This window comes from Pieris rapae, chromosome 8 (assembly GCF_905147795.1).
Source record: "Pieris rapae chromosome 8, ilPieRapa1.1, whole genome shotgun sequence".
Classification (NCBI taxonomy): domain Eukaryota; kingdom Metazoa; phylum Arthropoda; class Insecta; order Lepidoptera; family Pieridae; genus Pieris; species Pieris rapae.
In genome coordinates this window covers 3,640,061-3,784,239 of record NC_059516.1, presented here as the reverse complement: position 1 = coordinate 3,784,239, position 144,179 = coordinate 3,640,061, and the positions used below count along the sequence as shown (strand labels likewise).

General features: G+C 31.6%; 2 protein-coding genes across 2 annotated transcripts; both read left to right on the top strand.

Moving 5' to 3' along the window:
- Positions 1–48,245: 48,245 nt before the first annotated feature.
- On the top strand, positions 48,246–51,392 carry LOC111001545. Its single transcript, XM_022271473.2, has 4 exons — positions 48,246–48,273; positions 48,867–49,341; positions 50,691–50,755; positions 51,340–51,392. The coding sequence occupies exons 1-4, from the start codon at positions 48,246–48,248 to the stop codon at positions 51,390–51,392; spliced, it is 621 nt and encodes a 206-aa protein (XP_022127165.1).
- A 15,446-nt stretch (positions 51,393–66,838) lies between these two features.
- LOC111001543 lies at positions 66,839–130,906 on the top strand. Its single transcript, XM_045629279.1, has 12 exons — positions 66,839–66,986; positions 109,414–109,519; positions 110,578–110,689; positions 113,628–113,794; positions 114,250–114,333; positions 118,035–118,133; positions 118,574–118,692; positions 121,046–121,201; positions 122,587–122,821; positions 124,056–124,268; positions 125,402–125,654; positions 127,250–130,906. The coding sequence occupies exons 1-12, from the start codon at positions 66,923–66,925 to the stop codon at positions 128,465–128,467; spliced, it is 2,826 nt and encodes a 941-aa protein (XP_045485235.1). The 5' UTR covers positions 66,839–66,922; the 3' UTR covers positions 128,468–130,906.
- The last annotated feature ends 13,273 nt before the right edge of the window (positions 130,907–144,179 follow it).

Sequence of the window (144,179 nt, the reverse complement as noted above, 5' to 3'; positions counted from 1 at the left end):
TTACAATGGAATAAATATGGTACAGTGGTAATTAGTGGAAAAGAAATTCCTGGAAGTAATATTATTGATTTAGTAAATGATGCATTAAGACCCTCAAAGAAAGCAGATCCCATCGGTTGGGAAACATTCTCAGAATTTTTAAATGATATAAATATACCACTGACATACATTGGTAATCTCAAAAGACTTAAATATATTGGCAATCTTAAAAAACATCACACACTACCGATCCAAGAATCAAGCATCGATTACACTTCTCCGACTCAATCAAATCATAACAGTAAAATAAAAAACAAAATTGATTGGGATAAATGGACCCCATATTAAAGCTTCATCAAATATATTATGATATTTCACATCCTGCCGGTTACAGTAATGTGAATACATTAACAAAAGCGATGAATGGAAAACTTTCTAAAACAGATGTAGAGACGTGGTTGCAGTCTCAAGAAACATATACGTTACATAAGCCAGTTCGAAAAAGATTTCTGCGAAATAAGTACATTTTATCAAATTTTAATGAATTGTGGCAAGCTGACTTGAGTGACTTAAGAACTTACGAACAGGATAATGATGGATATAAGTATATTTTATGTGTCATTGATGTTTTTAGCAAATATGCGTATGTTAGAGCAATAAAAAAGAAAGATTCTGTTACAATAAAACAGTGTTTTACTAGCATTTTTGATGAAGCTAAAACTGTTCCTAGACATATACAATCAGATAAAGGTACAGAATTTGTATCTAAAGATGTCCAAAGTTATTTAAAAAATAAAAATATAAATTATTATACTACAAATAATCCAGATATTAAAGCAAGTATAGTAGAAAGATTTCAGAGAACTTTAAAAATGAAAATGTGGCGTTATTTTACATATAAAAATACACATCGCTATATAGATATCTTACAAGATTTAGTTAGTTCATATAATCACAGTGTGCATTCTAGTATAAAAATGAGACCATGTGATGTTAATAACCAAAACATTATGAAAGTTTGGAGGAATCTATATTTTGATGGAATTTCATGTAACTCAAATTTGAAAAAGTTACCCAAGTTTAAAGTCGGTGACCATGTAAGAATTACTAAACAAAAACATACATTTCAAAAAGGTTATGAAAGTAATTGGAGTGATGAAATATTTATTATAACTTCAGTTATAGATCGCTCACCATGTGTTGTATACACTTTGATGGATTTGGAAAATGAATCTATAACAGGCACATTTTATGAGAAAGAATTACAAAAAGTTACATTTTCCCCCACTTCTGATTATAAAATTGATAAAATCTTAAGGTATCGTAACTCTGGCCTCAGAAAAGAAGCATTAGTCAAGTGGAAAGGGTACCCAAACAAATTTAATTCTTGGGTATTATTATCTTCTATCAAAACTTTACAATGAAGGAAAGTTTTTATTTAACTTTACTCAGCAATAGTTCCACACAATATTTTCCGGGAAATATGACTTCAAATTTTTCTACAAAACTACCTAAGCCCATTACATTAGAAGGAGAATGGATGGTAGGTATAGTTGAGTTCCAATATCCCTCTACTATGTTCTCCGTGCAAGAACATGAAAATATTATGTACATAAGTAAAAAAACTACCATCAATAACGAAGAGACCACACTAATGTATAAGAACCATATACCGGCCACCAACTATGATAATATACAAAATATTCTTATAGCTTTAAATTCGAAAGAGAAAGTTAGTTTTCGCCAGGACACCGTGTCAAAGTTTGTCTCTGTTGCAGTAAAGGATCCATCAATAATTTCATTATCTCTATCACCTAATTTGAGTTTTCAACTTGGGTTTGAGCCAGATACCAATCTAGTAAATCAAAATATCAGTAAACGCCCTGCTAATCTACATTTAGGGTTACCATCACAATTATTTGTGTATTGTGATATTATAGAACCACAAATTGTTGGTGATGTCATGACACCCCTGTTGAGAATTATACCCTTAGATCCTGCTAAATACATATATGGTTCAAATAAAATGCATATATTTTCACCACCACATTATTTACCTGTTATGAGAAGAGAATTTGATGTTATTGAGGTAGATATAAGAACAACCACGGGAAATGCGGTACCATTTCAATACGGTACATCGTGTGTGAAACTTCATTTTAAAAAAATATAATCTTTATATCTTTTTTGAAATGTATACACCTCAAGATACTATTATATGTCCTTATGAACATTATTATTCGCAACAAGCTGGATCTGGTATTAATGTAATCTACAAAGGAGCCTTACATCAACGTGGTCATGGTATCGGCAGTTTTCTTGGGGGGTTATTTCGAAGTGTGCTACCTTTACTCACTAGTGGTGCTAAGGTGATTGGAAAAGAAGCACTTAACAGTGGTATTGGGCTTTTGTCAGATGTTGTAGCTAGTCGCCCCATTAAAGAATCAATTAAAAATCGTTTGAAAAGTGCTAGTTCTAACCTTAAACACAAAGTTGATACCAAAATTGATGAACTTATGACTGGATCGGGTGTTAATAAAAGACGAAAATATAGAAATGAGCTCATTCGAGTTTCACCTCTTAAGAAGAAAGACGCTTTAAGGAAAACAAGGAACAAAAATATTAATATTTCCAAAGATATATTTTCAAACTAATCATAATGTCATTTATTCATAATCATTCATGTGAGTGTGTTAAATCTGAATTGGACCTATTTGCTCTTCCTTCCACACAAACAAGTATCGAATATGGGCACTGGATACACTACAAACCAATTTCTTCATTAAGCGATGATGGACCCATCGAATTCCAAGTACCTGGTACAGGAGACGACTACATAGACCTTTCGCATACACTACTCCATCTCAAGGCTCAAATTAAAAATCAAGACGGTTCTGTAGTTAATGCAGCTAATGTAGTGGCACCAGTCAATAATTGGTTACATTCTTTATTTAACCAATTGGATGTTTACCTAAACCAAAAACTTGTGTCACCCCCAAATAATACTTATGCATATCGTGCTTTCATAGAAACTCTATTAAATTATTCATCATCTGCCAAAAAATCACATTTGACATGTGGTTTATGGTACGAGGATACAGCTGGTAAAATGAATGAAACTAATGAGGCAAATAAGGGCTTTTACAAAAGACAACAACTTTCAAAGGATGGTAAGGATGTCGAAATGATTGGACATTTACATGGGGATATATTCAATCAAGATAAATTCCTCATTAACGGGGTCGAACTATCTATAAAATTAGTGAGATCGAGAGAAACATTTAACCTCATGTCACAGAATGCAGATAATAAGTACAAAGTCTGTATCACAGATGCAACTTTAATAATACGCAGAGCAAAAATTAATCCATCAATACTAATAGCCCATCAAAAGGTTCTTGCCACTACTACAGCTAAATATCCTATAACAAGAGGCGAAGTGAAAGTCCTGACCATACCATCTGGTGTGCAGGGTAAGACACTGGACAATATATTTTTAGGACAGGTTCCTAAGAGATGTATCATTGGTTTTGTTAATAATACCGCCTTCAATGGTAGTTATAATAAAAACCCATTCAACTTTGAAAACTTCGGTATTTGCTCCTTTAGTTTATATATAGACGGTCAACAAATACCATCAAAATCATTACAACCATCATTCCCAAACGATGTATTTGCCAGCGCATACCACACACTGTACTCAGGTACCGGTATACATTTTCTTAACGAAGGTAATGGGATATCGAGGGAGCAATACTCAGATGGATACTGTTTACTAGCCTTTGATTTAACCCCCGACTTATCAGCTAACTCTAATATTCACTGGAATCTCATTCGTCATGGTAGTGTGAGAATGGAAGTAAGATTCGAGAACGCATTGACTGAAACAATTAACTGTGTAGTTTATGCAGAGTTTTCAAACATTATAGAAATAGATAAGAACAGAAATGTATGTGTGGATTATAGTAGTTAAGAAATGACTTTTATGTACTTATGATTAAATTGAGAATAATAAACGGAATGAAATATAATAAATAAAAATATGGTTTCTCATTAATAGTTTCCCTACTTTTCTAAATAAATGCATATAAGATATCACATATATTGGGATGACAATACAACGAGATGTTAGTTGAGGTGGATGATTGATAGGAATTGGAATTGTATTTAGTGCAATATATAAGAGTAGAAGGTCAAACGCGTTGGAATAAAAATGAATACATTAAACCTGCAAATGAGTCTCCATAAAATACATCCCAGCATCCAGTATAGCGTGTACCCCTCGAATCGCCTACCAATGCACGTACACTTACCCACATTTATTATATGCAATCTCGATCCTGACTCACAACCAGGATCTCATTGGGTAGCTATTCATATCAACCACGAAAAAGTTGGAGAATATTTTGATTCATTTGGACGTAAGCCTATTAGAGTAATAGCGGATTTTTTAAGAAGAAATTGTCGGGTATGGAGCTATAATACAGCTAGCATTCAGGACATCTATTCTGCCTTTTGTGGGGAGTATTGTGTAGTATATTTGTACTACAAGTTCTGGGGTTTCAGCTTGGAAGATTACCTCAGAAATTTTTCGTATGACTCGCCAAGAAATGACATGACACTAGTAAAGTTGTATTGTAACATAATGCAAATAAACACATAAAACACGGAAATCATATTTTTAATGTTCAGTAAATCCTTTTCCCATCTGTCCTGGTGCATTTGCAGGTAAATGCGTATGCGTAATGGTAATTTGCTAATTATGGATACGAAACTGACTCGGTGATTAGTAAATGAGGATTTGGACGAGACGTTACATTCTTATTATGAGGTGATTAGTAAATCGATTAATTTGCAACGTATAGCAAAACCTAACTTCGAAACAGAGAGAAATATCGCTTCGGGAGTGAGTGCTATCGACTCAGCACGGTCTGTTTAGTGGGGAAAGAGACCAAACTTTTTTTTTTTTTTTTTTTTTTTAGCGAGTGAGGCAGAACCCGTGAATCCCTACTACTAACATAGCTGTTTAATTTTCTAATATATTGTTAGCAGAACGTATTCAGCCATTTTAACTTACGCGATCATATAGAAACTATGGCAATTATCGTTTATCTTGCTTAATTAGCGAGTGCTTACTGTTATATTTGACTAAATGCGTCTTTATATGGAGTTAATTTGTCTATACAAATATACAGATTTAATTTGTGCAATGAATAAATTTCTCTGAACAATTTAATTCACCTAATTATAGAATTTTTGTCGTTTTTCTTTTCCATTGATAATTAATTGCCTGATAATTCAAATAAATATTGTGTAATACTGCATTCAAGAATGTCTGTAATAAGTCAAAACCTATTTTGGTACGTACGTATTAACGCAACCGCGGCAAAAATGTAATGGTTAGCAACCTAAACTTAACCCTTTGGCTTCTTAAATGTTTTGATTTTATAAAAAGTGATTCATTTCATATTTAATCATCAATAATTTAGGATTATGTTATCTACGTTAACCATTAAATTATTGCCGCAGTAACGTCAATACGTAAGTAGTACCTTCTTTATTATTACTGCATACAAGTATTTCTACATAGTGTTATACGATATTTATTTGAATGATTATGCAATTAATTAACACTGTATAAGAATAGTGACAAACATTCCATATGGTGAATTAATTTAACAAGAAGGATTTTTTCATTACACACCCCTTACAGTACCCCTTTTAAAATTAATATTAACGATATATAAATCATATTGATAACAAGCATAATATGTTATATCTGATATGCAAACAGATTACAGCAATTGTTTGACTGACTTTTTTTCCAGTTATTTTATAAGATGCCGAAAACGTTCCTGGGAATAGTAGGCTCATTTTAATGATACCACTAACTCCCGAACCCAATTATTAATCCACAATCTCTGATCAGACCGTGACAGTCGATCGATATCCTATCTAATATCAATCCGTTGATTGGTTGGCACACTTTTATCCATATTTGGATTAAGAACTCTATCTCAGATGGTCAAAAATGGATTGAGATAGGTTATCGGGTTTGCGCGTAGGTAAACCTCCACTGGGAGCCCAATCCACAACTCACTATTTCGTACTGCTTTTGAATTTTAATTTGTCACTGGAATAATATGTTTATCTTTAAGTGAGAAAAAATTAAATAGCTAACTATTGATTAAAAGCATAGTAACTTCTGCTTGACTACACCTTCTCCATACAAAATAGTCAAACATAGTGCTTTTCAATATAGTGTGTAATAAAGTTTTATTGCAGATTCAAGTGATAGTTGGAGCGAGCATCGCCACGAGCTATTTCTTTGACTGCGTCTTAGACGGCATATAAATAGAACGGAAAAGGGTGTTCCAAGGTTGCTTTTGTAAGATGGAATGACATTTTATTCCAGTAAACTGCTTGAAATAGATTGCTTATTTTTTTCTAATGAACCCTTAACACATTGAATGTTTAAACAATGGATACAAAGTAATAGCCGGAAACCAATACTTTTCATGGCGGATTTTGATAAAGTAAATATGTATATGATTATTTATAATAAAAAATCATTTTTCGGATCCGAGTGGCCGGTACACTGCACATTTCATGTCGAATACTCGGATCCGAGTGGAAGGCACCGCTACTATGACCCCGCTCCACTCGGATCCAAGAAAAAAGTACTGAATGTGTTTAGAAATGTCAGGAAGAACGACGATAATAGTGGCGGTATTATCGTCGTCGTCGTACGAATGAAATCAAATGAAACGATGTTACCCTACCACTTCAGTCCCATATATTAGTGATACATATATATACACTGACAGTATATACATATTACTGATAACCCGGCTAAAATGTTCCGTGTTCGAATCCACTGTTGTCACATAATATGTCGGAGAAATATCGCATACCAAAATATCGGCGTTATGTGGGTAAAGTGCGAACAGAAACAAATAATTATCGTACGTTATTTAATTTGGATTGATTAATATTACAAATAACACTTTAGGCTTATTTTTATTTAAGCTCACTATTTAAGATTTTATTTTATTTAAGATTCATTCTTTAATTCATTTAACGGTTTCGATCAGAAAATAAACTGATAATACGGTCCTCCCCAGACTTATATACTACTAGCATATGAAGGCTATAGCAAAAAAATGTGTTTGATATAGAGATTAAAGAAACTTCACATCTTTCCAAACTTGGCTAAAAGTATTTAGTATAATGTTAATATCTTATCTTATCTTATCTTATATCTCGAAACGAGCAATTCTTGTATATATAATTAGAATCTCGGAATCGGCTCCAACGATTTTCATGAAATTTAGTATACGGGGAGATTCGGGGGAGATAAATCGATCTAGCTAGGAATCATTTCTAGAAAATATCATTTTATTCGTGTTTTATTTTTGATTATTCTGTCGGTAAGATCGAGGTACAGGTACTATATATTATAGGAGTAAACCTGATTAAACAATGACAAAAATACAGCAATACATTTCTTGAGTCGATAGCCCATCAAAGCTCGCACCCCGAGCAGTGCAACTTAACCTTACTGATTAATTAATTTGTGCTGTATCCACTAGTACATACCATACATACGTACATAGGTGCATTTCTAAGCTGAGTGCTTTAAAACGTATTCAGTGCAATTTTAAACTGCAATACGAAAGTCGCTACGAAAAACGATGTAATAAAGTAGTGTAGCGGTCGAAATGAACCTGATCTAGGGCTGTACAAAATGCAACAAAATTAAGGTTATGTCCAGGTAGTTTTTAATCTATGTATGTATGTTACCTGTATCTGACAAATCATATTGTCATTTAATCAATAGATATTATGCTGTATTTATAAAATACAATCTCAGTTGTTTATGTTGTTAAATATTTCAGTTTAAATTACAGTTTAAACATCACAGAAGACCGTAGACAGAAGACCTATTTTTACCGTTTCCGTGTACCGTAGAACACGATAAAAGTAGGTACATAAGTGATACATAAAACGTATTTTGGCAACCCTAATCTGACCTCAGGCGATATCTTCGAAAGAGGCCTTACGTGATATCTCCTTTAACTTCCGTTTCAAATAAATATAGCCCACTATTTATTTTGCTCGTTTGCACTACGCTACGCGGCATAATAATAAGATAGGAAAAATCATAAAAACATAGATATACATTCACGCAGAAGATTTGTAATATCAACACTACGCATAAACTAAGAATATCAATAACTCTTCAATCCTGATTTAGATACATCGCACTGTCAGTAATGCAAAGGCATAATTTGAAAGGATTTTGAGAAACCGCAATTTTTGTTTTTTTTTTGTTAGATTTTGTTCCACTGTGGCTTGCTTTTTATTGAAGCCATGAGTGTGAAAAATTACAGATTTGTTCTTTTATAATGCCACTATTGAAACCATTAAAAATTAATTTACTGTTCTAAAAATTTCGATTTATTAAAATTCTATAAAAAAAAAATATTTTTATAGAACAGGGGCCAAACGGGCAGGAGGCTCGAGATTTATATTTTTTTTTTGCCAAAAATATTAAAAAAAAATTGTGGCTCAAATTTTAATGTGAACCGATATTATGTAGATACGAAAAATATGTATAATGTAATTAATTAAATTTCGTTCTTTTATTTGTTAAGATCGTTTTATAATCCAAACAATCAATGTTATACTGCCAAATCAGGTAGTTTTTTTATTCAACCATTCGTCGTCTTATCGAACAATCGACGAAACAATAATCCTTTTCAAAATAAGACTATTATATCCTCGCCAGAGTTTCACTAATAATCACTATTAGTGAGGGCTTCAACGTGACCAAAGGCTATAAGTCTACGCGGGGGTGGATTCTTACGTAAGTGATACGGCCACTTGCTTTCCACTTCAAATAAATTGACGACCGGCGGAGTCATAGATTACTTTGTAGATATGGACTATTTCAACAAAACGTTTTACAATACATTACTCACGTCCAGCAATTATATTTTAAATAACTTAAAGAAAATAGAAATGGGCTCGACGCAACACAACATCGAGAAGCCGATGGACAGACGAAATTTCAGGCGGATTTAGCAAAAAATATAAAAATGTCAAATGCCTTCGAGGAGGTTTCAGCCATAAAAATATGAATAATATTTTATTTTATTACTTACTGTTTGTGTGATGCTCTGTTTGTATTTTATGGAATAAAATAAACCTATATTATTAACAATAATGATATATATAGCTAATAAAATTGAAATTCATATATGTGTTTGGAGTTGGATAATTACTAGGTCACTTCTGGTGTCTTTACTAGTATGTATGTTTTATCTAAACGGTATACCCATCAGTGATGAAATAGTTTTCATTAATAAGTTTAAAAACGACTTTTTTTAATATTTAAAAATAAAGAAAAGCAATTCCGTTAACAGACCTGAATCTAGAAATCAAATTAATTTAGTAGTAATTATCGTATCTGGTTCGATAAATTTTTCTTTGGTAGAAGTGGTATTGATAAATTGAGCAATCGACTCAGATGAAGACGGCTGTGCCCGGTGGCGACATTTCACGGTTTGCTGGTTGAAATGAGAAATACGATATTTTTAATTGTAAAAACATAATAAATTATCGATGGTGGTGGTGGGATATAATGTTTATATAGATTAAATATTTAGAAAAAAAAACGTGACCTGTTTTAGCTGCTAACGCATACAGCACATTCGGAGGTTTTTGCTACCTAAACTTCTTATGCAAATATCTTAACAGATGTAGTAGGAATAATTAATGATAATGAAATAGGGGTTCAAATGGACCTTCATTTATCATGCTGTGGTCAGACCTAAGGCACGAGAATCATGAATTACAGGATTTATAAATGGTTGCCCATAATCTCCCGTTAGACTGTGGAGGCTTTAAAAGGCACTCTAATTAGGGGTATAGAGAACAGGTGTAGAGATATTACACATCACAATTAATTAGTAGCATATACTAATTATAATGTCTGATTACGTTATTTTTGAGATAGGCATAGACCTAAGAGGGCTATCGTTTTAAAATATAAAAATACACAAATCATTTATTGACATAGGAAAAATAATGTACACTTATGAACGATAAAAAAATCATTAAATGCTTCATATTTCAATGCCAGTTCTCAAATCAAGGGCGTAGAATGGAAGAGAAGAACTAGCAATGAGCTCTCCGCCACTCTTTTTAATCGCCAAGTTTTACACAACGTTTGTAAGGCGCTGCAACCATTACTCCATGTTCCACATGACATCTTGAGTAATAAAAATAACAATATAAATTAAATTCAAAGATTTGTCACAGATGGTCAAAGATCCTCTATCAGCAGAAGGCATGGTGAAATAGGAGGCAAGGTATATAATATTATATAGGCAAGGTTCCGAAGATACAGGCAGCGTTCCCCCTTTGAATAGCTAGACTCTGTCCGACATAGCTACCAACTCTTCGGTCTCCTGTGATGTCGATAAACCATTTTGCTATTTTTATAAAATGCCTCGCAGCGCTAAGACCCCACGGACCAAGGGACTCGACACCGAACAGGACAAAATCATATCATCATTGAATTATTAACAAATCTTAAATACGATTTCGCAATTATTTTGCTTGCAGAAACTGTATTTAAAATAGGTGAAATAAATTTTTCAAGTTCTAAAGTATCCGTTGGAAACCACTCAATCCTTTGCGGGGGCAAATGAGATTTTTTCAAAAAAACCGACTTTCATTAAATTCGTGTCGCATTTTCGCAATATTTTCATAATTTCAACTTCATTTTCGAAAAATTCAGTGGTAGTTTTATTGAAATGCCATCAAAGCCGGTTTTGAATGGGGAATGAGTTTGCTCTCATAAAGTTTCATTCGATAGATAGTGATCTATTTTCTTTCGCTTTATGAATCTTTTGAAGTGAAAATATGTTTTACTTAAACATATTTCTGAAATTTGATTACTAATTTTTTTTAATTTTGAGTGTCTGTGATTTTCTAGATTTACACTATAACGTTCATAAGCTGTTGATAATCTAATTATCATAATATTATTTTTAGGATTTTAAAGCAATATCAAGAAATTAAAAAAAGACATTTCTTTGAAAAACACGCAGTTAGCGTATGGTTAAGGGGAGCTTACCCAAGTCTTCATGTAAATAAAGATGATGTATGCAGAAAATATTCCACTTCGTATGATTTGTTACCCTTATAACTGAAATATTGGAGCAGACTAAAACATTTTTATACTTACTTTTGCCTAAGTTCACAATTCGTATATTCAACTAACTTCGCACTTCAAGTTGAAAACACGAAAGTTTAGAAAGAGGCAGAGGCGGATTTTCGTTATATTTAGGACATAAGTTATTTTTGTTAACAATTTTCTGTGTGTATATCTAATTACTTTTTCTACTTCTTAACGTATACATATATATATATTTATATATTTAAGTAAAAATTTAGCTTATTAAATGATTTAGCTACTTTTCTTCAGCAATCATCCTATCGAATTATCTATAACTAACTATCGTCCTAGAGAATTATTATCCGTTAAAGTAGTTCCATATATTAAGTACTCGTATACAACAAACGATAATATATAATTTGTACAGGTTAAGCTAAAAGTATCTATAAGTTTTTACAGTTGCAATGTACCTACACAAATATATTTTTTTGACAGCGCTTTAACGCACCAGACTCAAAACACGCAAACTATGTCTCCAGTATGTCAAAATACTCACACATTTACGTGTTAGGCTATAGTAGTACATGCAGTTCGTAAAACTCGAATGGGGCTCTATAGTTTTTGTGCCGTAAAAACGCGGCTCTGTTTCAAGTAAGATGAGGTTAGCTGAGATGAAGAGATGTGTGAGTATCAAACAACAGTTCAACTATTTCAAAGTGATTCAATAACTCACTTTCTTTGAAGTATATTTATGTAACGTACTACCAGTGAAACAATGAAATGAATACGAAATTCATATAACTTCTACATTAGCTTTTGTTGAAGCCAAACAAAGACAATCTAGTTTCTATATTCGGGTTAGGTTTAAACAGCAGGACATCCGTCAAACAGTTTTTTCATTTAAAATCAAACCAAAGACTTCCGGCCATATACATTAAGTTCGTTATCTAATTTAGGTCTGAAAGATTCTATATTTAAAGTCTCCCTAAAAATATGTCCCAACTGTATTTGTATTACTTTTTAATAAGGATTTTGAAAAAAATATTTGCTTATTCCGTAGTATTACTGATTTAACAGCACCAAGGATCATCTTCTATATATATAAAAGAAAGTCGTGTTAGTTACACCACTTATAACTCAAGAACGAAAGAACAGATTTGAGTGAAAATTGGTATGGAGGTAGCTTAGAGCCAGGAGACGGACATAGGATACTTTTTATCCCGTTCGACAGCGTTCCCGTGGGACTTGACATGAAACGTCAGTCACTATAAAAAGTGGTATAACAAATAAGAATCAGACTTGGAATAATAAAACGCAAATGATAGCTAAGTAATTGACGTATAATGACAGCTATGTAATGACGTATATATGACAATTTGATATTTGTAAGAAATCAATATTCAAAATATTTCTATTAAATAAATACGTTTAATTATTTTTACAATTTACAATTTAATTATAATGATAGTGCTATTGCCCATTCGTATAAACAGTGAAGAGAACTATAAAACTCGGTATTGTCGTATGTATACAGTTCATCCAAAGAATGATGAATGTTTCTATTTGTTGTTGTTGTCGAATGACGCATTTAATCGAGTATTGGAACGGGAACGTGAATATGATCACCAGGAATTAGATTTAGTAGTTCAAACGAATGTACCCCTGTTGAAATACCAACAAAAGGAAGTTTATGATACTTTAATGAAGGCAAACGATGATGAAAATGGTGGTTTATATTTCCTAGATGCCCTTGGTGGAACTGGCAAGACATTCCTCATGTCATTAGTTTTAGCAACTGTTCGGGCGAGATCCAACATAGCGGTTGCAGTTGCTTCTTCTGAAATAGCAGCCACATTGTTAGAAAGATGCCGTACGGCTCATTCAGAATTAAAATTACCGTTAAATCTTCAAACTATTGGAGAACCAACGTGTAATATTGCAAAACTCTCAGCAATGGCCAAAGTTTTAGCGGCATCGAAAATCATCATCTGGGACGAATGCACAATGGCGCATAAACGTGCATTGGAAGCACTTAACCGAACATTAAAAGATTTACGCAATGAATCGAGATGTTTTGGAGGAGCAATGATTTTACTGTCTGGCGATTTCCGCCAAATACTGCCAGTAATTCCAAGATCTACGGCTGTCGACGAAATAAACGCTTGCCTCAAATCGTCAAATCTATGGCGCTATGTGACGAAACTGCAGCTGACAACAAACATGAGAGTTACATTGCTTACTGATAAAAAAGAAGAAAAAGAATAAAGATGTAGATGACCTGAACTACATAATGGTATGCGTTTGGTGGTTAGAAAATTGAAGAACAATGTAATTTACGCTACGATAATGATAGGAAAATTCAAAGGTGAGGAAGTTCTTATTCCGAGGATCCCGATGATCCCAACCGATATGCCGTTTGAATTTAAAAGACTTCAATTTCCGATACGTCTTGCATTTGCCATGACCATCAACAAATCACAAGGCCAATCCTTAAAAGTTTGTGGTTTAAATCTAGAACATTCATGTTTTTCCCATGGTCAATTATACGTGGCATGTTCACGGGTCGGAAGACCATCAGCGTTGTTTGTTTTTGCGCCTGATAATAAAACAAAAAATGAAAAAATGTGTATCACAAGGTACTTAAGGGAAGAGCAACCTATGTACTAAAATACAGAAATAATAATGAATGATTAATGTAGGTATTTAATTTTTTTGTATTTTTTCCAATAAAAAAACCCAAACTGCTTATTTATTGCCATTAAGGCGGAACAAAGTTCGCCAGGTCAGCTAGTTACAAATAATTTGAAAATGGAACATTCATTCATATTATCTTACACGGTTGCCAGTACCGAAATTAGAAATACAATATTCTAAGCGAAGTTGGAAGTTCGGAGTTATAATTCCGCCGTAAATCTCGAGGACATTAAATTTATAAGTTGGGTCGAGTCGGAAAGATAAGCGCTGCATTTGTGATGAACAAGCCAACCTCGAATATAATTTAGTAAACGTTCTATTATTGCGCAACGAATTATTTAGAAATGTCATTGAATAAATTATAAATAAATAAATTAATTAACTTAAAATAAATTATGATTATTATTAGTTTAAACGCTAGTGCTTATAGAAATATATTATGTATGAGGTTAACCACTGGGAATAATTGAATATTGTATTAAGAATGTAATGTTTGTTTTGAGGCAAATAAAGTGAATTTTTATTTCTTGTCTTACAAACTAACGTAAAAGGCGTATAAGTCTGTAAATTTCTGGGCTTAGAAATCTGTATCGATAATTTTTTTTATAATAGGTAAGTAGTGATCAGCTTTCGGTGGCTTAAACACGTCGTTTTAGGTCTAAGGCATGCCGGTTTTCTAACGATGTTTTTCTTACAAGCACAGTTTTTATAATACACATTGACAGAAATTTACTTGGTGCACACTTAGCTATGACTATGGCGAACACCATATGTGAGAACATCAAGTAAGAGGTCCGAAAAAAACATGGGGCAGACAATTTTCTGCATTAGATTAATTTTTTGTAACTGATTCGCGTGAACAGTTTTTTGGACTAGAATATTCCGTTCCTCGTGTTTGTTTTCTGATGTTAAATTCATACTAGAAATATTATTTCATTGATCATCAAAGGATCGCTTACACGCACTCTGTTTTCGCAGCATTCAACGTAAAGTGATATAGTTAGCAATATAGATATTTTAAATATTAATTCCCACACAATCTCTCTATGTTAACAGTATTAATGCAATAGAACTACACAATATGAGGCAATATTACTATTATTATACAATATGGCTGATATTGCAGTAACTTTTATTTCAAAACTAGCAGACTCGGCCAAGCGTTGCTGTGGCTAAGGTTATGTTATATTACATAGTAGTAAATTAATCAAGGGAAACCGTAGGAGAACTTATGTGAAACGTTGGTACCACGACACGGACCTAAACTAAACTACCTTTAACTCAGCGCCATCTGTTAGAATTGTATCAAATAATAAACAAATGTTAATGTTATCGTAATTTTAGTAAGGATGCCTATTTTTTTTGAAAATGAAATATAGCCTATGTCACTCAGGAATGATGTAGCTTTCCAACAGTGAAAGAATTTTTCAAATCTGCCAAGTAGTTTCGGAGCCTATTCAATTCATACAAACAAACAAAAAATCAAACCTTTCCTCTTTATAATATTAGTATAGATATACCTGTTTGTATTTAATTTATGATTTCTTTCCCTAAAGTCTGTAAGGAACCGACTTTTCATTTAAGTACTGATTTATTTTGCAGTTATTAAAAAAAAATTGAACCTACAATTTAGGTCTGGGCCCCAGATTTCTAAAACTGTTTCATGATCATTTTTCAATCAAATACGCAAAGTGCCTGACACACGATATCGACATTTTGGGTATAAGACATGTCGGTTTACTTACCGCGTTTTCCTTCACCGTTTGAGCGAATGTTAAATGTGCACATTTAAGAAAGAAAGGAAAATGGTGCACAGCCCGGGACGACCTCAGGGATGACAGTCGCACGCTGGAGCCACTAGGCCAACACTGCTCTATTTTGCAGTATTGCCATATTAAATAAATTACACGAATATATAACACGAAGTCCTTAGCAGCCTAAGAAGGAGTGTAAATATTGTAATATTATAAAATTACATGAAGCGAGTAGCGGGCAGCGGCTCCGTTCACAAAGCAAACTCTCTCCTAATAACATTACTAACTTGTAACCCGATCTGATCCAGTAACAAGATATAACAGGTTGGCGAAAGTAAATAATACATTATTTCTTAATTTGTTGAAATTTTCTTCCTAAATGCGCCTTTCACACCTACCTGCTCCAATGTATTTGAATTCATCATCGTCATGAAACACGCTATACTGTTGCCGGAGAGATTTCAAGGCCTTGCATATAAATGTAAATGTATGTGTAAAACGAAATACCCTGTGACTTGTTTGACAATTTAAAACACATGAAACACCTTTCAATTACAATGAAAATTATTAGTAAAATTGTAGTTATTATAATAATAGACATAAACATAACATTTATTAACAAAACATACAAAAGAACACACACAAAATAAGAATATTCAAAGAAAATATTTAAAATGAGAGATATCTAAAAAAAATTAAAATATGTCCTTAATAAAAGGTAATTTATATATGTATTATTTATTAATTCAAAACAAATAACATATTACATAAAAATATATCTAACTAGCTGACCTGGCGAACTTTGTTCCGCCTTAATGGCAATAAATAAGCAGTTTGGGTTTTTTTATTGGAAAAAATACAAAAAAATTAAATACCTACATTAATCATTCATTATTATTTCTGTATTTTAGTACATAGGTTGCTCTTCCCTTAAGTACCTTGTGATACACATTTTTTCATTTTTTGTTTTATTATCAGGCGCAAAAACAAACAACGCTGATGGTCTTCCGACCCGTGAACATGCCACGTATAATTGACCATGGGAAAAACATGAATGTTCTAGATTTAAACCACAAACTTTTAAGGATTGGCCTTGTGATTTGTTGATGGTCATGGCAAATGCAAGACGTATCGGAAATTGAAGTCTTTTAAATTCAAACGGCATATCGGTTGGGATCATCGGGATCCTCGGAATAAGAACTTCCTCACCTTTGAATTTTCCTATCATTATCGTAGCGTAAATTACATTGTTCTTCAATTTTCTAACCACCAAACGCATACCATTATGTAGTTCAGGTCATCTACATCTTTATTCTTTTTCTTCTTTTTTATCAGTAAGCAATGTAACTCTCATGTTTGTTGTCAGCTGCAGTTTCGTCACATAGCGCCATAGATTTGACGATTTGAGGCAAGCGTTTATTTCGTCGACAGCCGTAGATCTTGGAATTACTGGCAGTATTTGGCGGAAATCGCCAGACAGTAAAATCATTGCTCCTCCAAAACATCTCGATTCATTGCGTAAATCTTTTAATGTTCGGTTAAGTGCTTCCAATGCACGTTTATGCGCCATTGTGCATTCGTCCCAGATGATGATTTTCGATGCCGCTAAAACTTTGGCCATTGCTGAGTGTTTTGCAATATTACACGTTGGTTCTCCAATAGTTTGAAGATTTAACGGTAATTTTAATTCTGAATGAGCCGTACGGCATCCTTCTAACAATGTGGCTGCTATTTCAGAAGAAGCAACTGCAACCGCTATGTTGGATCTCGCCCGAACAGTTGCTAAAACTAATGATATGAGGAATGTCTTGCCAGTTCCACCAAGGGCATCTAGGAAATATAAACCACCATTTTCATCATCGTTTGCCTTCATTAAAGTATCATAAACTTCCTTTTGTTGGTATTTCAACAGGGGTACATTCGTTTGAACTACTAAATCTAATTCCTGGTGATCATATTCACGTTCCCGTTCCAATACTCGATTAAATGCGTCATTCGACAACAACAACAAATAGAAACATTCATCATTCTTTGGATGAACTGTATACATACGACAATACCGAGTTTTATAGTTCTCTTCACTGTTTATACGAATGGGCAATAGCACTATCATTATAATTAAATTGTAAATTGTAAAAATAATTAAACGTATTTATTTAATAGAAATATTTTGAATATTGATTTCTTACAAATATCAAATTGTCATATATACGTCACTAGCTGACCTGGCGAACTTTGTTCCGCCTTAATGGCAATAAATAAGCAGTTTGGGTTTTTTTATTGGAAAAAATACAAAAAAATTAAATACCTACATTAATCATTCATTATTATTTCTGTATTTTAGTACATAGGTTGCTCTTCCCTTAAGTACCTTGTGATACACATTTTTTCATTTTTTGTTTTATTATCAGGCGCAAAAACAAACAACGCTGATGGTCTTCCGACCCGTGAACATGCCACGTATAATTGACCATGGGAAAAACATGAATGTTCTAGATTTAAACCACAAACTTTTAAGGATTGGCCTTGTGATTTGTTGATGGTCATGGCAAATGCAAGACGTATCGGAAATTGAAGTCTTTTAAATTCAAACGGCATATCGGTTGGGATCATCGGGATCCTCGGAATAAGAACTTCCTCACCTTTGAATTTTCCTATCATTATCGTAGCGTAAATTACATTGTTCTTCAATTTTCTAACCACCAAACGCATACCATTATGTAGTTCAGGTCATCTACATCTTTATTCTTTTTCTTCTTTTTTATCAGTAAGCAATGTAACTCTCATGTTTGTTGTCAGCTGCAGTTTCGTCACATAGCGCCATAGATTTGACGATTTGAGGCAAGCGTTTATTTCGTCGACAGCCGTAGATCTTGGAATTACTGGCAGTATTTGGCGGAAATCGCCAGACAGTAAAATCATTGCTCCTCCAAAACATCTCGATTCATTGCGTAAATCTTTTAATGTTCGGTTAAGTGCTTCCAATGCACGTTTATGCGCCATTGTGCATTCGTCCCAGATGATGATTTTCGATGCCGCTAAAACTTTGGCCATTGCTGAGTGTTTTGCAATATTACACGTTGGTTCTCCAATAGTTTGAAGATTTAACGGTAATTTTAATTCTGAATGAGCCGTACGGCATCCTTCTAACAATGTGGCTGCTATTTCAGAAGAAGCAACTGCAACCGCTATGTTGGATCTCGCCCGAACAGTTGCTAAAACTAATGATATGAGGAATGTCTTGCCAGTTCCACCAAGGGCATCTAGGAAATATAAACCACCATTTTCATCATCGTTTGCCTTCATTAAAGTATCATAAACTTCCTTTTGTTGGTATTTCAACAGGGGTACATTCGTTTGAACTACTAAATCTAATTCCTGGTGATCATATTCACGTTCCCGTTCCAATACTCGATTAAATGCGTCATTCGACAACAACAACAAATAGAAACATTCATCATTCTTTGGATGAACTGTATACATACGACAATACCGAGTTTTATAGTTCTCTTCACTGTTTATACGAATGGGCAATAGCACTATCATTATAATTAAATTGTAAATTGTAAAAATAATTAAACGTATTTATTTAATAGAAATATTTTGAATATTGATTTCTTACAAATATCAAATTGTCATATATACGTCATTACACAGCTGTCATTATACGTCAATTACATAGCTATCATTTGCGTTTTATTATTCCAAGTCTGATTCTTATTTGTTATACCACTTTTTATAGTGACTGACGTTTCATGTCAAGTCCCACGGGAACGCTGTCGAACGGGATAAAAAGTATCCTATGTCCGTCTCCTGGCTCTAAGCTACCTCCATACCAATTTTCACTCAAATCTGTTCTTTCGTTCTTGAGTTATAAGTGGTGTAACTAACACGACTTTCTTTTATATATATAGATTACACAGCTGTCATTATACGTCAATTACATAGCTATCATTTGCGTTTTATTATTCCAAGTCTGATTCTTATTTGTTATACCACTTTTTATAGTGACTGACGTTTCATGTCAAGTCCCACGGGAACGCTGTCGAACGGGATAAAAAGTATCCTATGTCCGTCTCCTGGCTCTAAGCTACCTCCATACCAATTTTCACTCAAATCTGTTCTTTCGTTCTTGAGTTATAAGTGGTGTAACTAACACGACTTTCTTTTATATATATAGATATGTAGATTTCGTGTGATTAAAATCTTAGTCTCCTACATTCAGTTACCCAATTAAGACTACTAACGATGTATATATTGTACAACATGCGAGAAGAGAGCGAATCATTTATTACTAGTACCTAACGAATACTATGCCTTAGTATTTCATTTCTTGTATTCTCAAAGTTCAAGACCACAAAACAAAGAATTTTATCACAATTGAAACTAGAGCAGAAAAATGTAAATTCTCGCTTGTATTTTCAATGCGAACTAATGCAGTGGCAAAATAGTATCTTTGATGTCAACCGACTGTTATGTTCTATTCCATATTGCATTCCGGGGCTGTTGCAATGAAGTTTTTTTTCATTTTAATACTGTAACCTATTCTAGTTTATGACGCGCAGAGCATTTAGACTTTAAGCGTAGCGAGCCATGCTTTCAAAGGCATAGCAACTGAATATGTTCACATGGCTAGTGTAATATTGATAAGTTTTTGCAAGAATATATAAAATGTAAGAATTTATGTCACCTTCTTTTGTTTTTTTTTAAATTAGTGTCTTCTGTCACAGTTTGTCTTTGTAAGGTCATGGTTGGACCACCATCTTTGGTGGTAATCGGTTTCTGTTCAGCGCACCTCTTCGTCATTATTTGTAGTTTTAATATAGGAAGTTTCGTGTATTATAAGCATTACATGGGCAGATAAATCTGAGGATGTCAGAAAAGAAAATAGATAATGTTTCTATATATATAAAGGAGTAAAAAGTTCTATTATAATAGTCTTGTAAAGTGTCACTGTGTTGCGAAACTATCGGACGGAACTCTAACTTTTGCCGAAGACATCTCTATGAAATATTGAACGCGATCGACAATATGATGTGCTGGTGTTGTAGACTTTATTATCAATGTAATAAAGTCAACTTTTGCTTAAACGTTTTCACTAACTTTGCCAAACTTTCGTCGGTTGGGTTGTCCTGTTGTTTAGGTGTTTGTTTATAGTTCAAGACGTTTGAGATCGAATTTTCTACATAAAATGTTTGGAAAACTCGCGAATTATTCTAAGATTAAAACTTTTGGACTTGAGAGTTGGAAATCTTTACCCTTCCATTTTAGTCAATGAATTTTCATTCTTTTTTGTACAAAAATAACTATACAAAAATTACCATAAAAACAATACATTTAAAATTACCACATTTTTACTACGTATATATAGTTTTTTATTAAAGCGTCAATGTATATAATTCACATCGAAATATATATTCACAGTCACAATCACAGAAATGTCATGTCAACTCTTAAAAATAATTCAAATATAATAACTAACCTTAAAATTTATTAACTAAAATATATTATTAAAAGGAGTGCCTTTAGGCAAGGTTCCGAAGATACTGGCAGCGGCACTCTTTGAATAGCTAGACTAATTCTTTGTCCGAGGTAGCTGCCAGCTCTTCGGTCTCCTGTGATGTCGACTAACCATTTTTATATTTCCCTAAAAAGTTATATATATTCTTAAATATAGTAGACAAATTAAAGAACTAACTAAAATAAATTAAAAATTTTATACTTCATTCATACTATTGTTCATTTTCAGAGACTTCCATACTGTTTCTATAGTTGTTCCTTATAGTTGTAAATTTCTACGACTATGGATCTATCAACACATGAAATTCCTACCCTTAGTACCCAAAATACTACATTTATAGCAGGATAAATAAATTTATAAATAATCCAGCGTAATCTAGGTCATCTTTATATGTTGTAGTGATAGTAAAATCTTGACAGAGACGACAAAATAAAGCGAGTTTGAGCGGCGTGTATCAACCCGCTAACTAGTTCACTAAACAAAGGGTTTTACACCTCATTACGCAGACTTTATATGACAAGCTTTTCACACGTTGCGATACGAATTTCTTAATAGTGATTCCCTTGGAGTTTTTACTTCAACCACTAAAATTGGAATCCATACACTGCGATGATTACCGAGTCCTGTAGACTCGTTTTTGTATCCAATAAAAAACACATTGCTTCTAGATTCTATAAAAAAATTGAATTATTGGCATACAAATTTCTTATGTTTAGAAGCATATAATAGAAATTTATGGCGTTTCTTGGTTTTGTATAATGTTAATACGTAAAATTAAATTTATGGATAAAATAAGTAAGGCTTAGATAAGTAGGTTAGGTAAACCCAGCTTAAAAAGTAGCTTGTCATAATAATTTATTCACATTTTTGCATATTTTTTAAAAGTCCTAATATAGAGTAAATATTTATATCTAAAATTAATCGTTAAGTCGTCGTATCGTAAGGTGTTTGGGGCTTAAAAACTTTTACTGTTATGTTATACGGGAAACTACGCTCGATTTAACCGACTATACAAATAAATACACATATATTCCGCGTATGCTGTGAAATATGAAAGCTTAGTAGGGCTACCTATTAACTTTTAAAATAATACACAAATTGATGAACGTGGCCTGTTGCTACGAAATTATCATTGCAAAAACATAATATTTGATTATTAACGATAATATAAGTAAGAATATACTGCAGCAACCTTAGTTACTTACAGTATCTAACATTCTGTTTGTATGCAACGGTTTGTATATCCTCCGCTTGCACAGCGAAGGTGAGCTCTGAGCCAAGGCATATAATTATATGTTAAAAATTAATAGTAGTTAGTAAAACAAAATACTAAATTTAGGTTTAAAAATGTAATATACTACTTGTAATAAAAGCATGTGTAAGACCATCATTGTACGTTTAAAATCAGATATTCTAGATTCAATAGTTTAGCAACCCTAATAGAAATCCACACAGATAGGCCTTTGTGAGGATGTAGATTACGTTTGGGGAAACTTTGCTCAAATTGAAGTTATATATGGTAAAATGTATATTTTATACATACGGATCTCAGACCTTATTGTCGCAATATAATAAATAACCTAATATGCATTTCCAATATCATAATAATATTTATTGTGATAGCAAAACACATTTTTAAACGATTCCAGATGCTCTGTATTTTATAATAGGTTATATATATATTAAAGGAGCAGTGTTGGCCAAGTGGCTTCAGCGTGCGACTCTCATACCTGAGGTCGTGGTTTCGATCCCCGGCTGTGCACCAATGGACTTTCTTTCGGTGCGCGCATTTAACATTTGCTCGAACGGTGAAGGAAAACATCATGAGGAAACCGACATGTCTTAGACCCAAAAAGTCGACGACGTGTGTCAGGCACTGGAGGCTGATCATCTACTTGCCTGTTACATTTAAAAATGATCATGAAACAGATTCAGAAATCTGAGGCTAAGACCTAAACAGGTTGTAGGGCCACTGATTTATTTATTTATGAATATTAAAATGAATACCTCAAAAATTTAATAATCACATTTCATTAGCAGTTTTAACATTTAATTGTTTTAGCTTAACCATAATTTATGTATAAATTACTTTTAAGTGAAATTAGAGGATCCCGTAAAGAGTCCCTAAAGATTACAGAAGATAACCAAAGCCTCATTTGCAAGCGACTTCATGCCACTTCGGTTGCTTTTAACAAAATAAATTAATTTTATTCAAATTATTCGAATCCGAATGGGTTTTGCATCAACGTTTACTTTCTTAATTGAAAAATTATCTCATCGCCCAGTCTTCGTTAAGACGCGATTAAAATAGGCAACGGGATTTATGTGTTTTCTAGGGGTCAAAAATATCATCGTTATATTTAACTGTTATTATTATATAATGCTCAGGATGTTAATAATAAATAAAGAACTAAGAATTAAAATTAGTTATAGTTATTATTTATATTTTGTTTTGTTTTATTATTGTTTGTTTTGTGATCGTTTCTTTAGTTTTTTCCTTTGCTATATTGCTTAAGTTCTAATGTAATTAATGTGTATGTGTGTGTTAAATTTGTGATGTCATACTTTCTTGTATTTTTAGGAATAGACATTATTTTAGAACGTACCTATATATAAATAAATAATTAAAATAAATAGCTTTTTCTATTGCAGTTAAACATTTTATATTAATTTATTTAAATATAAATAATAATACATTATAACAATGTTAAGTAAATTAAGTGTGTGTTCATTCATATAGCTTTCCCCACTTATTTTGAACTCGTATACTTGGTAATTATTTTAGGATATTTTGGCGTATTTATTAACATGTCACATATGTAATTTTCTTTTAATCTGCACAATTAACTCTCTTGTACGATGAAGGAACAAATCGTGAATCAGCATGCCTTATATCTTCAAATCACCTTTGAGAAAAAATGCATCACATACAGAAATCTGAGTCTTATACAATTTTATCTCTACGCAGAGACATTGCGTCCGACATGCGTATTTTACAAAGTGTACTTACGATCGTACTATTGAGTATTAAGTATTTTATAGAATTCAGTGTTCCGAATTTGAATTTGTATTGATCCCTCTTGCCTCGTATTATCAACGTACAAGCTGTATTAAACTCACCTCACCCAACAACAGATAAATGGAAGTCTTGCACGGTCCGCTTCACCAGAATTTTCTTCGTAGAACGAGCGAATCTGTAGAATCGACTCCCGGTGAGGGTTTTCCCTGATCTGTCAATGTTTTAGAAACGAGAATAATCAAAGGCTTTCAATGCACCTCTTAAAATGGATGTCCATAGGCTGTGATGATTGTCTTCTTTGAACATCCCGTACGCTCGTTTGTCACCCATATCCCATTCAGAAGACTTTGAGGAAATCGGTACAAGACATCATTTAGTTTGTCATCCGCCATAGTTATGGTATTGGTAGGTTGTAAAGGTAGATGGTGGATTATTCTTAGTGAAAAAAGGCTATTAATTAGACTTACATTCAGACGACATTGATATTAATAGGTTATATAGGCGTATCCTTGTCACTCTGAGAGTAATTCAGGCGGGGTGAATAATAAATGACTTTTAATAGACTAACGTAATTGGAATATCGTCTTATTCCGAGTGCATTAATTATTAATACTTAATTCACTCGTTTACGAAGTATTATATTATGTCCATTTATACTTAATACACTAAAATACATTAATGTTACAAAAATATATATAAGTCATAAAAATCAACAAATAATTGTTTTAAATTGTTCATTGTTTAACCAAGCGCCCGCGCTTTTTAAACATCACTTAAAATTTGTACATTTATAATTAAACTAAAATGTCTTCGTAAATGTATGGAGGTTGTCTTTAAATAGTAATGAATAACGACGCATATTGAGATGGACTAGAGGATCGTAATAAAATGAATTCATGATTTAGTATACGGGAGGTTTCGGGGGCGATAAATTGAGCTATTTTTGCTTAAAATAACCAGTTCATATTTTTTTATTATTCTGTCGGTAAGATTGAAAAATACTATTCATATTTCATCATTTTATTAGTAATTCGTACTTAAATATAATTTCCAAAAAACACAATTTATTAAAAAAATACCGAGGAAATCTCAGTCATCCAGGTACTTAAGTTAACAACTAAATGGTATTAACCTGATGTGTAAAGCTGTAGCTAGTTTTTTAAAACTTAAATTTGTTATATAAAGAAACCGAAGTTAAAGTTGTATCCGAATCCAAATAATGTTAGCAAAACATAATATCAGGCTCAAATAACGAAGAATAACATTCATGTAGCAAAATACCTTCTGATTTACATCTTGGCTATATTTCTGCCAAAAAACCGAGCGTGAGGCTTATGAAAAGTGGAAAGTGTATAATTTTCCCATTAGGGGCGAACCCACTATCTCCTATGGCCCATCACGAGTGCCTCCACGTCTAAATGACGTCGTTAATGTTTGATGTCCATCTCCCTTGAATATGTTATTGATTTTGCAATCTTCACTTTGTTTGTAGTTTATGGATTTAACTTATGAAGAGGTTTACTATCTGGAACTTTTGAATTGATTTAAATAATTATTTTGTCGTATCTAGTACAGCGTCATTTTGCCTGTGATTGATAATAAAGAGTGACTTTCGTCTGTATCTGCATATATGAGGACAAAAACAGAATACAAACAAATGACTTAAACATAAAACAAAAGATAATAGTACTTTAGCGATACTGATTTCTCTATGTGTTTAGTGATTATTTTTTATAATAAGCAAGTGGGATCAGCCTTCTGTGCACATGGCGTTCATTTTTTGCGTTTAACTCAGGCCGGATATACGATGTTTTCCTTAGTATTATATATATACTTTTTCCTGTATGAGCGAATGTAGATGCGTATATAAACTCCTTTGTTGCACAGCTGGGGATCGAAACAACGACTTGAATGATGAGAGTCGCTAAATTATTTTATTAACTTAAGTCTTCACGATCACAAAGATGTACACGCCTGTGCTTATATTTTAAAAGCATTATATCTATATTTTAGCTACAAAAAATATTCATAGAACTTAGGAAGAATTTGTGATTTATTTCTTCATTTTTCAGTGACCTTCATTTATCTCAATTGCACCCTTTTTCTTTCAAGGGACAAACTGATGAATATTAACATACACAAAATCAGTAGGAACATGTTGGGCTAACGATAGGGACCCTTAGGGATAGGCCCCTCGATAGGGGTAGGGTCTAACAAATAGGTCCATGTACTCATTGTATGTACTACCGCTCTCCCGAGAAATCGAATATTGAATCACTAGCCGGTGCCTTATCTTTGACTTTATACAATTAGCCTTTGCCTATGTAACATGGTCATACTGTTGTCTATTGTCAATATAAACATTTGTTTTACGCTTCAGCTATATTAAAATACCTTTTTTAATTCAAAAGTGGCCCGATCTATTATTCCACTTGAGTGAATTTTAATGGAAATGTTATCAACACTCTAAGTTAGTATCTCTACTGAAATGACATACTTAACGTATTGAAAATAATATATATAAAATCTGGTTACCAGCGGCAAAATAAAGGAAATGGCTCGCTTAAAATATACATACAGTTACATATATAGTCGATACGAAACAGTATATACAATCTAAATATCTTCATAAAGTATTAACTAGTTATTATTCCTAAAGTAATATTATTATAAAATATTTATAAGAGTAAAAAGTACTAAAATATTTTTACTTAGCCGCACTATACTATATTGTTGTATTCAACAACAATATAGTATAGTGTTTCGAGGCACTTATATTAAACTTGATTTAACAAACAACATCCATAAGTTCTACTCACAAAAATAAAGTTTAAAATATAAATTTCTATCAAGGAAATTTTTATGAAGGACCCAGGAGTACCGTCAAAAACAAAGGGAAAATTTATACAGTAACATAATTCGTGGCATATTTTATTGCCGAGTGCTATTCAGATTTAAAATTTAAATTGTAAAACCTATTTTTCGGGTGACGTTTTTTTGTGAAAGGTAATTGACCTATAAATTTGACGTTTATCATATGCATAAAGAATTTGTCTATGCGTTGCATATACTGTGGAAACACGATGAATAAATAGCGTGAGGTACGCTGTTCCTATTTCAAAATGTAGTGTCAATAGAACACTTAGGGTCTGTTTCACAATGGCAGGCTTATTTTGGCATATTCACTTATTGGCAGAATAAGTAAAAAATTATAATATATATTGATATATTTTTGCGTTTCAAGACTGTCAGATAGCGCTATTTGTCATGAAATGCCAAGTATCTTATACGGAACTTTTATCTTTCGAATAATGTATGTGTTGCATAGCTATTTGGTACTTTATCCATACATTGTGAAACAGGCCCTTAATGGCGTAATAATGGCTTCGTTGAACTAATAGCCACCTAAAAGTCTTTCAATACATTCTCAAATCAAGAAATAGCTAAACAGCAATGGACAGGATACCCTGAAACATTTTTTAAATGTGGGTTTTGTATTATATCTATAAAACAGATAATTTGATTGATGACTGACTTGAGGGATAGCGCTGCGAAACCTAAACAAAATTAAAGAAGTGTTTTCTCGTATTCTTTTATTCTCTTATTTGTTTTAAGGTCACTCAGTGATTAGTAATTGTTATAGTCAAAACATTTTAAATATGTTAATACATATATGTTAAGATATCAATTTAAACTAATCAAGATTTTATTCCAGTACTTAATATAGTAACTTTACGTAAATTATAAATATTACGGCAGAGGAATAAATACATTATTTTTATGATTTTATTTTTAACTTTAATTATAGGTAGTAAGTACTTAGCTTTATTCGGATTGACTAAATAAAATTAGACTTCAAGGATATAGCTAAACCTTATTCGAGACATAGAATATATAATCTATACCCGTAATTCAGAAAACATAGTAGTAGACTAAGTTTATTTGTTATTTTTCCATTCCAAAAAAGTGTTTGGTCTAATAATAGGAAAGTTATGATTATGGCAAAATGGTAATAAGAAAAAAGATTTCTATAGTTTCTGGCGCAAGTCCAGAGCTATCGAAAACGATTTAGGATATAAATTATTGGACGCTCGTAATATTATATTGATGCAAAACAAAGGCTTTGAGGAAATATAATACTAATGTCAGCCTGTTTGTTGTTGAAACATAATTGATACCTACATATATAAATATATATTGCTCTCTGAAAGTTCAAAAGCTTACCCAGACACACACACTCCAATCTCCAAGCCACACTATAACAGTATTTTTATACGAAACTAATTTTTATTTGAAACATGAAGCATCGTGGAAGAGTTGTAATCAAGTCACCTACAACACATTGGCTCCCTAGTGTGAGAACCAGCCTTAGACGAATTTGAAACATATTTTGTTATGAATAAAGTTGTTAATTTAATGCAGTAACTGATGTCGAATACAAATTATCAATATATGTGTGCGCCTGATAGAGAGTACCGGTGATTTCATAGCTGGTGCTTTCTTCGCTCAACAAATAAGAATCGCATTACAGCGAGGAAATACTGTCAACATCAATTTATTATTATTACCTAGGTACAGAATATTGTGAATACTGTATATTTGTGTGTTGTATATAAATATAAATATAGTTTAATTAATGGTAACTAAACATTAGCGATTAAGATTTAAAATATATATATACATACATATAACTGTCCTAATATAAAGAAAAATAATGAAATACCAAACAGTCAGCTAATGATATTATTATTCTATCAAAAACTGTAATTATCGTGGATCTGATGAGAGCAAAACTTCTCAGGCACTTAACCTAAATCGATCAAGACCTATCACGATTCTTGATACTCGCTTTCCAATGTTCACATTCATCTGAAGAAATGGGTTCAATCTGAAATCAGATGGCATTTTTTACGTCAACTCATTTGAGGAAATCGGGTCTGCGATTGTCTAAGTTTGATTTTGAGAATGGCACTTTTGGCGCATTTAAATAACGAAAAAATAAAATCCTCTTTATACGTAATTTTGACGGACTATTGAAGTAAGATTTTGTATTGTTGAATTATGATTAAAAAAAGCCATTGTTTGTTGAATAAACTTTCCTGAAAATTAAGGGCTAAAATAATAACTTTTCTTCTACTTTGTTTATCTAGAATTCTTTAAATGTCTACTATTACTAGTATACTATGCAGTGGCAACTTATAAATGGAACTTCATGTAAACATTTAAATATTGCTTATATAGAATATGGTATTTATTGAATAAATACAAAACCTGTACATTCACAGTTCATTAAAGTCAAGCATAGACGTTGACGTAACCACGCGAACACGTTCGACTCCACTCAAATCGTTTGGAAGTGAGCTTTCGTTTTAGGGTCAGCAGATACATGCAGTTGGCACGCCTAACTGCAAACTAATTTAGATATATTTAGCAAGCGAAATTTCAATTGAAATCCTTTGAATTTTAATCTTGTAATAAAAAGATAATTAAATAAATATTTCATTTCTCTATGAAATTAGTAAATAAATTATGCATCCAAATGACTGCTACGTATTTTATTTATGAAGAAATACATATAAAATACATAGAACTTATAAAAACACAGTTAGACATAGACATAGACATAGGATTTATTACAAACAAAACACACACACATAAATACACAACACAGCAGTAATCAAAGAGAAAAATTTAAATAAAAGATATAAAGAGAGGTATATTATTTTTTCCCTTTCCCCTTCGGTCCGTCTCAAGCATATATTGCGTGTGTGCTGTGGCTGTAAATGGCCCTGGCTCAGCATTATGCTGAGGAGCAGAGTGTTCCACAGCGCTGGTCATTCTGCCAGAGACCACATCAGTTAGTTTGCGCCTCAGTCGCAAAAAAAAAGAATATATTATTATACTCAGTAGGAAATGATAATAATAGTATTATTGAAATATCGGTAACAAAGTCTTGTGTAATATAGTGTGAAGTAAATAGGTAAAATTGAAGGTTAAAATAAGAGTAATTGTTAAGTTTTATTATTACAATTTTTTTTTTCTTTTTTTTTGGCGGATTAAAAACTAGATTTCGTGGGATTTTTGTTGAGTTAATAGATATTTTTTATAGCTGCGACTAAAATTAGACTTTAATTTAAGACTGTTGTTAACTAAACTAAACAAAAACTTGTTTAAGACAGTTGCCTTTCGTTCTTACATCGATCAGTTTTTCTTAGCCAAGTTTAATCATCTGTCACTTCAAGTAGCAGATGATTCCACGTAGAGGTGGTGCGCGGCAGAAATTACCTTAGGAGACACTCAGTTGTGGAATGGCGGACGTCAAGGTGATACAGATGGTGTTGTGTATTCTGCCGTGACGTCCGTTGACAAAACTCAGCTGCATGTATTACAGCTTTGAATACTCTCCATGTTAAATGCGGTAGAATATCATAAAATAATTTCCTTTCCCCGATCCCTACATGTACTACAAACTAACATAATCATTGAAGTGAAACTTCTTTATCGACGTGTGGGAGAAATTTTGTAAGAAAATCGTCACGTTTTTCGGTTACGCGCCATGTTGCTATTTTTATCGAAGTTTAGTATAGTGACGTAAAGAATATGATGTAATATATGATAATAATAACAACAATATATTAGTTTTGAAGTTTGGTTTGAAATAAGAATAACAATATATTAATTTGAAAGTGATAAAATAAAAAGACTTGTTCAAATTTAAGTGAATTTACAAGAAAAGTGAGAGTGATTATACATTCCATTTTATAAATTCAACACGTATGAGCATGATTTTAATATTTATTTGAGGTTAACCTCACTTTTTGATTGTAAGTATCAGTGAATGTATATAAATCTGTTTAAATGAGCAAGTATTAATAAATATGACTGAAAAAATTGTTTTTCTTAAGGCTTAAGCCTTATCTACCCCATTTTCGTGAAATTGCAAATAGTAGAAATATGATATGACGTAAAGAAGTTTCACTTCTTACCTGTGTACTCTGGTACACACACATATTATTTTTTATAAATCAAATAATATATATACAAATGGCATAAAAGACATGGCAGTTAATCATTCTCTTACACTCATCCTTACCAGCAAGGAAGGTTGAATTTTATAGGCAACGCGGTGAACTAAATCAGTTGGAAAACGCTACTAGTGCATGTGGGAGCATAAATATGTTTGTAGAGCCTTGGTAGGCTTGTTCCAGGTTATTTCTATGCAAATGCAATCGTGTCGGGGATTTAAGCCGCTTTTCTTATGCGTTTAAGTGACGTCACAGGGACATGATAGGCAAAGCTCCAAGGCTAAAGAGCTTTGGTCTATGAAATTGAAGGAGAGTTATATAGTTTCTTTAGGTTAAATTAGGTGATTCATAAGTTGGCGTTTAGAATATGAGATTTGTACATTGCAATAAAAAAATTTACAAACTATGCCACTTTATTAAAACTATTTGCAATGTTTTTCTTTTAGCGTTTACTTTTTTCTTCTATTGTATATTATGACAATGACCTGACTGTACGTGTTCCGGTCCGGTGGCGGAGAGACTGGCTATCTGTCACTCAGGTCTCCTGTTACAGAGACCAGTCTCTCACATACACTTTCAAATGTTATCATCTTAGTTTTAATCATTATAACCTTGTATGTATATGTGAGAGAAGAAATAAAGATTATTATTATTATATTATTACTCGACAAACTTTATTTATTAGTCTACATAATTTATTTATCTTAAGGGTATATATTTGAAAAACAAACTACGTGACATCTACTATGATTTCCGTTGAAATTAAGTGTCAGATGTTATGTACAAGAAGGCTTTAATTATCAGTGCACGGCTGGGGTTCGACTTCAAGGTTAAAAAAACGTCTTATCAATAAGCTATCAGTCCTCATACACATCCGCAAATATGAAATATTTAAAATATAAAAGTACATGATAACGAATATCATGTACTTTTAGACCAAACACTGTTCTGTTTAACAGGCCATATCCAATTCCGTAAGGCATTGCAAAACAATGTTTTAAAGAAACAAAAGCACTATTTCACTTCAACACAGTCCGAACTAAGCGTGATTTATTGAGAAAACAATTAACATTTTACAACATAGTGAATTATGTATCGAAAATTTATACAAGTCATCGTGAACTTTATTACTAAATGAATAAAATTGAAAATTCCTTGTGAAGAATGTTACTAAATTCTTGCTAAATTGTAAAATGGAAAACAAGGGAACATTTGCGGAGTTCTTATTCTGGATTCGATGCTGAACTAAGCAAAGTTACTAACTTAACATATGTATACCGTAAATAGTATAACTATGCTTACAGATTTGACTGCTTCTAAGGTAATTAATATTCTTAAATTAGTATATACTATACTTGTTTTATAAATTAAGTTATTTTTATAGAAGTTATCATGCTCCTGTAACAATAACTTAGTTACGTGGGTAACACTGAAAATGTTTAGAACTGGCCAGTTAGAAACATTGCTAATGAAAACTTTTTTTATTTTCAATTTTAGAACTCTTTGGTAACCTGATATAGTAAATTGCATTCATTTGTCATTTGTTTTTATGAATTGGCGGCAAATCTTAAACTCTTGTTACGTTTGAATATGATCCTAACGCAAGAAAATTTTCGGTCAATGATATATTATGACTTTCGTTATGGGCTTACTCAACAACAAAGCTATGATAGGCTGCGATTGGCAATCTTTTATAGTCTGTATATAATCTTTTCCGAGATGAAATTCTGACGTTAACTCTTTTGATACCACATAAATGAGTTAATGAATCATTCTAACGTGTGTCAAGAAAGTGAAATCTAGTACTACCTCCGGTCCGGACAACGTCCTTACATTATTAAAGGCCTTATCAGATTTCTCATTACTCCATCCAACATATGTTCAATCTTATTATTAGAAAAGGTCTGGAAAACCTCACGCGTGACTGCAATTCCCAAGGTGATAAGTGCGATGATAAAAACTATAGGTAGGTAGTTTTGTAGTTTAATTTTAATTTAAGTTTTTTATTATATTCGAATTTGTTGATGAAATGATTAATATATTTACCAAAGTCATTATAAAAAAACAGATTTTAATTAATTTTATTTAATTATACACAAATATTTTAGCAGATACCTGACTATTTGCTTTGAAAAACTTCCCGCTTTTCAGATTTAAAGTGTAAACAAAACAAATCTGTAAATAAATAGCGCTTACAAAACTCATGCAAACATTAAATTTTTCCGTAGGAAAACTCGCGGAAATAAATGCGTGTTTTGTTCGTTCAGTCAAATTTTTAATGATCTACCCTCGAGAAATTGAAGTTCTGTTTTGGATTTTCAGATCACACATGAAATATCAAATGAATTGAAGGCTGCATTTTTAATTGGGACTTTCCATCGAGGCTCTTGACTTGTATCTGTAAAGCAAATAAAATGTAACCTTTTTTTCTGAATACAATATTACGATGTTTTCCGCTTTATAATATTACTGTAAATTAACATTCGTCATTAGTTTATTTAATTAGCTCACTGGTCCGTAAATGCCCTTACAGGTCTCTACCGGTGCCACTAACACGACCTTCAGAAATGAAGAGTGCTACTTGAGAAGATAGATTTACCAGTCTAATACAACTTACAACTAAAGCACTACGTTCGTTCTACGCCTTTGATTTGAGTACTGGCAGTAAATGTAAAATTAGGAGCATTCAATGTATATTTCGTTTTTGAATTAATACATAAGTGTACATTATGTTACCTACATGAATAAATTATTTTTGATTTGATTTTGATTTCTGTCAAGCACGATCTACTCGTGATGAAAAGAGACAAATTAGTATTTATTTCTTTATGAATAAATAATGTTTATAACTATAGAATAATTTCAATTAAGAATTGAATTATTAATAGCATTAAATCTAAAGGTAATATCGTAAACACTTAAGATATAAACACCGATATAAGAGCATTTAATACAAACTCTGGTGATTTGTTCGGGACTGACCCAGCCATGGCCCATTTCACTTCACACCCTCATTCTGTCCACGATTTACAAGAACCTTTTTCGATTTGTTTACAATATCGACTTTTTCATAGATTAATAGTTTCTAGAATATTATTGATATCATAACCAGCTATCCTTGACATGACGAAACAAAAAGCTTAATTGAAATGTGTATGGAGAAGATTCAAGAAGGATATCTACTTGAGGTATTTTTAATTTTACTTTCTTACCTAGTTTTATATTTATATCTCAAAAGTACAACACAAATCATATAGTGCTTAGCGATATCTGTCTTCTACATACGATTACAACTCATTTTTGTGCGCATACAGCCTGCATGTGTGTTATACGCAAGCATTAAAAAAAATATTTTTAACAAATTTTGAGAAAACGAGAAGAGAGAGAAGAAAAGACTTTATTTTTCAATTTATAGAAACTCAATTATCGAATAGATCTATAAAACAAAAAAAATCACTTTTAAACAAACGAAATATTGAAAAACAAAAGAAAATCGATTCCATAATTCACACTCATAAATTGAATATCGAATTACCACAGATAACTTCCATGCGAATTGTCAATTCACAATGACCATTCCTATCGTTTTCATTCGTAGGCCATACATACATAAATAAACGTTGAAATGGGTTTCATCCTGTTCAAGATTGATTACCGGCCGTGACACCTACTGGACGTTATTTGGGATGTTGTAATTTTTTACTCAGAAGACTAAGCATTATTACGCAGTGTGTAAGGTTCAAATTGTGTGTTTGGTGAGGGTTTTGCGTGCTTCAAGGTAGTATTGGAAAATTGGGGGCCATTTCGAAGACTGATGGGACATTTCGGGAGAAATTGTTGTGTATATTTTGGGTTAGTGATAAGTTTCTTATTTTAGGTAATTTTTAAAGTTAACACTACAGATTTTATTCTAATTTGCTGCTATTAGCGCTTCTTATTTTCAGCTCTAATTACTAATATTTAAGTACAAATAATTTTCTAAATAATAAATTCGTCGTCCTCAGATTACTTTTTAATGAAGGTAGACGTAAAAGCTAATTGTACCTAGCTTTCCTGATTTCATCAAAATATTATTAAGGAACGTTGCCTTACTTTAATACCGCATTTATGACAGTATATTAGTTTTAAGATTTTAATTATAAACATCATACAGTACATATGTTAGTTAAATTGCATTTCTATACATGAGAGTATTGTAAGTTGGAATTCCGCACGATAACGCAGGCATTTCCATGTTAATTGGTGTAGTGTTGTACATTACACCGCACAGCGACGTGAGCAATGTAGGTGTTCTAGCTTAGTTATCTGCCTTTACTGTGTGTCCTAAGTTTAAAGCTATACTCGTATTAAATGAAAACAAGATGCGCTCTAGTTTTACTATGACTACAACTGCTACGATTCTACTACTAGTTTGACTCTACTAACAATACGACTCCACTATGACTCAACTACCACTATTCTACTACTGCTACGACTCTTCTAATTGCTACGTTGCAAGGAGGAAGCCTAGTATATAGTATATTAGTTTAAGTCCACATACACTTGTATGTGAGAATGGACTTTTGTACCTTTACCATTGACTTTTATTTATACAAGACACATAGATTAAAACCTCAGAGGTGCGACTAACTGTGAAGGATACGATATATATGGTTAGTTTTAAGTAAATATGACTGTTCACTTAAGAATCTGACATAACTTACATTATAAGGAGGATAATTATCTCGATTTTTTAAATTATTTTATATAAAGTTAGATATCCCGTGTTCGATATTTCTTTGCTATGTAGCATATAAATATAATATTTCGAATGCAACATATCAATTATAATTATAAAGTTATGAATATATACTTTTCAAGTAAGTCTCATTAAGTTCTTCGACACAGTAGAGGCATGAACAATCTATACCTCTAAAATACTTAGTGAACAATTAATTTGCTTAATAATATATTAAAACAGTTAATGTATAGTTCTTTCACTGTAATAATTCATGTTTAATTAAAGTATCTATTGGGACTTATGGATAAAGGGATAAGTGTATAACTTACACAGTCCCAAATTAACTATCCGCAGTAAATGTTCCGTTGTTCGGATAACACTCGAGACTGACTTCATCTTATTTTGTACCAGTTCAGTTGAATCTATTGTGACAAAGACCCAATCAGAATTGTGTAAGTAATAGCGTATTTCAAACGTGCTACTTGTAAAATAATGATATATTCTCTTTGTTTTTTAAGCACAAAAACGGTCGTATTAATATTTAAATTCTGTAAGAAAGGATTTTAAAAATTTCATGTGAAGTCGATAACGTATCAATGGCATATAAAATATGAACTTCTATATTTTATATCTTTGATATTTGGGTTTAAAGACATTTATTCTCATAACAGACAATATTCATTTACTCATATCATACTTATATGCTAAAGATACAAACATAAAACTTTTATTGTAACAAAATTGAGGTCTTACTCTTAATCACTAATAAAACAAATATATATTTTTATTATGTACTATTAATATAAATCTCGAACAATAATCAAAACCTCATCTCCAGATTGCAGTCACAATCATAATGTCCCAATATATCTCTCGGCTTCCTCAGATACATTACTTCCACTTCCTCGTAATGGCTTTATACAGTTCATAAGGAAAAATAATAGCTACGATCTATCAGCTCGCTTAATCTAGCAAACCAAAAAAGTATGGGAATGTCAAATTTCTTGTAACCATTTCTTATAAAGTCTTTGGAGGATACAATATACAAGCTTGTTTTATGCGCATTTTATGTGGATTACTATGAAACGTTCGTGTGATTAGGTTTAGTTAAGAAAGGGAATCCTACAAAAATATTAAGTATTAATACTTATTCATGTCTTTATATGAGTTGGAACTTCTCTTCTTTAGTTGTTAATTTTATGTGAACTTCTTGTGTCACAGAAACAAAACGACTTAAAAATACTATCAAAAACCTTCTTTCTTTTCTGTCGGTAACTGATGTTTGAGCGTCGTGGTTAGTAGACTTTCTTATGACACAGTACACTTTTAAGAAATTAGTATTTTACTGGATAGGTCCATGTGGCTGGTTGTTGGCTGGCCATGCGATCTTCTATACTACCAACCACGATTAGTTTTTCCATTTCCATTCTCATAGCCTTTGCACGTTAAGAAAACTTCCTATTTCTATGTAAGTGTGGTTTGAGTTTAGGGAGAATATGAATTAACTCCTACGTCTACTTCGAGAAATGGGCAAACTGAATGTCCAAAAACGAGCACTACTCGGTATAAAAAACTAATACTACCTGGTAAAAATATGTTACACCCAAAATTGTTACACACAAATAATTATTAAATTCAGGCTTCTAGTGGCCGTCTGGCAGTTTTCAGTTCGTTAGTTCACATCATATCATACACCAGGAGACATACATTGTCTGAGACTGTTGACACTCGACATTTGCGTCAACAGGATTGATTTTCGCAGTCAACGCCAAATATTATGTTGTCTGAATGTATACCAAGATTGTGGAATCGTAACTAAAGTATTTAAGATAAATTTATATAAGTTTAAAATTATATTAAGAAGCGCTGAAGATTTTTGATTATATTGTATTACGCAAGTTACATCAGTCATCATTTAGTTTAGATTTAAAAACGGTCACCTATATATGATAAGGTAAAAGTTGTAGTGGCTGACTCCTTCATGAATAAAACGTACCAATTATCAAAGGCCCGCAACGCCATCGCAAACCTTCTGGCGTTGTGAATGTCCATAGGCGGTGGTATTACTCATCAGATGAACCGCAACTTCTCCTTGTTCTTTAAAAATCATTTAATTATAAAAAAGCACCGTTCTTTAAATAAAAGGACTTAGGCTACTTTGAATAAATAATTAATCAATGGGCTTTGATTACGGATTACATACTTTATAAAAGATATTAAAAAGGAAATACTTTCGAAGCGTATAGATTTTGTTTAATTTTAAAGTTATGGTAAGAATAATGAATATATATAAAGTGGCGTTTGGTATTGAAATATTGAAATTTACAAAAATTATAATATTTCTATACCTGAGCCTAATTGAAGACAAGTCGGCGTAGCTACCTCTGGAGAAATAGAGTGAAGGAGATCCTGCTGCAGCTAAAAGCCATTGGTGGAAAGGTGGCATCGGAAGCACATTTTTTACAATCTATACATATGTATTTTAATTTAAGGCCTTGTCCGGCTTAATTAAAACCAAGCCCTGTTTTTATCCAATTAAATTGAGCAAAATTGGTTAGTTTAATTTCAGTTGTTTCTACATACAAAAGGCTCGTATCCCGGTCACGGCGTCTGATTTCATTACGGCTAACGAACTGAAATCCTAGAACGGTTGATTGATTTTACAATGTCCGATTCGCATGCGATGAGATTGCTTGGAGATTTATTGAATCTTTGTTAATACTTTTATGTTTATTTACTGCATTACTTCACTTACCATTGTTTCTGTTGAAAGGTGAAAGATTTATTTGTTAGTGAATGTAAATCATTGACTGTGTTATTAAGAGTATTTATCTTATATCTATAAACGAGCAATTCTTGTATATATATAAATATATATAATTGGAATCTCGGAATTGGCTGCAACGATTTTCATGAAATTTAGTATATGGGGGGTTTTGGGGGCGATAAAGCGAAGGAATCATTTCTAGAAAATGTAGACTTACTTTTTTTGGAAGATCGAAAAACATTATTCATATTTCATTTTATTAGTATGTAATTCATACCTAAATATAATTTCCAAAAAAACAATTTATTAAAAAATAAATATAAAATACCGAGCAAGGCCTCTGGATGGATGATGGATCTGGATGACCGATCATTACTTTACTTTATCAGGTACTTTTTAATTAATGAGACATCTTGCCTAATTTAATTATAAGAAATTAAAGTCTATTTAAAAATTATTTATAATTAACATTCAATCCGTGCTCATGATTAAAGAAGGCCGAAACTACATTCAGTCATGTTATTTCTGCACTAATAGTGTTTTAATCTCAAAATGCATTCGCAATACTCGCTGAAAGACCGATACAAAACAATTGTAACCGGAAAGAATATTCCTTTGAGAAGAAATGTTAAAAAAAATATATATATTATTTATAAATTAAATATATGTTAAGGTTTTTAATAATAGCACCATACACGTTGCAATATACGCAAACGGGTTTTAATTTTTACCTTCCTACGAGACAATGGTAATATAATGCTGATTGATATACGCTGTTGCGTTACCAAGAACATAATATTCAAAATGGTCAAACCATATTAATATCAGTTTCATCTATATACGGTATTCTGATAAATTAGAATCTAATTTTATCATTAATTACGTGTTTTGTATAATTTTGTATAAATAATAAGTAACCACTGTGTGTTTGTAAACGAAGGGGGTTCCGGTTCCTAAACTGTAAACAAATAAACTAACAATACAAGCTGAGGTTTTTTCCCCTAGGGGCTAGTTAGTGCACCTTTGTTTTATGTCCTAACTTGAATCTTTGTCTTCACAATAGTTTAGTTACACAGAAAATATCACTACATACATAAATGGAGCATATTTTCGTTTATTCAATACTCGGATTTGAATAACTCGTTCTAGCTTAGTTCCAAATATACGCTGGTTTTTGTTTTAATTGAAACAAAGACCCGAACAAAAATGTATTATTTTTATTAAATGTGAGCATTCTCTGTGCTAAAAGTACCGAAAATAATAGACGCTTAGGCAAAGAATAAATAGGGCTGTGAAATAAATAGAACAAAAATAGCATTCGAAATATTTTTAATCTTTTGTGAGATTGAAATGAGATCTAGATAATATGTAAGAGCATTCAGCGTGAACTGATTTGATGGAAGCCAGTGAACTGGACAACCCTCTGTTCTATTTGTGTGCTATTCATGGAACCATGGTAATGTCTGGTTCATTAATTAATAACGATTTTTATTTAAAAAATATTACACGCTTGTTGAATATTTTTAATACGCACTAAATATTTTAATATACGCACGGATAATATTTTAATTTTAATATATATAATTGCTATGGTTAAACACAAATATTTTCCCCTGTTATGTGTACTGTACGATTGAGTACAGACTATGTACTATCAATCGTACATTACACATTATTACAGTACAGTAAAAGTTTTTAAAATCTAAATAAAATAGGCATGACAAAAAATTTTAAATTTTGTTGTGTGGGTACACATTTATTATTTACGAATTCATTTCGGTGATAAAGTTAAACCAAAGGATTTTAATGGATCGTACATACTCCGACTTTAAACCCGTTAACGCTGGAGCTGTATCATATCCCCGATCCTGTTCCTCAATAGCAGTGTATGTCCTTAAGTTGAATCATATCATTAATATGCAGACGATAGCACAGGAGATACTTTTTGCAGCAGCCACGCAGGTATTTCTCGTAAACCCTGTACACAGAGTCTCGGAATAGGGTCGACTAAATCTAGTACTATGTAGCCCTAAGAAACAAGCTTGCGCGTTTCTCGCTTACAAAACACCCTTTGTTGTTGATGCTCCTCTTTTCGAAGACACCAGTATCAAAATACTTGGTGTCCAACAAAGTTCAGTTTCGCGATCATTTGAAGGGAAAGCTAAATTTGGCCGTCTACGGCCGCCTAATAACGTTTGCTTTGCCCCGTGTATTGTAAGAAAAGTCCTTTTTCAGGGATCAGAAAGCAATACGCCTATGAACACAGACAGATCTGTGACATGACTATGAGAAGCGCCATAGAACTATATATCGTTTATGATGACTGTACCTAGGTTAGTGAACGGTACAAACGAGAACAACACACCCGTAGTAAACTAATTGAATAAGCAGCCCGGTGATCTCGGCTCGTCTATTTGTTACCGGGATTTGCGCCAGCTTTGGCTATCGGTTTCATATTGAATTTGCCCACACGGGCTCAAGTTTGACAAGGCTAATACCGTTTGGATAAAGTAAATATTTTTGCTGACACGCTATTCTTTGAACATTATTTGTGTAGCTTTCTTTGGTAACAACAGTTATATTAAATTATAACGGGAAAGATTGGGTGACTTTCAAGAAGTAAAAATGTCTTAATAATTTTAACCTTAAGTATTTTATGCAAATTTCTCAATAGTTTTGATATAAATCAATAATTTTTTCCATTTATTGAAACCGCCGTCATGGAATCCAGATGATTTAGCTTAAAACATGTTTTCTATAAATTAAACTTATACTCTATAGCGTCTAAAAGTAAAACTCTATAATAGCCTTCCAATTTGAGGCCATAAAAATAAAAGGCCATATATATCTATAAATAGCACCGTAAAGTGCCTGTCGCACAATTAGAGTTGTTGAACGACAACGACATAGAATCTCACTCGGCTGTGTGAATATTTGATTCGGAATGGCCTTGTTTGGTCGCGTCCAACTACACGACACTCTAGCAGGCTGTTTTAAACAGTGTCGACATTCGAGGAAACTTTAAGTTGTTAAGTATTAATTGATGATTATAACACACTGAACTTAATTATGTTAGATGCCACCGGAGATCTCAAAAACATATTGTATAAACAAATTTATACAATATGTTGAATAATTGAAATAAAACTTGTAGTGTAGTTACAATATGTGTCAGTGCGATGCAACACACGTTAAAATATTAACAAGTCTAAATTACATCTAAGTAACTCATACTAAAGTGTGCCACGGTCTTTATGTTATTCACGATTTGACACAATGGAACTATCTATATATATAAAAGAAAGTCGTGTTAGTTACACCACTTATAACTCAAGAACGAAAGAACAGATTTGAGTGAAAATTGGTATGGAGGTAGCTTAGAGCCAGGAGACGGACATAGGATACTTTTTATCCCGTTCGACAGCGTTCCCGTGGGACTTGACATGAAACGTCAGTCACTATAAAAAGTGGTATAACAAATAAGAATCAGACTTGGAATAATAAAACGCAAATGATAGCTATGTAATTGACGTATAATGACAGCTATGTAATGACGTATATATGACAATTTGATATTTGTAAGAAATCAATATTCAAAATATTTCTATTAAATAAATACGTTTAATTATTTTTACAATTTAATTATAATGATAGTGCTATTGCCCATTCGTATAAACAGTGAAGAGAACTATAAAACTCGGTATGGTCGTATGTATACAGTTCATCCAAAGAATGATGAATGTTTCTATTTGTTGTTGTTGTCGAATGACGCATTTAATCGAGTATTGGAACGGGAACGTGAATATGATCACCAGGAATTAGATTTAGTAGTTCAAACGAATGTACCCCTGTTGAAATACCAACAAAAGGAAGTTTATGATACTTTAATGAAGGCAAACGATGATGAAAATGGTGGTTTATATTTCCTAGATGCCCTTGGTGGAACTGGCAAGACATTCCTCATGTCATTAGTTTTAGCAACTGTTCGGGCGAGATCCAACATAGCGGTTGCAGTTGCTTCTTCTGAAATAGCAGCCACATTGTTAGAAGGATGCCGTACGGCTCATTCAGAATTAAAATTACCGTTAAATCTTCAAACTATTGGAGAACCAACGTGTAATATTGCAAAACACTCAGCAATGGCCAAAGTTTTAGCGGCATCGAAAATCATCATCTGGGACGAATGCACAATGGCGCATAAACGTGCATTGGAAGCACTTAACCGAACATTAAAAGATTTACGCAATGAATCGAGATGTTTTGGAGGAGCAATGATTTTACTGTCTGGCGATTTCCGCCAAATACTGCCAGTAATTCCAAGATCTACGGCTGTCGACGAAATAAACGCTTGCCTCAAATCGTCAAATCTATGGCGCTATGTGACGAAACTGCAGCTGACAACAAACATGAGAGTTACATTGCTTACTGATAAAAAAGAAGAAAAAGAATAAAGATGTAGATGACCTGAACTACATAATGGTATGCGTTTGGTGGTTAGAAAATTGAAGAACAATGTAATTTACGCTACGATAATGATAGGAAAATTCAAAGGTGAGGAAGTTCTTATTCCGAGGATCCCGATGATCCCAACCGATATGCCGTTTGAATTTAAAAGACTTCAATTTCCGATACGTCTTGCATTTGCCATGACCATCAACAAATCACAAGGCCAATCCTTAAAAGTTTGTGGTTTAAATCTAGAACATTCATGATTTTCCCATGGTCAATTATACGTGGCATGTTCACGGGTCGGAAGACCATCAGCGTTGTTTGTTTTTGCGCCTGATAATAAAACAAAAAATGAAAAAATGTGTATCACAAGGTACTTAAGTGAAGAGCAACCTATGTACTAAAATACAGAAATAATAATGAATGATTAATGTAGGTATTTAATTTTTTTGTATTTTTTCCAATAAAAAAACCCAAACTGCTTATTTATTGCCATTAAGGCGGAACAAAGTTCGCCGGGTCAACTAGTTAAGTATAACTAGAACTACAAATAACAGATAATAGATATAAAAATGTGGGTACACACATTTTAATGTATGTTTTTCTAAATAAATAATAACTTAATATATACGAGTATCACTCTTTAAAAAGTATATTGGAAATAATTAATACTAACTTCCAAATATCAATAAAGTCAGAAATGTGGTCCAAATTGTGCAAATCACACTAGTGAACTTCACAATAAATACGTGACAATCCATGCATCGAGGAAATTCAACACTCACTTGATTCAACTGTTTTCATTACTCTAGGGTCTTATTGATTCTGATATCTATTCTAGGATTGCTACAGACAGCAGTTTACGACATCTCTGATACAATAAAATACTAGGAATATTTTATGATTTTTTACTCAACTGCAACATCCCGTTTATGTGTGTGAATTTGCAGTCATTTTACAAACTAATTACAGTGTAAGATTTGTTTAAGCTATTGCATAGATTTTATCGCGGGCTATGAGCACGACGACTGAATCAAGAAATGCCGTAACGAAAATTAACCTAATACACGATGACGTAATATTGGTATATAGGTGCCGCCAATATGCGTTAGAGCGGGACAGAACGCATACTGTGTCTCACATCGGTCGGGCAAGATTGGTAACGTAGCGCAGGTGCATTAGAGTGGGACAGAACGCGTATTGCGTGACATTCACATTTCTTTGACGAGTCGGTGATGTAGTGTAAGCGCAGAAGGTGCAGTTGGTACGCCTTAGAGTGAGACTGACTATATAGGCGTGTTGGTCTTGAGTCCGGTTGACTGGCCGAGTCCTAGATTAAATTAATATGAAAGAAAAAAATACTGCATAATTAAAAATAATAGAAACAATTTTAATTGCATAAGATGATAAAAATGGTATGCTTTACCTGGTAAGTCCCTAAGTTCTACACCTTTTTTTAGCATAGATTTGCTGTAAGCCTTAAAAGCCTTTACAGCTCAGCTCTGGCATAGTAATTATTGCTAATTACTTGTACCTCCTCTTGTATACCCTCTTCACAGATGCTCATCTGTTTTACCCTACCCAGATTTTGCCAACATTCTTCGACTCTTTGATGGACTCAAAAGGATTGAGAATTAATCAAAATGTTTGAGTTATTTTGTTAACAAAAACTAGTATCCTAGTGCATGGTTAAATTCTAGGTAGTATCTTATATATTCGTACATAATGTCACGCTGCATTTGGCTTCATAGATACCATTTAGTGCATCCAGCGATGTACTCAACTGACTTTAGGCGGGGTACTAAAATAGCGAATAAAATTTCTTTCGAGAATTCCTTTATTACTTTATACAAGGCAATTATCACTTTTAAGGACTACTGTGTTAACGGTGAACAGAATGACTTATTTACATGTTATGTATATGCCTAGCTTGGAGAAAAATAAGAAACATAAGCTCCTAAGGTCAAGTCATAGTCCAATACTTGAAATTGCATACATCTTTGAGGTCATACTTATAAGTTTTAGATGAGTTTAAATAATTTTATAAATAAGTACAATTATTTTTTATTTCAAAGGTACAATCCATTTAATAAAGCCTAACAGATATATAGTCGAAGTTACATGTGCTTTTTTAACAATCTTGATTAGACAGTCACATAAAGTTACACTCGTATTGACAGAAACTTTTTATTCGACAGATTTTTGCAGTTCTTTTGGCGTGTTAGGGATAAATGATGAATGTATGTTTTATATAAAACGGGCAGAAGGCTCAGCTGATCTTCCGTGATATCGCCGCCCATGGACACCCGATGCCAGAGGGCTCGCGAGTGCATTGCCGGGCTTTTAAGAATTGGTACGCTCTTTACTTGAAGATTGACATGAAATGTCGTGTTACATAAATATTATAATAAAAGAAGTTTTATTTAATTTGCTGATGAAATGCCAGTTTCAGAGCCCCCGGATCTACGTATCAGCTTGATTAGGCATTAGCATGTCGAGCACACGTCTGTATCTTACTGACATATGTTCGACGTTATCTTATCTATATTAATTAACAATAGTATAAAGGATGGCATACATGAGTTTTTACGCTTACATATGTATGTAGTTCGAGATGACCTGGTGAACTTCGTATCATTTATTCATTTGTGTTAACTTAGTAAATACAATTATACAACAAAGAGTTAGGACCTCACACTAAAGCTTTGAAACACAAATGTTAGAAGGTGTACATATATGATAATCAAGTAACAATTTGTGCAGCAAACAAGATAAAAATCTTTTAATTTTTTTTAGTTTACATTTGTAGAAAAAACAGCTTAAATAATAGAAAAATAATATTTGATACATTGAAATTTTTATTATGGCGCATTATCTAGTTAAATAAAGTTTATTTAAATATCACAAAAAATGTTGACTATAGCTAAATTCGGGGTGTCGGTTCTTTGTGACGATGTACGCGCATTGTAAAAATTTACTCTCATCCTGCTTCCCTAATGCGCCACAAGAAGTACACACTTTTTTTTTATTTCAAAACATACATATATTCCTCAGCTAGGAACATTAATAGACTTATTAGAAACTATATTAGAAAATTCGATTGATGTTTTTAATATTGTGCTAAGTGCACAATATTAAAAACATTATTTGTATCCTTGAAATCATAATTAGCTAAATCGGTTGAGCCATTCTTGAGTTTTAGCGAGACAAAAACTGCATTCATTTTTATTTACTCATTTGTATATTTTTTTATAAATATTTATAACAAATTCTTATGTTTTGTAATAGTATATAACTTAAATGTTATTGGAAAAAGCACTGCTCTATATTATTAAAAAATCTAATACACATATTATCGTAAAATTCAAGAATCTGGAGAGGCAGGTTGAAATGGTTCTCTTTGTTTCTATACGTAAGAATGAAATAAAAAATAAAAAAATACGTTTATTTTGGAACATAAGATCGATCTGAGGCAGCCTGCCCAGCACTAGTCCCAGGCCCTTTTATCAACTAGATAATCAATAACTTCTAAACATTACAAATTTACTAGCCGACAGAAAAAAGCATAAGTTTCCATTTATAATTTAATTTACTGAAGAGTCGTCGACTGTTTTTAAAGGAAATATTATCATTTAACCCACAGTGTGTTTCGTGATTAGGATTGATGATATTCATATCAAAATATTTGTATAGGACTTGTATCATGAAAAGACTTTTTCAGGACACGTCCATAGACATGATACCTGTCAGTATGACAGAGCTTGGTCCATTTATATAATTTCATATTTTTCCACTATAGTAAATTCTGCATAGTACTTATATTCCCAATTTAAGGACATAAAAAATGTTAATTAAGTGACCAAAAATAGGTGATCAGCCGTTCATTTCATTCGATTATGTTCGTCAATATCCAGTTTTTTTCGATAAAGTGAAAATTTCGAGTAAATCCGATCAAGTTTTATTGGCTGAGTCCTAAATAAACGTATACGTATGCTCAGTGTTCGCTCCCAACAATATAATGTTTGTAGGGTGTGTTTGCCTAATTTAAAGGATTATTTACAAGGGAGAGATTAATTCGCAAAATAAACATGAATACAAAGCAAATACATTGATATTGATTTTTTTGGGAATTGATTTGACGCTCTTTTTATTACATTTTGAAGATATAGTTTAGAATACATTTATAAGGTCGTATAACATATAATATATGACATAAAATATAAGTAAGTAAATAAAAAAAGTAAAACAAACGAATGTAATATATCTTTTAATAAAATAATATTATATTGTAATGTTTAAATTGTTAACTATAATAGCCTCATAGGCTGTTATCATAATCTAAATCAATAAATATAATTATACAATATTATGTAAAGATTTTAGTTCCTTGAATCGCTTAGGTAGGCTTGAAAGCCATTAAAGGATCTAGGAATCAGGTTATTCAAGTTGGGCCGAGTAATTAAGTATTTGTTGTTTGAATTGTTCTGTGATTATTATCGAGTTTAGTAAACTCATTAAACTTTCTTGTTAGAATGCGACACAATACTAATTCTTCGTACAAAATGTAATCTTCATAAATTTATAGGCTCTAAAAAAATATAATATACCTCATAACATTAAGGTGCTATGCATATGAAAGGAAAGTAGGTAGAATCCCCCAATGGAAGAGGGGAATATTGAAATTTATACTAGCTTTAAACTAAGGGATTTCTCGTGTAAACCATATTTTACCGTCTTGAGAATTCTAAAGGAGGGATTAAATATTTCAAAATATTGCATGGAAACTTATGCTTCTTTCTGTTGGCTAATAAATTCGTAATATATATAAATTATTCTTACTGTATATAACCAAAAGATTTCACAATTTCAACCTGACAGACCTCTCCCGATTTTATTAAGTATTATGTTTGTGACATGAAAAAGATCTTTACTCTACTGAATAAAGGAATAGCAATAAAAATCTTGCCAATTACAGATTTCTACATAAAGTTAATAAAATATAGAATATCAAATTTATGACTAAGCGAAGCGAAAAGAGATAAACGCCGGTTCTAGTCGTAAAAAAACCATAAAGCAAATTAAATTCGATCTACCTTTTTAATATCAGCCTTTGAACGGACGAGGCCAGTATGAAACGATTAATTGTGTTACTCTTATGTAAGTTTTACGAATTTATTTTTAAAATAAATATTACTTTTTCTTTGATCGCCCATTGATGTAGGAGTAGCCAAACCTAGTGTCTGTCCCTGGACACTGGGCAGGGGAGTAGAGTGAAAATTAATTAACAAAAAAACCTAGTGTCTGGTGGGTTGAACTGGCTGTCCACTAATGGACTTTCTGACTGAAGGAAATTATTGACAGGAAAACAGACTAAGTCCCAAAAGTACGGTGATGGCGTGTGTTACGCACAGAAAACATCTATTTACCAATTAGAAAACACAAGTGGTTATAAAACATATACACAAGTATGAGGTCTTTTTTCTCCCATCTGAGTACAGGAAGGGCATTTTATGAGGATTATCATTAGGATCATTTGGACATTTTTAGTTTGTTTAAGATTATTATATATATTATGTATCTTTTCTTCTTATAAGTTGGCCTTATATATGTCTCTTTCAATATTTCACCACGTAGGTAGAGTCATTTATTAGTTATAAAATATGTATTTTTTATTCAGTGGACAGATAGATAATATGTAGAAATACTTACCAATAATAATAGATACTTTTTCATTATAAATTTTCTTTAAGCCTCAATATCAATACAAACTGAAGCCTATCCCCAACCAAGGATCCAAGTTTATGAAATAAGAAAATCAAATGAAAATCGTGATGTCGATACCCACTACTATGACCTAGATGGTTCAACAAAAGATGATTTTATGGAAAATATTGCCAAAATTCATAAAAAAATTAATTTAAAAAGCCTTAATAAATTAATAAAGCTACTGTCCGCTAATGAAGATGTTAAACCTGTGAATAAACTAAAAACTTTTTCCAATAGAATTTATTCAAAGGATAGAAATGAATTTAAAAAAATCGATAGTGATCTAGATCGCTTGAGTCGAGCTGACATTGTAAGTTTTGATGATAAAGAATCCAGATCGGAAGACCTTAGTAAATTGATCCAGTACCTAACAAGAACTGATGAAGATAGGATGAGTGACAATTCCGAATTTGAAGATCTCACCCGAAGTTCACCTCTAGTTATTGTATCAGTAGATGAGTAAGTATTTTTAGCGTAAAATATATATCTTATGTATAAAATTCTCGAGTCGCGGTGTTTGTTGTTAATCTTCTCCGAAACGGCTTTCCCGATTCTCATGAAATTTTGTGTGCATATTGGGTAGGTCTGAGAATTGGACAACATCTATTTTTTATCCCCCTAAATAGTAAGGGTAACATAAATTTTTTTTCAACTTTAGATACAAAACAAATATTTTTTTTATAATACAGCATTAGTAAATACATATAAGTAACCCTGAATTTTCAACCCTTTACAATCATTGTTGCGATTTTTATTTTTAATAATTTCTTTTTTTTTCTCAATTAAAAAATAAATATTTAAAAAAAAGGTTTTGAAAATCCATTCAAATGTATTCGCTTTCATTGTTTATAACGCTTTCGATTATAAGAACATCCCCGAACACTCATAGTAGATAATTATTTTTATTGACCTAAAAAAATATTTCTTACAAATAATATACATGGCAAAACAACGTTTGCCGGGTCAGCTAGTAGTCTCATTATATTGTGTACGTCATTAAAAGTCTGTGTTTTGTTATCGACGTGATGTAAATGTGTTATTATTGCACTTGTTACTTTATTATTGCAGCTCCTTATAATTTCCTTGTACACTTAAACTTTAAACCGATTAAATTTGGTTGAGTTCCTTGACATTTATTTTCGCTCAGTCTATGCCCTTGATTTGGGAACTGGTAGTAATTGTAAATTTAGATCTTCCTATTTTATTTTACCAATGAAATTAAATATAATTATTGTGCAACTTGATTAGAGAAAGCAAACCAGGAGAAAATATTATTTTATAACATCAGCTCTGTGAGACAATTGAATAGTATTAAAAATGTCAAATTATTCACGTACCACATACTAAACTTAAGTTATTAAAAGATTTTTAAAATAATAAGGGCCTATTTCACAATGTATGCATGAAGTAACAAATGGCTATGCAACGCATAAATTATTCGAATGATAAAAGTTTCAAATAAGATACTTCGCGTTTCATGACGTATAGCTATCTGACAGTCGTGAAACGCAAAAATACTGTTTATCCTACCAATAAGTAATAAATAGCTTATTTGGAACTTATCCGGACATTGTGAAACAGACCCTAAGAATTATATATTACCATTAGGGATATTATTATCTTTCGTTTGTTAAAAACGGTACCAAACTGTTCACATTTTAATTAATTTGTATTCATTTTGGTTTAAAATAACAGTTTAAAGCTAAAGTTATTGTGCAATAATCATGTAAAGTTATCACAGATTTAACCCAACATAAATGTATTTTATATGTGTTTAATTAAAAACGTTATTTGCTCCGATATTAAAGGCAACCACAGGACGTAACCGCACTGGGAAAGCTACTACGCTCACCGCTACGAACTCAATATTATGGTATAGTTTATAGTTTATCTACTCTTCATTATTTTTAGTTCTGCACGTAATATATTTTATTTGTGCTATAAGCTAAAGTTTTCATATAATCTTATGTTTGATGTTGATGCTATTTTGTTGGCCTGTGGATTGTTTTTTTTGTGTACATTAAACACTCGTACGGTGAAGGAAAATTATTGTGAGAAAACTGACTTGCGTTTGAAACATTTTTGCCTATATCATGTGTAGTTATGTGTAAATAAAGGCTAATTATCTGCACGCATATATACCTGAACCACCAAGAAAGGGGTGTATCGCAAGGAATAGCTTGTTAGTAATTTAGAAACAGGCTAAGGCTATTTATCACGTGTGTATACGTTTATCAAGGTATCTCTTACCACAGAGTATAATAAATCGACGTAATGTTAGTATAGAAAACACCTGGTTAACAAATTTACATTCAATATAACTCGGAAGATGGATTAATAAATTATAACGAATATATGACAACACAATAGCTTAAATTAAGCTGATAGTCTCTTTATAGTATTTAGATATTAATAGTAATTTTCTCGTAGAAAATGATTTATATATATTATTTGCAGAAGACAGAACAGCGCCACCACCAAACGCACGGCCTTACGACATCGACTTCTGATGATCGCAACTTGAAAAATAGTATAAAATAATTATGAATTGATGATAAATAAAAGTCTGTTAAATATATTTCCTTAAGCCTATAAATCTATGTATAAAGAGTTCAGTATTACGTACGTTTTTATAGACACACATGTAGTAACTAGAATTATACTTAGTTCGTAAGCTCATCGAACTAGTCTAGGTTTAGATCTAGAAAACGGCATTATCGGCGATATTTGATGATGACATATTACTTATAAAAATACAATCAAGTTTGTCTAAATCAGTTTTTATGATTTTTTTTATTTGTTTAAGTTCACAGTATGTAAAAATATAATTTAACATAAATTGACAATCACGCTGACGTTTTAATATTTAAACTGATATATTTAAGATGATACCGCTAATTCATAAAAAAATAATCAGTCTCGAGACGAAAACGTTACTTTAATGTTTAAAGAACTTTATTTCTCATTACAAAACAGAAATATTTTATTTACATGAGAAACTTAATATTAATATGTACATATTATATACGAGCGAGATACACGTCGCCATTAGCCGTAACAATTTTAGTCAGCTATGTTCATTCATTTAATGCCTTTTTGAATTTGTCAAACACTCCAATATTGCGAATTTGAGATGGTAATTGATTAAATAATTGCACACCCTCATACCTAATAGATTTCTTCAAATAATTTGTACGCGGCTTCGGCAAGATAAGCAAACTCGCTCGACGAGTATTGCGTGTCGTTGTGTATTTGATTTTTTTAAACGACAAGCAACTATGGATAGAGTTATTTAAAATTTTTTTTATCAAGATACAGGTGCTATATACATACAGTTGTTACTTATACTTTAGAGAATGCATCCGAAATTATGTTTTTTTTTTTACAGATTAATAAAAATCATAATTTTACATGAGAAAATCGCTCTGGTTTGTGATGCACATAACCATAGCAGTCTTGTTCAGATATGCAAGAAATGCGTATAAAATTAGTTTTTTAATTTACTATTTATGAGGCTATTGACTCCTCCTATGGGCTCCTGCCCGATTGCCCCCTGTTCTATAAAAAAAAAGCACGCCTAGTATTTAAATTGTTGAACATTCCAAGCGTTGCGATTTCATATAATACAGGAGTCATCCTATGTATAGAATATCTATTGTCACAGTGCCAAGGATGTATTTTTAATCAAGAATCCGAATAGACTGAGTACATGGCGTACAAGCACTCAGGGCGGTGACGTTAGTGAGTTCAAAAGTCACCAACACTCTCTGAAGTTGTTGCAGTGCTGAGTCATGGATTGAGGTGCACTGGGAGCAAATTTATTTATTTAACTTAATTTTTGGCTGTAAGCTCCAAATTCTTTTTGTCATGTCATTGGTTCGTTTCAAAATTTACAAGATGATACAATTTTTTTAACGTTTTTCACAATTGCAGCTGAATCTACCATAGAGAAACTTTATTTAAATTATTTTTCACACGACTTATCGAGCTTAGATATTTGGAATTATCATAATAAGCTGTTTACGTACCATGTTTTAAAAATCTATCGATTACAGAGTTTATACAAATAAGGCTTCTATAGTGGATTTAGAAATATTGACTCTGTGGAATATTTCCATTAATATAATGGGATTTCCATGCATAAAAAGAAAAAAAAGAATTCTGCTCCCAGTGCATGTTGATACGGAAAACAAATTGTTATTAGTCTCGCTTTTGGAGTTTCTCTTCAATACACAATAAAATAACTTAGCGGCTACTTTGTTCTCAGTATGTAACCGCCTTTACTTCAAGTTTCCCCTAACTAGTGGGGAGGTGACTCTCACTTTTGAAGGATACTCTTGAGCGAAAAAGCTTTTATTCGCGAAGGGAAACTTTGTGTTTTTTCACCGATGTAATGTAGCAGAAACTCAATCCTTTTAGCCAGTCATCTATGACTTATGCAATATTGTGACTTTTACTTTTATAATTGCAAAGGTAAGGTGTTAACCTCATATCTGTCTTCATGGAGTGTAGCGTAGGGTAAATATTGAAGATATAATGACATAAACTTTCATAAAAATATATTTATATCATATAGTTTTTATATAAATATTAGCCACATACTAAACCAGTTATATACTCGACACTTTTTGGATATTAAATAAGAAGCTTAATTACACCAACCACGAATAGTCGTTCATATATTATAAAGATATTTCTATTAATATTCTGATAGGGTTGGATCCATTGTTCACACACACATACATACCTTGCAATCGATTTTCCTTTAGTTTTTATATTTTTTCATCTCTTCGTGTTTTTTTATCTTTGCTTGTCTAATTCAACATGGCAAGCCTCTATAAATATAAAAAAAATATTTAAACCAGTCTATCGAATGGATTGATTCAAGTCTTAACAAACCAATATGTTATAATTAAAAAACACATTATCTACCGATCTTTTGCCGTAAAGTACTTACAATAACATACATATTACCTATACAAGCCATTAGTCAAGCTGGCATGTTCAGAACTAGTGGTACAGAGTAATGAAATTATAGATAGAATAATTAAAGGAACTTAAAAATAAATAATTATATAATTTGTTTATTATATTACTACGAGCAGACTCGGCTAAGCGTTGTTGCGGCTAAGGTTTTTGTTATATTTCATAGTAGTAAACTATTCAAAGGAGAACGGTAGGAGAACTTATGTGAAACGTTGGTACTTTTAACACAGCTACATCTGTTAGACCGTTTAAATCATCACAGGATTTAAATAATAATATTTTTTTTGAAACCCTGTTTTCTTTTTTCTACGATCCTGGGATTTCAGATAAGATGGAAGGAGTTCTGTTGCTCGATCTCTGGGAGTGAGTACGCAATATTGCACTTGTAAGTGTAATATTATAGTGTGTTTAAAATGTACCTTAAGAGGCAATTAAAATAATTTTAAATGGAAGAAAGAATCAATCTACGAAAAATAAAAATAAAGAATACGCCGAAATGTCCGATAAAAAAAAGAGGCAATTAACAGCTTAGAAAGGTAAACCATAAAAAATATCATAAATATCTCATTTTAATAAATAATTGTAGTCAACAATACTTGTTGATGTCTTTTTCACTTTTCTTGGAAACCATTAAAAGTTGGTACCATTAACATAAACGCTAAATAATTTAATGCTTATTCTAAAAATACATTTATTACTCCTTTGTTAAATTTATTTTATTAAATATAAGAAATATATCTGTGTTTTGTTGCTCTGTGTCAGTAACAATGTCGCGAATACAGCGGGCTAGATATTTATCATGTCACACTAATGTCTGGCATTAAGTGCTTCTGTAAAGCAATCATGGTATATTTCTTGTATGGCAATAATAATATTAACATAATTGTTAATGCTAAGCCCGTTTAGTAGCTGGAGTTCCGTTAAAGCGTTTAGGAGTATTATAGATATGAAAAATAAATATGCATTCTATAATCAAAGTAATATTGTATATTTATGAGTATAATAGTAGTTTTTTTTATTATAATTAATATGTATTTCACATTCCATTTCTTTAAATTAGATACACGGTACACGGAAATATTCAAGTATATACGTTTATATATAAATACGTATGTACAAGCACTTTCACTACAGATTATGTCTATTTCAAAATGCAAAAGGCTTGTAAAGTTCGTAGATAGTTCTTAGGCATGAGACTTAGTTTTACCTAGTGCATAATATTGACCCACATAACACTATGGTTACTCTGCATCGATAACTAATCCATGTATTTTTTTTATATCACTGGGGGTAATCAATCAGGAGGCGCACCTGATATGAAGTGATATCACCGCCCATGAAGGTTTTTAATGCCAGAAGGCTCGCGAGTGCGTTGCCGGCCTTTTAAGAATTAGTACACTCTTTTCTCGGAAATACTTCTGTGGGTTCCACATAGTTGTAGTGCTTTGCAAAACTGCTTTAAAAACATCTAGTTATGGGACGTCGATCGATTATTACTCTATGCAAAAGGGCCTTTCTAAAACAAAACCTATTCGCAGAATATACTTTTGAAATATAAATATTTAAAATATTTACATTACCTACAATGTTATTGTTCATCGTACGATTGTAAAATGGGCTCTCATTGTGTAACAACGTGTAGACTCTTATTAATGTTATTAGTTTCGGATACAGTGATGTGTGATTTTCAAGAGTTCTTCGCAAATCTACCATCAGATGTAGGGGTAAGGTAGTCGGTTCATTAGTATAACGTTAGTTTAACAGTTGGATGTTTGAATTATAAATATAATTATCATGTTCAAAATATGCCTTTACCATCATATGACTGAAGATAGTTCGATATTGTATTTTTATACCACGGTTTCGATTGTATGCAGCAACATTTTTTTGCCTTATAAATTATATTTTTAGAACATTTTCATTTGATAGTAAGGGTCAAAGAAGTTTATTTAAATTTTAATTTACGCACAAGAAGATAATTAAAGATAATATTATTGATTTGAGAACTGACCGTATATGTAAAATTAGAAGCATTACATACACATATCTGTTTTTTACGTTAATAACTGTACATTGTGCTACAAGTGTATTTTTATGAATTAATGATTTTGAATTTAAACATATGATATTTGAATGTTTTACAGAATTCTGTAAGCAATGCATGGAATAATATGATAAAAGCAATAAAACGTCCAGTGAGAATACGAAGATTGGGGCGAACTGGTAAGTTGATTAACAACGTGATTTTTGTTATGCTACATGATACGTAAATCTTTCCTACACACCAAAGCCAAAACAATGTAATACACAACCAGGGATTGTGCCTTCTAATCACGGCTTTTTGAAAGAAGCCTGATCAACTACGTGCCTATTAAGAGAACAGTAATTATGAAAGAGATACAGAAATCTGAGGCTATAGTTTGTAGCGTCTTATTCGATGATTTTGCGTATGATAGCGTACGTGTGAAAAGCTTACGTTAGAAATTTATAAATTCTTTAAAAACCTTTCATATTGGCCTGCAATAACTTAACCGATTTGTAAAAAAGGGAAAATATTTAAAATACTCTTACTTTTCGTGATAACTCATAAAAAAATAACTTTTACATGTGCCAAAGTTAGCTTTTTTCAGCCACATTTTGTAGGTAAATGAGCAGTGTTGGTCTAGTGGCTTCAGTGTGCGACTCTCATACCTGAGGTCATAGGTTCGATCGCGGGTTGTGCACCATTGGACTTTCTTTCTATGTGCGCATTTAACATTAGCTCGAACGACATGTCTTAGACCTAAAAAGTCGACGACATGTGTCAGGCACTGGAGGCCGATCACTTATTTGCCTATTAGATTTAAAAATAATCATGAAACTGATTCAGGAATCTGAGGGCAAAGGGCCTAAAGAGGTTGTAGCGCCACTGTTTTTTTTTGTAGATAAACCAATTCTATTTTCTACTAACATTGAAGTATTTATACATTGGCTAATTAATTAGATAGCTTGCCATTTTAGAACCTCAGTGGCCCATTTAAGGTTCCACAATTTTAATTAAACCCTTTGTTTATTTTGTATCATATGGGGTGAAAACCGTGAAAAGGTAACAACAAATATTTTTATGAGAAGGGTCTTGTTATGTATTTAATTAACAGAAAGGCATAGCAGGTAGGATTGAACGTATAAAACCCAAAAATTTACAATCACAAAAATCCCGTTCGGGCGATACATTTGTTTATTAATAGTTACGTTTCCGTCAAAATTTAATATACCTATCAACTAAAAACTATGGTACAAGTACACGAAGTACAGTAACAACAGTACAAGAAACTGTTTCTCAGTTTTAATCCCGAAATCTGAGGTTTTTGTTAACAAACATATCTACTTAAGCAGAGCATTCTGAAACTTAAATAGATAATCATCATATACATTCATAGATACAGTCAAATTGTTATTCCTTTTTAACTGACCTATATATTTAAATCAGTTCTTTACTAATCGAGCAATGTATTTTGGACATGTTAATCAACGATTAATGATAATAATTTAACGCCTCTGCGTATGGCGGTTAGCAGCTTGTATTAAAACTTTATTGGTGACGCATTGCGTGGTAACAAACAATCATTAGGCACGAACAGAAAAATCTGAAAACATTTATGATCTAGAACTCATGTTTCTGTATCTGTTTCTTGACCGTTTCTTTTTTATGATAGAATCTGACACCCACCGTCAACTGTTTCAGTTAAAAGCATGCCGGTTTCCTATCGTTTTTTTTTTTGATACGGTAAGCGAGTGTTAAAATGATAAAAATTCTAATTAATTTGCTATATTTGTTTTAAATGATTGTAGTATTGTAGAATTTGTAGAATTGTTTGATGATTTGCTTTTTTTTTTAAAAAGAGTACCGAGATTTTTTTACGCCGGCTTTTTCTCTCGGCCAACACCCTCTGTCTTCTTTGCCGATGAGTAGGGATGCCAACATATTCGAATTTAATAACTTGGAATAAGTGATACCACCGTACAATGATGATCTTATGTTCCAAAATAAACGTATTCTTTTTATGCATACATAGACAGAATGCACAACCGGGGTTCAAACCGACCTCAGGAATGAGCTAGGCACTAGGTCCTGATCATACAAACAATAATTACCGAGCAACAAATTATCTATAGTAACCACGTTTGACATATAAAACATTATATCAAATTAGTATAACTGCACCGTTTCCCAGCGGAAATAGAATTTGGCATATGGAGACGAAGAGTACTTTAGTTAAAAGAGCCCATTTGGACGGATTTATTGTTGATTAGTTTTGTATGCTTGAAGCAATATTTGCTCCACAAATAAAATTCCTACAGGATAAAGTAAGTCTACATTAATTAAATTATTTTACAGGAAAAACCAAAACGAGTGCTATTCTAGTAACAGAGCCCATGTTTGTTACATCACAAGAACAAGTGATTTCTACCAATGTACCATTGAGTACAGCTAAATCAGCTAGACTGGTTATTCCAATTCTAGCCACACCACATTGGAAATCAATGCTGGATTGGAGAAGACAACGTCTTGCATCGAATAGTATAAACAGTAAGGACTTGTCTACATATAAATATTATTTATTTAAGTTTCCTAAACAGAAAAAAAAAATTTATACTTCTTTTTAAATATATATAATAGCCTCCTGCCCGTTTGCCCCCAGTTATATAAAATAAATAGTCAGACAAAATCTTTTAAGTCAAACATTTATAGACCCCATACTCCATATTTAATTTTTAGGTACTTTATATTGATATTTACTGATTCGTAGAACTATTAAACATTCAGTTTTAACAGTCATAACATGTTTCAATCAGTTTTTACAGGGCTCCTGTTAAAACACTTTGGTGACTGATTCCATTTATGAACTAATATTATGAAGGGAAAAGACTATTATACATATAGTATGCTAAGCCGGCCAATTTGTTTACAAATTAATTACTAAAACTTCTCATTTGTTTAATCGGTTCGGAAATGTCCGGAAATTTAATAACTTTACATTGAACATGAAATGTGCAAACTTATAAGTCCGAGAAGTTATTATTTGGATTATAATGTTGCAAGGGATAAATAAATCGTTTACAAACTTTATAGCCTCATAATTTATTTGCAGGCAAAGCTTACCAGTACGTATATGATCGAACGCCAGATACGAGTATAGCATCCGAGGAGGAAGAGGAGGATCTCACAAATTTTGGAAATTTGTTCTTTATATAACCCATTTTTTCTTTCCAGGATTATGTTTTTTTAATATAAAATTGTTTTTATTAAAATTTAAGGAAAATGCATGTTCAATTTTGTTACAAAAAATGTACTTAATTAACAAAATTCAATATGAAATAATTTCTCAAAGCACTCTATTTTATAGCCTTTCCTGGACGTGTGATGATAAAGTCAATAAGTAACTGAAAAGGCAACGAAGAAAAATCTTGAATGTATCTATTACGTCGAATATAACTATTAACGTTGAATTAGCTTTTGATCTTGAAAGAAACATCAAAGGAAAATAAAACGAATTTCTTGCGGTTCAACAGCCTCTTTTATTTTACCCACGAAGTAAACCAAATAAATTTTCAATTTATATTATGATGTATTTCTTCATGAATAAAATTAATTCAATAAGCTTAATATTATCTTTGTATAATTTTTTAGCTATCTTTATTAATGGAAAGAAAATGTTATTGACTACTGAAGCTATTTCAGAATTTATTTTGCTAATAGAAATCTAAATTATTCCTTACTGACATATCAAATCTGATTAAGATTTCAGTTTCCAAGTGAACGAAGACGCGTGGGCATTTTTAATTAAGTGATCACTGATCTTATTTGTAACTTTTAAAAGGAATAATAATATCCATAATAATAAATATCCTTTAATATTTCGATATCAGCGTTTATTAAAACCTACATTTATCTATTTTATAATTTTTAAGTTTTTCAGGAAATATAGAAAGTGTACTTTTATTTTTTGGTTTTATAATTATAAGACCGATTATATAAAATCGATCCTATAAAAATATCGAATAATATAAAATATTTTTGTCTTCACGTAAAAGTTTAACTATTTCAGATTTCTCTTTCGCTACAATAAAAAAAAAGGAATTTTTGTGTCACTGAATCTCATATAGTTATTTGATCCCTAATATTTAAATAATTGAGATGTTTTTAGAAAATAATATTACGTCTTTGTTTTGTTACTAGTCTTGGTATATTATGTTTTAAATTCTTTTTTATTTGTGGTCCAATATTTCATTGCTTTAGCGCCCTCTGTTATTGTTTATTATTAAGTTAACGTATTGATTGAAGTGGATCTCCTCTACCAATATGAAGTATGAATTTATTACAATACAGGGCATTGGGTTACCATACTGGTTTCCGTTTCGAAAATCCATATTAATAATTTACTGGCTTTGCTTATAACATTTTTTTTTTCGGAGTCACAATATTTTATATCTTAGTATTCCTGCACTGTTTGTGTCTGATAACTGGATTTCAATCCGTTTTCACAATAAAGTTAATTGAAGAACAGTTAACAGTGTCCAATGGAACTGAATTTGTTCTATTGACGACTTTTGATAAGTCACCTGTATATGGTACCACTGCTGTGCCAAACACAAGTCCTCGCGGTTAACGATGTTCATACCACTTCGAGTAAGAGTTAATTGCGAACAAAGAAAGGAAAACCCCATCAGTGCACAGCAAACTACGACTGTTTAGAAGCTGTTTAAATTCCCAGAAGTTTTAATCTGGATTAAAGGCATTAAAAGAAGCTTTAATAAAACGGATTTTTCAAGAAATTCAAAGCTGGGAATAGGATCTTGTGTATAATGAAATAGCGAAAAGAATCCCTAGAAATACTAAAAATGCGAGGAGATGCTGCGCTTTTCCATGCTGAGTTTTGTATAGAAATTATAGAATTACATTTATTGTTTTTTTTTTAAATTCATTTATAACAAAGTTTAGTATATGAATTCTTGGCAATGATCGTTTTTATCTTAAGTTTATAATATAATACAGGTTATGTTAAATGTACTTGATATCTCTAGTAGATTAACGAACATAGAATTTGATATAGATTCGTCATGGCGAATCAATCTTAATTATAAGGGCATCACACACACACCGATAAAACTTTTCAATTAACATATGTAGTTGAAATTGTTAAACTTGTTTCTATCTATCTATGCCTAGGTTATTTGCGATATCAAGGACAAAAACTAAACTGTTGCACAGATCCCCGTTAAGTAAGACATTGCGCCTACGGAATGCTGTCTCCGACACTATCGACATATTTATATATAATGGTGTTTTGTGTTTAAACATTATAAATTTTATTTTTGTCGGCATAATTGTATCGGCATAGTCTGTAAGGATAATGTTTGTATTAATGTAATAAATGAATAAAAAATTGCTAGTTAATACTATAGAAGATAATAGAATACATATCACATCATTTGCGCATACTACATGAAATTTTGAAATGAGTACCTTATTTTAAAAAAAAAAGAACAAATACTTTAAAGGGTCTGCGATTATACATAAATAATCGTTATTTTTTACAACGAAATAAAAAAGAAAGTTACACACCAACGTCTGACAATTTGATGAGGGTATGAAATTTGACAGGAGCCCACCTGTGACCCGTCACAGCACAAATAATCACAAATTACACTGACAATTGAACCAATTTTTATACAAATTGAATATTTGTAATCTCTTTTTTTCAAGATTTCGTTCATCATTCTTCATTCATTCATTCATTCATTGTGTTCATTCCTGTTAAAAAACTAATTACGTTAACAGTACACCCAAAGAAAGCTGTAGAAATTGGCTTTACTATAGTTTACAACCTAAACTATTTAGTGAAACATGTTTTAATTCATATGTATTTAAAGTGATACCTCGCGCAAATTATTTCATTAACTATCGGGATATTTGATCAAATAATTTAAAGATTCCATTTCTTTTTAACTCCATACATTATTCAATATGTGGTTTGGATATTGAGAGTTTCGCTGAGAGAGGGCAGCACTGGCTTTCAGTGAAACGAAATTAAAGCTAACATTTATGAATGGATGGATAGAAAAAGACTTCCTAGTGACTTAGTAAGACTTATTGAAAACCTTACTAACTAACTAATGAACTAAAGTAAAGATATAAGAAAATTATAAGAGTTTTATAGTAGCTAGAATATTAATAATATTATATTTGAAAATAAATCTAAACAACACAATAACAAAACTACTATATCCTAGTCATATTGACAGTGTATTTTTTGGAAAAAATTACCTATCTCTTTTTTGTAATAACTGTGAAAGTACATTTATTCTGGCAAATGCATCGCCATATGATCCACTGAAAATACAATAACAGGAATTATATTTCTGACAAGATATTCCAGTGTCAAATACAGCTTTAGATTTAGTTCCACACATCCGTGTTAGACAACATCTATGGGTAAATGATTCAAAGGTGGAATGTTTACCAGATTCAATGTGACCCCTTATGTGCGTTATCAACGAAATTTGGTAGAGGACTTAAACCATAATACTAGCAAATACACTTCTGCGTCTGGTTCATTAATATTATTGTTGCTATATACATATCGGAGATTACTTATGTATAGAAATATACATATTTTTTCCTTTAGTCACAGTGGTTGCCTGGAAGAAATCGCTCGAAAACAGGAAGGCCGCCAGTGTTCTTTTCATGTAATTATGTTCAATTTTTATATTTTAATGTAACGAAGTGTTAATAAATAAATAAACCTTTGATTTGAACTACGTAGTCGATGTTAGATCTAAAAATGTATACAATATACATCTGAGCTGGTATATTGTGCACATAGATTCAGTGTCATATGTATTATAGAATAACTTGAATTAAGTAACAGACCATTTTGGATTAGTGAAGTAGCTTCTGCTGGTTCAACTTGTTCTATTATGGATTGAAGATTGCAAATAGCTTTGTTTTGGTCCCTCATCAGATCATCGAGTAGAATTTTCGATGCGGGCATTGTCAGTTCGTTGCCCCATTCTTGTTATTATATTTAACACTCGTTTTAATGTTTAGATTATATAGGGTACAGCACAGGTCAAAACAAGCTGGACACCGAATAGAGCAACTAGTTAACAGACAGATTTCAAGACTTTTCGGCGAGTATATGATCTCAGCAGCTTTTGGATTAGTTCTGTTATTAATCTTAATGAAGTGTGAGTGTGAGTCGCTCTAAGTCTAGTCGTACAAAGCAAAAAAATGGTTTTCCGATTTAGAAGAATAGTTTTTTTAGAAAAAATGTCACTTACAAAAAAAAAGGAGATATTAGAAAGTGGTTTTTTAGAGCAGCCACAAAAGTAGATTAAAATTGGCATTGGATTTACATTTACCAAGTTGGCAATTTGCCAGAGTTATGATCTATAACCAGAAAAGGCAAAGGTTTTTCAAATATAGTAAGTATCGAAATAAATTTAGTAAATCATTGCATGTAATGAGAAAATTCTGATAATTTTTAGCTTATAATGATTAACGATACTCCAGTCGCTTTTACTGCATTGCCTCGGCCTCAGAGTACTGAGTAATATTTAGTTCATTACTGAACCAGCAATAGTTTTTCATACCAGCAAGGTCGGAAGTTCAAGTAAAATACGGAACGAAGTATATTATTAAAGACGTTATCCTCACATCTTTTGAGGCACACAGTTGAAAGAGTTCCGAAATAATGTACTACCAGCAAAGTTTACCAAGGGTTATTTTCTTTGAAGTATTTTTTATCGCTAACTCATAAGATACGCTCTTTTGCGATGTTTTTGAAGACCAAAATTAAATTTATTAATATTTATTTTGCAAAGTACGTCGCGGTCTCTTTGAAGCATTTTATATTGATTTGAATTATGTTTTAGGAAGTTTTTATGCTTTTGTTGATGTTATTACTGTATGGAAATCCAGCTCTGAGTAGCACATGTTGCGGATATAACTTAGGTTTTGACTTGGGCGGCTATCCGTGGTAGACACAGCAGTCAAGAAAAAGAGAGTATTCAAGTTGTAGTTTATAAATATTGTTACTATAGTATATAAATTATTGTAACTCATTTAATAGTAGGCGTAATTTGATAGATTGTGTTAGTATAAGAAAATATGTGTACATTAAGTTACTTGTTCCGATCTTCTCAAACTCTTACCATTCAATGTTCCTTGCAGATCTCTTCCTCTTTCTTCTTTATGATATCTACTAGTATATTTGGCGTTGTCCTGATTTATATTTTTTGTATTGTATTGTCTACTTAGCAAACAAAATGCTGTCTAATTTTGCTTTGTATATTATTTTTATCACTGGAACTATTTGTGGATATTTATTTTTTGTTTTTATTTATTTTATAAAGAAATCTAACTTATATACCTTTTTTGTTTCCTAAGTAAATAAATATAACAGAATTACAAATGATGTGACGTCGTTGCGGAGATAGGGGTGGTCTCTCTTCATCGCATTTAGTGTTTAGAGGAGTTATTTAGACTAATAAATGCATTTAAGATCCGTCATCGGACGTGAATATAAAACACAAAATACCATCCGTATCACCTCGACGTCCATCGTTCTACGACTGAGCGTTTCTAAAGACAAGTTTTGTTGCGTCCCACCACTATATGGAATCAGCTGCCCATTGAAGTATTTCCAAACCATTTCAAATTGGGGTCCCCCAAAAAAAGAGCGTACCAATTCTTAAAAGGCTGACAGGGCGTATGCGAGTCTTTTGGCTGTGTGTGTCTATGGGCGGCGGTATTACGTAACATTAGATGAGACACCTGCCCGTTTGCCTTGTGTAACATAAAAAAAAATCTAAAAATAATTGGTTTCCAATTCATTAATAAGAGCACCACTATCAGTGTTCAAAAGCACAATTTGGGCGTTGCAATGTCAGTTGATGAATTTTATTGCGTAGTTACCACTTACTATTCTACTACAAACAAGTGAAATATTTATGGGCACCAAATTTACTATAGACTTTTTAAATTAAAAAAAAATACTTGTTTTAATTTTTTTATTAATCTTTTACGCATCGATAGAAGGCTAGAAGTCATTAAATTATTAGTGAATTTAGAATCCTTAACTGTATGTTTATAGGTGTAATTGTGTATACGAAAAAAATATTTTTGATTTCATCTGTATTTTACCCTCGATGATTCTTTTCCGACACGGTATCGGTAATCATTTCCTGTGTGTCATAAACATTCTATTGTGTTTATTATTTACATGATTAATTTCACAATTAATCTAAATCAATTAACATAATTATTTTTCAATATAAAAGGTTGTATGTATCTTAATCCTCAAATACCAGGATATAAAACTGTTTTGATAAAATATTTAAAGAATGAATAGTCAAATAACTCCCTCGTATATCCTACTAAATCCTAATAGTGATTTCTATCGACGTTATATCTCCAATCTATAAGGGCAGTGTATTCAAAGTTGAGGGTAAAAATCCTTTGACCCAACACTTTGATGTTAGCCTTTGGGACCGAATGCTTATAATTGGACCCTTCAAAGACCAATTCAAAAATATTTATATTAGAAAACCGTTTATTGTTAAAGTTATTAGTGCAAATGTTTGCAATACAACTTTGTGATATTTCAATGCAAAGTCAAGGAATGAAAGATACTTTTATTGTTATAATTCAAATAATAATTAAAGTCAACTTATTATTACGTATATTTTTAAACACCTGCCAGGCGTATTGGTCTCCTTAAGAATTAATTAATAATATTTTCGCAAACAGAAAACTATACAATAGCCTTATAATTTAAACAATGTTTAGTTTACTGCAGGTGTAGGTGTATTTTTATAGAGAAAAAAGGTTTTTCTTGTAAAACAAAAATATTAATTATTTAATATTAAAAACATTGAGAATTTAAAATTCAAAGGTATATTTAAGATGGAGTTGGAGATGGTATTAAAGTTGAAAATATTTTGGTCTCACTTATCTGTTATGCATTATACTTTTTTTGTCTTAACGTCAGTATCGTTTTAATGTACGTTAGTTAATAAACATACAGTTATTATTAGACATACATTATAATTATATAGACTATGCAGCAAGATCATATTAAATTAAACTTTAAGCGTGACAAAATAATTAAATTAAGTTCTCCGCAACTGTAAATCCGTTTGACATAACAGTAAAACAATTAATTCTTAACTACATCTGTCGCGTTTCAAACCACCTGTGTCTGCGATAAAAGTACTATTTGTACAATATTTAGTTAACTTTAACCAAATGCTATAGAATTTTTATTCAAATGGAATATAGGAAAATATTTTACATTCAATAAAATATAAAATTTAAACAACGTTTTAAAAAACTTCTATTTATTAACTAGAATATAATTTGATGTATTTTTTAATGAATAAACATATTGATGTATATTCATAATTCAATTAAAAATATTTTGTACAATTGCATTTTTTTATTATTTTGACTTCGAAGCTGATTCATAGATTTCAAATCTTTCGAAAATGTTTAAAATTACTGTTTAATTTTACTTCTTTATTTTTTAAAGCGAAACAGTTCGCTCAAGGAATATCTATAAAACCACGATGAATAAAAGTTAACAATGTAGCGACAATATTCCTAAATCAAACATAAATGATGATCTCGCTTCTTGAGGAAAACAGACGAAAAATCGTAAAAATATATGGCCTTTTCATGTACTAGCTACTTAAACTCATAGTTCCCAATTCAAAATAAACATTTGCTTTAACAACAAAACATGCGACTATAATAATAATTATATTAATTTATTATATAAATTGGTTGCATGGACAAAAAAAATAAAAATAACAATTTTGTTTAATAACAATCAATCCTAATAACATGTGAAATCACCGAAAATAACATTTAAAGAATCAATAACATATTTTGTAGTACGGTAGCCAGCTCAGTCGGTCTGCCGCGTTCGTAGAGTGCGGGCGTAGCGAACAGCTACGCTTCGGTACATATCGTTACGAAATGCTACGGGTGTTATTATAAGTGAACAAAATGATTTGTGCGTGCATTTTCGCGTTACTGTTTGGAACTGTTATTGGGAACCCGGCTAAAATTGGTATGTACTTAATTTTGTGAACAAAGAAGGCGTTGCGTGGTGTTCGGGATTTTGAGCATTAATAAAAAAAACTATGATTTATAGCGTTTAACTTAGTTGTTGGAACCATAAACGCTTGTGTATTACTTTGTTTGATTTATGTTTAAACTAGCTATTAAAATTGTGGTTTGCGGTATTTAGATTTATGATGAGCTTACATTTATGTGTTTAAAATTTACTTTGTATACAGAATTATAATTCAATACGGCAATTGCGGTTTCAAATACCAGTTTTGTTTATAAAACTATTTTTTTAACTCTATTCTTCTTCTTCAAGTGCCACTCCATTACTGGAGGTTGGCCGTCAGTTCTCTGAACCGCGTCTTAACTCTATACCATTTTTTAAATAATTTCTTTGTTAGTATATAGAGTGAATTCAATTATTGAGTATTTATTTATTAGTTATTGATATTTTTTTAATAATAGTTTTTTATCTCCAAAAAAAATTAAAAAAAAATACCTATTACAATCCCGAAGAATAAACCGAAACTAAAGAAAATATAATATTCAGATAATTAACAAAATGTTAGAATACATCAAACTAAAGTTTGTTGTGTAATATATTTTTCTAGGTAACAAATCATATTTGATATCAAGTATCATATAATTGATAACAATATTAATTAGCTCAATACAAACAATTCACTATTTATAATTTGTCTTGTGATTGCTATTTGTAATATAGTTAGATCAGATATAATAATGATGTACTAATACTATCGAAGCTAAGTACTTAGCTAAAAACCTTTAAAGGTTCAATTCTACGATTAACAGTAATCCGAGTTGGTTGAGGAAAGTGAGGCAGCATTTACAACACAAGGCTAATCTCAAAATCTTAAGAAAAGCAATCTAAAGATCAACGAGATCACAAGATTCAGAAATATATTGACGTGTTGCCATATTTAGAGAGGACGGGATTTCACATATATGAAATGAATTTTTGAGTTTCATATACATCTTTTTTTTAAACTTTTTTTATTAAAATGCCCCAAAGTTTCTACTTAAAACATATTTCTGTTTCTAGAAATAAATCAATTGAATAGAAAATAACTCACACTACAAAACATTATTTAAATATGTACAAAACATTTTACAAATTTGTTTTAATATGTTATCGAGTAGATATGTCAATAAGACAGCTTCGACTGTGATAAGCAATATTCGAGCACGCATAATTGTTCATATTGTGTCATAGGTTCATTTTCCCTATTACAAAAATACATACGTGAAAAAATTGTTCACATTAAAGAGTTGGATAATGAAGAAAATAGACCTTATATATATCGACGATAAAAACACTGAACAGAGGCCAAACATGAAGAAAGGCCATGTATGAAAGAGTCGAAAAATACATTTAACGGCATAAATCGGAGGTTGCCTATAACCAAAATGGAGTGCCAACCCTACACTAAAGACACAACCAAACCCCAAAATTTATTTAATGCGGTCTTAATTCAATGAAATATAGCTAAATTAAGTTTGTTTGCGGTTTTTTGTGTGAAGATGTTCAAATAAAACACTTTTTGAAGCCGGGTAACAACTGACTTGCTTACAAAAACTAACTTGACGTATCTAGGGGTTTCACAAATCTAATGACACTTTTGTTATTTGACATTATCGGATAAGAGAATGTTAAAAAGCTATTTATGGGAGTGGTAAAAACTAAAGTCTCAAGTGTACGATGATTGTTCACAGGTGGTTTACATAAATACTTCATTAAATATTTTTATAAAACTCAATTAAAAGTAGGTTACATTACTTATAAATAATCTGTGCTTATGCTGTAACTATTTTATTTTCATAAGATTTGAAATATATAAAGGCCTAATAAAAATATTAAGTTTCGACGAATTTTACAGAAGATAACAATCAATAGATTCACAAACAGTGTTTCAACTTGGATGTCACATATGTGGAGGCACTGATGTCACATATGTCTGAAATATAATAGTAGTTTCGTAGATTAAATTGAGAAAGCCACATCATTAAATTTGATTCAGCATTAGCCATATAGACTTCTGTCCATAATTTATACGCTTTACGATAAAAATATTTTAAATATAGAATTTGTGACAGAAGATTTAGCGTCACCAAATACGACATACGATTTATAAGTATAAAAATGAGGTCAAATAAAGTCTACGTATATCAAGTCAAAGATAGGACCGGTTATAATCTGTGTTATTCAAGTCACGCGTGCCTCGGGGCGCGTGAAAAACACAACGTGACGTAAAAAACGAGCCAAGATTTGTTTCAGTTACGAGCTTGTGACAAATAGAGAGCTTTCTGTCGGGGACGCTTAAGTGGAAATCGAGATAATGTCACACTATTTATATTCTTTGTCATTTGTCAATATATATACGTTTATTATGTGTTAAACTCATATTTGGAATCACTACAGATTTCCAGATAATAATTTTCATAACTCAAATGTAGTGTCAAACATTATTTGATTAACGTGTAGATTAATTAAATGCTGAAAGTTTCAGTCAAAATAATATTGAAATTCCTACTCGGTTAAATGGAAAACTTTTAAAGACAAATAATAATAATTGTTCAAATAACTTGAAAGCATATTTAATTAAGGCTAATACCCAAAATTTATAGTAATTTAGTATAAAACATACAATTTACATTCAATGTTTGCATTTCAACTGCAAACAGCAGTCAATGTTTGGTTTTCAAACATATTAAACTATACTTGATTCATTATTAAATCGTTACAAGTTTGTATTCATCATTTTTTAGTTATAAAAAACTTTCTATATTAGTATAAAATTGTCACTATAATGCACTTAAAACTTATGTGGTTAATAATCACACTGTAATAGGCTGATATAACAAGTAACATATCTTATGCATCAAAGGATTTTAAAATATATGAATTTCTACGTGACTAAAATTTTATAAATAAAATAAATCAGTGGCGCTCCAATCTCTATAGGTTTTGGCCTCAGATTTTTGAATCTGTTTCATGATCATTTTTAATTCAAATAGGCAAGTAGGTGATCCGGTTTTTGGATCTAAGACATGTTGGTTTCCTCAAGATGTTTTGATTCACCGTTTGAGCGAATGTTAAATGCGCACATAGAAAGAAAATCCATTGGTACAGCGCCGGGGATTGAACCCACGACCTCAGGTATGAGAGTTGCACGCTGAAGCCATTAGGCCAATTATATATGACAATTAAATTCACGCTAAATACAAAACAAATGAATCCCGATGCTCAGCAAAACGATTTGTCACGGCACGCCGCGCCGGCGCCGGCACAAATGCGCTCCAGAGACAATTTGCGCTTTACTTGACAGCTATTTAACTATCACGATGGTGTAATTTAACTGTCTACTGTAACAAAGGTTTGCATCATTTACGTATTTCCAGTGAAGCTAGCACAATATGTAAGTACCTTTTACGAAACACTACTTATCACTGGTGATTTTTAAATCATTCATTACTTAATTTTAATAAAGAATTTACCTACGACAGTGACTGGTCCCAATTTATGCAAAATAATGTTTAAGAAACGTAATTGAAAATATGAAAAGATAACTTAAAGTTAAACGATTGATCGTAAAAGGCTTGAAATGATTTTTTCAATAGATTTATACGGTCCTTGTTTGTTTATTAACTGAATATACAAAACTATCCGACCGGAAACGACGGTATATTTCCATCACAAACCGATAGCCATTTCAAAGCTTGGCCTCACAAACTTTGGTTGAATAGCCATTCAGGTTATTCAATGAAATACAAAATTTTATATCACATACTATATACATGGATACGTTGTTAATCCTGGGTGTATTGAATTAGATACTGACAAAAAAAATCTGCACAGAACACTAATCTACATAACTATAAAAATATTGAACTTATATGAAGTTTGTTTTAACATTATTGCACGTGTTGTATTTTTAACTTAGCCCTGAATAATGTTATTTTATAGATTTACGAGTATTATGAAATTTAATAGTCGTGTGTATATTTTGAAAGTTTCTTAAACTAATGTATGGTTTTAGTTCGTAACTGTACCAATTGTACTTATATATTTTAAACGTAATACATACAGTTTTATCTCGTTGATAGAACAAGGCAAAATCATAAAATAAACAGATAATATACAAAACAAAGTCTCAAAGTAAACTCAATTTATCTATCCTCATCGTGAAACGTCAATATTAAAAGCCATCAAACAAAGAAAAATACAAAGTAATTCAATATCCACACAATATTCCATTTGTATGAGTTCTTAAGGTATCAGAATATTAATTTCAGATTCAATAATCAACTCTATATCGCGAACATAAGGGTTAGAATTCCATGTATGCGACTCTAAACTAAATCGACTCCGACAGACCAATCCTACCACTTAAAATGTCCCCTTTTGGGGTGGTTTTTTAGATAACAGTGATAACGAAGTGCCGAAATGTAAAATTGTCTCCGAAGTGGTGGTTTTATATGACACTTTTTACTGTCGTGTAAAATATAAAACAAAGACTAGTTTTTCATCTACCGTTTATAAAAAAACACATTTTGAAGTGAAACTTCGCATAAGGGTAATTTTTTAAGGATGAAACACATTAATAATATTAGCGTCACGAAGATGAGCAGCGTTTTTGTCGAAAAAAAGGGCAAAGCAATTCAGATCGATTAAGAGAGAGAGAGAGAAAGGGATATCGAGAAAAAATATACTATTGTCTAGTACAGTAAATGCAGATTTTTTATTTATTTATATAATCATTAGCACGTTTACATAGTGTAAACAGTGAGAATTATAGATATACAAATACATGGAGTGATCATAAACTGGTACATGATGATCAATTGGGGCTTTTAACTTAGTTATAATTAATTTTCAAAGAAGTTTCACTTCTGACATGTGTACTTTGTATTAACGCATTTTTTTTAAATATGACATGGTTACATGTCGAGAGAGTAACTATTTCATATTCTCGGAGTAGACATGTTTGTTGTTATATTTATGCATGAAAATGATAATTAATCTCTGACTTATCATTACTGTAAAGATAAATTAGATGCATTATTCTCTAAACCAAACTCTAGTATATTATGATACATTCTATCATTATCATAAAATTGATTTCCATATAAAACTTTGATGGTCCGGAAGCTCTGGGGAATTGGGCAAGGTCCTGTATATTTATAGTATCCAAGAAATTCTGGTGATATGCATTAAAACTAAACCAATGCTCATAAGACCAGTATCTGGTATTTATATTACTATAGTGAAGAGAATATCTGATATTAAATTGTCTTCATTATTTCCTATTATTAATTTGGCACTATTCCAATATGTTAAAGAAACGGAAGCCAAAATCATAGGAAGAATATAGATTCTTCCTAGTAATGTTAAAAAGAGGAATAAGATATAAGATAGTAACCAAATTTCTTTCACCATCCAACCATTTTTTTTAAATGCCATGCGGACTCGGAAACACCGCTACGTTATAAAATATTAATGCCAGCCTATTTATTTAATCAATTTTTATTAATATTTTCCGTAATTAATTTCAGCTTTCGAGAGCGCAAAATCTTTTTACAAATTTAACAAGCTGAAAAATGCAACAGAGTTATTAAACTAATTAATTCAATTAGGTTACCGGCTGTGTACTTGGTAAATTTAATGATATGCGCATGATTTTATATTATACGATGGTTTTTTATAAACAGCATTTTTTTTAGTTTACACCTTATTAAAATAAATAACAACTTTTTTTTCACTATGGAAGCTATATTAGCCACTGTATTTTTGATTTTTTATAAAAAAATAAACAAAGCAATTCGACTTATACTAGCACTTAACGAGATTCCTAGGTCAAATGCTCTGATAAATATGTGATAACCCTTTCGTAAAAAATGACAGATGAAATTGAAAAGTTAATGTATAGCTAAAATATATATTTTTATATTTAAATTAAATTTACTTCAAGTTAGCCACTTACCAGTAAGGTGTTAGCAAACTACTAGCAAAACTGCTGGTTAAAACATTAATATACATAGGAAAATCCAGCAGCCTGTCTCAGTATAACGGTGCAAAATTGAAAAGACGCTTCCGACTTATCAATTTACCTAACGAAGTGCCCGCCCTAATTCGACAGGGTTGGCACTCCGCCAAAACTGTAGCTTAGCTTTCAAATTATAAGTCGACCTACTTTGCGAATTTACTGATATTGTAGGTGAGCTATGAAAGTTCAAGAATAAAACTAAATTGTTATGACTGTATTCAGAAGTATTCATGATGGCGTGTCATTTAAGTCGAATTACTATAATAGCTTAAAATAAGTTATTTAACTGATGACCTTGACTGGTTGGTTTTAAATGCTTTTATTCAAGGTTTATTAAGCAACTAAAGATTTAAGGCGAAAATACCAACAGTTAGAGTCAAAATTATTTATTATTATTATTATTATCAAAATTATTATTTATATTACTAAATACTAATGTCGTTAGTGAGATTGTACTGAAAAAAAATTGTTCGTGGTACATGTATACACAAAAACATACTTATTTTTGTAATGTCCCAACCAAAATTACGTGGAGTCCACTTGTATTGAAAAAAAAAAACATACAATTTAAAGACATTTCATAGCGAAATAAATAGCATTGTTATTGGAGGTCTTAACACACGATGGCGTCCATTAATACATACACATACATTTACATAAATTCCTGTTATATATACCTTCACAAAATTGCAAAGATCTAATAATATTAAAAATCATTTATCGAGCGAGCAACACCGCCCAAGCTTGTTTAATATAATGAAGAACATTTGAAGTAATACACTTTATATCCAGACAATAATTATGCGTCCACTTTCCTTGTTTATTTTCAGTTGCTATGCGGAAAATTTATAAATGATAAATTTCCGTGGCAAAGATGTTTCGTGAATTATGAGAGTTATTTATTTAATTGTACAGTGTGGTTTAAAATATTTGTTGCTTATTATATTGTGGAAGTAGGAGGAGGTACTGAGCGTTTTTTAAGCCAGTTTTTGCCGCGCACCACCACTTTGTGGAACGCCACTGAAATACTTCAGAATTTCCGAAGCCATTTCGACTTAGGGTCCTTCAAGAAAAGAGCGTACCAATTCTTAAAAGGCCGGCAACGCGAGCCCTCTGGCATTGAGAGTGTCCATGGGCGGCGGTATCACTCAACATCAGGTGAGCCTCCTGCCCGTTTGCCCTGTTCTATAAAAAAATCTTTTTAAATTAACCTGTTTAGATCAAATGTATATTTTTATTACCAGCGCATTGACCTACAGACCGTGATCATGACGGATATAAAGCACATAGATTTTTTTTAATACTCAAAAAATTGTGATAAAATTTTTCATCCCGTAAAACTGTATTTCCCCTAACTATCAAAGAAGCCGTAAGGTGTGAAGTCAGCAAACGCAAAACTAGGTCGCGAATTGTAAAGCGTACTGTAGTTGCTACTTGCCATGTACTTTCAAACAGAAACAGTTATTTTTAACTTTGCATAGAACAAACAACGCTGGTATTATTTGTACGAAGGTAATTGGAACTTTTTGATGAAAACATTTCCGTAAAATGCGTATTTATGTAAGCAATTAATATTCGAACATTACCATGTGTTGTTATTACTTTAAATTAATTAAAAAACTTTTCTGTCCATAGTCATTATTTCTAATAGGTGATAAGAAGTAGACGACCAGTCCTCTCTGCGAGGTTAATACAGTAGAAAATTCGGACCTATGTTCTCAGAGAGAATCGCACGCTTAATCCACAAGGCCACCACGATAATATACTGTTTTTTTAAATATTCCCATTATATTAGTAACTTCAATCATAAAAATCCACCTATACATTATTTATGAGTATTTTTAATAATAATCAGTGGCACTACAACCTCTTGGTCTTGGCCTGAAATTTCGGTATCTGTTTCATGATCATTTTTTTAAATCTGATAGGCAAGTAGGTGATCACATTCCAGTGCCTGACAGACGTCGTCGACTTTTTGGGTCTAAGAAATGTCGGTTTTCTCACGATGTTTTCCTTTACCGTTCGAGCAAATGTTAAATGTGCACATAGAAAGAAAGTCTATTGGTGCACAGCCGGGGATCGAACCTACGACCCCAGGTATGAGAGTCGCACGCTCAAGCCACTAGGCCAACACTGCTCAAATTAAATTTATGAGTATTTACCGTTTGTCTTTTTTAGGAATACTTACAATATCATGAATACCAGTTGTCTTGAGGCATCCTACTTAGGTGGCACAGAGGTACCAATACTCTGAAATAACTTACTGGAAAGCCTATTAACAGTGTCTCTGGGTGGCGATGTCAGTGGGTACACGTATTACGATCAGTGTGTACGTAAAACTTATACGTAAATTTATTAAACAAAGATTTAAAATTTAAACAACTTATGAAAGGCTCGACAGATTGTTATGAACTTATATGTGCTTATTTAAAATACTAACCCGAAACGCAAAACTTTTAATTAAAATATACGCTGTGCCGTGAAGTTTCACCATTATACTTAGTTGTATAAATTTAATCTAGCAAAAAGTACTTCATTTGTGAAAATAATATTACTTGCAATTGATATTCGCGAGAGAACAGGCAAGCTATTAAATTATTTAAGATATTTGGGGTGATGGGACTAAAAAGACTGAAGAAATAAAGAAGAAGAGGAGAAGACTTGGATCAACGTGACAGTAGAAGGAGAAGAAGAAGAATAGGTATTCGTCCTCTGCACCAGGAAAAACAATCGTAGAGTTTGTGTTGTTTAAAGTGGTTTGTTTCGTGAAAAATGAGGACGTGCACGCAGTGGACGCCTCAAAGAGGCTGTTGCTAACGAATACATCAAAACAACCCAAAACATAGTTGTAGATACACGGAAAGTGATGTTGATTAAGATTATTGAAGCTATTTATAATTTATGATATGATGATTATGATTAATATAGCAAGCTAGATAGATACTCTAAAGATACTAAAGGGACGTGATGGACATATCCTAGATGAATATGTGCGCGAGCTTCCAATCGATCAAAAAACAAAGAATTGATGATTTTGACTTATGTATAAAGTGTGATCAATCATAATAAATAGTTTTGGAAAGATTTGGCCTCTAGCGACTTTTCCTGTTGTCAGACTTCAAGAGAATAATGCATTTTGCGCTCATAAATAAGTAATCACCAAAACTGAAGAGTAATTTAAGGCTATAGACAGATCGTACTATGAAAATGGTATCTAAAAATTGTATGACTATGTTGAAAAAATCGATCTAAATCGGTCCAAATGTTTAGAAGGAGTTTAACTACAAATACACGCACGGATACTATAAAAATGTAGAATTATAATATACATTAAATTCAAATTGTTAAATTGTATGTATTAATAATAGTTAAAGAATAAATGAGCTTTTCTATTTCTATTATCTGAAATTGACAGGTATATATTTCACAAGATGTTCAAATGTCACTTTAACATTGAATTTTAATATCTGAAGGTGCACCTTCAGATATTAAAATTCAAAGATAAGCTGCAGCTTATCTTAATATATATATTTCTTGTGTGCGTGTGTATGTGACTGAACTCCTCCTAAACGACTGGACCAATTTTGATGAAATTTTTTGTGTGTGTTCATGGAGATTCGAGAATGGTTTAGATTCAGAATTTTGTCCGCTGGACAATGTTTTTTTTAATTAATTAGTAGTTGTTGATTTTGGAATGTTTTACATTGGATCCGACAGACGGCGCTACCATCGCACTGTCAAATTTTAAATAATATTCGAATTTTAATTTTAGTCTGTCCCGAAATTTAAAAAAAGTTTTGTTATCATTGTGTTATATCGTGTGTGACCATGTGCTGGATCGTCAGTCATAACATTTGAATAATAATTTTCATCAAAATGGCTTATTAAAAATTGAAATTTTGAAATTAAAGACGTGTAGACAGGACAACGTCTGTCGGATCCGCTAGTATGTGTATAAATAAATACAACAAGACTAGTGTCTTTTTTATATAAATAAATACCCTAAATACTTTCTTATTTAAGATGTTGATTTAGAACAATAAGTTATATTTGAATATTGCTTTGTCTTATTTATTTCTCACCTCAAAGTGGCGAAGACTCCTTCAAGCCCTTTTAGTCGTGAGCCTGCCCGTTAGCAATAAGATAATCCCTTCAACTTCTGATCCTATCCGTAGTGCTTCGGGGCTTTGCTGTCTGTCTCTTGGTGCAGACATGCCGTACTTATTTATGTACATTTAAAAAATCTGTGGCGCTACAACCTTTTTATGTCTGGGCCTCAGATTGCTGTATCCGTTTCATGATAGAAAATGAAATGAAAAAATGCCCACTGTAGTATTTCCGAACCAATTCGACTTAGGATCCTTCAAGAAGAGAGCGTACCAATTCATAAACAGCTAGCTCTTGCGAGCCCTCTGGCATTGAGAGTGTCCATGGGCGGCGGTATCACTTAACATTAGGTGAGCCTCCTGCCCGTTTGCCCCCAGTTCTTTAAAAAAATATTAATCATTTGTTAATCTGTAGGCACACCTTCAAGTTCTTACCCTCGCTTGTCACCATCGCACAGCACAGTCAAATTATGTACCACATAGTTAAATGTATTGAATAATTTTAGTAACAAACTTGTGAACTTTTTTTTGTATATATTTGTTACTATATATAAATTATGTTAGATTTATTATAACGAAATAAATAAATAGGCAACACCGTCTCATTTATTTAGTTATGCAGTGCAGCTTGGATACACTACGTATGCTATACAGACATTCCTGACATTTATTACATATACATATTAAATACACATTTCACAGTCCACTGGCTTAGCTTAGACAAGTACTTACAAGTACAAGTAACTTATTTTTATTTATTTGGAAACAAAACAGATACATTTTTGCTTTAAAAGTTAAAAATAAAACAAAATAAACATATTGGATGTACAAAAAGTTTCACTAATAAAAAATATTGTACGGAGCAAAACAAAACATAACATCACTACAAAATATAATATATAAATCTAGACAACGACAGACATTCCTGTATGTATACTAAAGAAGAAAGATACAAGAATTAGGACATTAACAGTTGTTTTAAATTATTTTTACATGAAGCAGTATGTACACAGGAATAAGTCGATATAACTAACTATAACTCTTTAAAGACGTATAACAAAATTCTAATTTACACTACACTTGGTCACATTATTGTTTAAAAATGTCATGTCGCATACGTCGTTTTTTTATGAATAAATGTAAACTTAAACGTACATAATTGTATGTCTAGGGTTTGTTTTGCGTTTCCACAGCATTGTTAGCCGGCACAAAAGTTGCGTGGAGTCGCTCGCGGCACGTCTCATTAAGAACAATGATTGCGTCGCGTCTGTTTTGTTTTTAGGGCTTCTTTGTAGAAGAGAAAGTTTAGGTGAAAAGAATATGGCATGTCTATTGTATGATTTATTATTTTCATACATTTCGCATTTAATTTTAATAATACTTTTTGCTTGTATATTGCCTCCTTTAAATTTACAAGTACATTGTTTTATGCTGACAGTTTCGTCGAAGTTGTATAAAATAATTATGTACTCATATATTAAAAAAAATTGTGTTTGGTAACTGTGATAGCTTATGTTTAAGCATTCGACTTTTAGAGACATTAATTTAATAACTTAACTAAATTCGATACAAGGCATACGGGAGTCACTTTTGTGAATATAACACTTAAACTGCGCTCGATTTTTATATGTGCACAATTAACTTGCGTAAAAGGATATATTGTTGAAAAATTAAAAACATGTATATTAAAAACTTAGGAAGAATGAAGGCCTATTACAAACATAATCTACTAAAAAGTATTTGAGTCACACGATTGGTTTCACCACCACTGAATTTATATATTGTCCTTGATATGTTAAGATATTATTTAAACAACAAAAACTTTAATGTGTAAAGGTTACACAGTTAATGATTACCTAAAAGATAAAAACGCTTGGCAATAGTTTTAATTTTATTGTTATAATTTGTTTTGTTATCACGGATGTGTTGTTAATGTGCGTAATGGTGAAGGAGGTAAATCACAGAACAGATTTTTAATTTATTTTTTACTTATGTAACTTTAATGACCTTGTGCTGTATGACATTTTCCTTTGAGTAATTGAAATGTAGAGGGAGGATAAAAATTGCTGTGTTTCTTGCCCGTTCCTCTCAGAACAAGGCCTTCTGTTAGTTTTGCGAAAGGATGGCGTAGTCTTGCTCTTTCGCGAATTTTGTAAACGTTTTTAATATTTATAAGCATGCCCTTAGACGCATCTAAATTGAATAAACGAATTTTGATTTGATTTGATTTGTAAAAATACAGAACACATCGTTATGTAGACAAAACGAATCGAACAAAACAAGGCAATTAATACATGTAGGCACTAATCAGGGTTTTAAAACACAGTCAAATCTTTATGACTAAATAGGTCTAATTGCACCGGTTTGACAAAAAATTAATGTCTGAGTTCACAAGAGTTGCTTACTATGGCGTTAGTTATAAGATTTAGGTATGTCAATGTTTATTATGTAGGATAATCGGTGCAGGTGTTAATATGTCGTTCTATCGCATTAATAATAACTGTAACGATATAAAATTATGTGGAAAAAAGAAATAAATTTTTCGTTTTACCATAGGTACAAACCGAAAGAGACAAAGTTATACATACGTTTCAAGACAAAATTTATTATTTTAATGATACTAGTGCAGAAACTTGCATAAAATCTACAATACAATAATTTCAATACGATACAATTTTAAAGTCAAATGCCCTAGCGAAACCTGGAGATGAGCCAAATGTCCCATTTTTTTCGCTTACAAAGACTTGTTCTTTTAAGAGGACATCAAGCGTCCTACATGAAGTCTTGTAAGACATGCTTGACATCTGTACCTATTGTTGGGAATTTCAAACTTTGCCATCCTTTAGAAAAAAGTTATGAATTCGTTGAAGAAATACGCTAAACTTCCTCAACAAATATAAATGTGAATTTATTTGAAGTAATTGACAGTTTCATTAAGTAATATGTTGTTAAAACGCGAAATCGTTTAATTAATACAAACATACCTATCATGTCCGAACAGTTTGATGAGATATGTTTAACTTTTAGAGATTTCAGAGTTTGATTCTGTTGATATTCTGTATATAGATTTAATAAATATGATTTATTTTTTTAAAAAAACCTTACAGTTTACGTATGTATATTGCACATTTAATTTTTTTTTAATCTATTCCTATTAAAAGGTTTATATTGAAAACAATAATATTATCAGAGACAACGCGTGTAGGTTTATTTTATAAATATAGATAAGATATAAAGTGTTATATTTTATCTTGTTTATGTTTTTAATTGTATTTTATTTTATTCCTATTTTTAGCATAACTTATGTTTACATATATTGTCGTACATTATATATTAGATATAAGATTTTATAAAATTACCAGTAGATTTCGTAATATGATAGTTAGTACGATTACGATACGTAATGTGATAGATAGTATGATGTTGTAGACTTAATAAATAAATAAATAAATAGGGTGTGGGTAATTCATAGGCTTGATTTAGGGACATTAAATGATAGTGTTTTAAAAATATATTTTGTGAATTATGATTCAATTATGAGTTGAGTTTTTTTTAGCTTGGGCTGCTTCACAAAAACGTTGGAAATAGTATTTTTTTTTATGGAACAGGGGGCCTGCCCGTTTGGCAGGAGGCTCACCTGATGTTAAGTGATACCGCCGCCCATGGCCACTCTCAATGCCAGAGGGCTCGCTAGTTCGTTGTCGGCCTTTTAAGAATTTCTACGCTCTTTTGTTGACCCTAAGGCGAATCGGTTCGGAAATACTTCACCTGTTTCACAAATAATAACAAAAAGTATATTTGACTTCCGAAACATCAAATTTCCGATGAATTTGATATGATTTAGAAGTCCATCCGTATGGTGTACATTAAACGTAGGGATGATTTTCAGGGGTTTTTTTGCTAGGTATCACTTATCCAATATCTTGAAGAATATAATAATAACTAAATAAGTCACAATAAGAATGAATATTTTGCATGGGAGGGCATGCAAAATATTCATTCTATTTAAAATGTTGTATGATATTGTTATGTCACAGTCTAAAAACTCTAATTGAGACATACCTACATGACGCAATATAACATTTCCATACAATTCAAAATAACAAATTGTATGAAGCGTGGGAGCTCACCTGGTGTAAAACGCACTTGTAATCTGTTAGATGGCTTCATTAAAAGGGTCCACTTAGGGGTCATTTCGACCCTGACCCCGAGAACCCACTTAGTGCGAGCTGTAAAATTAAAGTGCGCGATTTTCACAGGCTTCAGAATAAGTGGTTAGTTTATTAAAGTGCTTATTCCAAACCGAGTTTAATATGCTTGAAACTTGGTATAAAATTTTATAAATATTTATAAATACAGGAACTCTATATGGCCATATTAATTAACGCTAAACTGTAGATTACAGCTGTTTTAAAAGCTAACGGCTCTTATAATTATCAGGATATACGATTCTTATTTCATAGACGAAATATTCTGGATGACAGGGAAACCATAAGTTCACAGATAGACGTTTTTTTTTTAAGAAAAAAATACTTTGTTTGAAGAAATTCCTATATTTTTTTAAATTAGCTTCATTACGTCACATAGTCTCATCTAGATCAAATTGAATCATAATTTATGTAGTCATATTGGTAACTATGAACATTTTCTAACGTAATTAAAAAAAAAATACATTTACTACCAGTTCCCAAATCAATGGCGTTGAATGGGCAAGAAGAACTGTCGAGAAAGTATTTTTAGTCGCCCACTTTTAGTGTACAAGGAAATTGTAAGGACCTATATTAATTTTTATAGTCCGTGAAATAAGAATATATTTTTAAAGTACGGGTGACTATAATAATAAAAATAAATAGATAAGAGTGACAAGCGTCACAAAAAACATAAATGATAAAAACGAGATGTCTCCAGGTAAGGTTTGAAATATTCACATATTATGAGTATTTGCGGAAGGAGAAGCGACGTACTTAATATACGATTAAATCTGTTTATGCAGACTTTTTGATTAAAACGTTACTAAATTGTTATACCTACAGTGTTAGAATTACACAGTTTAACGCACACGCGAGTGACCTTTCACCGTGCAAATTATTTAAATATTAAAGATTCATGTTAACAACTTAAAGCTCAGAGCATCCTACAGTTGGTTTAAAACTACACGATTAATACAGTCAGTACTAATCGGATTAGGTAATAAATAATACATGTTCTTACGGGCTAAAAAAATTTTTTTTTTATCTCAACGACACATTTTATAACAGCAAATTTTTGGCTTAGTGATCCCCAAAAACAAGCATTTAATTATAAATGCTACTAAATCCATCTATTAAATCCTCTTTTAATTATTTTTATCATTGTATCTCTTTCTGTCAAATCGAGTTCTACTTTCAGTTAATAATGGAACAGACTTGTGCTGTAACGTGTAATATTTTACACATTACCGGAGTATATATTTATATCTTTCTTCCTCAAATATCAGTTTCTTCTTACGCAGATAGAAAAAAAATATGTACGTTTATTTTGGAACATAGGAACATAATGGTATCACTTATTCCACGTCATTAAATTCGAGCCTGTTGGCATCCCTACTCATCGACAAAGAAGACAGAAGGTGTTGGCCGAGAGAAAAAGCCGGCGAAAAAAACTCTCGGTACTCTTTTTTTTTAAAAAAAAAAGCAGAAAAAAGCAAATCATCAAACAAAGCGAGTCGCGAGCGTAATGTATAATTTGTTCGAGTTTTCGATAAGCTTCGAAGCCTATTTGCGGTCGGGACGTAAACCCAAAGTACACATGAATATTTTAGTTTCCCCACGCACCTTCCAATATAAAACTTTTACAAATAACAATATTATCAACACTTCATGAAAGTAGTAATTCGTTGGGTACCAAAAAGTTTTATACACTAGGGTATTATCAATTTTGCATTTGATTGGGTTATATCAAGATAAACTGCATATAATTTCTAATAACGAAGAGACATAAACATTAAAAATATTTCTTAAAATCTTCTATATATATTCTATATGGACATAAATTAATCAATGAAAGACGGTTCTGCGACATTTCATTGTCTTGTTAAGCTTAGCAAAATCATGGTAATTCTTCGCAGGGAATCAAATGCAAAATAATTAAATAATGCACCATGTTTATAATTTCCACACCTCGCAGGCGGTTAGAGATATTTGTGTTCGAAACGTGTCATTTAGAAAATACTTTATAAGTGAATAAAACTTGAATTAAACCCTATTCTATGGTTGCATTATTTTAGAAACTGCGATCTGAGGAAAATAATCTGGTCACCCACAACACGTTCCTCTGCTCGTTATTCTAACGACTTTAAATAAAATAAAAGAACAAAAGCTTAGTACTTAAAATGTGCAATAAAAGAACACCATATATACAGTGAATCATGAGTTTTGATACACGTGAGTGTGCGTGATATGTGTGACTGTGCATGTGTGACCCGTCTCTATAGACTGTCTCACCTCTAACCACAACAAGTTATAACATATATTACCCGTGTATTTAAGTTAGGAATATTTATTTATTTATTTAACTATAAGTAGTCTAACAGCTTATACATATTATAATACAAAATACTAAGACAAAACAGAAAGCCAAAACAGATAACATAGATAAACAATTTATGTATAAAAAACATAAAACAAGCAAGCGCATTAAAAGACAAATATACATTTAAAAAACAAAAGAATACAATTAAAAAACTGAAATTTGACATTTAAAAGCAACAAATAATACTAAGAATTTAAAACTACTACTTAAAAAAATCAGAGTCTTCCCACTTCTCCAAGTACTTTTTGACATTTTAAAATAAAAAAAAAATTATCAACGTTGGTGAGAAAAACTAAAGCATCTACGTTAATCATACACTCGTATTATTTCCATACATCACAAACAAATTTCAAGACACGAGCAGGTATTACAAATAAAATATTCAGTAATATCACTGCGGCACCGGTAAATCTGTCTATTATTTGTGAAGAAATAGTAGCAAGGAATTTTATTACATCGATTCGTTCACTGTGTTGGCTTTTATTACCTTCTAAATTACAGCTTAACGTCGTGAAAGTACTGTACATGCTATGGTGGAGTAATTGGAAAACGGGCTGATTATGAAATGTTAGATTATATTTTTATATATTGTACATTTTTTAAGTCTTTATCTTGCAAACAGTCAACTCGATTATGAGCAGATGTGTTGAGCGCTGGTAGGTGTTCAGAGCTAAATCTCCAGGCGGAGAGTGGCTGAGAGTTTATTGCCAGTTCTTCTCTTCCGTTCTACGCCCTTGATTGTAGTGTATTTAAATGTAAAATTAAAAGCATTTAATGTATAGTTCTTTTTTGACGTTCATAAATGTACATTATATTATAGGTAACATATATGTAGGCATGAATAAATGATTTTTTAATTGAATTTGAATTTAATTGAATCCATCATCTTAAGCCTATTTATTAGGTCTGGTATGATTAGTTGTGGCAAGGTGGCAAGCTTATTAGGATGCATATCTGGCCTTTTTCTGTATTTCAGATTCAGATTTCTGTCTGATTGTAGATTTTTAAGTAAATATTTGGATATAATTTAAAATTTTGTTAATGATTGGTATATTGAATATTAGAAAATATTTTCGATACACATACCGACATTTTGGCAAATTAATTTCGTTGATTAAAACAAGTTTTATAACATAAGTGAAAATATTTACGACTCTTACTATCCCCTGTTTCCGTTTGGATTAAATGAGTATTGTCAACATTTCTCTAGCAGGTATTCCGATGTGGGTCAAGCCCTGATGATTTCAAATGAGAAGAATAATTATTATGAAACCTATGTTTGTTTTCAAGCAATTTAAGTAGGCCTGTAGTGTAAGTGACAAGTATAGTTCCCGTATTCCCAATGGAGCTTGTAGTAAAAACATTTGTGTTTCTGTTTACTCAATTGTTTATATGGAGAAGTAGGCTATTTCAAATCAAACAATTGAACACTAAGCCCACAATTTAGCTTAAGGCTTAAGGTATAAATTGAAACGTAATTATATTTTTAATGTGATATTTTATCACATAAAATAATATAAAAATTGACTATGATATGGCTCATAATGTATGTAACTTTTAACTTAGATTGTACCACCATATTATTTTTGTACCATACTCATGCAAATAAATGATTATTATTATTATCATTACGAGATAATAATCATCAAGATGAGAGCTAATAGCTTTACAAGTTTTATTTTTTTGCATGTACATTCAAAATCTGTTATAAGGAGATCAAAGGGACTACTCATATTTGGTCGTAAAAACCGATAGTCGTAACAGCCGATGACGTTATTAAGTAAATACATATAATTTAAGAAGCTTTGATTTTGGTCAATATAACCGGTATGTTGTTCTAAACGATGAGGTCATAAACTGTTTTAATTGTGTGGATGTTTGTATGTTGCAACTGTTTTTCAGATTTTGTTATTGGTTCCAAAATCAATAAATTGCCTTTTGTATTGAAATAACTTGTTGATGAAAAATACAGGTATAAGATAACGAAACAGCAAAAGAAATTGTTGTAAAATATAGTTTCCACATCTTTAAACTTTTTTTTTCTTTCCATATAGACTTAAATCAGCATATGTTCATGTTTTTGCGAAGAAAATCAAGTCCGTAGTTGGAGGTTATTCTTCGGTCCGCTTCAAACTTCTCCTGCCCAACTCAAAATTTATAAAGTTTCTAGCGGCTTGAGATGGAATATGAATTTTATTTCGAACTGTTTGTTAGAAAATCTATATCGGTTTAGAATTTCAAGTACGATTACGGTCATTTTATTAACATTCTGAAGATTGAGGAACTAAATATTTTTTTTTTAAATCAAATCAAAAATATCCTTATTCATAGGTAAACATGTACACTTATGAACGTCAAGAAAAACAAATTTAATTAATTGTAAATTTACTTTTACACCAGTTCCCAAGTCAAGGGTGTAGAGCGGGTAAGAAGAACTGGCAAGAAACTTTCCGCCACTCTTTTCAATCGCCAAGTTTTTAATACAAATTAAAAACTTGGCGAAAAAAAGATGATAACACCTGATGTTAAGCGATACCGCCGCCCATGAGGACTCACATTGCCAGGAGGCTCGCATGTGCGTTCCCGATCTTTTAAGAAATGGTACGCTCTTTTCGTGAATGACCCTAGGCCGTAGGTGTTTGGTTCGGAAATAATTCAGTGGGCAGCTGAATTTTTTTTTAATTTTTTGAAGAAACGTTCAGTTGTGGACTTCGAGGAGATACGGATGGTATTTTGCTGATTAAACTCAGCTGCAGGTAATAATCCGAACAACTTATCTGAACACACTCCATGGTAAATGCGGTAGAAGATTCAGAAAGTCTGACAAATTATTGTTGGGGTAGCCAACATTTATGTATCAATGTCAATAATGAATAATCTCTCAATTGTGACCTCAGCCGAAAATTCAATTCACGTCCTTCAGGGTTCATGTAAGAAACACGGTGATATGACCTTATACATTATATAAATGAAGTACAGTATAGAATATAATTTTGTAATATTAATCCAATAGAAAGGTTCAAAGTTGTGACAGCCCTTGTCAAGTACGAGATCAAAGAGCATCATTTATCAAAAACTTAAATTAATATTCGTCAAAATAGATTTAAGGCGACATACAATTATTTTAATTATACTCATGTTATTTTTACCATCACTAAAAATATATTTTTTATAAATTGGCAACACCTAACAATTTAGGACTACATCAAAGTGACATTAATGAACTGGCATGAAGTTAAAACTATTGCCATAAAAAAATTAAGAAAAACGTGATATTTGAATTGGTTTAACAAAGTAAATTGTCACAAATGTCAATAAAATCACTCATACTTATTATTCCGGTTTATCGCCAAAAACGTGGTGCATTTTGTAATAAGAAAGGTTTAGGTTATGAAAAAATTTCGTGATTTGTGATGAAGGAGTATACTCTTTATTAAACGCTCGGTCAGGTTCAGTTATTTTTAAAACCGCGTTATATGATAAAAAATATTAAAATTATAACCCTACGCATAACGAGATAAAGAAAACAAACTATAGTAATAAACATAAAGTTTATTAAAGTTAACCAAAACTCAAACATCTAATTAACTAGTCGACCAACAGTTTGCGTTCAAAAGATTAAGAGCCGAGCAAGAAAACTTTAAAATTAACTATCGAGCCTTAACAGTGTTGAATTATGTAACAACTTTGAAGGAACGAGCTGGTGAACCCAGCACATATAGGTTTCTTGCGATTTTGTTTACGGAACTAGGATTGGACTTCATAAGACCACAACATTCTTATATAAGTTTCAAAACAACTTGCTATTTTATTTAGCTATATAATTCTATCTAATATAGATTGGTAATACATACATATGGTACTACCGTTGATTTAGTGACTTTATTATATATTACTGAAATATTTGCTGACCTAATCGATAGTTTTAAAAGGCTTCGAAATGTCAATACAATATTTGAACCACAGCCTTAAAATCTTTAAGGACAGCAAAGAGTTCATTTTAACACTTTGTTTAGTGGTCGTTCAGATGTTTGGTATACCACATTCTCAAAGTTCAAAGGGGAAATATATTATGGTATAATAATGAAGAATCCTCCAGTAATATTATTTAATTTAAATCAAAAGAAACAACTTATGCGGTCCATTTGTTCGTAAACTGTTGTGTCACAAAAGATTCTAAGGGGTAGATGAAATAACTAAAATTTATATAAAAAGTCCAGCATCCAAAAATAGGCCACAAAGCACCCTGGCGCATGCACTAACCTCAGGTGACCTGCGTACTCGCAACCATACGTGCGAAACAAGCAAGACTTATTTTTGTGCTTGCGTAGTGTCTATAAAGTTTATTTTATTCGTAATTATATTTTTTTATAGAACAGATGGCAAACGGGCAGAAGACCGATCTGATGTCAAGTGAAACCGTCGCCCATGGACTCAATGCCTGAGGGCTCGCGAGTGTGTTGCCGGCCTATTAAGAATTTGTAAATTTGAGTTGTAAACATGAGAATTTTAAGATAATAAAGATTATGTTAATTAATTCCGTATCTAACAAACTACTTGTATTTTGTAAGTTTGTAAAAAAAATTGTATCGGTTTAACACCCATATATTTCTACTACAGAATTCCTTTTAAATAAAATTCTGAAATACAATTTAACAGCAAGTTTATGAAGCAATAATAACAGGGATGTTAATATTTTTGTATTTACGACCGCTCTGTCATTTGTGCGACATAAATTGTTTTTGATGGTGTTTAATTCATCTTAATGCGGAATTTTATTGTTCACTTCGTCCAAATATATTTACAATGATAATAATGGAGAAGCTGTATCGTTTATATACCTAGAATATTTAAAAAAATGCTTTGTAGACTCGTTAAATATAGAATCAACCAATTTTTGGCAAAATTATATAAGCCGTTTTTGTGATGTATATAAACGTAAAGATAGAAACCTTACCTGAAAAGTAAAAATTATCAAATGCTCTGTGCATTTGATAATTTTCACTTATTTAGACGTGAAGTTGTAAATTAATTGTATTGTATTCTTATTTAAATAGAGAATTACAATATATGGATATTCCTAAATATGATTATACCAGAAAATAATGAACGGTGTTCTAACACGATATAGAAATTCTACTTTATACAACTGTTTAATAATAAGAGTTGCAAAACAAACAGGGTCAAAAAACTATGAGGGAGAAAATATAACCGCCTTTCATATTTTAAATATGTGTAATTCAATGGAAATGAAATAAGTGGCGGCAAAATTTGAATATGCGCTGGAGTATAGCAAATCTCGATAATTCGCACTCCTGAAAATATTAAGACTCCTTGGTGATATAAACTTCGTGGCATCGACCTTCGTCGTAATGAATATTATGAGATGGTTTCTTTGGGGAAATGTTAGAAAGCTTTCTACCTATCTCTTGTATAATTTACGTCTAAAATTTTTATATAAAAGATAAAAATAAATAGAGCCTATAGTATCATTAGTTATAAATGATCAATTGCAGTTTACTTTAGTATTTTTTTAATGTATCTTTGTTTATTAATGTAGTTGCTTCTTTTCTGTTTCATATACATATATTGTTAATCTATGTAATCTGTTTTGGCTTTATGTATTGTCTTATAATATGTACAACTATAAGTTGTTAGATTACTTATAATAAAATAAATAAAATAATTCCAGCTGCAATTCTGTGATGTTTATCAACATTTATTTATTTCATTGAAATTTTATATGAATACTAGCGGATCCGACAGACGTTGTCCTGTCTATACGTCTTTAATTTGAAAATTTCAAACTTTTTTTAATAAGCTAAAACATTCTGGACCATTTTGATGAAAATTATTATTCAAATGTTATGACAATATCTAACGATCCAGCACATGGTCTACAATAACACAATGATAACAAAACTTTTTTTTAATTTGATCGCAGCGCTAACTGTCGGGACAGACTAAAATTAAAATTCGATTATTATTTAAAATTTGACAGTGCGATGGTAGCGCCGTCTGTCGGATCCAATGTAAAACATTCCAAAATCAACAACTACTAATTAATTAAAAAAAACATTGTCCAGCGGACAAAATTGTGAATCTAAACCATTCTCGAATCTCCACGAACACACACAAAAAATTTCATCAAAATTGGTCCAGTCGTTTAGGAGGAGTTCAGTCACATACACACGCACACAAGAAATATATATATTAAGATTAATTTCTCTGTGACTCATATACTTCTTAATGGCTGCACAAACCTTTTCCATAATTACTGAGCTTAACACAACAACTTACAATAATTAATTCCATTACATCTAAATGCTTACTCAGCACTTATCACTATGAAATTCAGGCAATACATACGTTACGCGAAACTAGGACAAACGAATATGCATCGTCTATGTAATGTAAATAAGGTATATTATTCAATGTAAGACATGAGAGCATACAATGACGTGTACTTAAGACTGGGATCGGACAAAATTGCAGTGTTCTATCTGTGGTCTAAGTCAGGAACTATAACGTTTATGTCATTCAGTTACAAATTATGTTAAAATTTGAGCGTAAGCATGAAGTTAATTGGTAATTTATTACATTATTGGTTGAAAATTGTTTAGTCTATAATCACCAAATGGTAGCTGAAATTTGAATTTATAATGGGAGTATAAACAAGGTATATTAATTAAATATATTTTAAGCTATTTATCTATTAAACAAACTTTTTATAATTTAATTAGTCATCAGATAAGGTTTCAGTTCTTTTTAATAAATAACACGTCTGGATATTGTCATAGTAACAAAACGTTGAAGGATTACCTTGAGATTTTTCGTTTGACAATTGACATGAGAATCGTTTGAATATTTTACAGCGTCGAAGTGCTAAACTTTATCTTTATTGGATGTCATTAATCAATTAACTTTGAAAAGTGAATTTTTATACACTGACGGAATTGCTTGAAGTAAAACAAAAGATTCCGCCCATTGCCTCCACTTGCGCCACTCGAGCACAAATAGTATTCAGTAGACATGCATACTCGGATTCCCCTTTATGAAGAAGTGGTCAACTACACGAACTAAAGTGCTCTTTGTTTCGCGAAAGACTTCTACATTCTTTTGTCTTAAAAGACTTTCATTCTTTCGAGTTCCACTGTTGTTTGAATTAGCGTTATAATGAACTGCAGTAGTTTCAGTTTGTAATGAATATGAACGAGGTTTTAGATGAGTTTTTGTATGTAGAAATCTAGTTGCGGTATCTAGTAAACTAAAGTAGTTTGATGTTCTATACACTACTGTTGTTAACAAAGTTACTTTTGTTTCTCAAGGAGAAAATTAGGAAGTCGAATTTAGAGATATTTTTTTATTGAATGAAATCTTGTTGGCCTGAAGGACCTTGACAGTTAAGCTTGGGCTGGTTTACCTAGCGTAGCTGTGCTGGTGTGAGGTCTTTTCCACGACCAGCACAAGGGCATCTCCTGTGAGACTTGGATTTCGGCTGAGGTTGTTGATCACCTGAAGGGATGAATCAAATCTCGCTTTTGTGAGCGAAGAACGAAGTAAGACGCCTTCCAAGGCGAAAGCGGTCTTCAACTCAAGCCTGGATTGGCATCCGAATTCCTTAAATTGTGTTGGAGCCTTCTACGAGCGTTCATCATCGAGAAGTTATATAATTTATTAAAGGTTTAATGACTATCACACACATCTCACGATGTCCGGATAAGTTCCAAATAAGCTATTTATTACTTATTGGTAGGATAAACACTATTTTTGCGTTTCACGACTGTCAGATAGCGCTATACGTCATGAAACGCGAAGTATCTTATTTGAAACTTTTATCATTCGAATAATTTATGTGTTGCATAGCTATATGTTACTTTATCCATACATTGTGAAACAGGACCTAATAAATTTTAATATTACTGCCAGCAATGGCACTTCTTGACAGAATTACCAAACAATGTCAATTGTGATAGTAAGAGATAGTTTCGATATTGTTTTAGTTTCTTATTAATCATTTTCTCATTTCCAATAAAATATATATATAACAAACATATACAATATACGATTCTCTATATCATATAAAAACAAAAATATTTAATACGTTAAAGTGTTTTTTTTACAATCCAAAATATCAAACTCCATTGAAAAATATGACAATGAATGAAGTAATCTCAATCATTCGCGAGTGAACAAGAGCTGAGAGTCATTCACACGTTTATCGAGGGGAGCACACGATTTCCTCAATCCACTCCCTGATGTATGTCAATTCAATTATTTTTACAGTGAATGAACTTGTACAATCATTAAAAGGATACCTTTTGCCTATGTTAACGCAATAAAGGACAAACAAGTCATGCATGTGCTTTTCACATTTGATTGTATAGTAATGTAAGGATAAATTTATGCGGAATTTGTATGAGATAAGACTGAGTATAATTTAAATCTTCTGTTTGTTATTAAACTCCTAAGCCGACGAAGAATTGTAAAATATATTAGTGTGTTTTGGTACTTTTATGTGTACAAGGAAATTCGAGAATGGTTTAAATTGTTCTTTTTTTTAAATTGCGTTTGTCCTTAGTACGATATATTCCCTGCTTCTTGGCTACCTCATTTGACATTTTAGGTACTTTGCATAATAAATTCCACATAACTCATACAACTAATGTGTACTCGAAAGTGCGTTTTGGGTATCTTATATATAGGTTTGCGTTGTGTATGTGATGTGGTCGGCATATTGTCATCAAATATAGTTGTCCTAATGGTTAGAGTAGTTAGTTGTAGTTGGGTAGCGATAAGGTTTCAAATGGGATATCTATATTTATTTTGTATATTAAAATATATAAAATAAATATATAGAAAAAAATATGCTTCCCATTTCTATTACTATTTTTTTATCAGTGTTGACAGAGCCGAATTAAGAGGCCTCGACGCAAGAAAGAATATGCATAAGAATATTGTTGAGAATCAAAGTCAAAATCAAATCATTTATTCCAATTAGATCACCTGAAATGGCATTTTTGAACGTTAAATAAAGTATAAAGATGATTCAAGTTGCCTCTTCCAAAAGGTAGTTTCGTGTGGAGAAGAATGAGCAAGAAGCTCCACGCTTACTCTTTTAAAATAGAATTCACAATTTCATCAATTTTTATACATTTGAAAAATAATTATATGTGAAGACAATGTACTCCTAGAATGAAACTACTGTGCAGGTTAATTACGTACCGCAGTAACCGTAAAATATTATACATTGAAGAGTAATAAAAAAACAATAAAACGGTATGAGATAATATATATATATAACAATAAAATAATACCAGTTTGTAGTACATATTATAATATAAAAAAATATGTAAAATTAGAATCTAAAGGGCATATAGAATATAAAGAGTGTTTTATATTATTTTCTATTTTAATAATTAATCTATATTATTAAAAATGTAGTTAAAAAATAACTATAAATATAAAACAGATTATACTTAAAATGTATTAGCTATTTTATTTAAAACTTCGTTACATAGAAACTATAGAACTTTTTTGCAACTATACTTTTAGGTATATAAGTCGTGAAACCTCCTTCACTTTAGTTTCTTTTTAAAAAGACAAATGTACCGTTCACAGAGAATACATATACTATTTTGTTAATATTCATTTATTTCTTAGGTATGTCCTAAGAGAGTAAAGAATTTCTAAGAAATCGTAGAATAATGGGATAATTAATTAAGAAGCATCATTGAATTGAGTTGGTGACAGAGGACGGGAGTAGTGACAAAGAGAAAATTACACAATACTAGATTTTAATTAATTACTTTATAGTTCTTTGTGTGGAGGCTATACGAGGGCATATTTTTAAATGAAGACTGCTTCAAGTCTGTATCAAAGCGTCCAAGTAGATGTTTTATTGAATAAATCTTTTATTTCACTCAAAACATTTGTACATCTCCGTACTACTTTGAAATAAACTTTTTGTATATATTTATCATAAAGAAATTTGTTTTCTGTATAAGAGTAGGGATGCCTACAGGTTCGAATTTAATGACGTGGAATAAGTGATACCTTGATGGTCTGATGTTCCAAAATAAACGTATTTTTTTAAAACCTAAACACGACTCGACTGTTAAAAAAAGTCAGAATTAGAATGCATTATACTTGAGGTAGGGTATATTTATTTCCAAAAGTACTTTAAGGTCTAGATTTCTGTATCTATTTTGTGATAATTTGTTTTTTTTTCTAATTAGTAGGTGAGCAGCCTTCTGTGTCTTCGGGGTCACAAATTTTGACTGTACCGTACGAGCGAGTGTTTATGTGTGTCACAAAAGTCCATATTCACAGCCAGGAATCGAACCTACAGCCTAAGGTATAGGAGTAGCACGCCCAACCAACTAGGCCAACACTGCTCTTTTAGTTTTAAATATTAAAACAATATATATTTATTTAATTGAAAAATAGATTTTTATTTATTTAAAAAAAGTTTAAAAAATTAAAAAACAGACATAAAATATATCTATATTTAATTTGTATATTAATAGATAAAATAAATAAATAGAAAAAAATGCATTACAAAAATATACATTGGATATATCCACAAGAGCTAAAAAGCTAAACTGGCTCGCAGTAATAAAAAAACAATATTTTTCGTATCCATTTGAAATGAACAAGTAGAAATAATCAATACTTTCCACTCAATATAACTGGCCGCAAATAACGGAGTCTGCCGTTGGCGGGAACGTTTCTTGTACTCCAAATAAATTAAGCCTAAGAAAACGACTCGCCTCAGAGTTGAGGCCATAAAAGGAGCAATTTTATTTAACTTTAGTTTTTGCCGCGCACCACCACTTTCTGGACGCAGCGGCCCACTGAAGTATTTCCGAACCAATTAGACTTAGGGCCCTTCAGGAAAAGTGCGTACCAATTCTTAAAAGGCCGGGAACGCACTCACGAGCCCTCTGGCAATGAGAGCGTCCATAGGCGGCGGTATCACTTAACATCAGGTGAGCCTCCTGCCCGTTAGCCTGTTCTATATCGATAGACATAACGGAAATCCATAACTATTGAATATATATTTCAAAAATCAAGATAAAACTTTTTATTCAAAATGAAATATAGAATGATCAATGTGTTTGTGGATGGTGTATTTCTGTATAACTGCTTGGACATGTCGTTCTTTTTTCGAATTTCACATATACTGGTCAGTGTCTACCAATTGTATATTTCTTATTTAAAGATCCACCAATACACTAATTTATAAATAAAACCTAATTTGTTGGCTCGATAAGAGATGCGGACGGCGTGCAATAATACAAACCAAAAAAATGGCAAAACCTATTGTATAAGTTTTTTTGCTACACCTATGGTATGAGAAATAAGAGACATATATTTTCAATTTAAAATTAGACAGATATCTAGAACAATACTACACAAAAACTGCTCTCTCTTGCTCCTACACTGTGATACAAATAATAGGCCTGCAGTGTGCTTAGATATACGGAACGTATTTGGCTATGAGAGGAAGAGAGAAAGAAAATGTACGCGCGCACTGCTGTCTCTTGCTCCCCCACTTAACTTCCGTTCGCCTAGCCCGATCACACTTTTCGTAACGCTTACGTCATGCGTTCGCCAGCTTACTTCCCAAGTCAAGAGTGCGTAAAGAAGTTTCATTTCAAAGAAATATAGTTATAAATGATTATTTTATATTATACATGACATATTATTCAATTTACACACAATTCAGCTTTAACTGTCTTGCTCTAAACCCCGAAAACTCTAAAGATTTGATAAACTTTCATGTTCAAACTCCTTTATACATGATATTACAATAAAAAACGTTCATTTGTTTTTCGTTATTTACGTTTACTCAAAAAATATATTAATGGTATTTAAATTAAAACCACTGACTTAATGGCTCCAATTCCTTTTGTTATCGATTTGTCAAACAAATATAGCCTCTATTTAATACACAGAAATATAAAACGATAATCTCAAATGACTAATCACTCTTACATCGATTAATCTCCCGAAATATGTTCGTAATGGTTGCTAAGCAACGGCATGGAAGAATGGGGTCATGTAACATTTCAATTTATTTATTTTCGTTTTAGTATTGCAATACAGTAAGTAGCTAACAATTTGTGAGTAAAGCAAGTTCTCTGTTACTTTGACTGCTGCTTAGGAAGATATTCTAAGTCACTTTTTTGAAAATCTTGAGCTTATTATCGTCGTAATCGAATATTTCCTGATATAATTCATCCATTAGATGCTCACAATATCCAATGTGTGATTTTTTAATGTGTGTGAAATATTTTATAAAATTAGAACCCGAAATCCTACCCTAAATTCTTATACCATGGCGAGATTCATTTCATTTCTGAAAATTCATGTCCGAATTCTTCGGATCACTTTTAATTAAAACTAACTGTTTGGGGTCTGATTTGATAAAAGCAATATTGGAGCTTTCTACTTTAACGTTCGGAATATCAGTTAGAGATAAGCAAAATTGTTTTTTTTTATAATTTAGTAATATTATTATTTTCGATATATCGATCGATCGCAATTCAATAATTTTAAGTAAAACAAATATCGTATGATGTTGTATATACCGCTTATAGTAAATACCTCACTTTAAAGCTGGACCTTTAGCTAATTACGACCTAGAGGTTTCACTTTCGCTGGTTTCACTTGCGGTGAAATAATTCTGTTATTTTTTTGAGAATTTGCGTCACTATCGATATTTTATACATCTCACTGTTATGAAGCAGTCCACCATTATTTGTAATTGACGCTTGGTATTGAAGATTTTCGAAAATGCAAGAATATGTGTTAATGACTGAGTTAACAGCAACAAGCTCAAAAAAGATATATTGGGATATGTGCATCGTATTGAACTCAGAATCTAGTGTCAAGAGAAACCCCGGTAGTCTGAAGCTGTGTTGGTGACACCAAACCAACACAAGTCAAAGAATCTGATACACTAGAGGTTTGAAGGTTTTTTCGTATTATGCGTGGGACAACTCTGTACTCAAAAAAGCTATTAAAATATGTATAGTAATAGTAGTGAATAAATTTTACAAGTTAAAAACTAATTACTTAAACGATAACATAATAAACTAAGCTCTTCTTAACTCATACGACTTGTGACTTATGAGTACTTATACTACAATAAGCATATAGACCTTGGACTTGGCCTTGGACTACAATATTTGTAAAATAAGTTTTATTACAGAAATAATAGAAATTAATTGCGTAAAATGGAACGACAAAGTAATAACGTACTGGCGCCATCTCGTAGCATGAATTATTGCTAGTTAAATTTCCAAATTTCTACTTATTTTAATAGCAATATTTTCCGAAAGTTCTCGGAACGTTTTATAACCAATGATTTTTATACATAGATTATTTAATAACCGGAGTACATTTCGATATAAAAATATTATACCCCACGGGTTTGCTCATAAAAGTCAATAAAGTAGTATTAGCAGAATATCAAATTACGCATTCAATAATCATATAACATCTACAGTAGAATATCAAGCAGAAGTATATGGAGTATACAGTATTGCCATCAGTCGAAAACTTGAAGCATATATTTATTAATTCATTCAATGGCGTTCAACCTCATAGGAGTTCTTTGCCACCATCACACCAAGTCTCTTAGAAATCATTTTGACTTTGGGTACTTGAAGAAAAAAGTGTACCAATTCTTAAAGGGACGGCTACGTGCTCATGAGCCCTCTGGTAAAAAAAATTCCGTTTTTTTCGATAATTATATTTTATTAGTAAGTATGTGGTCAGCCTTGTGTGTTTGACAAAAGTATACAAACATTTTTTAAACCCAATACTTGTTAAGGTTAAAGATATGAAATTGTATTTATATGTTTAATATTTTGTCACAACATATAAAACATTTGTCTGACTGTTTTCAACTGTGCCCTAGTTGAAGCTATCGGTAATATATACGGGTCGGGTGAAGGAGAGTTCTTATCGATCATATTTTATTGCACAGAACGCACTCAAGAAAATTGAGTTTATGAAGATCAGCGGTTTTCTGATTTAAAACGACTTTTTTTTTATTGCTCTTTGAGTATTTTTTTCTCATTTTATTTATTTATTGACACTTCGTTGCTAGAAAGAAACACAAATAACACAATATATATAAATTACAAGGGATGCAACGGGCGGCCTTATCGCTAACAAGCGATCTCTTCCAGGCAAGTCATTTTCTTTGTGAAGCAACGATTTTTTTTTTAATTTCGTCTTTAGGAGTCTTAGAACCAAGAACCAAGACGACCAGTTAAAATTTAATTCTAAATAAATTATTTTAAAATTTAACTTTATTTTAATTGTATATAAAGTTTTTTTTAAATAGTCTTTTGTTATTAAAAGCATATTTTCTACATAAAAAGATCCCTTACGACTGCAATTACCTAAGCGTAATAGCGGAAGTATAAATTTTCATTAAGTTAAGAAAATTGCAGCGCATAGCATGCGAGGAAAAACTGTAATTATATGTTATTTTAAATTTAAACCTGCGCTGTTTTCACACTTAAAACGTTTAGGAACATGGGCGAAGCTTTTATTTTTAATTACAATAGGTTTTTATAAGTGCAATATATAAGTATTGAAATTCAATCTTCGAATAATACAATGATGGGAATTCTTATATATAGATTAATAACCTGTTCTTTCGTTCTACGATTGAGGACCGGTAATATTTTTTCGTTTGCGTCTTACAGCCTTGTCTTGCTCTGTTAAATAACTTCTACTACCTCAAGGCATAAAATTATGTTGTACTCCAAGAACTGGGTTTCTTAGTACCTATGGGATATGTGCGACAGCGAAGGCCTAGGTTATTTGCGATACCAAAGGCAAGAACCAGTCTATTGCACAGATCACAGTTATCCAGGACGTTGCGTCTACTGAATGCTGTCGCCGACACTATCGACATATTTGTATGTTCGCAGAGTGAATTTACTGTAGCGATATTGTGTCTATTATGTATTTAATTTTAAATATGTACTATATTATATTCTATTAAATGTATCTCGTCATTATCGTATTGGCATAGGCTGTAAGGATTATGTGTGTATTTCTGTAATAAATAAATAATTCACAAACAACACAAAGATCGTTTTTAGCAGCCCTTTTGTAAACTTTAGTTAAGTTACATATGAATATTATGGTAAATAATAAGAAGCGTAACATTCTCGTTTCCTATAATGTCCCATAACATAAGTGTGATTTGTGAACCCTTAGAAAACCTAAGGAAGTGTTTGTTTTTTTTTTATTTGCGTTGCAACCCCAGCTTTAAACAAAGCGATTTATTTGAACATCCACACAAAATACTTTTTTTTAAGTATTTATCCATAACGAATGCGGCATACTATAAATTCTTCAATTGGGAGTTGATCGAATTATATTGATTGATTTAAATAACTTTTGTGCACTTATGAACATCTAAACTAGAAGAATGGTTAAGAAACTTTTGAATACTTTTGGTTGTTTGTTATGGTTAATATTTTAATTTTTAGAAGTTAATAATACATCAGATATTTATATCAAATACATGTTTTTAATTCTCATATGCTTTTTAGCAGTGATCAAATTAGAATGAAAGTGATTCAATAAGTAACAAAGATTTTAATTTGGACCCGATTCTATTTTTTTTATCTAATAGCAGACAAACAGGCACAAGGCTCATCAGATGTTAAGTACAGCCGCCCATGGACAAAAGGCTGGCAAGTTAGTTGTCGGTATTTTATTAGTTGGTATGCTCTTTTCTTAAACGAAACCGAGCTTAATTTGTAACATATATATACTTGTATCATAAATATATAACACACACATTTATATATAACACATAGTATAAAGTATCATCAACATAGCAATTTAACAGAGCAAAGTAGCGACAAATCTAATTTGAAGATTAAGATTCCCATATAAAAAGCTTTGATAAAACCATCGTACTCGAGAAAAAAGCGTTCATTGTTATATTTTTCATTACGACGTGTCCATTGATCCGATCCGAGACAGATAGTAGGACTGAGTTAGGCCAGTCCCACTATATTTGCACCTTTTATTTATTTCGTTTGCTAAAGCAAAATTTCTTTAACATTTCTACTATAAAGAACATTTACATTTAACCTCTCAATTTATTAAGATCTAATGTGAAATACATTGGCGCAATGATGTTTCACATCAGAATAATATAATCCCAGAGTTATGCACTTGCGATAATCTATAATATGTCAAAGCCAAAGTGAAGTCTGCGGCACAACACTTCAGTTGTCACTTTAATGAAATTTAACACAAGTCAATCTGTACAAAACATGGCGGACGTAAATATATGGAGTATCCCTGATGTTTTAAGGCGTAAAATGTAATTTTGTCTCTTTTATCCTACAATACAAGAGTATTTTAGAAAAGAGTCAAGAATGTTTTACTCGATGATACTAAAACTAAAGTAAAAACTTATCAATGGCAGATCCACCATCATCGACGCTACTCTGCGGATTTGGGATGTCTAGACATTCAATAGGAATAGAAAACAAAGCTTATTTTGTAATTTTCCATTAATAAATCTACAATATAATGTGGTGGTATAAGCCGTTTACCAATTTGTGTGCCACGAAATAAATGTAGGTATAATTGACGTTTTAAGAACTTTCCATGATAGCTGACATTTATTGTCATTTGTCTTTTAATGTAATTATTGTGACGCCTCACCGCATTATATATAATTATATTTTAATTTTTATATCTAGATACAAATAATATTCTCGCGAAGAAAATTGTAGCAAAATATCTTTTTGAGACTGGCCGTTAAGAAGGGGCCTTGTAGTGGGAAGTTATATTGTATGAGATTGGTCTTGATTGCTTTTTCAAGAGATCTTCTGCTAATGTAGGGCTTACGAGCTTATGTTATATACTTAGCGAACCACACACATGATTAATCCGTCGATATATTTCTATTTGTAAGCAGTGCATACATTTGTTGTGTATATGGGAATGTTTTTTTAGAATTGCAATGTAAACGTATTATTAATAACCAATATTAAATAAAAATTACAAACAAATTGAGGTTGAATGCTGGCTTTAAGCACTTTTTAAGTTGCACTCATTTATATGATTCTACGAAATAAACAGTATGCAATTACACGTAGCTATTTAAAATAAAAGAATTCTACGTATACGGAACGGAATTTAAGCCATGTTATAAAGAGTTTAAATACATATAGTGGTATATTAAATTGTTATGAGGCTGCATTGGAGAGATAGAGTTGTCAACGACCTTGAAAAAATAGGTGTTCAAAACTGGACGCATGGGGCACGAGAGAGATTGCGAAGATACTTGCGGAGGCTGAGGCCCACAAGGGGCTGTACTGTTATTGATCATGATGGCATTACGTTGTTAATATGACTCAAAGAAAACACTTTTTTACGGATTATAGTTATGTATTATTGTATTTTAACTTATAATTATTTAGACATAATTTTAATACAATAATACACTATAATCCGTAAAAAAGTGTTTTCTTGAAATGTGTAAAAGTTATGTTAATAAAAGACAATACTAATATGACTCAAGTATTTATTTTCATTATACTTTGGTAGGGATGATACTCAATCCTAATTTCTATTACAACCTGCGTGCTGTTAGCTTCAAGTACTTCTTTTTATGCTTAATACGCTACGACTTTATAATTTCTCGCGTTTCGGTATACCATATGTATATAATTTTTTTTAACCCTAATAATTTAAAATACCTACTATTAATAAATCATTTTAACTTATTTATAACTTATAAAATCATTTTTCACCTTAACCATGTTTAACAAATACTTAAATATCCATTACATATTTACACCTACCCTAAAATTACATTATATCTGAACGAGATAAGAGGGTAATGAGTAATAAAAGGACTAGGTATCTGACAATTGTACACTCTTCTCTCAAGGATTTAGTGATACTACCCTCTTAGTTCTTCGGCAGTTGTAATTGATACTTCAGGAAATATATAAGTTTAATTGCTTTAAAATACTTTCATTCTGAAAACCCTACACACATTTAACCCGAGTGCGATAAGAACAAAGTATATAATAACAGTTTAAGGCTTCCGGTACCTACGGTATTCACAGTTAAATTTTTACTTATATAAATCGAATAGTAAACTTAGTATCGAATAGGAGAGAGATATTTATCTATTTGTTTAAATATGCAGAAAATAACTGAAATTACAACAAACTGAACGATGTAGTTCCCAAATTTGAAGTAAAATATCTAGAATACTTGCGACTTGGAACCACGGTTAGTTCTCAAAACAGTTGAACGACGAAGTTAGAGTTAGAAATTTAATCCGACCGTCTGGACCGATCGCCTCCCAATTTTACAGTAAAATGAAGGTTTGGATGTTCCTTTTGCTATTCTGCATTTCACTGATGGAATAACTGAATGAGATTAAAGAAAACTTAACAATTCGTTACTTAGAAGCTATGTTCAGTAATTCAAATATGTTCTTGATTCTTTTCTGTATTCCATAATATATACGTATTTTTTCAGGTGATTTTATTAATTATTTAAAAATCTTTTAATCTTTATAAACTAAAATTAGCTTCCTCAAATCAAACGGTGTTTACTCATCTCCTAAAGTGATTTATGTTTACATATATACGTATATACACATATATATTCGTATATACGACACTTAATTTACCTACACGAAATCGATATTTATTATTATTACTTTATTGTTACTATTACATAAGTTTGTCAATTTCAAAGCTCATGTTATTCATAAAGTTCCTTATTGATGAGTAAAACCTTTTAAAAGGCCATTTTCATAAAGCCTTAATATACCACATCCAACTAAACTTGCCCGTGTTCAATCGAGCACGAATTGTGTTCTTTACAAGGGAATAAAAGTTGCTCGCAATCAGCTGATTAAACGAGCATTTGCGATCAAAAATAAACTGTAACTCACGTTAATAGAGTCGATATTTCAACTTACAAAGCCTTTTAACACGAATGTTCTTGGAAAATTAGATAAAAGCAGTAATTCTGTTGAAATTAGAAGTTTCCAGTCTAATTTGTTAGGTAATGTGTGAGTTAAATGCTTTGGAGATTTATTTGACGATGGATTTATATGATGGAGAAGATAATTTGCGTAAGATAATACAATATCAAAGTACTATTTATAAGTAGAAGCCTTCGATCTTTATCCAAAAGCTGAATACACTTTTTCATACTATTTCTTAAATACATACTTTGCATAACTGCTACGGTATACATGTATATACATAGGAATTAATTTATTTCATAATACAATATATGCAATGGCACTAAACAATTAAATTACTAACGACAAATTGCTTATGCACAATTTTTTGTACGGTGTAACATCATGTCACTACGCCAATGATCACGTTGAATTAGGAGATAAATATTGCTGTTTAATGACAATCATAAGAATACTTATTTATATATTTTTTTCTAATGTAATTGGGGGCAAAAGACGCTCACCTTATGTTATCTGATATTGCCTCGCCGTCCATTTACACTTTCCCTTAAGGCTTGAATACACGAACATTTTCCTTAAATCTGAGACAAAAAATTGACCATTGACCAGAATGGTATTTTTTTTTATAAAATAACTATTGCGAATAATAACTAACTTCTATAGATATAAATATTTTTTATTCCTATTACCCTACTAACAGTATAACGTATTTAACGAATTCGTAGTGTTTGGCTACTATTAAAAGCCTTTCCTGATATGGCAGCTCATTAAATTCTACGGCGTAGAAAAGTAAAAGTTAATATCTTATTCCCTTTCATCATAATCCTTAGGTTTTTAGTTTTGCTTGAGGCAAGATTTGCATAGTTTATGAAGGCTTTTACTTCCGGGATAGCATTAATTAATTCTTAATTACATTTTAATTAGAATTTCTCCTTGCGCTTTTACAACGAGTGTTACCTTTTAAACACGGCATTTAAAAAAAACTATGTATTATCTCGTGTATTCCATAGTATTACTATAAGTATGTTAATTGCACACAGAAATTCTAATAGTATTTTTTAACTGATACAAGTTTTTGCAAAACTCTAGGAAGATTTGAACTTTGCTATCAAGTTTATTTATTAAGCATTTTTATTTCTTGAATTGATTAAATTAGGATTCCGTCTGACATCTGACATTAACGTTAAACATGTTTTTAAAGAGTTAAGAGGACTGTTCTTATCACTTGTAACCATGCAGACTTCTTCAATATATGCTTATATCATACATGTATGAATAAAACCTATGAAATACTCTACGTTAAAAACTCTGATGACGAAAACAAAAGACTAACGAGAAAATACCCTCTTTTTGTTTCATAAGATAAAAAATAATATCAAGGGGATACTGTATCTCAAAGTACATAAAACTACTGTTCTCCGGTAAAATGATCTTTTTCCACAAAAAGGAAAAAGTATTAAAACTTTAGTTCACAGTTCACACTAACTCTGTCTTGGTACATTCACGATAAATTTTCTTGTACACTTTTATTCCCACTTGTATCCCAAGTATTATCTTAGGATAAATGACTACGAAATAACGTAACAATTTCTAGAAACAAATATTTAAATGTTTCCAGTAGAACATCGGTCTATATTTGTAATGACTATTGTGTTTATGAATATTGTGTATATTATTTTTAATAATAATAATTCTAAGATATTTTTTTTTATTAACTTTATTTCCCACTACAAAAAAATATTTTATTCACATGTGAAAATTTATATTAATATGTGTATATGAGCGAGATACAAGTCGCTATTAGCCGTCCCAATTTTAGTCTACTGTGTTCACTCTAACATGCATCTTTAATACCTTTTTGAATTTGTCAAACGTACTAATTTTGCCAATTTTAAGATGGTAATCGATTATATAATTGCTCAGTATATAATATACTTTTATAATTTGAAACTCTAGAGAACTTTTAGATAATTAAAAAGCTTACTAGCTACACTGTCAATATTTTTTGTATTATAATACTCGTAAAATCAAGAGAGAAGGATATTAAAATTGTACAAGATGAAGATGAAGCCGTTATTTTATAACAATAATAATAGCCTGAATTCCTGCATGAATTTCATTTAAACTGCCCTGCTTCAAGTTTACATTTCTTTTCGATCCTGTTTGATGTGTATGTGAAAGTTGAAGTTCATAATTGTTTTTAATCCGTTACAAAACAATTGTCAAATTTTTTCGCGTTTTTTTATTAATATTTTATTCTACTCCTCTGCCATCGTATCCAGGGACTTTATATATCTCACATTTTTTTTTTCAACAAACAAAAAAGTACATTTCACTGCTACTATTTATGAAATAGTGTATTGGAAGTGTTACGCGTCGGGAAATACGCCCCGACTACACCGGTAATATTTTTATTAACAATATGCGCAATTCATCGCGAGATCCGTTCTTTCTGTCTTGTTTGCCGCCTAATATACAATGATTGTTTCACAGAACAGTTCAAGGCACGGTCTGTACTTTATTAACATGTCCTATAGGCCGTTACGCGACATATATACAAACATACATACATTTGTATATATGCGGTTTATAACAACAATTATCCATAACATTTACCGGTAGATTTTAATGTGTCTTGTTGATACATCATTAGTTGTATAATGAATGCACCGTGAAGGGATACCGTACCAAAATCAACATTACCGTTTCAACTGACAAAGCGAAACGCTAATGAAGTTTCATATATCTGCCAAATGAGATCATTACTCGATAGTTCACATAAATCGTAACCGCTGTTAATTCGTTTTGTTTGCATATTTAATGTATAAACTACCGATGTGATGTTTATTTAAAAATCATTTCTATGCGAGAATTTAATTATGTTATTATTAGAAGCCAGCTTAAATGGAAATCGAAATCAAATACATCACAAATATGTACATCAGTATTTTATTTTATATTTTCACTGATACTGAAATGTCTGACAAGTTAAATCCAAAACATATATACATAGTTTCTGTACGATTGCACTGAATCTGATCTTATTAAAAATACATATGTATTAGTTTTGCATTTTTATCTTAATATGAAAATCGAGTGAGTAAATCAGTTAGTTAATTTAAGTTAATGTATGAAATCTTCAATGTACGCCCTAAATCTATGTAATCTCTATTTATAGAGGAAGGCTATAAAAACGCTAACAATTAATTATCTGCTTGCTCTGATAATTCAATATTAAAAGAGAAGATAACGAAACATCATTCTTCTTGAATCATGTATCTAAACCAACTTAAGAAACATGCAAGTATTTTTCGATAATAAAAGTATGTGCAGTTGTTACATGTTTCTTCAATTCCTTTTTTTAATAATACAAAAACATATAGCACTACGCACTACATATGCACAGACTCACTCACAAATAATGAATTTATAAACTCAGCAATTAACACAATCTAGTTTAACTAGAACAATATATCAATTAATACTGAGTCTAGTTAATTAAGGCTTCAATTGGCACTCCAGAAGAGAATCCTATTGGATGGTTAGCTATATTCTACTTAAAACTTAAACGAACAACTTAACTATACTTAAGTGGAAATTAATTTTCCAACCGTTCCATGTTTGTCTTGTTCTACGAAATGCGTTGTGCATTAAATTCTCGCTAAAAGGAAAATTATGTAGTGCTGCTGCGCCGTTCAATTTGACGACATTTTGAAATAGCATACTAGGCAAACAATCTAAAGCAGTGAAGCGCGCGGCATAGGGCAAGGATTTTTGTGTTAATTTAAATAAATACTTAATTAATTGTCAAGTTATTCTTTGAGCGTTTATATAATTTACTAACAGACTCGGCCAAGCGTTGCTGTGGATAAGGTTTTTGTTATATTACATAGAAGTAAACTATTTAAGGGAAACGGTAGGAGAACTTATGTCAAACATTGGTACGTTTAACACAGCGCCATCTGTTAGAATTGTATCATATAATAAACAAATAATTTACAATAAAATAAAATTGCGACTATAATTTGAGATTTAAACTATCCTATCTCTCAAGTTGGATCGAACTGCACATGGTGTGCGAATTTTATTATAATCGGTTAAGTGGTTTAGGAGTCCATTGAGGACAAACATTGTGACACGAGATTTATATATATTAAGATTAAGAAAAATGTGTGCGTGTATAACTGTACACACGTAAGAAGTGAAATATTGTATGACCTTATTATTCGAAAAATGATCAACTTTATGCAACTTTACAGAAATTGGTTAAATAAAGTTACATTAGAGAATTTCTCGAGAGATATATAACATACATATGCATAGTAGATAATACCGAGCTGGTCCTTTCCCAGCTTTAAAGGTACACAGCGATCAAATTTTTTGTCATTCGATTTGATTTTCTTTTATATAATAATTTTCAATTATGACTTTGTAGATTAAGAAGATTGATTAAGATTGTTAAATATATCTAATAAACAGTTGATTTAATTTAAAAATCTTTATTTATTTGGAATACTTATCTAATCTTTTTACGGAAAATTATGACACTGTGTTAACGAGGTGTTTGTTCCAAGGGTTCCAAGGAATACAATTATCTCACTTTCCAACCATTTCATAGATGCAATTTGGCAATGTTAAAGCGTACTCTACACACAGATTCCGGAAATGCATTAGAGACGACACATCCGTTAAATTATATTTAAATTCCTCTCAGCAGACATTACTTAGAGCTTAAATATTTTGAACAAACGCAGATGCACTAAGTTGTTTTCTAAGAGGTTTTCAAAGTATGTTATACGATAAGTTTTAACGAGTACTTCCTTAAAAATATCTTAATATATAATTATATAAGTCTCCTGTCCCGATGTTTGTCCGCGATAAACTGCCGAACAGATATCAATCAAATTTGCACACCGTGTGCAGTTTGATCTAACTTTAAAGATAGGTTAGCTTACATCTCAATTTATACCCGCAATATTATTTTATTGCAAATATATGTTTATTATCTGATGCAATTCTATAAGATGGCACTGTGTTAAATGTACCAACGTTTCACATAAGTTCTCCTACCGTTTCCCTTGAACTATCATGTAATATAACAAAAACCTTAGCTACAGCAACGCTTGGCCGAGTCTGATAGTTAAATATAAGTTAGTACTTGTACAACTTGAAAAAAATTACATTTGGGATCTCATAACTTGCACACGCATTACGATCAAATCCGCTCACTAGCATATTATCACAGATGACCAATTCATATATACTATCATACCAATGATTCTTTAGAGTTTTACTTTTATTTTATTGTATGTAACTTGGAAGTTCAGAAATACAGTTCATCAAAACATTTATAGCCCGAATATGATCTTACTTGATTTGTGGTTTGTAGACATGTTTTGTATGTTACATAAATTGCGAAAACGTAGTATTATAGGATGGTCGTAGTCATTGTGTACAAACTATTAGTTTGCTGCGAGCGTTCAATAGCCAATATACTCTATGGTCGAGCACTTTGTTCTTATTACTTCCAATAAACCACGATATTTTTAAAAATAATATAAGAATACCTACAATATTTCAAGCTTAGTTTTATGAAATATAGAAGTTATTAAACATATTTATGGTTTCTGTTCTATATAAAAATATTAATATTTCTTATGATCGGGAAGCTTCGAAAGTATAAAGACAATGGGCGTTCGGGCAAGTACGGGAAAGTAAGGATAAATAATTAAAGGTCTTGGAAACGAAAATAAACTACTATTAACACATAAAAATAATACTTTATACTTAGTTGAAATTCAAAGACATTTTTCACGAGACTCCTGAAATATTAATATACTATTTTATACAACAAACTTGAATAGAAATTCTCTACAATTCAAGCGCAAACATTTAAGCATCTTGAATCCTCAAACGTGCCACTACACAATTTGACGCCATTTTAAAATAAAGCACGTAAAATCCCTCGCCTCACAGTTAATGTATACATTTTGCGGCGACAAATGCACATACTGAGTTTAATCCGTTGCTTTATTGGGCGTTGACGCATGTATATTAACATCCGCTTTTGTGTTATTACTTTTGATATGGTTTAATTAATTGTGAAAGGCATTTACACACGACGTTGTAAATATTTACATCAGTTTTATAGTTTTATGCCCATACCTATCTACAAGTGGCTTCATAACCTTTCTGATTATGAAGCTACTTGTAGATAGGTAGAGGCTACAAGGAGCCGGATAGAGGGAAAAATATATATAAATAAACAACTCCAACTGTCATCATTTGTGTTAACATTATTTTTGTATATAATATGTTTTAAATTGTGTAGTAAGGAGAAACACCTTTAAAAGGGTATTGGAAGGGGTTTGAATGTTTTAAATAAGTTTAGTAGTATTCCAAGTTTTATCTAACTAGCGTCACCATATTTGAGCCCTCTAGCATCGAGAGTGTCCATGGGCGGCGGTATCATTTAACATCAGGTGAGCCTCCTGCCCGTTTGCCGCCTGTTCTATAAAAAAAATGTATGTTTTATATAATATGTCTACTATTGTGGATATCAGAGGTATAATAAAACGTTTTCTTCTGAATTCAATAAACAGAAAACCTGAAAGAGACGTATTTTTTTTAATGTCTGAAATATTTTAAAAGTCAATTAGTTATTCTCTGTTCTAGATTCAAAACGTGATCATTGCAACAAGACTGTGGAAATCTATGAAGATGTGTCGTCACCTCCGGTCACGCCGGAAAACTTCGGACGTCCACTCACGTGTACATATAGGTAATTACATTTCTGTTTGGCATAAGAGCTTAGACAGAACTTCTGAACCGTTCCCCATAACGCTGTTATTATTATTATACTAAATTTTACATAATCTCACTTATTGAACAACTTGACTAGAGTAACGAGACTGGACAAATCCAGTATCAAGGCTATCCTTGTCTATATAACAAGAAAGATCATGAGAAAAAAATGTAATAAATAAAAATAGACTTTATTTGACTCAAAACAAACATTATATTCTATATATACAATATTCGCTATGGTTAGCCTTAAACATAATATACATCTATGAGCTCTAGTGTTTAAACTAGGCCTAGCCTGTATCTTAAACGCTAGTTTCTTCCAGTGTCATTAAGAAATTGGTTAAACTGGTTGCCATTAGACGTTTATTGATTGTTATTGTTTATTGAACCAAATGGTAGCATATTTTACGTATACAGCGATAGACAGCTTAACAGTTAATATACATAAAAATATCTATATAACAATAATTCACTACAAATCATAAGTTTTGTTGAAAGTAAAGATTTTCATCAGAATTAAAACGTAGGCGATCAAGGCAGGCAAGGTCTTCTTCGTAAAGCGTCAGTTAAATGTGCACGACCCACATTAAAAAAAAAGTGCGTGCGTAAAAAGTACACATATTTGAAGTGAAACTTCTTGGTAAAATTATTATTACTAAGGTAAAAGTCCCAATCTATATTCACACTGTTTATACATTGTATAAGTACTAATGATTATGGACATAAATAAAAAATCTGCGTTTACTACACAAGACGTTACAGACAGAATATCCATCTAAAGGTCTTATATGTTACTACTAAACGAATACATCGTGTATTTTTTCTCGATCTCCTTTTCTCACTCTCTCTCACTGTCTCAATCAGTCTCAATCGTTCTCTCCCTTTTCTTCGACAGAAACGCTGCACGTATTCGCGACTTTCCGTAAAAATTGAACCCTCATGCGCCCTAAGAAGTTTCACTTCAAAAATGTTTTTCTGGATAAAAGCAAACTATAAATCGGTATATATATATATATATTCTACTTTTCTCAGGTTTCGAGCATTTCGAGGGTCACCAAAAGACTGGATTCTACGAATACGTTTCAAGAAGTTCAAAGTCGGCACTTTAATTAATGGGACTACATGCCATAAGGGATATATGCAGGTCAGTGAGTTATAATACCTTATATTTATTTACACTTGAACAAACCAGCACAGCCGGTGAACTTCGTACCGCTGTAACAGTCAATGAATGTCGTTATACAGATAATCTGAACTTAATTGATGGTTCTATGATACTAATACAAAATAAATATAAAGTTTATAGCTTTATAAATAAATTAAGACAAAAAATTAAGCGTGCCGCGGTAAAGCTATTGCAAAGCATTTTTTTAACAAATTATGCAATTATAATTTGTTATTTATTTTTATCAATGCAGATTTTTTTTCTTAGTTACTAATTCAAACTACGACTCTACCAGACTTTGACTAATTATATAGTTTATCTCACTCTAACCCGTACCAGCTGCACCGGCCACGCTTACGCTACGTCACCGATCTCGTCAGAGAGATGTGAATAAGCAGTTTGCGTTCTGTCCCGCTCTAACGCGTATTGACCGTACCTATATTACGTCATCGTGTGTTAGGTTTATTTTCATCACAGAATTTCTCGATTCCGTCACCGTGCTCAAAGCCCGCGATACAAGGCATGCTTTAGCTTAAAAACTTGTATCAAAGATAATATGTGAAAAGTATATCAGTTGTGTTATTGCTAGTCACGATTATTGTATGCGAATTGTGATTTTAAAATAACCAAAGTTTACGCATTTCTCGCAAGTCAAAAGAAATGAAGAAATTAATCGTAATCTTAATTAATCACAAAGTCCCTAAGGTAACGCAATTTCCAATTATAAGAAATCACGATCCAATGATTATCCTCTCAAATTGTTCTTCCGGAGTACTTTCCAAGTTCGAAAATTAATTAGCAGGTTCGCCCTACTCAATTACTAGCCCCGAATGCTTTAGTTAGCATAATTCTCGAACGTTTTGGCTATCTTCGAATTTTCAATGTATGTAATTTTGAATTATATGAAATTCCATTTACTTTTTGTCTGTAATGTATATTAATAATGGGCCTGTGTGCCGTTTAGTACATTTTTAATAGCTCGCCTATCGCATTTTACTATTATAAATATTAAAGAGTTTTGTAAGTTTTTTTTTTTTGGTGGCAAAAACAGATTGAACAGGTGGCAAATGGGCAGGAGACTGAATGTTAAGTGTTACAGCTGGCCATAGACCATGACTAAGCCAGAAGGCTCGCGGGTAAATTAAGAAATTGGCACGTTCTTTACTTAGGGACCTTATGACAACCTTATGAAAACCTGAGATCGTGCGGTCAAATCCCGGCTGTGATACAATGGTTTTACTGTCTTGATTAAGTCAGGCTAATTTTTTAATTAAATTAGTATGTACCAAAATATATATGTATATATATCAGGCTGACTTTTATAAATAACATCTACAATAAATTGTATGCATTTGGACTTTATACTTTCAGTATTCACTACAGCATAATTATAAAACCTAGCAATATTATTCAAATTATGTGAAAACTTTTGTCATTTTAATTAAAATCAACAACATTACAAATAATTTCCAATTAATTGCCAATTAACAACAAATTGTGAAGCCCTATAGCTTCCATTTAGTAGAAAGCAAACTTTCATAACAATTATTTTACAAGGGTATTATGTAATATTTATTAACTACACATTATGTAACTGTATATTTATGTGTTATAGTTGGAATTAATATTCTATGTTTCTGTAAACTACTCTAAACAACTACATTTAAAAATGTCAAGTATAGCGCCTCTTCCTCTTTTCTCCACCATTAAGGAGTCTTTGTTTATTTAATAACACATACGATGTTAACACTTTTGCAATGGAATTCGTATAATAAGATATTATAATTGTAAATATTTCATTTTTAATCGCAATCTTCATTATGAAAGACCGTGTTTGTGCATATCTTTCTCTATTACCCTTTCTTTGGCATTCTTTACAAGCATTCATTGCTAAAAGTAATTACTGCTTATATTTAAATATAATAACATGCAGAATAAGTATCATGCTGTAGGTACTACTTTAAAGTGATAAAATTTATATAATTTTTATTATAATATTGTATAGAGATGTAACTTAATACCATCATCAAATACGCGACGGATTCCAATATTATATTTGTTATTAATAAAGTTAGACAACGAAAAACTCAAAGGCTTCTTTCTATACGGAAATATTTTCATTAAAATGAACATTTGACGTTGGATATTGGATTGTTTTGAACTAAAATTTTATGTGTAAGTTTAACTTTTGTAACCCCTGTATACTGGCGATTGGATGATCTAAATTGTTATTAACAGTAACATAACCGGAAATTTACTATTCATATTTTAATTTAGAAGTAACAAAGGACGTTAACTAAAGTAATATAATATTTGTATCATCTCATTGCAATAAGCAAAATTAGACAGACAGAGACGAAACTCAAAAGTATGCAACTGATTTACTTTTATGGTTAATAGATATTTTGGTTATATTTCAAGCCACCTATATCTTAATATGTATATATATTTCCTGTGTGCGTGTGTATGTGACTGAACTCCTCCTAAACGACTGGACCGATTTAGACGAATTTTTTTGTGTGTGTTCAAGGGGATCTGGGAATGGTTTAGATTCACAATTTTGTCCGCTGGACAATGTTTTTTTAATTAATTTTCAATTTATTAGTTGTCGTTGATTTTGGAATGTTTTACATTGGATCCGACAGACGGCGCTACCATTGCAGTGTCAAATTTTAAATAATATTCGAATTTTAATTTTAGTCTGTCCCGAAATTTAAAAAAAGTTTTGTTATCATTGTGTTATATCGTGTGCGACCATGTGCTGGATCGTTAGATATTGTCATAACATTTGTATAATAATTTTCATCAAAATGGCTTATTAAAAATTGAAATTTTGAAATTAAAGACGTGTAGACAGGACAACGTCTGTCGGATCCGCTAGTATTAAATAGTTCTTTATCACATCCTTTGTTCACAGATAGTTGACGGCAATGCAAAGACAGACGTCTCAAACCGCAAGGAGCCGGGTCTCTTCTGTGGCGAGATAGAACAACCGCAAACTTTCATATCGGAGACAAACTTCGTCAAAATTGTCTTCCATGCGGATAACTTTACAGATCAGACTTACTTTAGCTTTGATTCTAGGTTGGTATAGAACTTTACCATACGTAATATCTGTGACTTGTCATAGACATTGTTGATCTGACTGACTTAACTTGTATTAATCGGAACTATTCAAAGTATTTTAATTCAAACATAATATAAAGATAATCATTATTTAGTCATCATGGTGGTTATAAACGCTACCATAATTACTCATCCATAATACTTGTAATATAATAACTAGTGTCCATGGGCGGCATCACTTAAAATCAGGTGGGCCAGGAGGCAGGAGCCAATAAAGAAAGAAGTTAATTATTGTCAGATGAGTAAATCCTCTTTTGCGTCACACAACTCAAGGAGTAGAAATTAGTGGATATACGCAATAATCGCAATGATCATCTGAGGTATATGTACGTCTTGATTACATAGAGGTGTTAAGATTTCACCGTTTTGGTAAAATAGAACGTTGGAATTCATGAAAATGTCAATGTGTACAGGGCGGAGCAGCAATTTGAAGTATATCTGAGATATGGACAACATCCGGAGTTATATCCTAACCGTAGAGGGGAAGTTGTTGCTGGGTAAGTGTTGAGTTGATTATTATAATATAATACTAGTTTAGTACAGGCGGTAGTTTTAATAGTTTTTTGACTATTACTGAATTGTAATAAAACTCCAAATTGTGATGAAATGTGTATATTATATTACTGAACGTAGTTCAATATGTACTTAAAATATTAAGCATTCCTAGCAGATTGCCTATAAATTATAATGTTTCCTTAATACAAAGCCCCAACTCAAATTTTTGGTCCAGTGAGACTTAAAACACTAAGGGTACAAATTCAAATTTTGAGAAAAAAAAAAATGGACAGTAATTACTCGATCAACAAATTTACCTTGACCTTTCTCACACACCTGCCACATCACCGAATTTACTGCTAGAAGTTACTAATTAGTTAAATGTCCATATAAAAAAAGTTTAGACTGTTCAAATGTTGCGCAATTCGGGTTTGTACCCTTGTATGACAAGTTTCGTTGCAATCCTTTAGAATTCTAAAGAACAATTCGTGTTTGTTTCGATATATTATACAAAATATAGTTAGGTCTTATATGTAAACAATATCTATAATGCCATTCCTTACAAGGAAATATTCCTGAATGATTGTGTATATATTACGGGTTATTATCAAAGCTTCCTATAGTAACGTTATCAAAGAAGTAAAATGTCAACTTGCATGACATTAATAATAAGCATTTCATTCAAAAAACAAGCCGGAGTGAAACAATTCAAAATATTTGAACGCAATTTCCTAGAATTATTTTATTTCGAATTATGCCTTTGTATTAAGGGTGCGATTATGTAAAGAAAACTACACTGAATAACATAGCGTGTATAGTAAAGTAGTTTCCTTTTAGTTTAAATTTGCCGAGTCACCGCTGACGTCGGACAGTTCAATATAAATTATCGACTTTTTTAAACAATTTTTGTGCAAAGTATCAGTTATAAGTATTACATAAAAATGATGTCTACAGAGCTTACTCAAGAATCGTTAACACTCGAAACTGTCTACGTCACAACCAATGTTGGCTACATCACAAGGAGCTGTCATCAGCTTCAAATCCAATATATTAAACATTCAAGTGTTAATCCACTCAACCATCCCTCACTTGATTACAAGTTATAAATCAGAGATTGCAATAATAGGTGGCCGGCGGCACGTCGACAATTCAACACGATTTATTCACAATTTCGGTCACGTTTCGGCCAAAGTGCTTGCCATTTGGAGGCTGCCAGAAAATGATTCTGTACTGACAGTTTGGTAGAGGGTCTTAGTAATTGGTGAGTCGATTTATTCGACAATAATACTTGATTGGTGTCGAGAATCAATTTACAGATGTCATTGCTTTCTGTGCTGACTGTTTAAAATTTACTATGAACGTGTTGTAAATGCGGCAGCGTAGTGGGTAATTGTGTCACAAAGTTTAAATTTAAACGAGATATTTAGAATATGGTATATATCTAAGATTTAGGTTTAAAGACTTTATTTTCTCAATAAAGGCAAAAATGCCACTCACATGAGAGCAATACTTCAGGTAAACATAACATTGTATTCTCAAATAATCACAAATCGTACATGAAACAAACCTAAAATTAAAGGTAACCAAAGACACACGAATAAAAACCAATTATAAGAAATTGAAATTAAAAGTAATTTTGTTTGACATATCCACCTACGATTTGAATTCATTAAAAGAAGTAACATTTTTATATTTGTATTGTAAGTACATCTTCCGTGCACCTTCGTAAGTAAACATTTTTTTGCCGTAGTTCGTGCGTATTTTAGGTAGAGCTATTATTAATTTTAATTTTTTACCAAATTTACAATCAATAAATATTGTTGTATCTATTAAATTAATTCTCTCCTACAACGTTAGTAAAATAAATCCATACCCAAAAATTCTGTCGAACAAAAAATCTCGTCGAACTACATTGTTTCTGATCAAATAAATATCTGTAAACTAATTCGTTTGCCGTACTCCTCAAGGCACAATATACAATTTACACGCGCTACGTAGAAATTTTACAAAACTCGTTATAAATTTTTCGTCGTAAATAATTTCAGCTCAGATTTTTTTATGCTTATCAGTTATTTTTATAAAATGAATCAGATATTGTTAAAAAAGACGTATGAGTTATAGCGAATCTCGAAGGGGACACAGATTTATGCCCGTAATCAGATGCGGGGACCGCTGACATTGGGGTTTTATTGGTCTAAATCAATATTAGCTGATGTTACAAAGTCGCTTACATTTACTTCAATTTCATTTTCTAAAGTAACCTATTACTTTGAATACGGTTGCTTTTGAACTAATGCTTAATTTTTTTTATATTGAAGCGATATTAACATTAGTTTCTATTAGACTATCGAGAGTTGTTTTATTTTTATTATTACTTCGAACTAATTGTCTTTGTCAGTAGCTGCTGAAACCCTCCAATATATGTTTTGTTCTTATCATTCTCGTACGTAAATATATCTAGTATATAACTATATATATTTTATACCTTGCGATTTTCGGTTTGAATTTAGTTGTTTCAATTTTTATAATTAAAAACAAAGCAATATACTTAGTCAGATCATATAATCAATTTATAATATTTAATAAAACATAGTAATACATATATATATCTCATTTTTTTTGTTACAATTCTTAAATTAATTTAATAATTTAATACTATATGATAAAAAATTTGTCTATTTTATTCATCATGACGTATTGTCTCAACATTAGATTTGTTTTGATTTGCTATTAAGCTTAAACCACTATGCTTAGTGTCAGTTTATTTTATCCTTCTGGAATATCAGATTATAAGAGTAATATAAAGACTCTTGTGATTAAACAATTTTCATACGAATGCTGCTTTTATTAGGCAACATTTTTTGCAAAAAAAAATTATGTCTCGCTAAGCTAGTAGAAATTTGTAATAAATAAGACATTTTAGTCTTAATTAAAACATTATTATATAATTAAATTCAATGTTCACACTTGTACAACCTCTACCTCAGAGAACATTAATTCATCTGTATGCAAACGAGACTCAGGGGAAAACGATTTTGTTCTTATTTGTAGAATTATTCCCTCGGCCCTGTAATGAATCATTATGTATAGTTGTCATAATGTGTACTTCATTTCAAAGTTTTTAATGAATATGTAATGTTGTTTTGGAATAAACGGTCCGCTTTTGTATTTTAATTCCATTAATTCTTTATAAACTTTTATGGGTAATTCGAGTGACAAACTTTTGACTTTACCAATAACTACGATTATAATGTATTATAATAAGGGTGTAACAGTCTTATTAAGATTACGTATACATTGAACAAAGATCATTAACAAATTTTAGTAGCTTTGTTAAATATGGTAATCGCCACTATTATAAACGATTTTATTAATTGTACAAGAGACTTAAGACTATGTATTATATATTTGCAAAACCTTTATAGCCGAGCCGATACGCCACGCGAGACACCAAACTTTTTGTATTTATAATATATCTGTTAATATATTTCGGTTAATGTGAATCATTTATTTCCATTTCGGCACAAACAAATAAGAACACATACAGCGCTTAAAACTTTTTTCGTCTATCTTTTTAATAAAAACTAAAACTAAAAATGAAAAATAAATATATATGGATAGATAAGTAACCCACAAGTCTCAAGAGTGAAGCTTTATAAGTAGTATTGCTCTAAAGGTATTTTAAAGATATTAAATATGTCAGATCATACTGTGAGCGGGTCTTCAGGGACTGTCGACTTCAGACGTGCTACGTGCAGTCAGCCGCCTACCCAGGGGTATATCCTAGGAATCTGCACTGCAGGTAATAAATAGGTTATATATAAAGATCTTTATTCTAATAAAATAAAAAAGATGGTAGATCTATAATCCCGTATGTCCTATGATTGTAAGAAAGTGGGTGATCAAAATCAGTTAGTAGGTTTTGAGTCTCTGAAGTGCCTATTTCTATATGTAATTGACCTAAATCACTAATAATGACGAAATATAATTTAAGGGAGGGAGTTAAAGATTTTATTTTTCTGTCATGAAATTGCGTGCATTAAAAGTCGTATATTGTAGTCGGGTAGTGTGGGTACCCGTAACCAGGCTGAGAGTATTTCTTCTGTTTTATTCATGTTTCTTATCCCCGTACCCGATAAATTAATAACAATATGTTCATAATACTTACTCTTCATGCTTATTAAAATGTTCCAGTTCCAGTAAAGATCTTATCTTTACCTTACTAATATTATATTGTTCTAGATACCACTTAAACACGCGACTTCCATATATAAAGTTGTACATAGAGAATGAGGAGTTCAACATAGATGGTCAGAGATGCGAGAATATAATGACCTGTCCCATGAGGCCTATAACCTCCGGTAAGTTACTGCATTGAGACCCTAACCTAAAAGGCTATTGTATTTTAGGAACGTCAACGTACAAGTTTCGGTAATCGGCTTATAAAGTTATACTTATTAAGCCACTGCTTTACAACTGTGTGCATCTTACTCTGTGAAATCTGTAATATGTTATATCTGACATTTGATGTCATAAAATATATATTTTTTTTCGTAAACTTTTCCTTCTGGTTTCCGGTTTGCGGGTCAAACTTTAGCGTTTCGTGGATTAGAATTTCTCTTGCTCTGAGCAAATACAATTTCCGAGCGTCTGTTTATTCAAAATCGGAAATTCCAGGTTCGATCCGGAATCGAATAATTGTTTTGTAAACATTACTGACCTGAATTATTGGTAATAGGTACTGGATGTCCTATATATGATGGGAGGGCAAAATGAGCAGCTAAATAAAGTACAGATGGTAACAGATACAATAATACCACCTTGTGGAACCAGCTGCTCACTGAAGTATTTCCGAACCAATTCGACTTAGGGTCCTTCAAGAAAATAGCGTAAAAATTCTTAAAAGGCCGGCAACGTACTCGCGAGCCCTCTAGCATCGAGAGTGTCCATGGGCGGCAGTATCACATCAAGTGAGCCTCCTGCCCGTTTGCCCCCCGTTCTATAAAAAACATACAAACTGTAGACACTTATTACACTGAATACTTCTAAAATCTGTCAATAAAACTCAAACAATAAAACTCAACAATAGTGAACTACACAATATACAATAGAGTCGTGGCTTTGCGCAGACATTGTTAAGAAAATGAAATAAAAGTCTCAAAGCAAAGCGAATGTAATTCCAAATCACACGGCGCCTGACAACGCATAAACCCTGTATACTGTTAATACAAAGGCTTCGAGTCGAAAACAATCAATATGGACGGAATGCCAATAAAACTGAATATTACGTGTATTCAGTTTTTGATACAAATTTGACTGACAACCATAAAATGCAGATTTGTGTTATTCGATTTTAATTAAAATTTTACGTAATCATGTGTACGTAGATGATAAAAAAAATTAAAGTTTACACACACGGCACAGTATAAAGATAGCCAAGCCAACATTTAAATGGATTTATTAAAATTACATTTATATTAAATTTCAATATATTAATCTAATATAAAATATAATTGTTAATTCTAATATACCTAATTACTAACCTTAACGTAAAAGGAGTCCCTTTAGACAAGGTTCCGAAGATAATGGCAAAATCACATTTTAATTGGGATTACATTTTTCTATATCACTATTTTAACTATCAATAAAAAATGTGTTTGGTATGCTAAAAATTATCTTACTAAATTTCCCTTAAACATAAATCACAATGTTTTTAAACAATGAAAAATCGAATAAAATACAATAAGATTTGAAACATCTTAACGAGACAAAGTTTTGACACCGGGACGTAATATCTGCGAAACTTTTCAGAAAATACGGGGATTTCGTGTCCATTATTGGATCTTCGTTATTTATTAATGTAATAAATTACCTCACCGTACGATAGAAAAATTATAGGATACTTTAGATGCCTACCTTCGCGGTAAGGGCTATACCATTCGTTACGCCATCACAACCTGCTGTAATACTTAATGCGATGGATTTTATGGTAGGCTATCTGAGATTTTATGAGATATTTTAGTGGTGTAGGCTTAAAATACGGTTCTAATTATTTTTGGTTAACTTACCTACATACAAAGGCCTTCCTATTTATATTACCTTATTTGATAACCCTATACCCGTTAATTACGTTTTATCTTATCAAATAAACATTTGTTTATTGTGCACAGACAATCCTTTGGTTCACACCAGGAAAGCATTTAGGATTTACTCACTCAAAGACTAGCCCTGCTGTGATAATATATAGATTGACAATTACTCATCATTTTTAAATACACAAATATATACTCGTATTATTTTCCATATTCTTAACATACATACGGTTCATGTATAAGTGTCATTCCTTCAACTTTGATTTGGTTCCCTTTGGAGTAGGCTCTTGGGCCGTCGGGTTCAAGTATACAGAAGCTAATTAAAGATAAAGATTTTAGATTGCGCCTAGTATATTGATGACCCCAGAGCTGGTGTTTTCTATGCTCAATGGACAAGTATCGCAGGACAGTATCGGAAATGGTGCCAGCATCAGCATAAATCATTATTGTTTTTAAATTGTATTTAAGACAAATAGGAACGTGAATTTATTACACTATTTTCTCATTTTACACATTTTGAATTTTTGTAATCAGTCTCGCTGTCTTGTGTTACTTAAATACATTGGCGTTTATGAATATTTTGTTTCGTAGTAATGTTAATAATGAATTGTGTTTTGTCCAGGTTCGGAAAACTGTCCATATGATTACATAAGGATTTATGACGGAAAAGACGAGTCGGCTTCTGTGATTGGTACTTTCTGCGGTATGGGCAAGTTCCCATACTCCATAATTGGGACATCACAAGACCTATTTGTGGAGTTCGTTAGTTCACCAGCAGGTAATATATACTACAACTATATAAACCAACATTTGATACCAAAGGTCAAGTGTATGATTGAACTAAATTTTTTTAATAAAAATATACAGGTTAGTAATAATAAAATAAGATCAGTTATTACACGCATTTTAAAGAGGAATACTATAAATAAGACTTCACCATAATTCTGATTAATTAAAAACTGATTTAAACTGACCTTAATTACAATTGGATGGTATATATAATATATATGTTGAATTTATAACAATTTTTACTGAAGAAGGTAGAGCCAATTGGAGGAGGGCTCCTTCAATAAGAGGTCCTTGAAAAAAAAAATATTTTATGTGTGTGTGTATATTTTGTAAAGTTTATTTTGTATTTTGTAAATCTATGAAGGAATAAATGAGGCTTAATTATTATTATTATATTAAGAAACAACTTCATATACATATTTCAATAGTGTAAGTTTATCCATCGGAGACTGGGGCAGGGATAAGTTTGAAGATCGAATGAAACTTTACTCATCACGTCCACAACGATCTAGAAAGTTAATTTTAACTTGGTTTCAGTACTATTTTATTAGTTCAAAGTGATTATATAGTTTACGATTGTCATATGAAGGCTTTAAGTATACACCAAACACTCTGTGTAGGTTAGTTAAAAAGGTCCATTAATGTAATACTAATGATGTGGTCTTGCCTAAAAATTTTTAAGATAAGTTTTACTAAAACAATTATTTCTAAAACGTTTCTGATAGATTTTTCTTAGACCATACAATACAAAACATATTATTTGGTCTACAGTGAGTCCTGGGACAAGTGGGTGGGTACTCAGTACTGAATATTGTCCATTTATTGTATATTTTCTCAAAATATCATCCACATTTGTTGTAAGCTTTTTAGTAAGGAGAACGTTAAGGAAATTGGCAATATCTCTATCGCTTATATATATTTAAATATTCTAAGAGTCTGTTTCACAATGTATGGATAAACTACCAAATAGCTATGCAACATATAAACTATTCGGAAAATAAAAGTTCCGAAGAAATTTCGCTACCTGACAATCGTGAAACGCAACAATAGTGTTTATCCTACTAATAAGTAATAAATAGCTTATTTGGAACTTATCCGGACATTGTGAAACATACCCTAACAATCTTAATTCCGATTTTAAATATCTCCTTCTAAAAACGTATTTTGTAACACATGCCACGCCAACAACAATTAAGTATACTTGTTAAATGTATAAGAAAATAAATTAATATTAATATTAACAACAATAATATTACATAAGTAAAGACAAAATTTTACGTACACTGCCTTAATAATTTTGTCGTGTAAATATTTTAAGCTCCGGTAATTTACGTTGTAATGGACCCAAGAACATTAAACACAATTTTATCTTAGGTCCCTTATTGAACACTGGCTTCCATTTCAACGTGGGGAACTGGCCAGGTCACGTGGAAGCCCCAGGATCGAAGATCGGAAACTGTGACTGGCTCCTCACAGCGGAGTCCCTGAAGAGATCTGGCGACACTGAAGGGATCTTTCTCTCCGTGGCCCACTGGTATCCTCCTCACACGTCCTGCACATATCTGATGCAAGGTTTCCCCGGACAAGTAGTTAGGCTCTATTTCCCAAGGTTAGTTCTCAATAGACTAATAAATCGGTATACTTATTTAATTAAATACATACTTGGAAACATAGAAAATAAGTAGGTTATTTGTTAATATTTTTATTATTAATAAGGAAGTTATACTATACCAAATCGGTGTTAAAATGATCATTGGTAAAAAGATTTCCATATTTTTTACAACATAGAATTTCGTTTCGTATCCATAGAGTTTTAACATAGATACGTGTAGATAAGAACTAGGTAATTTAGATTATACTTATTGATAATTTAATTATCTACGAATCTTATAAACATAATTACATCGCTTAGAAGAACTATAGATATAAAGCCACCGATTTGATATTGTAAAACCTTATTTATATTTTCGCAGATCAGATGACTACTTACAATATCATTAATAAACGAGTTTTATTTTATACGTTTTAAACTAGTTTTGCTGGAAGACAAAAAAGTTAAATGAAATTTTTTTTCCATTAAATTAACAATTAATATGTAATATAAAATTATTAATAAATAAATACGAACTAATCGACCTTCGAATCCAATCTTTAAATTATTTATTGACGTGGTTAATATACAACAATTTGAACGAACTACTACGAATATTTTTCTGACCTAAAATATGCCCCATTAATTGGCACATTTATTTATAGTTTCCATTTAGTACTATATGTATAAGCCATCAATTCTTATCGAGCATCAATAGCACTAATGCCTTTGATAAAGATAATACGGAAAAGTAGGCTGTATGAAAGAGTAATAGGTATCATTCAGACTTCCAATGCAAGATATTTATTTGACATAGATTTATTCTTTTTAGCTATTCAGATATAAAAAGTGGCCAACATTATTTTTTCTCGTATTATATTTCTGTCAATAATAAAATTAAAATGAAATATGTGTACGTATACGAGCTAGAAGTTATACTTCTTTGGTGTAACAAGATAAAAATCTTTTCGAAAATTTTAACTTTCGTCTTTTTTATCGTTAGTAGAAAAAACGACACTTACAATAGATAAATTTAGTCTCATCATATTTCCCTAACGCGCCATAAGAATCTTCATAAAATTAGAACACATATGTACTTAAACAGCTGTTGATATGAACATTGGCATTCCTGTAGAGTTGTTTCTATACGCAGGAGGCAAAAACTAGATGGAAAGAGATTGTATTGAAGTTACTGTGCACTTTCAAATGTATATAGGTCTATCATTGTACCACTTCTCACAATTTTTTTCAGCTTTCGGATTAATCGCATAGAATCGCCAATAGTTCCATGGACGGGTGACTGTGGTGAGTCTCTCACTCTGTATGATGCAGCACGTCCTGATGATGCGAAGATTATCAAGACCTTCTGCGACACCTTTAGCAGGCCAATGGAGAAGCATGACTTTGTATCTACTGGAAATGCTATGTTTGTCAGATTTGAAAGCAAGACTGGTAGTTACAGTGGGTAAGGTTTTTTCTGTTGTATGTTATAATATTATATTTTGACTTATTTTATATAATATTTAATTTTTAAAATCTTAAAATTAGATATGTATATGTAGAAAAACGTACAGTAGGGAATTTAAAGTCGCTTAAAAAAAATGCGGTCAAAAAGGGCAGTAGTCGCATCTCATCGACACCCATTTTCAGTAGGTGCGTTGCCCGCCTTTGAGGGAGGAGTACAACTTTGATTAGATGGAGGTCGTATCTCTCAGAGAGACCCCCACAGGGTTTCCGCAGTTCTCGAGTTTGCAAAAGAAATTGCCAAATTACTTTTATACTATTAAAAGAATTTAACAATATTTTTTTGGGATTTTAAATATTCAGCCATCGAAACTATACAGAACAAGCCTTGGTGCTCTATTAAATATTTATAACTTAATAAACACTTTCTTTAAAAGCAAGCCGACATGTACAGCCGTACAAGTTTCATATGAAAGACACACTTTATAATACTAGATATCGATTCCCATATGCGTTCGTGAACTGATCGCATTCTCACGTTTTTGAAACTCGAAGGGACCGAAAATAATAGGTCTCCCCATTAGTTTCCCCACGGCTACCCACGCCAATCAATACCGAATGGGCTAATAATAACGCTCTAATCATCTAATCGAGGTCCATTACAATTTTGGCTTTGTTATAGGCCAATATTTCCCGTTCCCGACACGCAATATTCTTCGATCATTACTTTCAGTCAAATAAATCATATAGGCTTTATACTTGTCAATAACATTAATGCAGATTGGTATGAACATATAGTTATTAAGTAAAAATATCTGCTCAATTATTTGATATATATCTGTCGCAACCGGCTTAATCAGCCGTTCAATTAACATCCTAGTATTTTAACTAAACGGCGCGGTTTAACTAGCGGCCTGAAAGATGTTCAGCCAGTTGATCAAACAGCTAGGCAAATGATTTGTATCGATAACGTCTGATTACTTGCCTAGCAAGTTGACTGTTAAATAAAACATAATATCACTTGATTTATTATAAATTGTGTGTCTTGTATGAAACACCCACATAAATTGCGTCACTTACATAACGCGCCTTTACCTTTGTGTTTAGGATGTAATAGCCATACTTTACATCCAGGTCGTCCCTCTACTACTGGGCTCACTACGATTTTTTCAACAACACACGCTTCGGTGAGCCAGTAAGCGGAACTGCGTGTGATGAAGTAATTGCCTCCTGGAAGCAACGAGCTGGCAGACTCCGTTCACCACTCAACACATTAGTATACAAACAGGCTCCACCGGGAGAAGACGTCCATTGTTTGTATAGATTTGTCACAGACAAGAGAATCTATGCGAGAGTTATTGTAACTATATTGAGCGTGAATTTTAAGGTAAGACAACTTTGACGTAGGTAACAATTTTTTTCATTTCTGCCTTTTGTATTAAATATATAATTTTCTATCTGTCGTTCTCAGAAAAAATCAACGTTAAGTTAATATTTGAAGCTCACCGTCCGAAGATAAAAGTAGTCTGGCACAGCCGTATGTTCTAAATCGGTCATATAATTAACATAATTTAATGTACGACAATGAGTACAATACATATTAAATAATTGTGAAATACGTCATCGCAATATTAATATATATAATTTACGATCAATTAATTTAGTCCTATTTTGGTATATTTGGAAGTAACAAAAGCATATATTCATAATTTCTCAATTAAAATATCCACGAATAATATCGAAAACTAAATAAATTCATAACGGTTGGGAAATTAATGCAGGATAATCAGGCATTACTCATTATCACAGCGTTATTTTATATTAATTTGTTTTTATATCAATGAATAGTTGACGGATAAATTATACAGTTTTAAAATTAAATGTAATGAGATACAGCTGATACAGTATTTTACGATAATTAAGACACAACCTCATTATAAACACATTTATTGAAAGTATATATGTATATATGGTTAATTATGTAGTATAGAACATAGAACACTGAACTGGTTTAAGAAAGGGCAGTGAAAGCTTTATCTCATAATTATTCAAGTTTTAATGAACTTATTAAATCTTTACGAAATGGCTTTAGTAATATGTAATTACTAAAGAGTCAAATAAACACACACACAACATCTGTTCGCAAAACTTAAAAAAAACATTGCAACAGCGGTAATCAGCAAGTTACTGTAAGTGCTCGTTTGCCTATATTGGTACATTTTCAATTTATTATAGCTAAAAGCACGTAACAAGGCATTTTGTAATACAATATCCTCTGTGCAGGTTTAGCTAGCAATAGGATATAGCAGATTGAAGGAAAATTTAAACCATGAATAGTATACCTATTACATAGACTATTTACTATATAAATGTAGCTTTTGTGACATACATTATTACACACACTACATATTTCATACATTAATATAGCTATTTTTATCGGCAACCCATGAGGTTTTTGTTATTTAATTATAATTCTCATATATATATACACTTTTTTTATTTGTATGAAATTTATATATATTTCTATCAAACCTCATAAATATGTGCTTAGCGTTTTATAATCGCCTATATAATATATCTGTAAAGTGTATATGTATGTGACACACGAATGAACCTTACATTTTAACAATAGCCGTTGCTTCTACGATATTTATTATGAAATTGAATAAATTCATTTAAGTCTGTTATATCATTCAACATCAATTCATTTAATCAATAGGTGTTTCGTTAAAATTTTATTTTTCAATACGAATTATTCATTTCCGGCTCTCGATTTTCAATAAATAAGTATGCTTTCATTGAGTTTTAAACCTGAATTTATTGGACTTGAATTGATATTTTGATGTGTTGTTCTGATTTCGCTGGAAACAGAGATATTAAATGAAACGCATACAAGTCACATAAAAACCCTTAAATCAAAGGATATAGATTTTACAAAATGTTTTCCAAATATTAAAGAATTGTATAAAATATTCATTGCAGGAACATCCTTACACACCCGTTTCGTGTCAGAATTGCTACGAAGACAGAGCTGACAAGTTAATCATCTGGGAACCATTCCCCACTGGCAGGGCTGCCAACCTTTCACTCGGAATGACGACAACACCCCTTCCCCTACACTTGGCTGTCCAACGCTCCATCGGCTCCTGTTTATGCGCGAAACACGCAAACACTGTAACCCGTTCCAGGCCGTATAGGGTTGTGTCATCTGGAGAATCGCTCAATTTACAATTGATCGTTGACAACGCGCATGCTGCCGCTTCCTATTTTAAAAATCCTTCCCCACTCTTCGAAGCCAGATATGAGTTTGTTCACGGACCCCTCTGTGGACCAGCGGTGTTAGCCGCTGCCTCAGATGGCGAAATCGTGTACCCACATCTAGAAGCATTGGGCTATACGGAACCACCAAAGAGGATCCAATGTATTTGGGATCTTGAAATAGAAGAGAAAAGGGATATTTGGTTACATTTCGATAGCATCAAATTTGCGTCGAGACACTGTGATGATGGAAACATACAGATATATCTACCTGGAAGGATAGAACCCTACCTATCGGTTTGTGGAGAAAATGTTTCGTTAGCTCGCGAACTACCCATACTTTCGGCTGGTGAACTTGGTTTCGAATCTTTAGACGATCCCCTGGTTATGGAAAAAGAGAAGACAAGGTCTATCCGAATCGTATTTATTGGAAGTGCATCACCAGCACGTGCAGCTTTCAAAATTGCTTGGACTGGTTTGTACCATTTACCCAAAAACTCCGATGGGACACTAATGACGTCACGTCTGACTGATAGCGGCTCATATTCATCTGACGGACACAATTGTGATTTCATATGTCCCGGAGAAGAAGCACTGTGTATTCCTGCCAGTTTAATATGTAATGGAGTCGTGAATTGCCCAAATGTAACCAGTGGTGAGAGAAGGTATTGGACGGCTGAAGAAAAACGCGCGAGGGAAGCTTATTCAGAAGATAGCTTGCGCAGACTTGGGTATTTGGATGCATTGACTGGAGAATTGGGGAAGCTACATGATGAAGCTCCAGAACTATGTACAGGAGCGCATATGGCTGGGAGCGGAGATTGGATGGCACCTGCATTAGGAGCGGCACTAGCAATCGCGATTAGCGTTTGTGCTCTTGGCGCTGCTTGGCGACTCTGTTGCCGCAAGCGCTCCCCAGACGAGGAGTCCTTGGATTACTGACATGCGGCTCGCGGTGCCCACGCACCGCCGACGCTACATTCTCGTTCAGCATCCAGGGACCTACCCTTAGACTGGAGCTTACATTGACAGACGCTATATTGAGTGCCGAAATCTCTTGTTGATTATTAATATATCGTAAACACAAACTGTTGGTCTGTCTATGTAATTTTAAATTTATTGCTTTATTTTGTCAGTAAATGATCTTGCAAATACTTATTTAATACGCACATTGTGACATTCTCTATTATAACGTAAATAGAGGTTTTCTATATTTATGTACTATGTAATAGACTATGGCACTCAAAACATGTAATTAGTGTATATACCTTCTAGATATCCTGATATTGAACGCTTTGAACATCATCAGATGTGCGCACTTGAGTGCTTTCACTGGCCTTTTGTAAGAGCTTTTCATATTTTTACTTTGATGATCAATCAAAAAGCTTACTAAGTGAACTCCTGGCTTGTTGGCCAGGCACTTTGCTCTTGAAGGCACTCTAGTGCTCGCAAACTTATAGGTAAGTTAAAAGTGATAGTAGTTAGTGACGTGCTTGTTTAAGTAAGGATCTTACTGAGGTATAATTTTGTCTCTGAGAAAACAAATCTGCGCTCAATTCAAGGACCGGTCTGGTCGCTGATGACTGATTGTGAATTCCATACATCAAAATATTAAACTCGTTCTGAATGAGGTAATTATTAAACAAAAATTCATATTTGAATGTGAATTTAGATAAGTTCAGTAACATCAAATGATTTTGAAAGTGTAACACAATAATTTCTATATCATTTTGTAATATGTAGTTTCAGTGGATTCAACAATAGTTTTGTTTCTAACTACGGTCTTCACTGTTATTATGTAAATATTCATAATATTAAGGTGTAGTTAAGATGTAATAAGCATGTATTAAGGCATATTGTTAAATACGTTGCACAAATTAGCGATTAGTTGTATAGCCCAGGTAATTGGTACATGTATGTATTAAGAATGAGAACACAATGGTAATGTAATATAATTTATCTCGTACGTTGATTATCAATTTATGATAGCTCTGACTAAAAATGTTTGAGTCATCTTTCTGAAATTGTCATCCTTTTTCATCAAATTGAAACCTAAATTAGCAAACCTATAGTTATATTCCATGTTGTTTTGACCACCAATATTGCGAATTTTAGATGGTATTTGTTTAAATAATTGCATACCGTCATACCTAATAGATTTTTTCAAATAATTTGTACGCGGCTTCGGCAAGATAAGCAAACTCGCTCGACGAGTATTGCGTGTACCCTCAAAAAGCGCTATGTTGTGGGACGCCTGGCAAGAGGTGGAAAGGATGGAATATGACTTACTAAACCAGCCTAAATCGTAAGCCGTTTGTTACATAGATATCATTTCACGTTTCAAATATAATTGCGACTAATGCCAATCAAATAAATTTTTGACTTTATTTCTTGATTACAATAAAATTTAAATACCACGGAAATCTGTTTAAAATATTACTGTGTTAAACAAATTTAATGTGTTTTTGGGACATTTACATGGCTTTGAAATCCCCTAATCTCAACAATAACGATGTATAGACAAATGTAAATTTATAAGAGGATTATTATCAGCTTGAAACAAAGAATTGTAATGGATCTATCGAGAGTCTTAACAGTTTAAGCGTATCCATCTCGTCATGTTTTATTCAACATCAGCTCTCGAATTAAGTTTATTGTTCCACCCGAAGTAGATCAAAGTTATTTCTTTTATTTTTCATTTCGTTAGGAAAAACTTCGGAAAAATTCATCCACTTATTACGGAATTCAATAACTTTGCAATTTCAGTAATCTTGGCGTATTTCAGTTTTATTTGAATATTTTCGCATGTTTTGTTTAGTAATTTTTCGAATATTGGTACGTTAGCATTTAATATATGGTATCTCTGCCAATAAAACGTTCCTTTTTATACAAATCTCCTGATATATACGTAATTTCTAATAAATACTCCAAAATTTCAAGCATAGTCAATGTATGGGTAATGCGTAAAAAAAAAGAAATAATAATAATAAAATAATATGTTGACATAATCACCAGATAAGAAGCTCCCTGTTATATGTTTTTATGTATTACTAACCTAGCCTACATAAGCTAATAAAATGTGTACTATAATAAACACTTGAGTTTTTTAAAACTATTATCACAGAGTTCTCTTTGTAATATTGATTCCACTGTGCCTGGGCGAAAAGGTAAGACAGGCAAGTGAGGAGCCATAAATTTTATTTCAAGAAACCTTTGTCATTTTATGTAGGTACAATATTTTGTATAATGAAACTGGAATTCCTAATTTTTTTATGCTTGTTACATTTTTGATTACCTGTGAACATTTAGAGAAATTGTTGTGCGAAAACTTGTGTTATTATCAAATAAAATGTTGAGAAAAATATATTTTGTACAAAATTGTTTTATCTTTTATTTTACCTTCTAACAGTATCAGCTAAGTGACATAGATTCTACGGTCAAGGAGGAAGATATACTATAAAAAAATATTGAAAATTATTAGTCGCATACATAGAATACGTTATTGTAAAAATAAATTATAACGGCTGAAATGTATTCTAGTATGTATGTTGCTGATACACTGATATTTTTATTTTATTAAATAGATTCTCTAACAACTGTTACAAATACAATACTGATGGAAATCAAACTCAGGATTTTTGGATTTAAAGGCGAATTATTAAACCAATCATCCCAAAGTGATTGAGTGTGTAGCTTTATATTGATCAAGTTATCGTATTTGTATATTTTTTATTTAAAACCCATGGCTATGACCGTCAAATTAACAGTGACGAAAAAAGAAACATTGAAAAATAATCACGTAAACCATGCGAATATTCCGGATTATGTTGAATATTTGTATAAATCTCAAAAGAATTATTTAAATATATGGATCCAATTTTTGTTCACATATTCTGGGAATTTTTCGGTTTCAAAAAGAGGATTGTGCCGTATATACGTAACTAATTATTTGATTAATTTCCCGACTACCGAGAAATTCATCAAATATCAGAGTTGTCAAATAGCGCACTGAATGTCACAGAAGGGTCCAAAATTTTTATTTTTACAAAAATCGACTCTATTATTATAATATTCAAGTTTTAGTTTGGTATAAATTTCAATACCCTGGGCTACAATATTTCATTTACTGCAAGCCAGGTGCTTACTGATGCAAGCTCTATTTGAAAATATCGAGTTTCCTCGAAGCACTTGTCAACGACATTCGAGTGATATTTTACAAGTACAAGACTAAGTTTGAATGGAAATTCAAAGGAAAATATCTTGACTTCTATAGTCTTGCTACAAATTTGAAACAGGATTTTCTTCCTATATATTTTACAAGATCATTTCGCTAGGTCCAAATAGACTGACAATTATTAGTTCCTACATATAAATATATGAACTCTTTCATTAATACGACTACGATTGATTGTAAATTGCCATTGATGTAAGTAATAATTATTTAAGTTATAATTATTTAGTAATGAAGTTTCATAGCCGTTCAGGCAGAAGGCGTGCTTACCTCAGGTCTTTTAGTTTTCCGTCCGTAGAAAATATGTAAAGGAATAGATAGACACTCGTATGCAAACGTCTTTGACTAGAACAATTTTCATCATAATCACCGCTAAGTCTATACGATGAAATTTAATTGCGTACAAATAGAAACATCAATTGCTTATATGCATATTGTTCTTTTTACATGAAATAATTACTTATTAAGAAATAAACGTGAATTGTAAACCCATTATTATAAAAGTATTGATTTACTTGGCAAAAATGCCAAGTCGCTTTTCGGTTCATTAAAGCTTAGTTAAGTGTAGTATCAATTAAAGTAAAAATTTATGATCCCGAGTCCCGACTAAAGGAGCGTCGGCAAATAAAATGAAAACTTACCTCCCGTTGATAATTAAGTCTTGAGGGGATGGAATTTTCCTTGAATAAAAGAGCGGAAACGAATTGTTTAACGATCAAAGCATCCCTGATTAACATTATTAACCGCTTGGAAAAAGTCGTAATTGGAGGCTATATTAATTCTTATAACCTATAAGAATAAACAAGTCGCCTCAGTGAGTTACTGGTGGTGACGGTCGTAGCAGAACTCATATAGAGTTTGACTCTCGCCGAAACAAATATTATGCAGAATGTATCCAAAGCTCTTTGAAATATAACTATACAGAGACTTTTTACGTATAAAAAGAGGCTTACTTGATGTTAATTGATACCGCCGCTATCACCGCCCATGCATACTCACATTGCCAAAAGGCTCGCAAGTGCGTTGCCGGCCAATGTAACTAGAGTCCAGTTAAATAACATATATGGTTTCAATCAGACATGATTCTTGTTAATCTCGTTATGATTGAATCAACCATAAATTTGAAATCAACGCGGACACTCATTTCACAGTTTGAGGCAAAGCTGAATATGGCTTAGTACGCGACAGAAAATCTTTGTTTATTGAAGATTTTTTCAGTTATTTTTTTAGTTTATTCTTTAATTCAACCGAACATCCCGGACAAAGTAGACAAAAGCATTTATTCGCGTTTTATTTATGTTCAAACTTGGTCTGAAGTTTGTGAAGTGACGCGAGCTTTTGTCGGAAATAAACTTTGTGCTCCGGAAACGCTCCTGTTTCCTTATTTTGTTATTCTAAGAACTTCTATTTTTACTTATTATAACTAGGGCTATTACAGTATAGTATCAATAAATAATCCTTGCTTTATACGACTTGGTTGTCGATTGCCGTTTCATTAAGGTAAGATTTCATGCGTTTGTTAGTTATACTAAAATTAAAAAGAACATAAATTTAATCAATAATCTGTATTCTAGAATTACGTACATTGATTAAATCTAATTGGATTTATATATATACTAGCAGACTCGGCCAAGCGTTGCTGCTAAGGTTTTTGTCATATAACATAGTTGTAAACTATTTAAGGGAAACGGTAGGAGAACTTATGGGAAAGGTAGATAAATTATGTGAAACGTTGGTACTTTTAACACAGCGCCATCTGTTAGAATTGTATCAAATAATAAACAAATATTTTTAATAAAATAATATTGCGGGTATTAATTATATAGAGCTGTAAGATATCCTATCTTTTAAGTTAGATCAAACTACACACGGTTACGATCACAGCACTGCAGCGTGTTTTCGGTTCGGTAGTTTAGGAGTCCATAGCGGACAAACAACGTGACATATAATTAATATAATTATATTAAGGGCCTGTTTCACAATGTATGGATAAAGTGCCAAATAGCTATGCAACACATAAATTATTCGAAACATAAAAGTTCCGAATAAGATACTTCGCGTTTCATGACAAATAGCGCTAACTGACAGTTGTGAAATGCAAAAATACTGTTTATCCTACAAATAAATAATAAATAGCTTATTTGGAAATTATCCGGACATTGTGAAACAGGCCCTAAGACAAGTGACTACAATATGACACATTTTATTTATAAGAATTACACGAAAGAAAACTTTATATTACTAAAGAATTTGTAACGTTTACAAATAATACCCTTCTATAATTTGAATCTATTTACTGTAAACATCAGTTATAAATTAAATCTTAATGCCCTCTCTTATTTCGGCTAAGGTGATGGGAATCAGCAGGAATTTATGGGGGCCATAAAAATTAATATTGCCGATTCCGACCATTATAATGACTGTTGTGTGGTTCAAGGAGATTGATTTATATGACATATTTATAATGCATATATTTGTAATCCTGGAACCGCGAATCTAATTTAATAAGTGTAATTTGCAATTGCAATTGTGAAATTTTGATTCACTACTTTTTATGACGCTTATGAACTGAATCACCTATATTTGTATTACACTTATTTCATTTAAACTGGTTTAATTTTTTCTTAGCTTGATAACTCTACTGACTTCTCTAATAATAAACAAAACATTGATAAATTATTCAGAGGCACCAGTCGAAATAAGTAACTTAATAATTAAATAAATACATATAACATTTCATGTATACAATATTTCAGTACAATATTTTTATCTACAACATACGTATACTATTTAAATTACTATTAGCTTACATATAGTCAAATAAGCGCGTTGAGTTAACAAAATCTGACAATAACTATATACTGGTTGTCTGTCACAGATATAACAAGAAGTTGTTATATCTGTGACAACCAGTTCAAGTGGCTTATTTTCTTGTGTTAAGTTAAAAACGCTTCAGCTTATATCTTATTGCGAAAGTAATTCGCTCGCTCGTAAAAAATCCTCTAAAGATCTGTGTCGGCTCGTAAACGAACGACTGTAAATGCTCCTTCAGGTGTTTCTAAATATTCATAGGTTTTATTGCGAACTTAAGAATTAACTGTGCTAGCAATTTATTTTACTGCTACATTTGTAAATTTGTTTTTTGATGTTTACTTAAAAGCAATTTATGTGAAATTTTAATATAAAGGATTACTACAAAAACTTAATTAATAATGAAAGTGGTATTACAAATATTGTAGCACTTCAAAATACTTCAGTTTTGCATTAAGTATTACAGCGGTCATAGAATGAATAACGTTACATTTTGTTGTTGAATAACTCTTGCAAGGAAATTCGTTATTTCCATTTTTTATAAAACTGGGGGCTAATGGGCAGGAGGCTCACCTGATTTTAAGTGATACCGCCGCCCATGGAGACTCTCAATGCCAGAGGGCTCGCGAGTGCGTTGCCAGCCTTTTAATAATTGGTACGACCTTTTCTTGAAGGACCCTAAGTCGAATTGGTTCGGAAATATTTCAGTGCATTGTTACATGTTTAGGCGTAAGCAAGACAGATACTGCGGCTTGAAGTTGTTTCCAAAAATACTTTCATATTTGCGTGATCGATATAATGTTTATACAAAAATCCGGTATATGCAAGAAAATTAAATAGAAAAATGTTGATTAAGTAAATAGTATATAATATAAATATAATAGCATCTGAATAGTAAAGAACAGAGCTCTATACCTAACAAAGTAACTCTAAAATCGATATTTAGCACTCATACCTCTACGCTGAATAAATAATATTATGGGTTCAGGCAGCAGGTGTTTTATCAAAGATCTCCATTACCTAATGAAAGGACAATATCCCAACAAAAAGGTAACTAGTATAAGAAGATCCCCGTACAGCCAATGCATATACGCGATGTGAGATCACAATAAATTTGAACACGTGATCCCAATTTGCAGATGTATAAATCAAACTATACGATACCGGCAAGAATTATATTTCAGTTGCACGTATGAAATATCGTGTTTCATGTTTATGCTTTACAAAATCTTAAGATATTCGTATTTATGTACGGTAATCTATAATCTATATATGTGCCTTTATTTCCAAAACTTAATTATGAAGTTTCATTAATAAAGATTTTTTTTCCTAGATCCTAAACAATACATTTTTACGTAAGATACTATTTCAACCGTTGGACATAGACCTAATCCGGTTTCACTGGCGTTCCTGCAGGTGGTACTTTCATATCATTTAAATCACATGCATCTAATTTTGCGGCCAGGTCTCTTCTCACGCGCAATACATTTGATGTACCCATTACGCGTACTTAAATCGCGTTTTGTGTCGACGTACATTGAATATGTAATTCCTAGAACACTCAATTTTTCAATGTTGCTATTTTCGTGCTTCCCTACTGCTTTCAAGTGCCTTTATAACAGTGTTGTAATTACTTTTTCTTTTACGTACTCACTTCTGTTTACTCCAATACGTGTTCAGACATTTGTGTCTATTACTAGATGACTGTTTACTTTAACGTGTTAATGTTGTATAAAAAAAATCTTGTATATGTGGTGTGTCTGTCATTTTATATTTAATCCACCTACATGTAATATTTACCACACAAATCTCTATTTTATTATTAAATATAATAAAATAGAGATTTGAGTGGTTATAGAATAAAATATTGAAAAATTAAGCAATTAATGTTGAAATCATCGCGTATATAATTAAATAACCACTATACGTCATATATTGTGTTTAGATAACATGGTTGCAAACATTTGTTCAACTACCATATATTACACCAAAGCATATATGTAATATAAAAAATTTACAACTGCATAAAACACTAAATACCTTAAATAACCAGCCATACATAACAATAAAGCTGTCAGGCTATCCGTTTAAAGCGAACGAATGTGTTATTTTGACAGGAATTAAAACAAAATCGTGAACAAATCCGTGCTCGTTCACGTGGTACTCTTGTTATTTTCGGCTTGTTCCACTCGGCTTAGTGTTAAGCTGTGCTAATTGGAGCAGTGCAGATTTGGAGCGAAATTTGCTGCGGCACTTGAGCGAGAGGGATTCTTAAATATTTAATTGGCTTAGCATTAAGCCCACCATCGGCATATAATATGTTCCTTCAGCGTAGTTCCGATTATACGTTAAAACTTAAAGGAGAAATGCAATTAATACATTAAAAAGTGTTTAACCGAAAACAACATACATTGTCTATGACAAAATAAGTATTCTGTTGTAGAAAATTAACAAATAAAATGCACGCGCACCGTGCTTTTACCTTTTAACCTTAGACCAATGTAATGTACGTTATAAACGTAATTATTTACACGACTGTATTAATCGCTCTAAACAATAACACTGAAAACTAATTAATTACAGTAAATATTGAGATTAATTACCAGACGCTGCTAAGAACTGTTTGAAGTCCCGATTTGAAATAATTATATTCACGTTAATTCTGGGTTATGCACCATGTGAAGCCGCAACAATTTATTTATTACAAAATTGTATGAAATAAAACATATTAAATTTATTTTACTAAACATCATTACTTCTAACGAGATTATAAGTATGGATGCATATGTTCATAAGTACTTTTAAGAGTTTGGTACAAGCGTGAAAAATATTATTGTATGTCATTTAGCTTTCTAATGTCTATTTCTGCGCAATAGTTACTTTATAAACTAACTTAATCAGTTTAACATACCTGGTCACTATGGGTTTTAGTTATATCAGTTTTCTCTCTACGTTTTCCATTTTCTGACAAACAAAAATCATTCGGGCATATAAAAAAAATGTCTGAATTTGCTGTCATATTACTACTACGCGTGTTGCTACGTATACTGCTATGTAATTGCTGCAAGAGCTAAGAGACTAGTATAAATATAATGAAATGTTATTTCATTCATTTGGCGCGCTTCGCTTTTTTATGCATTTTGCGATGCGCGATGGAATGGCGGATGACGTTCAGATTATTTAGTGCATTGTATCGTTATAAAAATATTGAAATGATTATAAAAATATATAATTGAAGAGACGACATTATCGAACTTTAAATGTCGTTTCTCTGAATGTTTTGGTATGGAAATTGTTATAGTTAGACAAAAAGTATTGTATTATAAAAGTGTGGTCAATAAACAAGATCTTTGAATATTTTGAGTAACAATTTTTGGTTCATTTTGAATTTTTTAACAATAAATCTTTTATATATTAAAAAGATCTGGCAAATATCTGATAATACATCATAGATAACTTAATGTAAAAAAACTTGAAATAAAAAGAAATATTTTAATAAATATATAGCAAATAAGCTAAAATAAAATGAGCAAACAATTATTATCATAGTATAAATAGCTTATAACTCAGATATTAAAATGTTCATTCACTTGTTTTATTTTATATTTACATTATTTAAAACATAATTTAGGTAAAATGAACGCTGCTTCTTAAGAAATAAGCCACATGCTCAATTAAATTTTATGGCTTGGAAAATAATTCTAATAAATTTTAACGGGTGTTAACGATACGATTAGGAAAACATTTAATATTTACCTTACAGTAATTACGTAGACTTGAAATTTGATATTAGATTATTATGTTTATTTTTAGAGCAATTAATGTTAGCCTTTAATAATCTTTTTGCTTGGTTGTGCTATTATAAACTATAGATATTTGTCATTTATTGAAAAACTAAAATTATGAAATGTTTTTTTATAAAAAAATATTTATTAATAAAAATTTATAAAAATACATGTTGAGAATAATCTAAAAAATATAGAACTAACAATCCAGTTGTAGGTGCTTAGTTCGGTTATTATATCTATATGTCTCGTAACAATTTTTACGTTAGTCTGAGTTAGAACGATTTTACTCTAATCTCAAGCAACACCCTTAAAAATCACCACCCATGGACACTCGCATTGCCATAAGGCTCGCAAGCGCGCTGCCGACCCTTTAAGTATTGGTACGCTCTTTTCTTAAAAGACCCTAAGTCGAATTAGTTCGGAAATACTTCAGCTGGTTCCACATAGCGCGGCGGAAATTGAAATAAAAAATAATGTAATAAAAACTTAGTTTTTCAGAATGTAAAGTAATCTCATTCTTAAGCGCGATTCATCTGACACCCATCAAAATTCTCGCTGCGGTAAGTAATGTTTTACGTATTTGAATTGCGCATAATAGTCGGAGCTTCCAGCCCTCTACATAATACCAGCATTTAATTGAAACATTAATTAGTGGAATAATTTATCACATTACAATAGCTGGCTGATAACTATTGAGATAATGTTTGTTGTGTAGTTGTCACTGTAATATACGTTATCAAGATAATAGATATTAGATAATAAGGTTTGCTCTGTGAACTTAACAAAATTACTTATTGAAGCATTTTTTAAACCTTTTTCATGGTTCGACAACATCAACAATATGTTTAGAATGCTGCTGGGACTGTTATGGCACCATACACTGAAGAAGTTTGTCGAAGCGTGAACCGATAATATGAAGAAGATCAGGTGAAAGACTAGACATTATAAAGGGAATTGTTGATAGGCCGAATGTTCTACATTTGATAGAACTTAATGAGACCTGCTTTAGTCTGAAATAATTAGATAGCTAAGGGTCGATTCAACCAAACTTCAATTTATACACGAGTAACTACACCAGGAAAAATCTATTCCATGATTTTTATCTCGAGTTAGTCCATAGTGGTTTCTCCACGTAATCGATAGTATACTTTCGCTAGTAATACCAATACGCGAATAGCAGAGAGAATGGTGAACGAAAATAAAACTCGGCAAATAAAAGTTGTTCTACAACGGGAAATTGTTAAAGCATACGTCATGTCAACTCGATTATGCCGTACTATAGTGTGAAAAAGTAGCTGTAGGCAGGTGTCAAATTTTTTTCTTTTTCAAAGTTTTAATCTTAATGTTCCCATCACTATCATCAATCGTATAAATGTTGCATAATACAATGCCAGACTATTAATTTAGTACATTGCGTTGCCTTGAAATTAAAACACAGAATAATTATTTGCGAAATTACAGAAATCAGATGATTTTACTAACTGACACCATTACATTACTCTAGGAATAGCTCCGTTATTCCTTGCGAAACGGCGGTATAGTAAGTATTCCCGAATAGACCCACTATTCTTAGAATTGTAGATGGTAAAACGTTAAATTTACTCTCGATTAACTGAAGATTTGTACGGTCGAATCCACCCTAAGAATACTAACGGAATTCTGAGTATCATAATATCCAATTCTATAATTTTTTTGTTGTCCGAATTTTACTATTATTATAAATAGCCGTACCTCAGTCTCTCAGTTAATGTCAGACCCCTCCTGGCTCCATGCACATTAATCACTTAGCGGTAAAACTGAAAGTCCTATTCTCATACCTAGCAAACATACATAAAAAAGCAATCATTATGTGAAAAGATTTATGAATATTATTTTATTAGATATTAGTTTAGAAGTTTGTCGCACATAGTGGCTATTAGTAACAGCATGAGTAGCAAAGTGCCTCGGTAAAAAAAGAAAGAGAACGTAATTGCGAATAAAACTCCTAATTCCCTGGAAGAGAAGAGAAGAATAAAGAAGATGAGAGAAGTTGCCTGGACCGTTGCATCCCTTGTAATTTATAAATATATATATATATTGTGTTATTTTGTTTCTTTCTAGCAACGAAGTGTGAATAAATAAATAAATAATTCTTCATCACTCCGTTAACATAATTATTGAGACATAATTATTTTGTTTAAATATTATTTCATCCGAATACGTTTAGAATTGCGCAAAAACTGGCAACATTTTCTGGCTAAACGGACGTATGATGACTTTCTGACGAGGGTTTGGCATGCCAGTAATGGATGAAAATAATATGGATTGGTGCTTTCGTGTTCCGCTGCTGAGTTTAACTTGCTGGTAGTTAGACATCATTTTAAAGGCGACCAATATTCTTGGTTTAACATTGTTGTTATAATTGTTGTATTCTACTCCTAGTGGGAAAGTAATTTTTTTTTTCTTGAACGCTAGTTAAGTTCAGTCGCGGTTATGGAAGGGATATTCAAATGAAACTCTTTGTTTGAAGCTAGGTGTCAACTGTCTTTAATCATTTAATATAAGGTGTAATGGGGTAATGATGCTGGACTAACAAAAAACTGTAACTTAAGTTATTTAGGAAAAAAAGGTTAAAATTTTATATATAATTTTAAAATAAATAAATCAGTGGCGCTACAACCTCTTTAGGTCTCGGCCTCAAAGTCAGAAAGAAAGTCCATTGGTGCACAGCCGGGGATCGAACCTACGACCTCAGGTAAGACAGTCGCACGCTAAAGACACTAGACCAACACTGCTCTTAATATATAACATTACTCACAAAATTTATTTTTTCTTAACTTTATTTTAATGATATTTCTTTCTCAACCTTGAGTTTAGGCGATCAAATCAAATACGGGTACATCAATGATCTAATGAGAGCTAAATAGGCACATACGCAAAACTTTGTGCTGAGTCAAGGATTGAACCTATGACCTCGGGGATTAAAGTCTCATTTTGAACTAGGCTAACACTGCGTATATTGTTTGTGTGCATAACTTACACTTGACGCAACTTTGTTTTACGGTTTTAGAAATACCGTTACACAATAAAGCTTATTTATTGCTGAATATGAATGACAGCCTCAGGTGTTATAACGGACAAAGAATGACGTATAGCTGAGCTCAAAATTTGCAAGAGAGAATTAGTGTCCAGATACATAAATGGATTTTAGATTCCACAAGCATGAATATGAATAGCTTCAGCTATTTTATGCCTTAGATTTTACGTTAAGATATTGATCGATAACAAAACATATGAATCACCGCATGAAATATGCAACTTTTTTAATGACTATTTTACCTCACTGCCTACTAAAAATAAAACAAACAATTTGCCAGAAGCTAAAATCCCTCTAAACCATAAAAGTATTTTTCTTTCCCCCATAAATAACACGGATATACTAAAAATTATTACATCGTTGAAAAATACAAAATCTACAGGATACGATAATTTAGATACCAAAACAATTAAATCATGCGCATTATACCTACTTGATCCACTGACATACATAATTAATCTATCGATAGTAGAAGGGATCTTTCCTGAAAAACTAAAAATATCAATTATCAAACCATTACATAAAAAAGGAGCAAAAACACAAATGACTAATTATAGACCAATAACTTTAATTCCCATATTATCTAAAATTTTCGAAAAAGTCATGTATAATAAAATAGAGAATTTCTTTTTATCATACGATATTCTAAAAAAAGAACAATTTGGCTTCAGGAAAAATCGTTCCACTACCCTTGCGTGCTTTACCCTAGTTAAACAAATTACTGAATGCTTAAATCATAAAATGCTTGTAGGTTGCATCTTTTTAGACATGACAAAGGCTTTTGACTTTGTATGCCATGAAAGACTTTTAAAAAAATTAGAATGCTACGGAATAAGAGGTAATGCCTATAACTGGGTGAAAAGTTACCTTGAAAATAGAATGCAATATGTGGAAATAACAAAGATTTGTAAACTAAAACAAAAAACCTATAGATCCAACTATAAGAAAAATGAGTACGGAACACCTCAGGGCAGTATTTTGGCCCCACTACTTTTTCTAACATACATAAATGACCTCCCAGATGCTATACACCAGAACTGTATACTATTTGCTGATGACACTACACTTATAATAAAAGGCAAAAACGACCAAGATTTAAAAAACAACTTAATTAAATCTCTAGACGACGCCATCAACTGGATGAATTCAAATAACCTACAAATAAACATGACCAAAACTAACATAATTCATTTTCAGACATATAACTCTAAAACACTAATAGACGTACAATATAAACACAATAAACTGGACATAATGAACGAGTGTGTATTTTTAGGTATAACGATAGATAAATTTTGTAATTGGAAATCACATATTGAAAAATTACAGAACAAAATAGACCGTTTTGTTTTTGTGTTAAAACGACTAAGGGAAACTGTTAACCATGCTGCGGTATTAGCTGCTTATCATGCATATATTGCATCTATAATTAGATATGGAATTATAATTTGGGGAAATTCAGTCGAAGTGAATAGGGTATTTAAGGCCCAAAAAAAATGTATTAGAGCAATTTGTGGAGCAAATTGCATCGATAGTTGCGTGCCTCTATTTAAGAGACTCAAAGTGTTATCTCTTCCATGTATTTATATATTAGAAATGTCCCTGTTCGTACACAGAAATATACATATTTTTAAATCGAATGTAGTAAGTAGTAGACATGGGGAGAAATTGGCTGTGCCAAAAATAAATTTAGAATTATTTCGGAAAAACGCCTTCTGTATGGCAATTAAAATTTACAATAGATTACCGAAAGAACTTAAAGATCTTCCGACAAGAATCTTTAAAAAGCGACTTAGTGCATTACTTTTAGAAAAAACGTACTACTCAATAAACGATTATTTGTGTGAGACATGGTAATTTATATAAATTTAATTATGTATAATAATTGACTTAATTGATATGAATCTGACTAATAATGTAAAATCTAAACTAAGATAAATTTGCGCGCCACTGTGTGTGGCAGAATATGCGAACGACTGACAATTGTACCACCTTGACATAGTATTGTCTTTTATTTACATAACTTTTACACATTTAAAGAAAAACACTTTTTTAACGGATTATAGATATGTATTATTATATTTAAACTTATAATTATTTTTACATAATTTTAAATTTAAACCGACGTTTCCTTGACATTTTATACCATATTCGTGCAATAAATAAATTATTATTATTATTATTATCATTTCCACCTCAAAAGGAGAAGTCAAGAAGTACTTGAAGAAGCGGGAATACTCTGATTTTGTTTAGGTAGTAGCTTTAAATTCTAAGTATTTTATTTGTTGTTTTAAATGTATCTTTATCTATTAATGCACTTTGAGGTTCTGTTTTATATACATAAATTGTTTATCTATGTAATCTGTTTTAGTTGTCTGTATTGTCTTAGTGTTTTGTATTATAATATCTATAAGTATAAGCTTTTAGATTACTTATAATTTAAAAAAAAGATTACTGCTTTATAGAGAGGTTTAACGCTACACGATGATTAGCCTTATTTACAGATATTAAGATATGTAAGACTACTTGTAGAGTATAGAGTTCTATTTTAATTCAGTTGGCACTTGGCTTTAATTCGTCTCCGTAATAATTAATTCAACATCTGTGAGCACGATACTGACACTCGAAATCAGTATGAGTTCCATGTAGAACAAACAAAACTATCTGGTTCCGGGTAGGTAAATGAATTATCTGGATAAGTTTGATTAGAATAACTAACATAAATATTAATAAGCAAAATATCTACAT

Bases quoted from the DNA above. Each gene is read 5' to 3' on its own strand.
- LOC111001545 (XM_022271473.2), top strand. From the start codon at position 48,246: ATGAAACGATTAATTGTGTTACTCTTAT. The intron at 48,274-48,866 runs GTAAGTTTTACG...ATTTTCTTTAAG, and splicing joins ATTAATTGTGTTACTCTTAT to CCTCAATATCAATACAAACT. The intron at 49,342-50,690 runs GTAAGTATTTTT...CCGATATTAAAG, and splicing joins GTTATTGTATCAGTAGATGA to GCAACCACAGGACGTAACCG.
- LOC111001543 (XM_045629279.1), top strand. From the start codon at position 66,923: ATGATTTGTGCGTGCATTTTCGCGTTACTGTTTGGAACTGTTATTGGG. The intron at 110,690-113,627 runs GTCAGTGAGTTA...CTTTGTTCACAG, and splicing joins GCCATAAGGGATATATGCAG to ATAGTTGACGGCAATGCAAA. The intron at 113,795-114,249 runs GTTGGTATAGAA...CAATGTGTACAG, and splicing joins TACTTTAGCTTTGATTCTAG to GGCGGAGCAGCAATTTGAAG.